We start from the raw sequence: 103,932 nt of genomic DNA, 5'->3' as shown, positions 1-103,932 counted from the left end.
TAATAAATGGCATCATGTTGATTCTGATTAATGGTAACCCTTTTCAGGGTTTTCCAGGTAGAGAACACTCAGAAGTGGTTTATCATTCCCTTCTTCTGGAGGCACCCTGGGACTGGGCAGCTTACCCAAGAGCCACACAGGCTTGCTCTACTTGCAGGAGGCACAGTGGGGAATCAAGCTCCCAACCTCTGACTACGCAGCAAAACACCTAAAGCACTGAGCTACCCTGCCAGTATGAAATACAAAAGAAATTGTGATACCTTTAAGATTAACAGATTTATTTTGCTGTGATCTTTAATGGATTACAATCCACTTCCTGCAACATGTGGAAATAAATTGTAATCAATGCTCTGTTACTCGTCAAGAGTTACCTCAGGTTACCTTTGCTAGCTACTCAGAAGAAACAACCAAGGCCTCATGCCTTAATAGCTACATCGTATTGAAGAAATACTACATGAAGCATTCATGAAATATTAATGTTATCTCTAGTTTCTGTTATAAGCATTGGGCAAAACCTAACAGCCAACTCCAACAAGCGTGCATGACAGTAATCTCCTAAGCAGTGAACATTGATTACCTTTCTTGTTTAGACATAATTTGCCTAATCACAGACCAATAAGGAGGTATTTAAGGTATATCAGTATATTACTGTTCTCAAATTCCACATACAGTACAGTCCTTATCCTTGGGCCATCCAGATGTTTTAGGCTATAACTTCCAACCTTCCCCTTCTTTATCCAGAGGTTGCTGGGTGATGAACTCGAAAATATTTGGAAGCAGTGGGTTAGGGAAAACAGATAAATACTCTCTGCAGTTAATGTATACCAATGGCTTCCAACTGAGGGAGTTCCCTACCTCAGCCTTCTTACTAAACAGCTGAAGGTGAGTGTATGAGTCCCAGTGTGGCATGCAATTTAGAGCACTGCATCTCTCAGACCATGTATGGGGGTCTATCTGTCTCACATTCCAGAAGGAGAAAAAGTTGGTGGAAGTTTCTCTACCAAGCTTGATCCATCCTCCACACTCAGCATTGATAGTGCACCTTGCAGGGATTCTGCCAAGAGTTTTATTGCATACGTCTTTCTCTGTGTGTGTCTTAATCTTAGAGGTTGGATTGGGATGGCTGGAAAATAGACTGTGGTTCCCTAGTAGATTCTGGTACCACACATAGCACCTCTTGGTTGCCAGGAATCTTGCAAAGAAGGCTGCATCGAAATATATCTTGGCCCTGCAAAAGAGGACTCCCATACCTTTCATAGTTATGCAATAGAGGGATTTTCAGATTGTAGCATTTAGCATTTTTCACACATATCTCTTCATGCAAAGGACTCTTGTTGGAATACTTTCACCTACAAGACCATTAACAGTACTGAAGCTCTGTTCTTCTTTGCATGCCAGCGTCCTATCTCGGTCTAATCCTCCAAAAGACACATATTAAATGCATGCTTTCTTGCTTTGTCAATAGGAATATAGGTATTGACCATGGATTTCTAGTAAAAATTAGATCTTGCAAGGTAAAGGTACATTACTCTTAATTTACAAGACAACCTGACAAGAGGGGCTTGTGTGTGTTTCTAAAGGTTGTACAATGCCTACAGCTTGGTCAATTATTGAATGAAATTTATTATATTTCCTCCAAAAAAATCTACTTTGTGTTTTTTTGTTTGTTTTTTCACCACAACACTATGAGAGACAGTTGAGGGATCATGATTGTTGCCAGGTCAGCTGCTGACTTCAAGGGAGAGGGCGGATTTGACCTTTAATCTGTTTATTTGTCACATTTATACCCTGCCTTTCAGCCACTGAGTGCAAATGGCCCACATGGTTCTCCAGCCATCTTATTGGTCAAGTCGAGAGACAGCAGTGACTTTCACAGCACAAGGGGGGGGGGAGGATCTTCCAAGTCCCAGCCCAACACTAACCACTCAAGTTCACCACTTCACCATGCTAATCTTGGCGGGGTGGTGGCAGAAGCGGAAAGGGTCCTGCTTCTCTTCTGAGAAAGCCAAAAGGAGGTCATGATTTGGTTGAAACTGAGGCAGGGGAAATCTGTGAAGGTCATCAAAGTTCTCCAAACCTCACCACCCCCATCATTAAAGAACTGCAAACACTTAATTATTCTGCAGCCTAGATTTATTGTAGTGCTAGATATCCAGTGAATCAATGGATTTACTCTTTCTCAATAGTGGATATGAAAATAACACTATACACATTTTAATCAATCATTTAAAAGTGCATTCGTGAAGGCTTTCACGGCCGGGATCTAATGGTTGTTGTGGGTTTTTCAGGCTCTTTGGCCGTCTTGTGAAGGTTGTTCTTCCTAACGTTTCGCTAGTCTCTGTGGCCGGCATCTTCAGAGGACAACACTGTACAGAGTGCTGTCCTCTGAAGATGCCGGCCATAGAGACTGGTGAAACGTTAGGAAGAACAACCTTCAGAACATGGCCAAGGAGCCCAAAAAACCCACAACAACCATTAAAAAGTGCATTTGTGATTTGTTGGAATGTTAAAAACCAGACTTTATTTTATTGGGATACCTCAGGGCTCTTTGGGCATCTTACGAATATTGTTGCCACCACATCATTTCCAGCTTACGATGATCCTAAGAGGCTTTCCAAGGTATGAGAGAGTGGTTTACAATTGCCATAATGCCTTGGGTTTCCATGGCCCAGCAGGGATTTTAGCCCAGTACTCCCAACACCTAATCCAACTGCACCCCATTGGCTCATGAATATTGTTAAATAAGATGAAATAAATAAAATATTCCAGCTATCTGGGTCGTTGTTGTTGTTTTACAGCGTGCATGTTCTGACCACAACCCAGTTTTAAACCTGATTTCTGAACACAAAAGAAAATGAGATTTAGAGAAATTCATTGTTTTTTACTGAAAAATAAAAAAAATTATCCACAGTATACAACTGCATCTTATCTGCTGGAAAGAAATCCAAAACAAAGCTTTGGGCTAACCATTAGACCTGACAGCCTAGGAGCAAAGTCTATAAGCAATCCCACTCCGGCATGGCGATCCAGCTCGCGTTTTGCTTCTCGCTGGAGGGCTCGGTCCAGCTCGAGAGCACAGCTCCGCCGAGCCTCCCTCCCAGAGGGTCTGGCCGGGGAAGTTGCTAACCTTCCGGGGAGAGCACGTTTTATTCCCCCATTGCTCGGGGGGGCGGGGAGGGGGGTCTCCCCTATTTTACGAAGCTTAATGTTTTTTTAAATTATTGTTGGTGTGTTTTTTAAAAATCCTTCTCCTGCCTGGAAAGACAAGTTGGCAGGACAAGCCATGAAACTTTACTTGCTTTTCTGCAGTTGCGGATTGCAAAGCTATGCACGGATCGCCCTCGTCCTCCTCGGATCTTACTGACAACGCAGCGAGCCTGGTATGTATTAGCGGATCGATTCCGCCGAGCAGCTGCCTGGGGAGGATGGGAGTCGAAAGGGAAGCGATGGTGGAGCCCGTTCGGGAGCTCGAACCCCGGAGAGCTGCTGAGCGGGTGGGTTAAGAAGGCAGCCCCTTCCCAAAACTTCGATGTGTTTTTCGCTTAAGACGGACGTGGAAAGGAGGTGGAAGGCGAGGCAATTAGAAGTTGGTCAGAAAGTTCAGCGCGGCCGAAAAGTTTTCTGCGGGTGAATGGGAAGGTAAGGGGAAAAGAAAAACGGAGAGGTCGGAAGTTCCCTCAGTTCAGAAAAAGAAAGTAACTAAAATGTCCACGGGTATTTTGGCTTTAACAAGATAATAAATGGTGGCGGGGTCCGATCTGTGGCGATCCTAGTGCAGAATCGCCTTAAAACTCCCCCAGCCTGCCTAGAAAAACCCGCCAGGCAAGCAAAGCTGCTCTAAATACAAAAGAGGGTGGGGGCGATTTAAAGGACCCAGGTCGTCCGCCGAGCCTTTCCCCACCTCATGCTTTCCTTTTTTCAGGAAAGGCAAGGCAAACAGTATCTTCCAGAAGTTACTTTGCGGGGGGAAGGGGAATGCCTCTAGCGTCGCTTCTGTGTTTATTTGTTTGTTTTTTAAAAGCCGAATGGGTTAAAACTGTGATGTGTCTGTGGGTTCTTACAGTGGTGCATCTTGGCGGATCTCACAGCTAATTAATCATTGCATTGTCGTAAATGAAAAATCGTATTTAACTCCTTGTTTGGTTCCCCACCAGCCTGTAGGATGGGGAGCTCTGCAGTCGGAAGAAACCCCAGGAAACCATCTGCTTGAAACCAGAGCAGAGGCGGTGGCTTGACTCCCCCCCCCAATCCCCCTTCTGGTGCTGATAAACTTGCTTCTGGAATGGCGTTTCTCTGTATGTTGTTATTGCCCAACACGTAGGCTTCTCCCTTTAAGAGCCAGTAGAGAGGCTGCAGGCAACTTGGCTTGCCCGCATCCCATCTTCCAGAGCACCCTTGGGTCACAGGGTAGCTCACCATGGTGTGTGTGTGGGGGGGGGGGGTTCCTTCGTTCTCTTCTGAATCCGTCACTGGAGTATGATAAGGTGGCCAAAAAGAAGAAGAAAGCCACCGGCCAATCTTCCCACATTATATATAAGCTTGAGTCATGAGAGAGCAATGCTCAGTTCTGCTTCTCCAAAAGCCGTCTCTGCAGGGAAGCAAATGTGTGAATGCATGATTAGAACTTTTGTTGTTTAAATTGGAAAGGACAGTGGCCACCTTTTTATCATGTATTGGCTCCTCCATAAGGGGACTGCTGCTGCATTTATCCTTGAAGAAAAAATGTGGGGTAGGAAGGTTAGAGCGTTTTACTGGAGGCAGATCGGCGCATCCTTTCCGTGTATAGAGGGACCAAGTTTGCAGTCCTGCATGCGCACATGTCGGTTTGCATCGTTCATGTGTCAGGAATTGTGCTTTTGTAGCCATGGGAGGTGGGTGAGGTGATGGGGTGGGTGGGACAGCACATGCTAAAATGCCGGTACACGGTCTGGATGGTTCAATACATTCATGTACTGCTGACTGGAGAAGCCGCTGCAGTTTGGATGTGTGCTTAATCATCCGATGTAAATTGTGACAGGAGATGCATGTCTTCCTTCCCGCAATGTACAGGGGGACTGTGATTGGCCCTGGTTCTGTCTTGCGCACCGCGCCGCCTGCTTTTCTCTGCTTCCCACATGCCACTGGAATTCCTGTCACACTATATTGCTTCCTAAAGTATAAAGCAGCTTTTAAATGGTGTGGTCTCGTGCATCAAATAACTTGTTGTTCAGCAATTCCATAAATATTCAAAGTCATTCTTTCCTTTGGCTGATAGAGCTGGTGCTTTTGAAGGTTCCCCCCTTCGATTGCATTTTTGAAGAGAGCGAACATCCTGGGTTGTCCTTTCAGGCATGTTTACCAGCCCATCTGCTGTAGACTGACCCATGAAGTGAAGAGCAAACTGGTTAGTGTGACTGTGATAACGGGCGTCATTTGCCAAGGCACCTCACATTTCTAGAAATATTGAAACGTTAAGTGGAAAAATGGTAAAACACAACAATCGTCTCGTTTTAAAAAAACCGTCTACACAGAATCTAATGTGTGGAGCCTGATTTTCTTTCTATGCTTGAAAGTGGATGGAGTATGTTTTTGGAAGTCCGTCCTCAATTTGTGTGTGGCAGCATTTTGAATATAGTAATGCTCTTGCTGAGGGCAACAGGGCAGTTGAAGAACTGCTCAATGCACACTGTGTGTGTGTGTATGCGCATGGGATGATGATACAGAATCTTAAAGCAGCATTTAGTTGATTTTCTGGAAGGTTTTGTATTCTAATTAAAGAGTGGCTGCATTGGTCACATGCCCAGAACATGGCAAAGAAGTGTGTCTCTGAGATTATACTCAAGATCAGCGCTAGTTTGAACCACAGTGTAATACCCACATCTTGCCTGCCTTGTCGGCACTGAGGACATCTGGGGGAATCTGTGGACATACTGTCTTATTTGAATAGGGTTAGGTTGCATCTTAAATTGTCCTACATAATAGAAATCATAGGGAGAGAAAGCCTCCCCCCCCCCGAAAAAAATGATAATATTTGGACAAAAATTTGTGTAGTCTGCCTTATCTTGTTTTGTTTTTTCTTCCCTTAAAAAGCTGGGTTCACAGTGGCACACCCTGTGTATTTAGATAAGCCTTGCTGATCTTAATGAGTGGAAAAGACATGGGGGAAAGAGAGTTTAGCAGCAAATGATAATGGCATGCGTGCTTTAAAAAAATTTAATAACTTCTTTTTAAGATGGAGGGCCAAAACTAAACTGTACTCATATAGAGGTAAGCCGATTCAACCCTAAACAATCCTGATTATAGGTAATCAGAATATTTATTTATTCATTTTATTTACAATATTTTTTTAGTTGTGCCATTACCAGTGGTCTCTGAACGGTGTACAATATTAAAACGTTTAAAACATTAAAACCATTAAAAATAGACAATATTATAATAACATCTTATATTAAAAACAATCATTAAAACATTAATATTAATAAATCCTGTTGCTCTTATGGCCAGCTGAAGAATACTATTTAATGAAAATGCTGGCTAAACAGAAAGGCCTTTGCCTGGCACTGAAAAGCCAAAAGTGTCGGAGCCAGGCGGATCTCTATAGGGAGGGCGTTCCAAAGTTGGGGGGCAACAGCCGAGAAGGCCCTATTTTGGCATGCCATCCCCCTCACCTCTTTCAGGGATGGCACCTTCAGAAGGGCCTCGTGGCCTGATCTTAGAGGACGGGCAGGCTCATATGGAAGATGACGGTCCAGGTCCTAAGCTGTTTAGGACGGGCTTTATATATCAAAGTAAGCATCTTGAATTCGGCCCGAGCAGCAACCGGCAGCCAGTGTAAATTTTTCAGAACCAGCATGATATGAGTCAGTGCGGTGGCACCACTTACCAGCTGCTCAGCCCGCTTCGGTTCCTAACACGTGGATATCTGAAAAGCCAATGAACCTTTCAAGTGGAGCTAAGGAACTTGTAAACCTTCTAGTTGAACTGCAACTCCATGATCCTTCACCATTGCCCAGGCAGACTGATGATGGGGTTTGGAATTCAGCCAGGCCAGGAAGGCAACAGATTCTCTAGCCCTGTGTAAAAATACACAAAGTGTGCTTTGCTGCAAGTCTCATACATCACTTACATTAGAGGAGTATGGCATCTTTTGCCATAGAGCATATCATTCCATTCTTGTCTTATTCTCCCTTCCCTATTTCTGACATGTTTTCACTAAGATCAATGTTTTACATAGTACCAGCTTTGGAGAAGAGGGGATAGGAAGATATTAATATTTGTGACTGACTGTGTCTCTCTAGTGTTGCTTTTTTTTTGAGCAGATATGTATAGGTGGCAAAATGTTTCCCAGTGCCCTTACTGGTGATAATTATGGGGACAAACAACATGTTCTGAATATATTGTAGGCCTGCATTTACTTAGAGCTCTAACTGGTGGAGGAAAAAAAAGATACTTTTTTAAAAAGGGTGGGCAATACAGACATCAGTAGTAGACCCACCTGGGCCTGGCAGTGACAGTCTAGGTATAACAACACAGTGGCCAGTGGTGTCAGCCTGGTTCAAAGCTCACGTCATCTACTAATTACCCAACTCCCGTTCCCTGCCTGGAAAAGAATGCCTACTTGTGAGTAAACATTTATTACATACCCAGTGTGGTGTAGTGGATAGAGTAGTGGACTAGGATTCAGGAGACCTGGGTTTGAACCTCAGCTTGGCCATAGAAACATATGGGGGGTTGGAACTGGTAAAACCACCCCTTAAGTATTTCACTTACCATGAAAGCCCTCTGCCAAAGGGAGAGATGCACTGTAAATTGAGGGCAAATGAGACACAGAAGCATGCATTGATTTGCAATGTTAGCAATTGAACCTCTGAAAGTCCAGTTCCAGTTTAGTTTTTTTTTTTTGAAATGGCATTTTTCCATGTAAGTTGATTCACAAGTTATGTGGTCCCATTTAGAAGAATCAGTCATATCTTTATGTGCACATATGTTGAGGAGAGAAATGGAACAGATCATGGGGCAATTTCCCCATCTTATGTGCAAAGGCACAGTCTGCAGTTCTTCTATTAACATCAATTTGTTTTTCATTTTCCTAGCTAAATTACATTAAGGCAACAGATAGACAATTTCCCCTTAAGCCTTTCTAATACCCACAGAAAGGTCAGTAGGCTTTCACTTACGTTTCTCTTCTGTTTCTTTTCTGGTCCTCAAAATTTAACTATTTCTAACATTTCCCTCCCTCCCAAGCCTAGCCTGGTCTTTTATTAGGCAATTGGTCATGTGACTGTCTTAAACCGAACAGAAGGGTCAGCCTCCTTGTGTAATGGTCCTTATCAGTTGCATCTCTCCCTTTGGCAGTATGTTAACTGTTTCCTGGCAGTCTTGGGAAATCAATGGATATCTCCATTATGAAGTTCTGCATCTAGGAATCTTAAATCTGCCAGCCTGTGCTCAATCTTCCCTGGAATAAATCCCACAGAACACATTGTCATGACCAGTCTCTGTCCTAACCCTTAATGTTGTTGTTGTTTTGTGTGTGTGTGGGAGGGTCTGTCGCAAGGTCTCAAGTAAGACCTCTTTGCTTTACAAAAGACTTGTTCCTGGAGGAGACAAATACCACTAGGTTTGTTGATATTGATTTATTCATATATTTATTGCATCTGTACCTCATCCTCCTTCTAAGGACCTTAAGCCAGTGTCTGTAGAACTGATCCTCTCGATGCTGTGGTTGAAACATTCCAAAATCCTAAAATCCTATGTGGCAGTCCATGGACTAAAGCTGTATTGTATTTAGTGGGGTCTACTTCTGTGTAAACATCCATAAGATAAGGCTGTATCTCTATGTTGGATGATGGCCATTGTATAAAGATTCAGGACACAGGAGAGAATTGTTAAAAAGACCAAAGAATTTATTCTAGAGTAAGGGGGGCATGTGTAGATGGAGATTTGCTGGTACACCTCTAGGTAGGTTATTTATACTATATAGTAGGTCAGGTGAGGGGTTCTGACTCCAAATTACCTAGCAATATCTCCAACTAAAAAAACTTTCTTCCCCTTCCCCTGAGTTTAGTTGCTGAAAAAATATGTTTCAGGGAAAACCAGGAGTGGATTTTATGCAAACTGACTTGTGAGCTTGAGTTCTGTGCTTATTTGTTCAGAAGCACTCTGCCCCTTAATTCTTAACAAATTTGATTAAAAAAAAAAAACTAGCTCTGGCTGCTGGGCCTTAGGTATGCTGAGAGAGAGAGAGAGAGAGAGAGAGAGAGAGAGAGATATTATATATAAACCTGAAGTCTGCTTTAGAACAGAAGCAGAGCCAGAAAGGTTGATTTTATATTCCAGAAGGAGTGAGGTAATCTGTAAACCAACTAGCTATATATAAGCAATTGTTAAGAAACATTTATTTTCTGGCCAAAACTTTACACTAAAGTTGATCAAATTATGGGGAATTTTAGCTTTTATCTTAATGAAAGTAGCAGCTGTCAAGATTCCGTTGGCTCTGTTGAACATCCTAGGCAACACTCTATACTATACAGAAAACTGGAAATGACAGAGCCAGGGAACTAAAACATGTTTTGTGTTTCATTGACACCAGAATAATTCTTAAGCAAATGCCAGAAGATTAGCTATAAAGATAAAATATACCAGGTGTTGCTTTTCCCCCAGAGATAGAAAATGTTACTTTTCTGGACTATGTGTGGGCTGACTGAATTGAGGATTTATAGTAACTTTTTCCAGTTTCTGCTTTTTCTGTGTGACCTGTCTAGTCTAGTAAATAGAAAATTGTGTTATGCTGAGTCAGACAATTTGCTGATTTAATTCAGCCTTCTCTTACTGGGCAGCCTTCACATGTGTTGGATTACAAACCCTGTTTCTTCAGCTAAAGCTTGCCAGGAATAATAGCAGATTTAGTCTAGCATGTTGGAAGGGCATTAGGTTGGATGAAACTGATCTAACTTCACCTAACAACTTCAACTGGCAGCAGCTCATCATGACCTTTCCTAGTTGTATTATCTGAGAGCCTTTTAACTGGAGGGAATAAGGCCAAATATGGTTAACATGTGCGCTCCCGTTCTTTTTCTCTTAAATCAAAGGGTGCTACATAGTATGCTGCTTTGTACAATTGTCTTATGCAGAACATGTTATCCAGTCAACAGATGTACCTTCGTATGGCTAGATGATAGGGGTCTGCCTTCTCCCCCTCCCTTCTTGGGGTGCGTCAACTCCCAGGGATTCCCCTGGCAGAACTCTGGGAGTTCCAGCTGACAGGGACACACCTACAGACATCTTTAACTACAACTACATTTCACTAATCTAGAACAAGGCCTATCTAGGAAAGGACACGAAACCGGGCCTTCTCGGCGGTGGCTCCTCGCCTCTGGAATAACCTCCTCCGGTGATTCGTGCGGCCCCTACGCTGGCACTTTTAAGAGTCAACTAAAAACAGGGTTCAGGCCTTCCCTCCTGTCAATATTTAATTCTTTCTTTATTTTTTCTTTCATTTATTATTTGTTTTATTATTGTATATGTTATGGACTGTTTGTAAAATCCTTATGTTTTATCGTATACACCTTATTGGAAGCCGCCCAGAGTGGTCGACCAGACCAGATGGGCGGGATATAAATCAAATAAATAAATAAATACATAAAAATCTAACGTTTCCTGTTTAATATATATAAAAAGGAAAGTGCCCAGTGTTTTCTAGGAGGCCTAGCTTCCATAGATGCCAAACTTCCCAGGAAGAATGGGAGGCCAGTTTCCAGATCTCAGAAGCCCTCCAGGTGAATGAAATGTAAATGTGTGTCTGTGGGATAGAACCCTTAGAAATTCTGCCTGAGAAGTTATTGGAATTGGCATCACTACTGGATGAAGGGATTCTCAGAGCTTTGTCACCTAAGCAGCAGATTTCAGGGACAGTTATGGGTATGGGCTAAATAGATCTGATACATGTGACAGCAGTCAATAACACAAGGCCCTGGAAGTTAGCTGAGCAAAAATACAATATGGCAGCCTAAGGAGGATCAGTTTAATTTTTACTCTTGACCATCCAGGTGTTTTGGTCCAGTCCTAATCTGGCAACATTACCTTCCAAGAGTAAGTACGTAAAGGCATACCTTTTTTACTGTACTTGAGCTCACTGTTGTCTGAGACACAGAAGGGAAATAAAAGGGCAAGGGTTGGGACCTCCATCCCCAGCTAGATATTGTTCTTCTTCGTGGTCTCCGTGAATGCACACAATTGGGTTATTCTGCACCTGCGCAGGACCTCTTGGAAGTTTCTAGAGCTTAAAGACATGATTAGTAGGACGTTCCCCCATAGAGTGCATGCTCGCCCGCCAGAAGTCCCCTCAGTTCCTTTTTGCCACTGCTTAAATTGAACCTATTTCAGAATGTTAGAGCGATCTTGCTATTGTTGAGATTACTGATCATTGAGATCCTTTCTTTATTTTTCAATCATCTTTTCTTTGGACGTTTTCCCCTGTGAGTTATCCGTTTTCCCCTTTCAATTTACTTGTTTTTCAGTCTTCCCACAGTATTTTTCCCTTCCCCCCCACCTTTCTCCATTCTCTTTCCCTGATCTTTTATGGCCCCTCCTGGGCCCTTCAAGCGGTGCGTGCTCTGCAAGAATAAGACCCCGCTTACCGACGGACACAACCATTGCTTTTTTTGTCTCGGGGAGCAGCATCAAACACACTCCTGTCCCGAGTGTAAAAAACTTAGAAAACCCACCTTAAAGCTATGACTTCAAAGACTCCGCCCTTACCTCCGTGAAAAATCTTTAAATCCGGCTCCCATGGATCTGCCAACATCTCCAACTCTTGAACGTTGTGAAACTCCTCGCCCGATATTGTACCTGACAAATCCTTCGCCTCGGCAAAAGGACAATTCAAAGTTGACTTCAAAATTGAGCTTGACGTCCGCATCGAAGGCCCTAACCCGTCCTGATGACTCTTCTAAGAAAAAGAAAGATAAACCTAAGAAGAACAAAAAACAATGAAATCGACCCGTATTGATCCACCTCGGTATTACAATCACCGATCCTTGAGGAGTCGTCTAGAGACACCCCTGTCTCTGTCTCTGATAGAGACGATCAGACTTTGACATTGGCTCAGGCTGCTGCTTCTATTGCCAGCCTTTCACGGAGTACTGGTCTATCTCCGGCTGTTGTTCATTCCAGCCCAGCCTCGGCCCATTCAAGCCCTACATCTTTAGGGCGGGCGATACCTATTCCAGTCTCTGGATCTGAATCACCTCACTGGTCCAATATGACCCACCACACAGAGAATATTATTACTATCCTGAACCATCTTGGTACCAACCTAGATATGAACAGGGGAATCCATACCATTGTTATGACTCCTATTACCCTGACAACTAGATTGAGCATGCATATTATGACGAGCCTAAAAGGGTGAGATACGTTTATCCATCTTAACATTCACCGTCCACTTAGCCTTCACCACTGGGACACCGACATCGTCCTTCTGCTGCATACCAGACATCGACACACTGCATGTCGATCCCAACCAAATCAGCACTCAAACGCACTCTTCTCCTACCTGTCCAAGAACACTCTCAATTTAAATGGGTGAGACAATCCTCCAAACAATCTCAACACCAAACCTCTCTACGAGTTACTGCCACTTATAAGGGTCCTTCCCCTCCTACTACCGACATTGAACAACGTACTACTCCACAGTTACCGCCTACTTCGATATTGACGACTAACCCTCCACATCCATCACCATCTTCAGACTCTCCTTGTTCCATTCCAGATTCCAATTCTGATGTTTCTCAAGAATCTCCCTCTAATCTACCTACCCCTTCTTCTGATGTCACAGAGAATCACCCACCTTCCCCATCAGAAGATTTTACCTCTTACTCTTGACTAGTAATACAAATGGCAAAATCCTTACAATTAGACATAGAAGAACCACCACCTCAAAAACAAGATCTGGTCTTTGACAACATTAATCAGGACAAGATGCCACCTCTCAGCTTGACATTCATCCCTGCTATGCTTGAATTGGTGAAAGAATCATGGGACAAACCCCCTTCCTTACTATAAACCTCGAGGCGTGTAGAGAATCATTACAAGACCCATGGTTCCAATACAGCATTTCTCTCTAAACATCCTACACCAAACTCGATTATTGTCGAATCCAGTCAGTCCAGAGCACATAATAAATCGTCTGTAGCCCCTACTAACTGGGAAGGGAGAAACTTGATATCTTAGGCAAACGCCTATATTCTCTTACATCCTTCCTTATGAGGGTCGCAAACTACCAAGCTGCAATGAGCACATACCATCATCAACTGTGGAACAAAATTCTACCCATACTCCAAGCGGCTCCTGACTCTTTCAAGACAGAAGTCCTAAACATCCATGGTGTGGCTACAACCCTGGCTAAACAACAAAGGATTATGTCTCGCCATACCGCAGACGCCACTTCTAAGGCTATGTCAGCTTCTATCGCCCTAAGACGACATGCCTGGCTGAGATCTGCTGGCATCTCAGATGATACCAAATCACAAATTAAAGACCTTCAGTTTGATGGTGCTGGCCTCTTTAACTCCAAGACGAATGAAGTAATGGATAACCTTCATAAAATCTGTAAAACAGCACGCTCATATTCTACCCAACAACCTTATCGTTGCCAGCACCCACAGTTTCACAGGCAGCCTTTCTTCCAACAGCCTTTTCAACAATACCAACAACCGTACTGACCATACAAACCACAAACCTATGACAGATCCAGTTCCAGTCCATCGACAACACCTGCTTTTCAACCGCAGCAGCAACAGACCCATTGTCAGCCCTTTCAACGTCAACAAAAGAAGGGTAAGCAATATCCATAGACTCCTTCTATCTCCATTCCAGACCAGAGTACATCCCTTCCTCAGTTCTTGGCGTCGAATCACTAATGACCAGTGGATCATTTATACTATCCAAAAGGGCTATATTTTATTGAATTTGATCATACTCCACCACCTGGACCCATTAAGACTACCCCATACTCACTGACTTTCCGAGAAGAGGTTTCCCTTCTTCTACAAAAACATGCCATACTTTTAGTCACTTCCTCCGCCTTGCATGACGGATTCTACTCAAGATACTTTACAGTTCCGAAAAAGGATGGAGGATTCTGTCCTATTCTTGATCTTAGACACCTCAGTACATTCATTCGACCCAGATGCTTCAGAATGCTGACACGCGACACTATCATCCCATTTCACAGGGAGACTGGTTTGTCCTCATCAACCTCCAAGATACGTACTTCCACATCTCCATCCACCTGCATCATCACAAATTTCTTCAATTCCGATTAGACAACATCTCATACCAATTTGTTTCCCTCCCATTCGGACTTTCCATGGCACCGAGAAATTTACCAAATGTATGATGCCGTCAGAGCTACCCAATTCACTCTCAATACTCTTCAAGACCTCGGGTTCAAGATGAACCTTGCCAAATCCCATCTCGAACCTTCACAGACTGCTACCTATATCGGAGCGTATTTTGACTCCCTACAAGCCAGAGCCTTTATTCCTCAAGAAAGAATCACCAAACTGAGACAAGCAGTTCAACTATTCTGACCTCTAGCCTTGGTATCAGCACATCAAGCCCAGCATTTTCTCGGGATCATGGCATTCACAACCGCTGTTATCCAACACACGAGACTCAAAATGAGGTCCCTTCAATCATGGTACCTAACATTATTAAATCCCATGATAGATCATCCATCCAAATGCCTCACAGTAACACCCGAGATCGCCTGTCAACTCACCTGGTGGACATCTCTTCCTCACTTGCTTGTTGGCAGACCCTTCCAACTTCTACAACTCACAATACAGGTCACCACCGATGCCAGCCCCTCGGGATGGGGAACCCATTGTCAACATCACAAAATCCCTGGCCTATGGACAACACGAGAGAAATTCTTACTATCAACCACCACAAACTTTTAGCAGTCATCAAGGCTTTTCACACCTCCTTACCTCTCATTGCAGGACAAGCTGTACATTTCGCTACAGACAATATGACAGCTCTTTACTATATAAACAAGCAAGAAGGCACCCACTCCCTCTCATTACTATATCTGGCTGTCGAGCTCTGCGGATGGTGTTACCTACACTACATCTTCCCAGTAGCTGTCCATGGTCGCCACAGACAACAACCTTGTAGCAGACCATCTCAGCTGCCTTACCACACGAACACACGAGTGGTCACTAGATGACGGCATTTTCAGTCTGCTTTGCCACAAGTGGGATGTTCCATACATCAATGTCTTTGCTTCTGAGACCAACACCAAATGTCAGAGATATTGCTCTCGAGCCGGTACCGACAGGAGCTCACTCAGAGGTGCCTTTATGATAAACTGGACCAGAGACCTAATCTACCTATTTTCTTCGATACCGCTCATACAACGAACCATCATTCGACTTTGACAGTTTCAGTCGAATGCCATCCTCCTCGCTCCATGGTGGCCATGACAACTGTGGTTCACACACCTGAGGTCAATGTCAATGGACGTGTTCCATCTCCCGTCGATCCCCAACCATCTCACTCTGGACAACGGGATGGTTTGCCACCAGGACATAGACTCTTTGAAACTGACTGCGTGGAGGATACTCCCACCATAAGAGACATACTTGATTGAGCTCGAAACCCCTCAACCCAATGGTTATACCAAAAATAAATGGAAGGCATTCCTCTCCTTTGCTAGTTCTCAAAACTTACTTGCAACATCAGTGTCTCTAAAGACCTTACTTACCTTTATCTTTCATCTATTTCATCTCAGACTGTCTCATTCTACCTTGAAGGTTTACATTTCAGCTATTGTAGCTCACCAATCTTATTCTGATTTGGCTAGACTTTTTTCCCACCCAACTTTGAAGAAATTCCTCAAGGGACTCCAAAATATTCACCCCCCCCACAGCAACATCCTCTTCCTCAGTGGTCTTTACAATTTGTCCTCACCGTACTCACTCAACCACCCTTCGAACCAATAACTACTTCCAATCTTAAATTACTTTCTCTGAAAACATCCTTCCTTGTAGCAAGAACATATGCTAAGCATACTAGCAAACTTGCAGTCCTAAGATCAAATCCACCCTTCCTTCAATTCCATCTGGATAAGGTCACCCTTTATTTTGATGTATCATTTTTTAAAATATAGTTCTTTGATAGCAATGGACTCTTACAGGAACTGAGGGGACTTCTGGTGGATGGAGCTTGCGCTCCATGGGGAAATGTCCTACTAATCACATGTCTTTAAGCTCTAGAAACTTCCAAGAGATCCTGAGCAGGTGCAGAACAACCCAATTGTGTGGATTCACAGAGGACCACTAGAAGAACCATGGTTACAGGTAGCCGCTCAGAATGGTTGAATAGACCAGATGGGCGGTATACAAATCAAATCAAATCAATCAATCAGTCAATCAATCAATAACCTCTCTGTTTCACTGACCCACCAGTACTATCATTCAGCAGAGCTCATATGATACTAGTAGTATAAATACGGTGCTGGAGGAGAGCTTTGGGGATACCCTGGACTGCCAGAAAGATGAACAAATGGGTTCTAAAGTAAATCAAACCTGGACTATCTCTGGAGGCAAAAGTAATGAAACTGAGGGTGTCGTCCTTTGGGCACGTCATGTGAAGGCCTGATTTTCTGGAAAAGTCAATAATACTGGGAAATGTTGAAAGGAGCAGGAAAAGAGGAACACCAAATACAAGAAAGATTGACTCCATAAAAGAATAACAGGCTTGAGTTTACACAAGCTGAACAGGGCTGTTAAGAACAGGACATTTTGAAAATCACTTATTCATAGGGTCGCCGTAAATTGGAGATGACTTGACTGCGTATAATAGGAGTATAAAGGAAATGGTGGTGAGAAACTGAGCGAAGTAAGAGATGCATAATCTCAGTGGAAAGAGCTGAGGTATTCTCTTATTTCAGTTATCTTGAAACTAGGATTTTTCTTATCTCTGTAAGCTCTCACTGATACTTGTTCAGACTTTGTCTTAAAAATCTTGCAGAAAAGATGATTTCCCAACTCTCTGTGTAGCTTACTTCATCTTTCTGCTGCTATTCTGTTTGGGAGGGGTTGTACTCCCCATAAAGCCATTATCACTTAATTCAACTGTAATTTAAAAAGTTGCAGGTGACGTTTCACCGACCACCATGTTTTCTTACTTTGGATTTACCAGGTGATTGTCAGCTTGAAATGTTTCTGAATCAAAGGTTTTGTGCTCAAATGTGGCTGTACTATATATACTCCAGACAGGAGAAATGTTTTTCTTTCTGCAGCCATGTTCCCAACATTGTTCCAAAACACCCTTCAATCTTCCACCTTTCCTTTGAAGATTGTCAGACTTGGGCTGGGGAGATAATGAATAGGTAAAAGCCTCTTTCCCCATTCCTACACTAGGATGACTTAGTGAGCAGTAAACTCTTCCATTCACATGAACTTTAGATCCAGTTCCTTATAGAAAAAGCACTTTAAAAATGTCTATACCCTGCCTTGACTGAAGAATGGTACACTCCTTTTTTGGATGGTTGGCCTCTTCTACTGAATATGGAAGCTTCTGGAAGGATGCACATGGAGTGGTGAGGGAGGAAGGGGACACACGCTTAGTCAGCCAGATCAGCCAGATCAACCCTGGTGATCATTGAAGTGACAAAGGTCGTAGCCAGTTCGCCCTCACAGCCAAATTTCTATACCTTATTGATAACATGTCTTTTCTGAACTTCTAAGTCAGTCTAATCACTTGCCTTCCTGTAACAGATTAACTGCCTTTGAATAGTGACTGAGAAATATCATAGTGGCAAAGGGTGTATGTAAATCTGTAGCACTGACCTGTTAAATTAAAATGTCTCTTCTTTCTCTTCACTCTACTAGTTTCTGTACATTGTGCATCCACCAACTCTTAATCTGTAAGAAGCCAAAATCACTTTATTGTGATCTTGCTGGTCAGCTGAAAACATACAACTGTATAGGCAACTGTTTTAAGAACTATTGCTGAAATCTCAGAGACTGGAAGAGTTACTTTTTTCCAACCACCACCCCTACAATCCCTCAGCCAGCAGGGTTATTGTGGGGATTGTAGTCAAAAGAAGTAACTACATATACCAAGCTCTCTGTCATTTAATTGAGCATCCTAACTGTCTTGAGTATAGTATGGCCCTTCACCCTTGCATTTTTTTCCCAGCAATACTGCATTGAAAAGCATTTGGGGAAGTCTTAAAATTTGTTGGAAGTGTGAGGGGAATCCTATTAGAACAAAATGGCCAAAAGCTCCACCAGATACTGTATGTGTTTGCTTCAGAGTGTGTTATGTGCATCAGTGGAGTTGGCTCAAGCCCTTGCGAACCTCTCTGTATTGAGGTGCTTGTCTTTGCTCAGTCCATAGTAAATATGCCTAACAATTCTTCTCCCGTTTCTTTTCCACATGCTTTAAAACTTTTTAAATACCACTAAACGTGTTGCTGCAAAATTGAGTAGAGACAGCATGTTTACACTGAGATGTAACTGCACTGTATCCAGGAAAAAAAAATGCCCATGATCCAGCAAAGTGTCTTAATCCTGATTGATTTTGATAGGAATTTGTTTGGTTCTTAATTAAGACTGCAGTTCTGTGTGCACATACCTGGAAGCAAGCTCTTTTGGAGACAGTAAGCCCATTTCTAGATAAAAGACTGTGGTATCAAATCCATATACAGTGGTGCCTCGCATTGCGACGTTAATTCGTTCTGCAAAAATCGCTGTTGCACGAAAACATCGCAATGTGAAATAAAAAAGCCCATAGAAATGCATTAAACTGCAATTAATGCGTTCCTATGGGCTTAAAACTCACTGTTCAGTGAAGATCCTCCATAGCGCGGCCATTTCTGGTGCCTCTTAAGTGAGGAATCCATCCCAGAAAACAGCGGGCGGCCGTGCTTTTTTCCCTGCGGCCATTTTGAAACCGCCAATCAGTTCTGCGAAAATGGTCACTTTGCGATGCTCGGTCATCACAAAGCGAAAATACCCCCTAGGGAACATCACAAAGCGATTGCAAAAGCGATTGCAAAAAGTTCATCGCAAAGCGATTTCATCGCTAAACGGAGCGATTGCTAAGCGAGGCACCACTGTAGTTGGTTTCAGTAAGACTTGTCTGCAGCTTACTTTTGGCCAATGCATATTTAAGAGAGAGAGGAAGATGAATATACATGAACACACACACATACATATACATATACATATACATATATATTCTCTCCCCACATTATATATGAGTTTTATGAATGCCCTGTGGAAGATTCAGCTGTTGAAAATATAAATGTATAACAAAGAATTCCTAGGTGGCTAATAAAAGTGCAGTGTAGAAAGCAAACTGAATGATAAGGGTTTCTGTGCAGTGAGGGGGCATCATGTAGAGCAGTTTTTGCCACTCTGTTATTCTCCAGGTGTACCAGACTATAACTACTTCTGTCTCCAGCCAGCAAGACATGATGGGAGTTGCACACATCCAGGGGAGGGACACTAGGTTGTAGAAGTCTGATCTAGGTTAAGTTCCACATAGTAATGATCAAGGCAAGAATGTTGCACCTATTATAGATTCCTCAGCCTCAGAATGGGTGAAGTATGTCCTTCCAGATGTTGGATTACAATTCCCATCATTCTTCATTGTTGGCAATATGGCCTAGGGTTGATGATAGTTGTGCAACAACAATACACGTTGTCCATCTCAGCTCTACATAGTGACTCATACAACAAAGCAGACCTGAAGCAGGTAATGTAATTTTTCTTACCTGCAAGGGCAGTTCACTACAGGCCTGCTATGACTTGAAAACAGACAAAAGTAAATATTTCTTTACCCAGCATGTTGTTAGTCTGTGGAACCCCTTGCTACAGGATGTGGTGATGGCATCTGGCCTAGATGCTTTAAAAAGGGATTGGACAGATTCCTGGAGGAAAAGTCCATTGCAGGTTACAAGCCATGATGGGGATGTATAATCTCCAAGCTTCAAAGGAATGTACCTCCAAATGCCAGATGCAGGGGAGGGGTATCAGGAGACAGGTATCTAGTTGTCTTGTGTGCTCCTAGAGGCATCTGGTGGGGCCACTGTGAGATACAGGAATCTGGACTAGATGGGCCCTTGGCCTGATCCAGCAGGGCTCTGCTTCCCTCCCCAGGCCCTGCTACCAAACGGTCTGGGTGACTCCAGATTTTGAGGCCCCTTCCCTTCCTTGGATCTTTCCTCCCACTCCCAGAGTCAGCTAGGATCGGGGGCAGGGTACATGTACGCCATTTAGGATCAGATGGTGACCTTCTGGATGAACTATAAAAAGAGAGCTCAAGAAGCTTCTGTGTTACTACTATTAGATTAACCGTTGATGTAATAACTTTTGTAAAGAGTTACTATTACATCCTATATGGAAAAACTCTTATCTGTCTGTGTGAGTGACAGCCATTCATTCCATTCAAATCCACATCAAAACTGCATCTAGCTTTCTCTGGATCTAAGTTCCGATAACAATATAAATGAAAATGTTTATTCCCTTTTAATATTTTTCTTATTGGTATTGCTTAAATACATGATCATTTTCAACCTTGTGATTTCTTATAATAAAATAAGACAGAAGCATATATTTTAGAATTTAAGATTTTATTCTTTCTTTAAAATGTTTACTTTGGATGTGCCAATTCTAAACAGCAACCGTCCTCTGAGGTTCTTCAGCTAATTTACGTTGTGTTCTTTTGCGCTTCTTGTCCCATTTATTTTATCTTGAAGGATCAGGTGTGAAAAGTTTTACCTTTTGTTGTTCATCACATGACTCAAGTACTCTCACTTCCTAATTTTATTTGCTTTATTGGGTCCTTTTACATTCTTCTTAGTACTTCTTTGTTAGTCAGCCTTTTAATTTTTAGTATACTGCAATAAATCCATATTTCACATGCTTATTTTAAAAAACTGTGTTAGCCTCTGCTTCCATGCCATACATTAGAATCAAGATTACGTAGCACTGTATGACGTGCATTCTCAAAACCAGTGTTAAATTTTTATTTCATATTTATTATTCATCCAAATTTAAAATAACCAATTAAAATGCCTAATAAAAATGACAAGACAACCTCTGTGGCCGGCATCTTCAGAGAACAGGATTAGCGTGCTACTCCTGTCCTCTGAAGATGCCGACCACAGAGGCTGGTGAGACGTTAGGAAGAACAACCTTCAAAACATGGCCAAAGAGCCCGAAAAACCCACAATAGCCATGGATAGGATAATTTTTAAAAGGTTTGCCTGATAAGAAAAGTCATTAAGGTTAAAGAAACCCAATTTCTCCATGTAGTCATTGCAGCTAGATATGTGTATGCTAAATACTGAGAAGTGAAAGAGAAAACAGTATGCCAAATCATGCTGCTTAGCTATTTTAAGTAAATTAGCATTGTCAAAATTCATCAGTCAGCATAATAGAGAATGAGAAAAGAATCAGAAAAATGAGGAGCACTGGAAGCAGTTTGATAATTTTGCAATAATATGTACAGTGTTGCTATTATGCAAGTATAGTGGTCAGAATCCTTTTGGTTAGTTATGCCAGTGTAAGTGCAGTGCTGTAAGCTCTTTCAGTAGCCTTAAGAAAGCTACTGTCAGCCATTCTTTGCAGTCTGCAAGAATACAGATTTGTTTTGGAGACCTGAGATAAAGCCCAGGGGTTGGAATGTAAGTAGAAAAAAAATCTAACACGTTTTGTTAACCATTAGTGAACTTAAACATCTAATATAAACACCTTAAAATTGAATGGGATGGGTTTTTAACATGCTAGTTTGCTGTTACACTAAATGTTCATGTTAGGAAGAGCAGGATTGACAGAGAAAATGGCATGGAATATTTGTGTTGACACTGCTGCCTGCGAGCAATACATTCTGTTATTGACTCCTTTTTTGGAGTCAAGTTGCTTTTTTTAAGTTGCATTCCCCAACGTGACACTTTCCAGATCTGCACAAATCCCACAATGTGGTAGCTGGCTGGGGACGATGGGATATATATTCAACACTTCTGCAAAGATTCGGATTGGAGAAACCATATCCATGGTTTCTAACAAACTGTGCAGTTAACATTTGCCACAGATCTGATGTATTTCTTCCCTTCTTTCTTTCTCCACCTCCACACTAGCAAAGATGCTATTTACTTGCTGTTCAAATGCAATGGATTTTTCAGAGAGTATGGCATAGATTTTGAAAAACATCCTAGTAAAATGACTCTAAAATGCCCCTTAAATTAACTTTAAAAAAGTAACACTAATATGTTATTTCTTATACTAGAACAGGAAAGCTTGTTTCCACTCTTTATCTGAAAACAAGGATGTGCGATCCCTCTATATCTCAGACAGTAGCTAGCTTTTGAGTCCTGTAAGCCCTTTCATCAGTATGGGTATTACAGAAATAGGGGTGGTATAGAAGAAATATAGAAGTTTCAGAAGAAGTTCCAGAAGAAATATAGAGGTTCCAAGAAGAATGACCAGGTGTTCAGGCCAGATTCCATTTGTTTAAAGTAAATTGCAAAATGTGAGCTTCAAAGTCAGAGGTGATAGGTTTTCTGGCCACTTTTTGCCTAACAAGATTTGCAAGGGGCAATCTAATCCAATCAGAGGGAACCATTATACAGTATCCTCATTGTTAGCAAAATTAACTCAGCACAGGTAGCTGTGTTACTTTAACTTTTTTACATTCAATCATTAGTACACATTACAGAGACCATGCATGTGAGGTACCCTCATTTTCTAAAGCAGTCCTTCTCGACAGGGCCATATGGGCCTATGGGACACCCTGGCACATTTGAAGGGGGCCACAGACTGGAAATAATTATTCACACATCACCGTATAAGGTTCGTTATGTGACTTATACAATCTTGATTCAGCGTATATTTCTTTTATATTGTGTTAATGGCCATGGCAAAAAAAAAAAGGTTGAGAATGATTGTTCTAAAATACTGTGTAAATATTACCAAGAAGTGTAAGAATTCTTGGCTCTTATTTATTGTTTTTCTGTTTCAGCTCTGTATTGTACAGAAAATGCCCAGGTGAATATGTAAGCTTCTGCTGAAGTAAAAGAACCTCTGGAGGAATCCATGATCTTTAATTCCACTCCTAGTTGCCCATCTGCTGCTTGACAGAGATGGCCCGTGATGCCAGATCTTCTCGTTCAGTTAGAAAAGAAGAGATAAGCAAAAAGAAATCAAGCCCAGTCAAAAAGAAATCCTGCCAAGTAACAAAAGATGCCCAGAAGACTTCCCCAAAGGCAGTATGTTCTGCAAAGTGCAAAAGGTTATTGGAGGAAAAGAAAAATGGCAAGAAAAAGTCCCAAGAACAGAACTCCCAGTTGACTTCCTCATGCCGATTTCTCCGAAGCAGTGTCACCAAAAGCTTGTCTGGAACACCTTGGATGAACCTGGAATTATCTGATAATGTTCTCTTTCACAACCAACCTCATTTAAATGGCAGTGGTTTTACCATGACACTTCGTAGCAAGCCCTTTTCCCACAGACGCTTCCAAACAGCGACAATCACGAGAACCAAAAAAGCTGTCCTGGGGAGAAGAGAAAAATCTGGCACGGGAACCCCCCATGTGCCAGATAGGAAAGAAATTGAAGAAATAGCACAGGCTTCCCAACAGTTTTCCAACCAGAAAGGTGAATCGCCTTCTTCCAAAGAAGATCATACTGTGTGCAATAAAGAGATAGTTAATCCCTCTGAATGTGACCGGCAAGCTGAAAAAGGAGAGTCATCTCCTGAGAAAAGCATTTCTCCTTCTATTAGTGACATACCAAATATCCTTCATTCTGAAGTATTCCAGGAGGGATGCAAAGATCAAGAACTTGTCTCTGGCAAACAGGATCTGGACAATCTATTTAACACCTCAAATGCAGCTGAGTCTGTCACTTCCCATTCACACCTTGATTCCGCCGTTGCTTTAAAGATACCTGGAAATGAATCTGGAACATCTATGAAGACACCCCTGAAAAGTAGTCTAGATTTGCCTCCTGCCTCCAAAGGACATTCTGGTTCATCCTGTGATTCCACGGTGCCTCTTTCCTCAGATACAAACTCAAAGGTGCCTGCAGAAAGGTCAGAGTCTCCTGCAGACCCTCATTCCAAAAATCACTGTGATGTGGTGCTAAGGCATTGCGAACCTGATGCTGTCATTTCAATTACCTCTGAATTAATCTCAAAATTGAATTTAGATGATCCCTGTGTGTTGCCAGAGTCCCACCACAGGCAAGATCCTGAGCCTGCCAGTACAGAACAGCCTGGTTTGCATAGCCTCACTGAATCTGGAGATGGTCTGAAAGATCCAGTCCCATGTATGGAGTCTTATTTACCAAAGATTGTAGAACTAGAGCCAGGCAATAAAGCACTTGATTCTTATTTTAATTCCGGACAATATTATTCAGGTTGCGGCGAAGCAAAGGAACTGTCAGATCACGAACACCCTTCTTGTACCTTTTTGACTAGTTTTGCCTTGGGGGATCTTGAGCGGACACTAGAAAATATTGTACCAGAAACATTCCATCCAGTGGCTGTGCCCGTCATGCCACTCAACCTGGAAGAAAGCACCTCTGATTCTGTTTTAGTAAGCAGCCACCAGGCCATTAAGGAAAGTTGGCCTTCCAAAGGTGCTACTTTAGAGCTGCCCTCAGACACAGCCGGGGGGGCAGAAGCAGGCACCCTACCAGAGGAACCCATTCCAAAGCCTCAGGATCCCTTGCCCCAATCAGGACTCGAGGATGGAAAAGGCATACACCTTGTTCAGGATACCAGGACATACGACGCTGGCCTAGTTGTTGCTTCAGAGCCCACCTCCTGTGGAAATTCAGTTGGTAGTCTCCTAGTCTCTTTTACCTCCTTGCAACCTGTAGCTGAGAAGAAAAAGCGACGTCGATGCGGAGTATGTGAGCCGTGTCTGCGGAAGACTAATTGTGAAGAATGCAGCTGTTGCAGGAAACGCAAGACAAGTCACCGTATATGTAAAAAGAGAAAATGTGAAGAATTGAAGAAGCCGCCGCCACCGCTGGGCTTAATGCTACCCTCAGAGGTAAGCAGAGAAAATACTTAGTCTCGTATACTCTTCCTAACATGGGTGTAAAGCCATGACTGTATGATGTGGGTTAAATGTTAAAAATACTTGCCCAACGTTTGACCACAGTCCAGTGTTGTGCTCAGTGCACTAAAGTCCTCTTAAATCAATCCAGTGGGACTTATTTTTCTGTAAATTGCACAGTTGGTTGTTAAAATTCAGAGCAAATGTTAAACTTAATGCCCTATTTAATTCAAAGCACCACTGCAGAATTAGAACAGTTATGAAATGGGGGCTTCCAAACACCTGGGCAATGGGTTAGCTAGTTTTTGCACCCATCCCTAAATTAATAGCAACACATCTGACATTACTACTCAAATTATTATTTTTTAAGATCGTGCTTAACGTTCAGTTTTGTCCTGTACTATCTAATGAACTCCATTTTATTTCAAGCCAATAATGCAGTTCTATTACAAGGTACCTATCAAAACCCTATTCATCTGCAGTAATTACAAGATTGCCCCTCCTTGAATATACCTTGATTTAAGTTATTTATAGGTGCAGTACATGCAGTCTTTCAGAACAGAAACACATAGCCAGGGAAGACAAGAGGATCATCCCATTCCCTGCTGCTCCTGTGCTATTCAACTTGGGTGGAATTGAGGAATGCTGCTTTAGTCTCGATTTTCTCCTATGAGTAGAACTGATATATTTCTAAAGCTCTGAACTATTCAAAGGTGAACGGTCTCAATTTATTATTTATTTACATTTATTAGGCACCTATTAACCTAGTCTTCCAGGTACCATATAACCATTTAATCATCAAAAACTGAAACACAAGTGCCAGAATACAGTAAAATATCAAATTAAATGCATCAGTGGCACAGAAGTGAGACTCATAAAAAGGGCTCAGTTTTCTCATCCTTGATTTCAAGAGAGGGAGCTGCCTTATATTGAGTCAGACCATTGGTTCATCTTCTAGCCTAATTCCACGGATACTGACTGGCAGTGGCTCTGAAGAGTTTTAAGCAGGAATCCTCTGGATCTGCTTTGCATTGAACCTGTGACCTTTCATATGCAAATAAGTTACCATACCACTGAGCAATGAATGGTATTTTTCAGCTGGCATAGCAATTTAAAAAAAGCAAGTTGAAATGAGAAGAGCTAGCTTATCTTTGGTTGCAGAGAGATATGATCAGAAGCAGAGGTTGGAAATAATGAGCCACAAGTAACAGTCACCTGTGAGGGGTTACTTTTTTTTAAACAAGGGCAAAACAAAATTATATTTCAAAAGCAAAGAATGAGTGAGAATGAAATGACTGCATTGATATAACAAATGCTTTCTAATTATTTGTTCATGTATAAGACACCCCCATGTATAAGACGCCCCTCTTTTCTAACCCAAAATTTATTTCTTCGCAAGAACATGTGGGGGGGGGGAGTCAGGGAGCAAAGCGCTTTGATTCCTGCTTTCCCCCTCCATTTTCTGCAAAGAAAATGTAGGGGAAAAGCACATTCCTCGCAAGAAAGTAGAGGGGGGAAGCAGGAATCAAAGTGCTTTGATGATTCCTGCTTTCTCCCTCCACTTTCTTGTGAGGAAAGTGCTTTCCTCTTCCACTTTCTTTGCAAAAAGTGGAGGTGGAAGTCAGGGATCAAAGCCCTTTGATCTCTCCCCCATCCTTCCGTGTATAAGACAACCCTCAATTTTTAATCTAAATATTTTAGACAAAAGTATCATCTTATACATGGAAAAATACGGTAGCATTTTTAGAGCAATGTTGTTAGGAATTTTTCAAGTGTTATGCCAGCCTCTTACCAATCCCAAGTTTTGAAGGAACCAAAAGTAATGGAAAGTAACATCCAACACCGCATGTTGCAGTTAAATCCTCTTTTAATATTTGAATGAGCAATGATGCCACATTATCTTTAAAACAGTATACCAAGGAACAGGAAGGGGTTACTTTTGCAAAAATAACTGTCTAGCTTTGGTAAGAGTACTGTATATGCCTGGCCCCAGCTTGTGGGCCTGCTGTCTAAAGAGATAATAAAACCAGATACTCAGCATTATGCTCTGCTTCTCAGGTCTGGCCAGAGGATGGAGCTCTAGGAAGAGTAACCTGGCCAGCCAAAAAGCAGTGAGCTCAGTTTGACACAATTCAGAAGTGGATTCTGGTTGCTCCTTTTTAATTGGATATTTTGCTCCAGTGGTATGATATGCCGCCAGACTCCCCTGGATGATGAATAGCATTCCTTGGAAGTTTCCTACTCAGCAGGAGATATTGCTGTACATTAGAGGGGGATCTCTTGAGACAACAGCAGCAACAGAACAACCAATGTGGAGCTCCTGGCTCCACCGAAATGCATGGCAAGCCTGGAATTTCTATCAGCATTTGTTGTCACTTTCCAAAGGATTGTGGAGATGGGAGAAAGGGTTTTTTGCTGCTTTTATAATGTGGTCATTGTCACTGATCTAATGCATATTTCAGTCTAAGCTGAGAAAGCATTGACCTGAGTACTCCTTATACATAAGAACATAGACAATTAAATAAGGTTTGGCAATGACATCTTGTTAGCTGATGTTACATGGGGATTGTGGCAGTCATTTTGCTTGGCCAGTAGTGCAGCAGTAACTTTTGAAATCCTGGTACTCTTTACCCTATTGCTATGCACTCAAGAAGAATCCAGAGATTCAGGCAGCTGTGTTGATCTGTATTTCAGGTTCATTGTGAGCAGGTCTTCTGTAGAGCTAATGAATACTAATTCCAGACCAAGTCACCCAAAATAATTTGGGTTACAATGAGAATAGCTCAAAGCAGTACAGTGGTGCCTCGCTTAGCAATGTTAATTGGTTCCAAAAAAAGCCCATCGCTATGGGAAAACATCGCTAAGCGAAACACCATTTCCCATAGGAATGCATTGAAAACCGGTTAATCCGTTCCAATGGGAATGGATTACCGTCCTTAAGCGAAACTCGTCATAGGAAACATCGCTAAGCAAAACGCGGTTCCCCCATTGGAATGCATTGAATAGGTTGCAATGCGTTTCAATGGTTTTGACAGGTCCGTTTTTGCTATTTTTAAAGTGTCTTAAAATGTTCAAAAACTGTTTTAAATGCTTGAAATCTTTAGTGCACCTTGTACAACCTTTGGAAACTTAATTTGGCTTTGTTCTGAGTCTTCGTTAATTTTTGGTGAATTTCCCCCCCCCCCCATTGGATTGCATTGAACTGTAGGTTTGACAGCTGTCAAACCTACAGTTCAATGCATTCCAATGGGGGGGGGAATTCACCAAAAATTAACGAAGACTCAGAACAAAGCCAAATTAAGTTTGCAAAGGTTGTACAAGGTGCACTAATGATTCCAAGCATTTTAAAGAGTTTTTGAACATTTTAAGACACTTTAAAATAGTGCAAATGGACATTGCTAAGCAAAACAGGGGGACCTAAACTGTCATCGCTATGTGAAATTTCCCCATAGGAAACATAGCTAAACGGAGCGCAAGATTGCTCCAAAAACCTCATCGCTAAGCGAATAGATTGTTAAATGAGGCAATCGCTAAGCGAGGCACCACTGTATATTATTGTTGGGAAAATTCCGTTTCCTTCCAGCTCCTGTGAAGATTTCAGCCAAGAACAAGGAATGTGTGAGATGTGTGTGACATAATCATCCCTGCCCATCAGAAAGTCCCTGTGATTTGAGCTCATGAGCTCTGCTTCTGCTACAGCACTCAGTCACTCAAGCATCATAGAAGTGCAACAAAAATGTTTTTAAAATGGTAATGCAGAGCAAATCTTTTTCAGGATAAACAAACCATAAGTGTAAAGACTGGTACAGAAAAGACAACTCTATCCACCTTGCTAGAAAAATTGACAGTTTTGGAACCACATTTTCAGTGAGACTTTTATAGTGGGATATATCTGATTTGCATGCTCAGTGTCACATTCAAAAAACAGAAAACAACATCAATGCACAACTACATTGGTTTCTGGTGATTTAATCTTTGGCAGGTAGATTGCCGTTTTCCTGCATGCCATTTTTGCAGTTATTAGTGTAACATTATAGCAGCATTCAAATGATCCTCCAAACTACGTATAGTTTGTAGCACTGCGACTGAGTGCTATGCATGCATCAGAATTTCTTATTTCCTATATAAATCAAATCACAGTTTGATTTCCCATGATGTCAAGAACAGCAGGCAACATTTTGCGTGGTCTCTCAAACACGCATGAAACTTACTTTTAAAAATAACTAAAGCAGCTGCAAAATGGTGCATCTTAATGCTATCTCAACTGGGCAGGATACTGGGAGGGACAACATGGTGAACAATATCTCCAGAGTAGTTGTAGAACCAGGCTGTAAACGAGATTAGAAGTGATCCATGGGGAGCTGGTTTGCCACCATGCATTCAAGTATCTTACTCGGAAAAGATGCAGACAGAAAGCTATTCAGATTAGAGTGTTTGTTCTGAAGAGACACTTAGCAATAGCTGCCACAAAGGCTTTTGAAATCTCTCCCACCCCTTAAAAGAACAGGACACTCTCTGAACTGCACTGTGTCCAATTTTGGGGGCCAAGATAGATAGGAATTAAGATTAACTGTGATGAATCTTGCATCTCTTCAAGATCTTGTTCACATTCTCAGTGTATTAGTTTGCTATCTGACATCCAGCCTCCTGGGATCTATGTTTTACTGAATCGGCTGGAATGAAAATTGCATTTAGGACTGAGGTGCCAAAGAAAAAAGCAGAGTGACTTCTAATTTCTTTTGAGTAGCACTCATGCCCCTCCCAGATTGTATACAAATCCTTCAAAATAATTTCTCTGGTATATAAACATACCCTTGATGTTATATGGTTTCATTGGATATACAATGTCTCTCAGATGAACCAAATAATGTTGCTAATGGTTAACAAAACTGCACTGATTTATAGCATAAAGGAGGATACAGCCAAGGTGGTTAGTATGATTGTGTTTGGTGAATATTTTCATATTTCTTTTGTTTCACAATCTTTTTGAAGGGGGGGGGTTGTATCTCTTTTCTTTTTGTATTTTTATATTTTTTGTGTGTACTAGTCCTTCATTTTATATGAAAGAGAAAAGCCTTAAGGTAATTCATTTAATGTTTCCAATTTGTGTTTTCAGGGACTGCAAAAGCACTAAAGAACCCTTAAAAACTACCCCCCAAAAAGCACAGGCAAGGCAACAGAACATTATTTCAAAAGCAGGAAACAGTACATGAGAAAGAGAAATCATAATCAGATCAGAATGAATGAATGAATCAGTCAATCAATCAATCAAGGTTTCTTACCCACCAGGTAAAGGTAAAGGTAAAGGTTCCCCTTGACAATTTTTGTCCAGTCTTACCCACCATCTAATTCAAAATACAGTAAAGCTCCACCAAAAAGAGAAAACAATATGAGACAACTAGAGATGGGGGTATTTGTATATGAATACCCCCACACAGCTGGACGTAATGAGGGCTGGACATCCACTCACACATCCGCCGCCACAGCTGGTTCAGTACAGGTGCAGTGTCAGGCACTTCTCTTTTATACATCTTATGCTGACATTTATTTTGTCTCACCTTAAGTGGGCAATACACTCAATAGCATTAGATCATATGTAAAACTATGTCAACCAATCAAGACATCTACATTATGGATTTCCAAATGCAATATCAGGGACATTTTGGGCAGCTGCTAAATTACAAGGGTCAGACAGGATACAAAGAGGCAAATCAAGGGCTTGCGAGCCAAAAGGAGTGGCAGAGAATAGTTATAAGGCAGGGTGAGTAGTACTGAAGTGCAACTAACTGATCAGCAGGGCCGGCCCTACCATTATGCACAGTGAAGTGGAGTTGCTACAGATGCTGAAAGACAAGAGGTAGTAATGGTTGAGAGGACAGAGCCGTGGGTACTGTTTAGGCTGTCCTGTACTATTTAAGCAGGTTGTTATCCTCAGGTGTCACGGAAGATACTGTGCCAACATCAGTGCTTCAGCAAGATTCACTTTTAACTCTAGTTGACTTCCATATGTGGAATAAGAAGGGAACATCACTCTATCTTCTACCTCAGGCAACAAATTATCTTAGGCCAAGCCTCTTGATGCTTGACTCTGTCCAAGGAAAGAGAGCCAGGATAGGGGCTCAGCAACCTGCAGGGGTAGAGGACCTCAGGCTGAATTTGACCTGCTTAGATTCTCCAGAAGACCCAGCTACCATACCCTCTTGTCCCATGACACTGTGGTTTAATGATCTAATTCCTCATAGTAAGAGCTACCAACTAAGATGGTAGTATTTTGGCCCTCGGGCTGAACAAAGTTCCCCATCCCTGTTTTAAATGAGATTCATATTTACAGCTACTGTGTTCTGTGTCCTTCCTCCAAATAAATCTGTGTAGTGACATTTGTTCTATAGAGTTGTTAGGAGAGAGGTGAAGGTCATTACTTTAAATGGGTATATTTTACAGGTAACATAGGGGTGGATTCTGTTACACATCTATTATAGCTGATAAATGATTTTCCTTCTTTTTACTAACATGCGGAGTTGCTGAGTTCTTGTAAAGCGTATGCTTTGATTTTCTGGCCAGACTGGTTCCAAGCTCATCTTACCTTCTCTAATTGGCAAGGAGGTTGTTTTACGGAGATAACCTTTGTTTGTGCTGGTGGGAGAGAGGGAATAGATATGTTTGAGTAAAACTTAGCAAAAACAAACTACAGAGTTACAGTTAAGGCTGGAGAGGGATTTGTTGGTCAAGGCCAGGGAAGGAGGTAGGCAGATAATTAGCAACCCCCTTCCTAATTGTCCTGGGCATCTGGAAAAGGAGGTTGTGGATTTCCAGCTTGTAAACATAGTCCTTGTTTTTCTGCTGGCGGTTGGCCTTAATTAGTGCCTTGAATGGAACATGTACTGCCTGAGAGAATGAATTAGCATCTGTCTGATTGCACCTTGAAACATTCTGAAGCTAGTGGAGATGAGGTGGTGAGAAGGTCTGTCCCACCCTAGTAGTCTTCTCATTCATGCATTGCTGGTACAGTATCAGAATACTGTACTCCAAGCCTCTTATGGGTGCAAAGTAAGGAATGGGCTCTCTTCAGCCCTCTGTGGAGGCTACAGAAGCAGTAGGCACAGGCAATGATGTACTGCCGCTACTGTGCAGAGGCCTCACTCTTACAAGGAAGAGTACTAGTTGAACTGAATAAATAATACTCCTCCTATGCTGGGACTGCATGTGAGTCCCCCCAACTAGACAGAAACACATATAGATTAAAAAGAAACTGCAGGTAAAAACATATGAAGGTTTGTAATGTTAAAAGGAAGGAACAGAAAAATTAAAAGACAATAAAGAAAAAAGGAATGACTGGATTTACTTATTTATTTTGTCTCCTGCCCCATTAGTGTAAGCACTGTTCTGCATGGTTTACAACATAATAAAATAAAACACAACAAGAGCAATGAAGTACAGTATAAGTAAAACCAATCAGGCAAATAAAATAAGATACTACAAGAGGCATAATAAAAAAATAATAAAAAGAAGAGAGTGTATGTTAAAAGACGTTTCCTTGAACAACCAGTGAGTTGCTACTGGAGTAAAAAGATGATTGCCTGCCAATGGAAGGACATCAGGGAAGGTGCCAGTTTAGCCTGCCTTGGCAAGGAATTTCATAGCCTAGGATCAGCAGCTGGAAAGACCTTCTCTTGTGTCTCCATCAAACATGGCTGCGAAGACAGCAAGACTGAGAGAAGGGCTTCTCCTGATTATCTCAGAGCTGAGGCACTGGAAGGATTGATTATTCCAAGTTGCCAAATTCGTTTGGAATAAAGAAAGCCCTCCAAAATTAACCGAATAGGAAAATGCTAAACAGTGAAGCAGAAGAATATTTGATCCAAAGTTCAAAAGCCAAACAACAATGGAGTACATTAGCTAGTCCCTGCATCCCAGGGACAATGTAGCTGTAATATAATGTGTACCTATTTGTTTTTAATTATTTAGAAGATTGACATCTGCTGGGGTCACAAGAAAAGAAAAAACAGAGCTGAGACAGGAAGCGTTTAACACAAAGAGTTTAAAAGATTTCATCAGCGACCAGTTCAGGAAAAGGATGAATTCTAGCTTTTCTGTCAACCTTTTTTCCAAGCTAAACATGCTTCTCTTTGATTTCTCCTGACCTTCCCATTGTATTGTAGCTTTGCTTCTTCACCCTTTACTTTAAGCCTTCCCTCTGCCTATTTAATGAGCTACCATCTATTCTTCAACTTCTTTTTTGCTGTCAGTTTCATTTGCTTAGGCTCTTCTATTGCATGGAAATAGTACACATTTTGGACCCTGATTATAGTGCTCTCAGTTTATGAATTTGCCCCTGTCTCTTCCAATTTGTGTTGGTGACAAACCCTTATTTTCATCTTGAGAATTCTAGACCATTGTGTCACTAAAATTATTATTTTTTCTCCTTGACCCTTACGGTGTACAAATTGACTGGGAAATTTCTTCTGTAATAAAATACCTGTAAGCAAAGTATTATTAAAAGGCACATTCTTAATGCAACAGGGGGCAAAAGAGAGAAACCAAAGATCTGGTTTTCAGTATGAATTCCCAGAACAGAGCCAAAAATAGGCAGGGAGACCTAACATGATACTTTGCATTCATCCTGAAATTTGAGTGCTGTAAATGCAGAGCATACAACCCCCCCCTGCAAAAAAAAAAAATCTTTACTCCATAAGCAATAGTTACTGAGTTTGCATATTGGTTCTAATGGGCAGTTTCAAACTCTGGAGGAACATTTCTCTTATGCAAGTAGTCTAGTATCTTAACATATTGTACTTTTTTATTGTGCTTATATACAAACCGTAGAATCATACCTGTAAAGGAACAGTACTCGAAAATTATTAATCATTAAACAGCAGTTGCGATATGAGAGACCAAGAAGTGTGGATTTCACCCATATTTACATAGAAGTAAAGGCCATTGTTTTCAGTAAGACTGACAAGTCGGTAAATGAGCATCTGGTTGTGTCCTAGGGTCGTAATTCTCTGCATACTTAGAAATAGGTTCTGCTGAATACATTGGAACTCACATCTGAGTAAATAGACACAAGATTGGACAGCACAGGTTCTTAAACTTTGCCCAGTAAACCGAGATAAAGGCTGGTTAATCTGACATACTTTTCTTGAATTAAAAGCTGAAACTTTGTGTAGGGTAATCTCTTTAATCTATCAGTTTGTGGTTGCATGTGTTCTCACACATACAGTTGCCTACAAGGCAACAAATGTGATTAATGTGATTTTTACGTGTATAACTGTGTATTTCACATCTACCTGCACGTCCTTGCTATTTAGCGTCGTGTGAGGGCGGGTTGTTTAAAAAATGGTTTAAATAAAGCAATACGACATGGTTCCAAGCCTTCAACCAGGTGCAGTTTGGATTTTAGATACTTGCTAGTTCTTTTTTGCCCCCGAACAAGATCACATCCCCTTACATTCTTGGAACAAATATCATCGCCATGGCAGAACCAGCCTAAAAGTTTGTGTTGCCAGAGGCAAAGCACAAGATGCTACCTATCAACTCCATATACAGTAAAGGAGCGAACTGAACTGGCAGCTGAAGGTGACTTCAACAGTGGTGACAGGGCAGTGTCCGCTGCTACATATGCCTCTGCACAGCAGACTACTCTGGAGAATGCAGGGCAAGCTATGAAACATGTATAGCTGGAAAACTCTGGCAGAATGGCTGAGAAGCTGCTGCTGCTGCTGCTTCACTCTGTCTAATAGTAAGGCCAATCCTGTTCCTTGGTTCTCTGTTTAGGATCATTGCTATATAGTAGATTTGAAAACATTCCCCCAAAAGTGTGCATTAAAAGTGTAGGAAACAACTTGGTTTTTATCAGTATTTATGCACACTGTTTGTGCAGGTTGGATAACTAATTTCCTAGTGAGACACTATGGCCCTTTGCTTTTGGTGGAATGGGGTTCATAACTTATGCCTGAGGAACAGGAGGTGGCAGGCTGCTTCCTTCCGGTTTTGGAGTCATAGATTGGAGCTGGTGATTCAGCATGTCAGAACACTAGAAAGATTGGAGTAAGCGAAGGATGTCCCCAGACAGTTGCGCATGTCTCTTTGATGGGCCCAGATTCCAAAGGGACTCACTGCACAGCATCCTCTCATGAGTTCATGTGGGTTTGTAACATTATTGGTAGCTCACTGATTAAACTGCAATGGGCTGTAAGTATTTTACATGGCGTCGTACAAAAGTGCAGATGACAAATAACATGTATCGTCATGAATTGCCACTTGATCTGGTTGTGACTAAAAGTGGGCTCTTAGTAAGTGAGCAGGGGAAGATTCTGTAAACTAGGTTCTTTTTATTATTGGCATGCTGTAATAGGTGTGTGGGGGCAGTGGGCAACAAATATTTGAATACTGGTAACTACTATGGATTTAACTGCAAGGTCAGATTAATGAACGCTCAACTTGGGGCTTTTTGACTAATATCTCTTCCAAGGTAGAATCCTCTAGTTATCTGCAAATAAGAAGCTTACAGAAATTTGCCTGCTGACGTCAGCAGAGTTTAGTTCAATGCAGATCCTAAAATCTCTAATGAATATTCCTTCCAAATTAAGTGAGCAATGTACAGGTGTTAAGCTAGAGGTTTTGAGTTCATATAGCCATCAGGGACCTAGCATGTAGTCATTGTGACAACAATCCTTTTCTACAGTGCTTCTAAATGTTCAAAATGCTTTGGATGTTTTGCCTAATTGTTGCACATACAACGGATGGAGAATGTGAAGCTGTCTAGAGGTGGGTTGTTTGTTTGTTTTATGTACTGCCCGATTAGTAAATTCATAGTACTCTGGGCAAATAAACAGCAAAACCCCACAAACACCACCCACTTCTTTCCCATAGTTGGAATGTACGTCCCATCATCCGCTAACAGTGGCTGTGCTGGTTAGGACTGAAGGGAGTTGCTGTCTGATAGCATCTGGAGGGCCATAAGTTGCCCACCCCACCTTAGAGCAATTACAAGATAAGGCAGTGTTTTTTAAATCTGCATCCTAGGCCAGCCTTCCTGATCATGAGCCTTTCCAGAAGTAGAGACTGGACTACAACTCCAATATGTAATGCATGTAGCAGTGGATGGGAGATTTCAATTCTGAACTGTCATTTTTTCTATCGTTTTTTCTAACTTGCCCACGGGGCAGGGGCTGGGAACCCTTATTGTTACTGTATGTGCTGTCAAGTGACCCTATTATGGTGACCCTATAAATAAGTGATCTCTAAGTGTCCTGTCATTAACCGCCCTACTCAAGTCTTGCAAAATTAAGGTTGTACTTCCTTTATTGAGTTAAATCATTTTACAGTCAATTCAGAAAAAAAGATTTATTGCTAGCATGATGCTATAATGACCCAACTGAGTTCATGTTTTCCCGATGTGGTTTCTCTCTGTATCTCTCACGTTGCTGGTGTGTGAGTATGGACAGTTAACGTATACCTTGAAGGGAAAAAAAATTACCAACAAATAGAACCAAACCTATATTTCCCTTGAAGCTACGCCAGATGAATGCCTCAAGCTCACTAATCTAACCTTTCAAAAGCTCTGAATATTTTTCCCTTCTCCCCCCCCCCCAAGGAATGAAAAATGCTCATAAGGCAACACAATTTCCTTCTCTGCAGAAAAAAACAGAGGGTATTCTGCAGATAACTGGCTCTCTTCTTCCCCCCCCCCCGCCCGCTCAGTTCGCTCCCTTATCATTAGCTATTAATTAGGATCGAGGCGTGGCTATCGCGCGTACTCCCAGAGGGTGGGTTGCCCAAGCGGACTGCGTCCTCGGGTAACCCTCCTTAAAAAAAAAAGTTTTAAAAAATCACCAATATGTAGCCACTGCCTTATAAAGTCAAAATGCACAATATCTTCCCCTCTTGAATGCGCGCGTGTTTTGCGCTTGTGAAGGAGTGATCGTGGCTTTTCTTAGGATGGGATCAGATTCCCATCTTTCCTCCAGATGTCCTTCGCTCCAACATTCATCGTCAAGCCCATCGGTCAAAGATAGACCAACAGCTGGGGCGGCTTGTTCCCCCCATATGTGTGTGTGTGTGTGTGTGTGTGTGTGTGTGTGAGAGAGAGAGAGAGAGAGAGAGAGAGAGATGTGTTTGCGCTTCTCTTCCGCCTCAGCTGCTACTCTCTCGCCCGCCTGCCTGCCTGCCTGCCCGCCCGCCCGCCTCCTCCCCAACCCCCGCTGCCAACCTGCCTTGCCCCTCGGCCGGATCCACGGTCGCTGGGGCTCCATGTCACAGCTTGCGCCCGCCCTTGTGTCCTCCTGCTCCGAGGAAAAAGCCCACATAGGAGACCCTTTGTTTAGGAAGGGCTAGGCAAAAAAGGGAAGAGCGCTTTGGAAGCGGCTGGCCTCGCGCTGCCATTGGCTGAGCCTTTTCTGGAACCTGTGTGTGTGCGTGTGTGTCTGTGTCTGTGTAATAATATTTGAGAGGCATGCCTAGCACGTCCCTAGTGTTGGCAGGCAAGGCTTGCTTGCTGTGCTGCTGCTGCTGCTGTTCCTTTTAAAACACCATGATAATAATACCCAAAAAGCAGCGTGAAGGAGTGCAACACTGTAAAGGGTTCTTCTGCAGAAGGAAGCAAGATGGCTACCTTGTGGGTTTTGCTGTGAAGAATGCAGAGCCTTATTAAACCCGACTTTGAGTGGGGGAAAAGGTTGTGGGTTTTTTTCCCCCCTCCTTCCTTGTTAACCCTCTTTTTTCCGTTTTTGTTTTGATTCCGGCGACTTCAGCGTCTCAAGTCTCATCGGTTCCTTTTTAAGTTCTGCATAGAAAGCTTCCCCATGGTTATATTTTAAAGTCGTTTCATATTCCAAGAGGAGGAAATGAGTTGGACGAAATAATAGTAAATGACCTTGCTAATTCACAAAGACTTATTCTGCGGTTTGATGTCTTCCTTTAGGTGCTAACTGAAAACAAAAGGCCTCAGAGGAGAAAGCAGAGAGTTCTCAAGGTAATAACTGATCATTTGTTTTATGAATACTATTTACAGAAAAGAAGAAGTCAATTTTAAACACGGGTTTCTTGTCATAGAATACAAAGAAACAGAATAGAAATGTCAGGAAGTTCTCCTTTCCAGATTGTAATATTTATAGCCAATATTAAAAACTCACAACAGCTTCTGTTGTTCCCTCAATATGGTATTGATGTCAGTTTTTTTTGTAAAGATTTAACTCCTTTGGTGCAGAACGATCTAGGTTAAAATTGAACCACTTTGATGTATTGAATATAATTTGTATCATCCTTGCCTTGTAAAGGCTGCAGGCTTTAATATGTTTACCATCTGTTAAGTCCCATTGCATTCATAGCACACTACTATTGAATAAATATATTTTAGGTTTGCACAGAGAGTGACAGTTCTGTTCTTTGAGGGAGATGTTCAGATTTGTTTTGGCTGTGTGAAATGTGAATATTTGAATAAGCTCTTTCCCCAATATGAATTGCTCCCTGTTCTGTAAAATAGGAGCATTTCAGACAACTGTGGTTTGAAATTGAATAAGCATTCTTGAAATATTGTGTTTCTCTCCAAAAATGCATATTGAACTGAAAATGTATTTAAAATACATACATTCAAATAGAGAAGTCACAGGTGGTCTGGCGTGGGCATGAAGCAGCTGGAAGAATATGAAGTGAGGAGAAGCCTTCATGTGCCCATTCAGAATTTCTTGCGCAGACGCAAGTGACCCCTATAAATGGCTGCCCTGTTCTCTTCGGTGAGACAGGAATTCCTGGGCACGTGCAGAGGAAATCCCTGTTTACGATGGGGAATCCCCATTCCATCATACAGAATTTGGGCCCCTCCCACTCAAGCAATACTCCATGTGTCAGAATTCTGGATCTTGGCTGGTGTATTCACTGCCAGGATTCTAAAAATGTTGTGTGTGTAGATCGGTATGTTTGTACGGGAGTATTTGCCAGTGACTCCGGCGTAACATCACGTCAGAAGACAAAGTCCGAACATACTTACTAGTTTGAACGGGTACAATGTTTTGAATCCTGTGAACCTCCTGGATGTTTTTTGCTTGTAGATTTTCCATAGTACGTTTTAGTTGGTAGGAGTAATGAAAATAATGTATATTTTGGAGGCTGTGCTGTTCACAGTTCATTGTTTAAAAAAAATCAGATTGCCAGACAAAATGGTTCATAAATATATTTAATCATTTTAAAAATGTTATTTCAATGTTTACAATAAGTTTGAAGAAAATTAAATACCTTTACTAAACTCAGTAGGATTTAAATTGCAACACTGTGTGCGCTTTCAGGGAGTTTACCATAGTGAACACAGTGGGTCTTGCTTGTGAGTGGAATTGGTACTTGTATTGAAATTCATGTTGTGTACTGAGATGTGTGTGATTTGTTTCTTCACCAACCCCTAACATTGATTTGTGCAACAGTCCAGCTGACTTCTATTTGTGAACATTTTATTATACCCTTGCCCTAGGGTTTCAGATATTAGGTTCATTTTTATGCTCTTTAGAATAAAGTAATTTTTAGGAAGATGGGTGTTTGCAGAAAAGGTATTTGCTCAGTTGACATTTTAAGTAGTCAACTCTAAAATTTAGGGCATTGTCCTAACTTATTTATTTATTTATTTTATTTACAATATTTTTTAGCCGCACCATTGCCAATGGCTTCTATATACATAGAACTTGTATATGTTCTATGAAAATCATAGAATTTATTTTGGAGAATGAATGTGCTGGGATTCTTGTTTAAGAAAATTGCAAGATATGGGAATTTAAAGAAGGTTAAGTTCACAGTTGAAAGATCATTTGGCCATAGTCAACTGGTATGTTCTGCTCCACAGGGTCCATTTACCTTTATTGTGCTTTTTTATTGCTTTCACTTATTTCTTTCATTGTTGTTCTGCTGGTATGAAAGAGTAGTCTAAAGAGCAGATAAATTATAGTGCACAGCCCTAGTGAAGAAGGATTTCCCAGTACAACCAGTGAGGTTTAACCCAGAATGACTAATACAGGCAACTCCATGCTTGTGAGGTGTCCCATACTGTGATTTTTGGAACATTCTCTTCCATGGAATTATTTATCCCTACAAGCTGAAGAAATTGATGTTGCTCCTTATTTTATGCTGGTAAAGGTTAAGGTAAAGGTTCCCCTTGACATTTAGTCCAGTCATGTTCAACTCCAGGGTGCAGTGCTTATCCCCATCTCCAAGCCGTAGAGCCAGCGTTTGTCCATAGATAGTATCCATGGTCACGTGGCCAGCACGACTAGACACGGAATGCCATTACCTTCCCACCATGGTGGTATCTATTTATCTACTCACATTTGCATGTTTTCGAACTGCTAGGTTGGCAGGAGCTGGGACAAGTGACGGGAGCTCACTCTGTTGCATGGATTCAATCTTACAACTGCTGGTCTTCTGGCTTTGCAGCACAGAGGCTTCTGTGGTTTAAGCCACAGCGCCACCACATCCCTGTTATTTTATGCTGAGTACCTGTCAAATAAGCATTAGTGCCTTACTTTGAGGTAAACTGTCATTTCTCTGGAAGCTCTCGAGGTAGAATTTGGAAGATTACTTTTAAGAATTGGTGTAATAACATGCTAAAACTGTCAATAATTGAGCATTGCTAGGATACTATTCTGAATCCCATGTGGGATCAGAAATGGCACCCAGACTCATAGAAAATAAAAAGAATCAGGTCATATTTTCTTGCTTTACATAATCATATGCTTAAGGTAAGTATTGTGAGAAGCAGTGCTTCCCACATATTAGGTCCTTTCTCCTAGGTGACAAGGATTTTTTTGGGGGGGTGTGGAATAACATTTCTTCCTATTAGAGAAATGTGGGGAGCTTCTGAGAGGCATGGAGGAGACTTCCTATGGCCTGTAGGCCCAGCTCTTCCTGGACTTGGTTGCAGAGCTTGGAGAAGTGACCCTTTTTGGCTTGTAATCCTCCATGAGCGTGTCTCATGTTCTTTATACCGGCAGTCATGAGTGCTTTCTGTACACTGATGCTCTGATACACTGATTTTGTTAAACAGTGACATTAAATTTGGATAGACAGCTACTTTTTGCCATTCACTTATAACAAATTACATCATTCCAAATAACAAATGGGATCTTTTTCATGCATGATTTTTAATGCCCTTCCTATTCACCATTTGCGACCATTTAAGTTCTCTTTCTTTTCTGGTGTATTTTTTCCTACAAGCTCTATGTGAAATGCTGACCTTGTCTTTGGATTTAAATGAAGATTTCTAACTTTGAAAATAAATAACTTTCAAGTTTAAAAATTCTTATTGGTTTGACATTAGAGAAAGAAAGAAAATGTTTCCATGTTCTTGGTATTCCTTGTTTGTTCATTTGAAAATGCACAAGTGCTTTGTGTATTTAGTAACTTGCTTTCAGAGTTTACAGGGTTTGAGTTGCATACCATGCACTAGTGTTGCTCCTTTTTATTGCACAATACAAGAGATTCTGTTAGACTAGCCCTTTTTGCCAGAAATACTGGCAATCTAATCCCCTGCATGGTTTCTTAGTGTTTATGGTCATCACTCCCAGCCTTCCTTTTCATCCACCTAGGCTGCAGTCCAAAGAGAAAAAGCAACGATAGAATGCTGTTGATGACAAAATCTCTAATGTATCTTAAGCTGTAGAGGGCACACCGTGGATTTTGTTTTTTTCTAACACACCACAGGGCTTTTTGAAAAACCAGCTGTAATATTGTTTCCCATTCAGTTGCACAAGCCACAAAATTGGTCTGTATTTTCCTCTGTGTTGGTGATGTGGTGGATGGCTAGAGGGTTGTGGAGCCAAGAGATCCAGAACCTCTCCTTTGTTTTGCTTTGCCACAACCCTAACATGTTGGAGTTCTGGCAGGGAAGAGGTGAAGCCATTGTGGAAGTCTCCACAGTGTCTGGAAGAAGCCAGAAGGCAGCATTATGATATTGGATCTGTTCCTCTAATGATGTCCTGGGACTACATAACTGCAGTGTACCATTGTAGTCATGCTGCTTATGTTGTTCGAGACATGTAGAGACGTGGTGCATAATCATGTAGTCAAAGTTGGCTTTACTCTGGATTTATCCCATGGGACACATTTCTAATCATATCTAATCATAACATTTGCTTGTAAGATTAATTTTTCCCTGCACCTCCCAAATTTAATATGGAACTAGAGACAGTTTCCTGTTAGAAAGCCATGTATTTCCAGAATTTTCAAGTTCATGGAAATTCACCAAGTTGGTGTATTCCATGAAAGGAAAAACAGTATGTTTTGTATATTTGAAAACTGCACAAAACCTACTTAGTTCATATCTGAAATGCAGGAAACATTTAAAACTTCAGTGCTGGGCATCAAGTTAAGCATCCATATGACCAGTGCTTCCAAGGATACCTAGTTTTTTATTATTAAAAGAAACCATGTGGTGGTGTCACAGGCTGGACTCAGAAAGGAGGAAGTCCGTGGAAATGGATTTGAAAGTTCTGCCCATACTTATGTAGGATTAATAGGAATTCTCAAATGTTTTTTCAGATGCGTGTGTGTTTCTTTTGTACATAAATATTTTAGGATATAGTAACATTTGTTTACAAAAGGAGCCTCAACCCAAATACAAATGAACAATGACACATATCATATCCTCTGTTTAGATATGGTTCCTGTAACATGACACTGTTGGTATTGGTGTGTGTCTATCATGGGCATCCTACTTTAACTTTTTAAAAAGGTTTTAAGAAAGTAACATTTTTTTGAATCTACAGATATAGTATATCCAGACTTTCAGTTGAATCATCTCTTTGTGTTTTCAAATTTTGACTAGTCTCCCTATTTAAAATTAAAAGATGAAAAATTATTCTTTCATGCCGTTTGCAAGTTCTTAACTTTTTGGAGACCCTATATTCTTTTTTCATTGCTTCTAGAGGTAAGAGATCATCAAGGCTCTTGTGTCCTCAGATGCAATAACAGTAAACCATGGTTTTGAATTGCTTCTGAACTAGAAATGGGTGCTTTGTATTCTTATCCCTGGGGATATGACTATGAAGTGTGGCACCACAGGTGCCACGGAAGTCCATTCCCTCCTCCCAGAACTAGCCCAGTCCACTCATCGGGCTTTGCAAAGTGAGCACTTCCATCTGGGGATGTGAATATGAAGCTCCCATCTCTAATCCAAAAAGTTCTTCTTGCATCCCCTTCTGTACAGAAGGAACAAGAAAAAAACGCTAAGGCCATTCAGCACTTTTTCCAAGAAGAGAATGAATCAACATGAATCATTAACTAAGGGTATCGTGAAAATGACTGATGGGCAACAGGTGGAAACAGATAATGTATTAAGATATATAGCCTGTAAGGGTGGCACCAGAGAGCTGGGTTTAGCTGTGTCACTGGATAATCTCAAATGATTATTCACCTTCTGTAAGAAGTCTTAAATAGATTGGAGGTGTTAAACATCAACGTAGAGGTTTCTGTGGCATTGGGTGAATTAGAGGGCTGTGAGGTCAGGTAGAGAGATATATTGGATTTATGTAGCTTTTGTGCTGTGGAAAATCAGTTGTTTGAATGGGAAAAATCATAAAATAGTCCGTCTGTCCTCAATTTTTGAAATGTTATATTTCATATATATTGTTACTATCTGCATCCACTCTTTTGGCCAAAATACTTTTGAAACAAAATATGGAGAAGGTTAATGTAGAGATTTAAAAACCTGCAGTGGCAAAATGAGCAACTGATACATACTGTCTGTATTTTTCCTATGCTAATCTTTATTACCATTATTACCATTCAGTTTGAGATCCATTGTCCACAATTAAATAATTTATGCTTTGCTAGGACCAATTGAAATAGTGCATAACAATGAACAGAGTTTTTCGTATGGACCAATATTACTTCTTTTTCTTCTTGTGCATTTAGTGTAAGATTGAATCCAAGTGCTTGGACATAATTTTTAACAGAATGAGACTGCAAGAAGGTAGTTAATCTCTTGTCAAATAATTACTGTTCCCTCCCAAAATTGCTGTGGAATAGGACAAATTGGATTGTTTGGAAGATAAAATTATATTGATAGTTTTAAGTTTAACATACCTTGTAGCTTCTGTTCTGGTGTGATAATAATGTTTCATAAATAACTTCTATATTTGGATGATTTTTGAAGAATGTCTTTATATGTAGGAAGACAGGTAGCAAAGTTGGGAAGAGAGGACTTGGATTTAAGTCTGAAATTGGCACATAGCGCCAGTATATTAAATTATGTGTCATATAATCTATCCATAATTGCAAGTCACATGCACTTTTATCTATAAATATGATATTTTGCACTTACATGAACTTAGTAGTAAAATATTACAGTCGAATATGGTGTTATATTGTGGTAAGGAGAGAGATATTTTCTAGTATAGAACATGCCAGGAAACAAGTTGAACCTGGGATCGCTTGATGAAATAGAACACTCCCTAGTCTTTCTGCTGAGTTCTATATGTGCCAAAGTCACTTTTGGAAGTGAGGTTGCAGATTGGCTAGTCAGAGAGAGATCTGAGGCAGAAGAAGGCTACGAAAGAAGTCTTCAATCCTTAATAGGTCCTAACAGTCAAAAGTGCAGTGCAAAATGAATATTGTAACAACTTTGTAATTGTTAGCTTTCATGTTTACTTTGTATAATTTTTTCCTGCGTGTCAGACAAGACTCAGTAATGCGAATTTGGAACTGGATAAACACAGTCCAGTTGGTTATGCTAAGGAAAAACAGAACCTGCCTTAAATGCTGAGTGCTATTGTGGCTTTATTTGTTTCCTATAAGTAATACTTTAAAAAGTGTCTGTGTGTGTCTGTTTATACACACACATTTGTACAGAGTCCAAGGGGAGAGAACTCTGCCCTGAGGAGTTTTCCATTTAAAATGCACTACAGGAGAAATAACTGAGGACGGGAGGGAAGAGTGAATGGGAGAAGAAAATACATTTTTTTTGGCACTTATTTATCATAAACTTAAAGTGCACAACGACCAGAGTTCTCTGGGTGGTGGTTGTGTTCTAGGCAGTTGCAAGAGCCAAGGAGGAGGGCAGCAAGGCAGGGTGGACAATGTGAACAAATTGCTCTGGAAGGCTCTGAAACTCCACTAAGCATTATGCTTCTGTTGGCCTAGATCAGCGATGGTGGACCTGTGGCACGCGTGCCACAGCTGGCATGCAGATTCCTTTCTGCAGGAATGCAAACCATAAGTCGCGGGATTGCTATTTCCCCCTTTGCACAGCCAAACCTCAGGAGGTGGCTGCAGCCACGGTGCTGGCACTTCGACAGGCGGAGCCGGAGCAGCTGCCACTGGCAGTGGATCCAGAGTGGGGTCTCGAGGCACCTCTGTGCCTGGGATTCCCCCTTCCATTGCCACTTCTGGTTCTGCTGTCATGGTACGCCGTCCACTGTTTATTTTCTTTTTTCCCCCCAGTTTGGGCACGCGAGCCCAAAAAGGTTCGCTGCCGCTGGCCTAGACTCTCCCTCCAAGGTCCCACTTCATCCCACAAAGTGTAAAGCCTTAAAGTATCAAACCCTTGGTCTGAAACCTCCTTTTAATTTGCTCTTGCAGGGCTCAGTGCTGGCTTTCATGCCACAGATCACAGAGTGAACTATTGCAGGGCTACCAGAGTTGGTCTCACCTTATGGGTCTCTGTATTTTGATGAGATATAAGGGTCTCTGGTCTCTCAGATTCTGGGATCTCCATTGTTTCTGGCTTGGAGGGTTTGGGTTCTCCAGTGACACTGGGGGCATGGCTTCCCCTCTGTTGGTACCATCAGATCCTCAGTATCTGTGTCCAAGTGTCTGCTAGACTTCAGGATTATGATTAACAGTAATGTAAAGGTAAAGGTTCCCCTTGACATTTAGTTCAGTCGTGTTTGACTCTAGGGCGCGGTGCTCATCCCCATTTCCAAGCCGTAGAGCCAGCGTTTTGTCTGTAGACAGTTCCCATGGTCATGTGGCCAGCACGACTAGACACAGAACACCGTTACCTTTCCACTGAGGTGGTACCTATTTATCTACTTTCATTTTTACATGTTTTCGAACTGCTAGGTTGGCAAGAGCTGGGACAAGCGACAGGAGCTCACTCCGTTGCGTGGATTCGATCTTATGACTGCTGGACTTCTGACCTTGCAGCACAGAGGCTTCTGTGGTTTAACCTGCAGTGCCACCACGTCCCTTAAGTAGTGTACAATACAGTAAATATTATAGAATATTATTCATTAAAACAGCAGCAAAAAGGAAAAATGCCACAGCAAAAAAACCCATTTGAGAAGAATGGAGAAATTATTTTAAAAGAACAGGACAAATGGGGCTTGATTTATAGATCTGTCATGGTCCAAAAGAAATTATCCTGAGGCACTGAGAACAGGGATAGGAGGAAAATAGTGGCCAAGAGCACTAGCTGAGCTGCGACTGAGGAGTATGGCAGCTTGAATAGGAGTGGATGCTCCAGCTATGTTAAAAGCCAGGAGAGAGGGGTGTATGCCAGTGCATTTTGCCCGTTCTCCAGTGATGAAATACATTGGCTGACTTACACGGCCTCATTTTTGCAGAGACATTACTTGGACAAGTGCACTGAGCTAGCCAGTGATGTAAGAACCCAGTCTGCAAGTGATACAGATGAGCAACATGTAGTCATTTAATTGTGACGGTAGCCACAGTCTGTAGCACACACACGCACGCATACACATTCGGTTTCATGTGTCTTTTTTAAAAAATTATTTGTATTTTTAAAAACTAGGGATAAAGTAAGGAGTACAAAAGGTAGAGGGGGATATGGAGGAAAAAAGTGGGGGAAGGAGAACACAAAATGTACTGTCATCTAATCTGTTCATGTTGCAATATCAAGTCAGCTTTTCGCCTTTCTACAATTTGATTGCCCTCCAGGTTTCAACTTACAGTTACATCTTAGTGCTTGAATAACATAGAATTAAACTATCTAGTGGCTCAAGCCATTTATATAATCAATCCCATCGTTCAATTGCCTTCTGTATTGGTTTCCTGTGTCTTTAAGGTTAGCTTAACACGCTGATTTGAGTGAATGTGTGGGTCAAAGGTGGTTAACAGATGACCTCTAGATTTTATGGGCTCCCCCCATATTTGCACCCTATTGTCAAAATTTGGCTGCCGAGTGCTTTTGAATCCTGTCTTCTCTCTTAAAACAAAGAATGCAGGGAGTGCAGTTCTTGTATTAATGGAGAATTCCACTTCTGAAAGCACCTAAAGATCGCAACACCTTGTGCTCCATGTGTGGTTTTTTGTTCAAGCAAAAAAAAAAAGTTTAGTTTTCACTGGCAGGCAAGCAGTGTTTAAGGATGGGATAGGAAATTAACCCATTGCCCCCTGAAGTAGGCTCACCTTGGTGTGCAGGCATGCACATGCTAATGGGATTTGTACTAATTGTTACTTCTCTGTGTATGTACTCCATGAAAAAACTAGCGCATTACCACACACAATTATTGTGTTCCAAGCTTAATGTGTGTTTTAACAACCTACCCAACACCAGTTCAGGTGTGTGACTCCCCCCCCCCCCCCATATGCTGGGAGCAGGCTTCATGTTGGCATATTGGGCACTCTTCTCTCTGGGAAGAAAAAACCACCTCCTAGAAGACCAAATTGGCTTTAAAGGCTTTGTCTCTTTGTGCCATGATAAGAGAAGGGGGAGATATGGGAGAATATGAGCCAGCCTGGGTAAGTATACCCAAGGGAAATATTCCTGTTCATGGTATTTGATAGGGCCATGTAGGAGAAAGAACTTCCGTAAAATGTAGTATTGTGGCCCTTCATCATATTTCCCAGTGTTCTGATGGCCAATGATTTTGAACAAATAAATGGAAATAAATGTGGTTTATTCCTTAAAGTTCAGATGTAATTTTAGAACATGGTTAATTAGAAGCCAAAGGTTTCAGTCACTTCATGCTTACTGGCGTGGCAGAGTACAGAAGCTCTTTTGACTTATCTCACAGTAGAAATGTAGGAACTTGTGTTATACTGGCTTTGACCATTGCTCCACTTGGCTCAGTACTATCAACTCAGATTGGCCACAGTGGCTTTCCAGGGATTCTAGCAGGATCCTTTCCTATGCCTTGCTGGCATACCCTAGTTGTCTCCCATCAGAATATTGATGAGGCCCGGTCTTGTTTTGCCTCTGAAACCAGCTATCATTGTATTTGGGGGGATAAATTGGACAATAGATTGTAGTTTATCATATATCTGAAAGGAACTGTTGACTACAAAACAGGGGTTCCTAATACTATTTTGCCCTACTTTGTTTCTCTCTGTGTGATATTTAGAGTTTTTTAAAAAGACGAATGAATTCCCTTTCCTGCAGAACAGTGAAAGCAAGTTTCACCGTATTTATTAATAAGATATTTGTGTTTTCCATGTTCTATTATCTATTGGAGTTCAAGGCCTTGAAATTAAAAATTGATCTCAATGCTGGCACATTTGCAAAAGTACATAGCAGATCCTGAGCCTCTCCAGATGAGGCTGTTTGTCGTGGTAGTTCTGATCCTGATGTAGCTTTGCTGCTCCCTTTTAAAGCCACAACTGAAAACCTAAGATTGTTTTTAGTGTATGAATCTTGGCTTGCTCAAAAACAAAACCAATATTTCCCAGTTTGCTTTACAACTAAAACTAAATAAAATGTTCTTGGTTTGTTCAGTTGGCCAGACTAGCAGGGAGAGTCAAGTTGGAAACGAATGGGATGCATCATGCTGTTTACCCACAAGAAGCCAGGATACGCTAGAATCTTGGCTTAATGTTCTATGGAAGCCTGGCCACAGGTGTGTGTGAGAGCAATAATCTGTTCAGTAACCAGTCACTATAATTTAGACACTTAGTCATAGATGTGAATTGGGAAAATTTCTTTTCCAGAAACTAAAGTGATTACCAGACAGATGCAGTATTTTTGCATCTAACACATTTGATGGTATAGACAAAGAGGTAACTTATATACAGTGGTGCCTCGCTTAACGATGTTAATTGGTTCCATTAAAAAAATCGTTATGTGAAAACATCGTTAAGTGAAACACCATTTCCCATAGGAATGCATTCCAATTGGAACAGATTAATGCTTGCAATCATTAGCCCACCTCCTGAAACCTATGCAAACTTAATTTGGTGTTGTTCTGAGTCGTCATTAATTTTTGGTGATTTTATGTTTTCCTCTCTCATTGAAAAGCATTGGACGGACAGTTCAATAGAGTTCAATGAGGGAAAAACAAAAAATTACCAAAAATTAACGACGACTCAGAACAACACCAAATTAAGTTTGCATAGGTTTCAGGAGGTGGGCTAACGATTGCAAGCATTTAAAACAGGCTTCAAACAGTTTAAGATACTTTTACAGGAGCGAAAAGGGAGATCAGAAAGGGCTCTTTGATCTCCGTTTCCCTTTTAAAGCTCTTTCCGATCTCCCTTTTCGCTCCTGTAAAAGTGTCTTAAACTGTTTGAAGCCTGTTTTAAATGCTTGCATTCGTTAGCCCACCTCCTGAAACCTATGCAAACTTAATTTGGTGTTGTTCTGAGTCGTCGTTAATTTTTGGTGATTTTTTTTCCTCTCTCATTGAAAAGCATTGGACAGACGGTCCAATGCTTTTCAATGAGAGAGAAAAAAATCACCAAAAATTAACGACAACTCAGAACAACACCAAATTAAGTTTGCATAGGGTTCAGGAGGTGGGCTAACAATTGCAAGCATTTAAACCAGGTTTCTAACAGTTTAAGACACTTTTACAGGAGCGAAAAAGGGACATCGTTAAGTGAAATTCCCCCATAGAGAACATTGTTAAACGATGGGGAAAATTCCTCAAAGAAACCCATTGCTGTGTGAATTCATCGTTGTATGAAGCAATCGTTGTGCGAGGCACCACTGTATAGGGTAGCAGTTTAATCAAAAGGTGGGGGGGAACATTAGATAAATGTCATGATATATGTCTGTATGTACTTACAGCTGCAGAAGCTATTCATAGAATGCCAGGAGAACATTAGGCTTTTAGATAGATTATTATATCAATTGTCTGAATGTCTGTGATGGAAGTCTGCCAACAATGCACAACTTTGACAGTCTAGAAATGAGGGTACCATATGTTTAATTCTATGTGATGGAAACGAGTTTAGCTTCAACCAAGGTATTCACTAATATGCACCAGGAAGTACAGTATGTACTGATAGACATGGGGGTCATCCGCACAACATTCTTACCTGCTGCATCCACTGGCAGAAATTAGCAGGATGTACCATGAATGTCACATTCAGCCTGCAAATGAAGTTTGCCTGCAGTTCTTTGATAAATCATGCTATCAGTGTCTGTCATTTTCAGCATATTATATCAGGTACACACATGCCTCAGGCACGTTTACTCTGTATCTCACAACTGCCTCCATCTGCCTCCATCTCACAACTTGCTCCAGTCTAGCTTCCAGAAGTTAGTCACTTTTATTGAAAAGAGCTACACTGACCTATTTTAGTGTACCAGTCTTGCTCGCTTGCTTTCAAAAGAACAGCCTCTCTGGTATAGTCTTTCAGATAGGTTCAGAACCTTAAAAACTGCAAGCATTTCTTTCCCTAGGCTGCTTCTTCTAATTCACTTATTTCAGTTGATTTGATTTGATTGGACTTGATTTAAATCAGCATAGTCAATGTCTACGTTGGCTTGGGCATGTCGTGAGAATGGTTGATGGTCGGATTCCAAAAGATCTCCTGTATGGAGAATTAGTGCAGGGAAATCGCCCCAGAGGGAGACCACAGCTGCAATACAAGGACATCTGCAAGCGAGATCTGAAGGCCTTAGGAATGGACCTCAACAGATGAGAAACCCTGACATCTGAGCATCCAGCCTGGAGGCAGGCGTTGCATCATGGCCTCTCCCAATTTGAAGAGACTCTTGTCCAGCAGGCCGAGGCAAAGCGGCAGTCCCAAAACCAGCAAAACCAAGGAGCTGGACAGGGGACAGATTGTATTTGTCCTCAGTGTAGAAGGGATTGTCACTCTCGAATTGGCCTTCTCAGCCACACTAGACGTTGTTCCAAGACCTCCATACAGAGCACGATACCATAGTCTCTCGAGACTGAAGGATGCCTACAATTACAAATTTCAGTTAGAAACCATTCTCACCCTTTTTTGACCCTGACCCTTTTAGGAGCACTTCTCAGGTTCCTGTCAAAAAAGGAAAACCATTGACTGTGTGCAAATAAGGATATAACACAGATGAATCTGTGCGTTCCTTCAAATGTGCCAGCCTCCCACCCAGCCATATGCCCCCCCCCAGAGAATGGCTGCAAGAATAATCTTTTGTGATACTTCTACTGACCAGATAATTTCTTACTTGTGACTGGCTGCCTCCCACATACACACACACACACACACACACACACACACACACACACACACACATATGGCACACACACACACACACACACACACACACACATATATGTGTGTGTGTGTGCCATATATATGTGTGTGTGTGTATGTATATATATGTATATATATATGTGTGTGTGTGTGTATGTGTATATATATATGTATATATATATGTATATATATACACAGTGGTGCCTCGCACAACGATTGCTTCATACAACGATGAATTCACACAGCGATCGGTTTCTTTGAGGAATTTCCCCCATCGTTTAACGATGTTCTCTATGGGGGAATTTCACTTAACGATGTCCCGTTAGCCCACCTCCTGAACCCTATGCAAACTTAATTTGGTGTTGTTCTGAGTCATTGTTAATTTTTGGTGATTTTTTAAATTCTCCATTGAAAGCCTTTGAATGGTCCATTCAAAGGCTTTCAATGGAGAATAAAAAAAATCACCAAAAATTAACGACGACTCAGAACAACACCAAATTAAGTTTGCATAGGTTTCAGGAGGTGGGCTAATGATTGCAAGCATTAATCTGTTCCAATTGGAACGGATTAACCAGTTTTCAATGCATTCCTATGGGAAATGGTGTTTCACTTAATGATGTTTTCACATGATTTTTTTAATGGAACCAATTAACATCGTTAAGCGAGGCACCACTCTGTGTGTGTGTGTGTGTGTGTGTGTGTGTGTGTGTGTGTGTATGTGTGTATGTATGTATATATATATATGCACTTTAGGATATTAATGTTCACTGGCTTTATACAGTTTACTGCGAGTATGAATGCCACACCTTATATAAGCCAGGCCTTATGTAAAGTGTGGAGGCCTACTCTTTTGTTTTTGCCAGAGGCCTACAGGGAACTACCTTCACCACTTTTGAGCTCAAGCTCTAGCTCATGTCCTAAAGGACTATGGGTTGATGCTTTCAGACACGATTTAGACTTAACCAGTTAGTGGTCTGGCCCAGCCATGATAGCAGAAGACAGGATAACAAACTGGACTTGATTTAAATCAGATCAATTTAAATCGCTGCAGGGTGTATAAAAATCAGTAATTTTTAAAAAAATGAACAAATTTGATTTAAATTTTTTAAAAATCCAATTGTTTGATTTAAATTGTGATTTAAATCAAATCCACTCTGCTAAGTAGTCAGAGGTGCAATTATTACATAGTTGTGCAGCCTTTAAGTGACATAGTCATAAATTTGGAAATACAGGTGCTCATCTTAACAATCCCTGTAGTCAGGGTGTTCCCATAAGGAGAGCTAGGTTGGTCCATATCAATATATGAGGGGCATGCTTTTGTAGAATTAATCGCTCTTGTTTACCCATCCAAGGCCCAACCACCCTCAAATATTTTGCATTACAATAGAGAGAATGTGCAAAAATATATTGCTCTGGGGGCAATCTTTTCTATCTCAGCTGCTACAGAGATTATAGCTAAATTCAGAGGAAACAGAGTTTGACGGAGTGGCAGATGATGTGGTTTAAACCTTCTAAGCCTTGCCAACACTTGTTTTTAAACTGGGGTAGCTACAAACTGAATGCAAATGTTTCTGCTAGACCTCAAAGTCCAGAAGAGGGACAATGAATCTGAGCTGTGAGCAAAGTTGGCCTGGAACTGCCTCATAAAACAGCAGTATGGAGACACTACATGCAGCTTTCAATCCTCTTCTAGCATTAAAATCCCGTTGCCCTTTATTGGAAAGTTGTGTGATGAGGTGAGCTTTCCTTGTCTTCTTTTTAGCTCTTAGCCTTTCTTTCTTTCTTTCTTTCTTTCTTTCTTTCTTTCTTTCTTTCTTTCTTTCTTTCTTTCTTTCTTTCTTTATTTATGTATTTATGTATTTATGTATTTATGTATTTGATTTATATCCCGCCCATCTGGTCTTCTTCTTTTTCGACTTGCACTACATACCTGTTGGAGTTGCTTCACTTTCAGATTTTGCGTAGTCTCAAAATACACATCTTAACCACTAGTTGAATGACAGGAGTTTTCCTGTTGCATTCCTGGCTAGAAGCAAGCTTTTTCTGTTTTGCTGTCAATGTCTTGACTCCTGGCTTGAAATATTTCTGACTACATTCAGGAAAGTGTCTTGTGTAGTGTAGTGATTCTCGGATATGACTCAAATTGCTGGGCAAACGTTGGGCATTTTTCCTCAGAAAAGGAAAGTTGGAGATGGAATAGTTAAACTAGCTGTGTTTTGGCTTGATATTTTAAGCAGCCCCTAGTAGTTGAAATGGGAAGTGGTGGCATTGCGAGTTAAACCGCAGATGCCTCTGTGCTGCAAGTTCAGAAGACCAGCAGTCTCAAGATCGAATCCATGCAACGGACTGAGCTCCCTTCGCTTATCCCAGCTCCTACTAACCTAGCAGTTTGAAAGCATGTAAAAATGCAAGTAGATAAATAGGTACCACCACGGTGGGAAGGTAATGGAGTTCTGTGTCTAGTCGTGCTGGCCACGTGACCACGGAAACTGTCTACGGACAAATGCTGGCTCTTCAGCTTGGAAATGGGGATGAGTACCGCCCCCTAGAGTCGGACACGACTGGACTAAATGTCAAGGGGAACCATTACCTTTACCTTTAGTAGTTGCAAATTTTAGACCATATGGTATTTGTATTCATTCAACCAACGTGTAGGTAACCCAAGTAGCAAGCAATTCAGGGTTTCTTGACTGACTTTTCATCTGCTTGGATAGAAATGGATTCTGTTCACATTTTGTAGATCATTTGCCTGCTCTCTGTGTATATTTTTCGCCTCTGTGGGATCAGTTATGCAAATAAGCAAACAAGTAGGACTCAGTTTCTGACTTCTGAAATGCACCTGAAGCTAGGAGATCTGTCTTGAGCCAAATATGAATGACCTCTGCGTGCCAAGCAAATGGGGAAACCTACTACTGTACAGTTAGCATAAAGATGGCTTGATCTCTGTAGTATGGCTGAGTTCAGCAGTCCTTTCATTATTCAAAACAAGTGTATAGAAAGCTACTTTGTCATTCTTGTACTGTAAGTGATGGTGGTGGTAGTGGAAAGAACTTGATGCAGCTTAAAAATGACTTGTGGTCCACAATGAGAACCTGTGCCATAAGAAAATCCGATGGAATTTAAATGCCACAAGACTTGTTTCTGCTGCAGTTGATTAACATGCCCTGTGAAAATCTTTGGCTCAGATGCTGTAATAACCCTCTCCTCATGTTCTCTCTCTGGCCCCACCCCAACCTTTTCTAAGGCAAAGCAAACGTGCACTGATAATGAAATGAAGGGAAACATTTCCTGGATGCCTGTACAGTATATCAAAGACATGTTTGCTGTTTGATAACTTGGTAAGATTACTGGAAAGTGAACCATCATGGTCAGTGCATTTACAACCTAACTGGTTTCCTCGTGATATCTTGAGTTGTTGTATCGTCCGAGTAGACTTTGTTTAGAGGGGTGGAGTATAAGTCCAAATAAAGTAAAAGTAAGTAAAAGTTCCTGTTATACTCAATATTAAAGTAAAGGATTGGCTCCTGAAGAGTTTTCATGCCTTGTAAATGAATCCACTCTCTTGTCTTCTCCCGCATGTTTTTCTCTCTCTTGCTTACTCACTGAACTCACTGCTGCTTTCTGACCTCTCTTGTGTTTCTACTTTTCTTTTGCACCTCTGTTCTTTTGCTTGTTGGGCTTCTCTCTCTGAGTTCGGTTGCCTTTTCCCTTCCATCTCCCCTGTCTTGCTGTCACATTTCATCATGTAAATGCAGCCTTTTACAGTGTGTGTCATAGTGTTCGTTTAAAAGGGGGGGTGGGGTTGGATGCTAGGAGAGGGATTGTATCATGTTGGCATGGTTGTAGAAGTGGAGAGTTGTAAAGCAAGCTGTTGTTACTTGGAGATCTACTGTATATCTCCCTGTATGTATGCTCTGGAGTTCAGTTGGTTTCATGAGATTTGCAGAATAACCAGTTTTCTGCTCTGACCACAGTATTTGTTTTTCAGTTTCTGAGTGGGAAACTTTTGTAGCCAGATTGCCTTTTTAGCAAGACATTGCAAAACCATTATAACTGGGGATATCAGTCAGGAATATATTGAGGCCAGATTCTGATTTGAAGAGTCTTATGGCAGTTTCATGAAAGCCCCTAAGACCAAATTGGGCTATGAACTCTTTTGTGTAGTAGAGCGACTTACACCTCAACAGGATCTCTTGTCCATTTTGGCCTTTGAGTTCCAGAACCTGAACACTGTGTTGTACACAGACATCTTATAAGAGGTAACATGAAACAGTCAAGGCTGCTATGTTTATTTGATGTGGGCTGCATTTAACTGGGAATTAACTCTAGCTTGCTTGAATTTAGGTCCAAAAAGATTTGGATAGGATAGGATTGCGCTGTTGATTGAATTTAAAATGAGCTGTCTGCCAATTAACTGAATATCATTTTTTAAAAAGAAAAATATGTTGGAAAACACAAGATGCCAAGAATTATATTAAGACACTCCCCCCCCCCCAAAAAAAAGAATAGGGAAGGCTTCCTATGATGATGAGCACATGGGCTCAATCCTTCTTTCTCTTCCTGTGCTGCTGTTAGAACTGTTCATCCCCCACAGAACAAACAGAATTCCACTAAGGTTTTCTTAATTGAGTAGCAACATTTCTCTCTCCCCCCAGCAGCTACACTTCTAGGCTGATGATGTATTATTATAGCCTTTCCCAAAGCATGTTTCTCCTGATGTTTTGGATGCAACTCTCAACCTCCAACCCCTAGCCATGTTAATATAAGAAGAAAATAAATTCCCTGCCAGGATCACACTTCTATTTTGCTGTGCAATGTTTTCTTTCAAAGAGAGTACAGAGAGGTGGGTGACTCTTTTAATTTGATTAATAGCATAATCCTGTGTATCTTAGTTTGGAGTTAAGTTCCCTTTCCCTCCTCCACATTCAGTGAGAAATACTGTAAGAAGAACAGATTTGCCGGAAAAGGCAGTAATAGTAAGGGCAATGTTGAGGCAGTAGGAAAGGAGGAAGATCTGATGGGATGAAGTAGCCCAGTAAAGCAAACCATAGTCTTTAGATTGCAAGATCTGAGCAGGCCTGTTATGGTGCTAAATGAGTTAATAGCCTTTTGGTAATGTTTTGATGACACAAAACTGCTGCTACAAAAAAGAGAGAAAAGTGTCTGATAAAACAGTACCAGAAATAGGGTTTTCGTTGTAGCCCTGTATAAGTTTAAATAAGATGTAGATCAATCTCTACCGACCTGATCTACAGACATGTCAAGTCAGAATTCCCATCATTTATCAGCTGTTGCATGAGCTTGGCATGATGGAGGTTGTAGTCCATGTGAGGACCAGGCAGGGAGTGAGCTGTCACCTCATGAATCTAAGGTAGATCAAACAAGAAAAACAATGAAAGCAGAAAGGGAAGTAGAAGCAGAACAGGTGAGAGGACAAGTGACAGAAGCTTGTGCAGAGAAAGAGGAGGATGACAGCCACGCGGAGGAGCTAGCAGTGTCTTGAGGGGAAAAAAGTCGCGAGAGAAGGAAGCGGTTAAGTTAGAGGAAAGTGAGGAGAGAGTGAGGAGGAATGCTGGAGATGACAGGGAAAGGGTTGATGTATTTCTCACCACCAAGGAAGGCAACGAATCTAAAAAAACAAAGTAACAGTATTTAAAGAGAATATAATTGAGAAAGCAGATACAAGTATACAAATCTTCTCTGTACAGTACTGAGAAAGAGAACCACTGCCAGTGTGGATGAGGAAAGAGAAGAAATTCTAGCTAAAGACCGAGTGAAGCCAATAATACCGGGCTTGAGTCCAGAAGAATGGACAGTTTTAGTGTATCCAAAGAGTCGAGGTCTGGAGTGACGAGTGTATCCAGTAGACCTGAATTTGGAGAGCGAGAAGCCATTAGAAGGAGAATAGGCTCGCCACCCATGTTGCGGGACTCTGTGCGCTGAGATCTCCAACAGATCAGGAGAAGGAGGCAAAAACATATTACTAAAAGATTTTAATAATGAAAAGTCATTGTTATGGTTTTGGGAGAGTTCCCCTCTCCAGTTATCTGTGTGTAGTTCAAGTGAGTTAAACAAAGATGAAGCCACTGGTTATGTTAATAAAAATTCATTTATTAATAACTCCGACTCATCTTTTGTGTTACAAGAAGAGGAACAGGTAAAGATAAAGCCCAAAACTTCTCACAGTCCAACATGTTGAGAAATGTCTTGTTGGGGACAGCTGGCCTTGAGAAATGTGTGGTACTGTATATCAAGGGACAACAAGTTTGGGAGTCATAATGTTCAGAAAGTATAGTTAGATATGAACAAGCATAGAGGAATGGTGTTGATTTAGTTTAGCGAAAGGGAAATTAACATTAATAAACCTAAATAAATAGATGTGTTACTCAGAGGAAAGTAAACATAAACAAAGAGCCAAAACCCAGGAGTTGCCCCGGTAAGGATTTCCTTAAGCATGATGACTAACAGTTTCCCTAGCAGGCATCCAAACTGTGTTTCTGCTCTTCCAGATTGTAGGATGCCAGCCAGTGCCACTTTCATTAAGTTGAATTGAGAGAGGAGCAGCTAAACCAGAATATTTTGTTGTGTCTGAAAAGCACGGGCTCACCAGTGGAATCAACACAGGAAGCAGTGGTTGAAGTCAGCTACCTGCCCGCCAGCGAAGATAAATGGGGCAGATTGGAGCCAGTGGGCACCGGGCTAGTACCTGAAGGAAGCTAGCATGCAAAAGAAAATTCAGGTTTTAGGGGTTATTTTCATTGAGGATACTGTTGCATTTCATTTGAACTATACAGTACTTGGAAGCAATGTGATGCAGAGGGTGGGATGCAGTTAAGCTCCCCTGTGCAGAACAAAGCTTGTTCCTCTCCTGCCCAGTACACCATACTTTTATTATGCTGCAGCCCCACCCACCCCTTTTCGCTGTCACTGTTGTTCAGGCAAGCCAGCTCTGAGTTGGGGCATGCCAGGTAATTTTGGACTACAACTCCCACTATACACAGCTTGATTGCTAACCGAGGTGATGGAGGTTGTAATCTAACACATTTGGAGAGCACCAAGATGAAAAGGTTGGTTAATGGTGCATGGTATAGTTTGTTTATTTATTTAAAATATCTTAACCTGCTTTTCCTTTAAAAAGGACCTAAGCCACCTTAAATCATTAAAATACAATATTTAAAAGCTAAAAGCAGTAAGTATGCAGATATTTTTTTAAAAAATCAAATACCACACTAAAAGCGATAAACAAAATCAAGAGCAAAAACACATTCAAAGCAACAAGGCACTGCACTTCATTTATAAATTCCTTTTAGATTTTTAGTGATGCTTTAGCTGCTCCCATGCCCCAGAGTGAAGTGAGAATGGCCCTTCAGATGAGGTGCAAACTGCTGTCTGAGTATGTGACAATTACGACTGAGCCTTGAAAAATGTTATCAGCTCTACTCTTTCCTGTTTAGATATTCCAGAGCCAGCTACACTTCCAACAACTACTGAATTTGGAATTACTGTACCTTTTTTCCTGCCACATTCAGAATGCTACCACACCAACACAAATTAGCTTCTGTTGTACGGGATAAGCCCACGTTGTTGCAAAAGATATCAAGGAGGAACTCAATTCTGATGCTAGCTTCCTCTTTTCTGGATAGCCTGGTTGGGTGGGAAGTTTCCCAGAGCTGCATGCAAATCAGCATCTATTTCAGTTAGGTACAAAAGAAAAGGAATGAAAAAGAGCTGGCCAAGAAGTAATTGATTTGGAGAGATGTGTATGATGAAGGCATCCGCTGATCTGCATATTTTGACACTGGGTATTTTTTTATAACCTCCATCTAACATAATTCTAAAGGTCTGTCTTGGCATTTGATGCGTCTTGTCTCTTGTCTTTGTGTCCAGCATGCAAGATGTTAAACTCAGCTCCAAGAGTGCCAGTCTGTCAGTTGTCATTGTGCGAGAGTGAAGGACCAGCCCAGACACTGGCTGCTGGTGTTGCTGGGGGAAAAGCAGAATTGGTGATGGCAGTCTTTGCAGCATCAGCTGGCTGCTTGCGCGCACCAGTGGGCAACAGTTAAAGGCAGATGAAACTAAAAGCCTGCCGAAGCAAAAGCACCGCTTTTGTTGCTTGCGCACAGCAGTGGCAGCAGCCACAGACCAGGTCCTCATTCTGGCAGCAAGCAGATTGAAGTTGGTTAACATCCTGCTGATCTTCCTTTTTGAATTAGACTATGAGTGATTGTGCCAGATGAAGTAGTAAGCAAGCAGTGTAAAAAAAGCTGGACTTGGAGCCTGCAGTAGTCAGTTGTGTTGAGAGCAGTTTGGCTATGGGCATATCCTGGAATTAGCAATTCTGCAGGTATTGTTTTAAGATAACTTGCTTCTTGGTTCTCATCAACAGTGTTGGCTATATTGAATCATTTTAATTGCTGCCTTTTTCTCTCTTCCCAGACCTTATTTTATCTAGGGGTAAAACACCAGTAGTTATTTATATACCGATCTTTCATCTCAAGCGTGCAAGGCACCTACATGGCTATCCCTCTCCTACTTTTACTTTGTCCTCCCAGCGACACTGTTAGATGGGTTAAGAGTGACTGCCATAAGTCACCTAATACAGTGGTGCCTCGCATTACAATGTTAATTTGTTCCAGCGAAATCGCTGTAGAACGAAAACATTGTAAAGCGAAATTAAAAAGCCCATAGAAATGCATAAAAACCCAATTAATGCATTCCTATGGGCTTGAAACTCACCGTCCAGCGAAGATCCTCCATAGCGCGGCCATTTTCGCTGCCCGTGCAGCGAGGAATCCATCACAGAAAGGAGCAGGGAGCCATGTTTTTAAACCTGGCAGCCATTTTGAAACCGCCGATCAGCTGGCTGAAAATCGTCATTTTGCGAGAATCGGTTCCCAAAGCAGGGAACCGATCATCGCAAAGCAAAATTCCCCCATAGGAAACATTGTTTTGCGATCATCATAATGCAATTTCATCGTTAAATGGGGCGCTCGTCTTACAAGGCACCACTGTAGATTGATTTGGGACATCTGTGTTTAAGTCCCCAGTAATGATCTATCACTTTGGACTGCTCTGCACTGGCTCTTTAGGTAAGCACTGTTTAAGAAATGAATTGTGGTACTGCATCAATGAAAGCATTATGGTGGTTTGAGGCAGCTCTCTAAGCACATAAAACTCCCTTTGCCACCATTATTCACCTTTCTTCTTTGTTGCTCCAGCACGTATTGCTTTCAGATGCCCATCATGTGTAGGAATCTAGGAAGCTTCCATGTTATGAAGTTGGACCGCTTGACATCTAGCTCAGTGTGGGAATGATGAGAGTTGTAGTCCAACAGATTTGGAAGGCACTAGTGTAGGAGAATGAACAGTGACGGTCAATGTCACTTTGGGGTTTCAGACAACCTTTCACTGCCTCAAGCACTAACTCTCTGCCATACTTCCATAGTAACCTTTGTCACCCTGGTGTTTCCCACTCATGTACTGCTGTCCTATCTTTGCATCATTGCCTTCAGTCCACACTACCTTAATGCAAAACAGCATGCATAGAATTCTGTAAGAATATTTTCCCATCCTAGTGCTCTCCAGATGTGTTGGACTGCAACTCCCGTCATCCCCAGGTAGCAGAAACATTTTTATTATTTATTAGTATTTATATGTTGAGAGTTGTAGTCCGAATGCTTTTGGCAGATACCATGTTGGAAAAGGTTGGTGCAAAATACTCTGAATAATTGAATTGTTTTGTTCCCTGAGTAACTCCTTATATGTAACTATGGTACACTTCAAGGCTGATAGGCAGAATTCACTTCAGTCCCTTTTAATATGTCAGTGACTCAACATATCAGTGTTTTGCCTCTTCATATTTTGTAAAGCCTGGGCTCTACAATCTCCCTTGCAAATAGTGGAGTTTCATGTCCCCATTACAGTGGTGCCTCGCTTAATGAGGATAATTCGTTCCAGCGAAATCGCTGTAGAGCGAAATCCTCGTTAAGCGAAATAAAAAATCCCATTGAAACACATTGAAAACCCATTCAATGCGTTCCAATGGGCTGAAAACTCACCGCCCAGCTAAGATCCTCCATGGGGCGGCCATTTTCGGTGCCTGTAAAGCGAGGAATCCGTCCAAAAACACAGCGTGGAGCCATTTTACACAGCAGGCGGCCATTTTGAAGCTGCCGATCAGCTGTTTTAAAAACATTGTCTAGCGAAAAATCGGTTCCCGAAGCAGGGAACTCATCATTGGGAAGCGAATTTTGCCTATTAAAACCTCGTTTTGTGATCGCAAAAGTGATCTCAAAACAGTCATCGTATAGTGGTTTTGTCATTTAACAAGGCAATAGTTAAGCGAGGCACTACTGTACTCCCAAATCTGCATGACAGTGTGCAGGGTGGTGCGAAAATGTATCTTGCTCTATTTCAGAGTTTTAAATACTGTACACTCCTTCCGATCTCCAGAAAAAACATTCCAATCGTCAAAGCATTGATTATTATCTGGCCTCTCTTATTAAAGAAGCTTGGACTGATGTTTGTTTATAATAGTGCTTCTGTTTCCTGGTGTAGATGAGCAAGAATTCACAGCAGGTGCTAGTACTTAAGAATTTATTTATTTTATTTATTAAATTTATACCCCACCCATCTAGATCAAAGTCTACTCTAGGTGGCTAACAATAACAGATAAAAGTAAAAACAATATAATAAAATAAAAACAATAGTAATAATATAGTTCAAGATGGCAAAAAATAGTCAAGTAATGACAGAGGGAAAGCCTGCCTATGGAGCCAGACAGATCTCTGGGGGCAGACTGTTCCAGAGGTGAGGGGCCACTGCCGAGAAGGCCCGGTTTCTTGTTCTGTCTCTCCGGGCCTCCCTCAGCATTAGGCCCTTCAGCCACTCTTCCTGGCTAGAACAAGTGATTTGGGTAGATCTAAGTGGGAGGAGGTGTTCCGCTAGATATCAAGGTCCTAAACCGTTTAGGGCTTTGTATGTCATCATTAACACTTTGAAATCAATGCGGAAATGAATGGGCGGCCAGAGTAGGGGAGATATGCTGATATTTTCTCACCCCAGTGAAAAGCCGGGCTGCCACATTCTGCAACATTTGAAGCTTCCACATCAATCTCAAAGGTAGCCCCACGTATAGCACATTATAGTAGTTTAATCTTGAGATTACAAGCACATGGACCAGAGTGGTGAGTGCCCCAACATCAAGATAAGGACGCTGCTGGGCAATCCACCAGAGATAGAAATAAGCAGAGTGGACCACTGATGCTACCTGGGTTTCCATGGTGAGCGCTGGATCCAGATGGACCCCCAAGCTGTGAACCTCACTCTTCGCGGTGAGAGTCACTCCCCCCAAAGAGAGGGAGTTTCCCAAACCACTGACGGCAGGGCCACCCACCCTCAGGACCCCCGTCTTATCCGGGTTCAGCCTCAGTCCATTCTCCTGCATCCATTGCAGCACAGCCTCCAGGCAGCACTGGAGCGGCAGAAAGGCATCCACTGTTGTTGGAAAAAAGGAGATGTAGAGCTGGGTGTCATCACCGTACTGATGACATGAAGCCCCACACCCCCTAATGATCCTACCCAGTGGCCTCATATAGATATTAAACAGCACTGAGGAGATAATCGAGCCCTGCAGAACCCCACAATTGAGAATCCACAGGACCGATATATTCTCCTCAAGCTGTACTCTCTGAAGGATCGGAGCCAAGCAAGCGCTGGACCACTGATTCCCAACTCAGAGAGCCTCCCCAGGAGGATACTGTGGTCAATGGTATCAAATGCGGCTGAGATATCGAGGAGGACCAAAAAAGATGTTTTGCCCTCGTTGGCCTCCCTCAACAGGTCATCAGCCAGGGCAACCAATGCCGTTTCCATCCCATGGCATGGGCTGAAGCCCGACTGAAAGGGATCCAGGGCATTGGTTTCATCCAAAAGAACCTGGAACTGGTCAGCCACCACTCTCTCTACCACTTTGCCCAGAAACATTGGCGACAGGCCTATAATTGCCAGTGTCGTCCCCTGCCAGACTTGGTTTCTTCCTAATGGGCCTATTGAGAGTCTCCTTGAGGGCAAGAGGAACCTTGTCCTCCTGGAGAAACCCATCAATTATTGCAGTGGCCCATTCAGTTGTTACAGGCCTGACTGCTTTGCTTAGCCAGGCTGGGCAAGGGTCAAGGGAAGTGGAGGTGGCACATGCGATCATGTACTTTGTCCACCATATCAGACGTCACAGGCTGAAAGTGGTTACATCTTGTAAGAATGAGTAAAATCATAATACTGTTTCTTATGGACCGCTATTTCCCAACCTTGATGTCATGACTCACAGGGGAGTCATGGGTCACCTTATATGCGTTGTAGCCTTTGTTTAATAATTTCTTCCTTGACCTTTTATAGGGGGTTATTAAAGTTAGCATGTATGTGTATGCATGTGTGTGTATGTATGTATATATGAGAAAAAGACCCTTTGAAGGAGAAAGAAGCTTCTGCTTTCTGAGAAGGGATGACTTCACCTCATTAAAAATGTCTGTTTATGCAAACATGATGGGGGTGGTTACAGGTTACTTGGCTGTTATAAAAGGTGGTCATGACTCAAAAAAGAGATTGGGAACCCTGTAATAGACAGATATGGGATGTTCCCATGCACCCTTCATCAGATAGCTATAATAACATGTTTAATAAAAGGAACTTTTTCTTCCTGTTGTCTGAGTAGTTTTAAACTTCAGAACTGATGGGGTGAAGTTAGGTTTTATCAAAATGTATACCCTACCTCCTCCTTGCATATTCCTGATAACACTACTGACTTGACACTGAATTGTTGTTTTTCCTGCCACTGGACCAACCTCAGAAAACATGTTCAATTCAGAAATATTGGACTTTTATCCCCATAAATACAGGACATATTTGAATGTGGTCACGCCTTTAAAAGTGCAGATATTTTTACTATACTGTTTTGCTATTTATTTTGTTCGAAATGTCTCTCATTCTCTGTGTATGAATAAAAGCCACAGTTCTACAGCATTCCTGCAATGAAATGTACTTGTGGTGCGGGGGGGTTGTATGTACATCCTATTGATTTCATTGGATGTTATTTCAGGACAAGGAAAATTGGTTTCTCAGCTCTTGAAATTTGTTCTTCACCACACTGGGAGTGAATTTTATTGAAATTGATAGGACAGCAATTAGGTTTTTCATCTGTTTGAACCTACCCGTATGAACCTACCCGGCAGTTAAGATCTAGAAGGGGGGCCCTTTTGAAAGAGCCGTCCCTTAAGGAGGTAAGAGGGATGGCTTGTAGACAAAGGACCTTTTCGGCAGCTGCCCCCAGACTATGGAATGCCCTCCCGACTGAGATTCGCCTGGCACCGACGCTGATGACATTTCGGCGCCAGGTCAAAACCTTCCTGTTCCAGAAGGCTTTTAATTGAAATAATATCAACTGTGGGTCCGATGGCAATTTTTAAAGTATATATTTTAATTGCATTTTAATTGTTTTGACTTTTTATTGTATTTTAAATGTTGTAAGCCGCCCAGAGACCTTTGGATAGTGTGGGCAGCACGTACATACATACATACATACATACATACATACATACATACATACATACATACATACATACATACATACATACATACATATACACACACACACACACACACACACACACACACACACACACACACACACACACACACACACACACACACACACATACATACATACATACATACATACATACATACATACATAAAACTATTGTGTTACCAAACTTCATAAAAATGGTTGACTGAATAGTTCCAGTTCTTCTGCATATTCAAGGCTTTCACCTTAGGCTAAATTATGTTTATATTGTTATTTTTCAGGGAGATGTAGAAAACAAACCAGTAAATGGCTACAAACCAGATCTCATGCAATGTGTCGTATACAGCCATGGTGAAAAACACAAGGTGAAGCCACTGCCCTGGGAAAATGTACAGTCAAATGAAAAGGGAAGTATGACTGGCGTAGAAACTGACAAGTGGGCACACAGTGAGAAGCCATCACTTAGCATCCATGTGAATGGTGACCTCTGTAAAGCTGGAACAAGAGATGAGAACTCAAAACATTTGGAAAAAAATGCAAAAGCAATTCATTCTTCTAGTGTGTCAGATGAATCCAAAAAGTTGTTTGCACAAACTGTTAGAAATGGCATTAAAAGTATATCTTACTCACCAGCAGAATGTGATGCATTGCTGAAAAAAACAGACCTGAGTGCAGATTCGTCAAACAGCTGCAAAGAAAGACACTGTGATGCCTCTCGGGGAGACGCTGCTCCACTGAACAATGTCAGCACTTTGTTGGCTGGAACATGTGGTGCTCTTCTAGAAAAGGATCATGTTCACACACAACAGGCGGAAAACTCTAATGTCCTTCAGGAATCTGAGAACTCGCTTTTAGAAACCAGTTCACTTTTAGCTCTGCAGGACAAGTCGTCGTGTGCTCCTGTGTTTCAAAAAGATGGCTGTCCTAATGATGGTGCTTCAGCTATCCCAAGCAAAGATTCCCAAACTGAAGATTTGTCACTTCAGTCAACTTTTTTATCTCTGATTAAAACTCGTAATTTAACTGTAGAACAGGTTGTAGCTATTGAGGCGTTAACACGTTTGTCGGAAGTCCCTGCAGGAGCTTCTTCACCAGCTAAAACGGAAAGAGTTCAATGTACAGACGAACAGATTTCACATTCGCTGAACAGCTACAAAAAAGATAATGCATGTTCTTTGACATCATCAGCGTTGAAAGCAATTAAAGGGACTTGCCCTCAGAAAGACCAGCAGCTCTTTTCTCATGTTCCTTCACCAAGGAGAATTCTTCCTAAGAGTTTGCTTTACAATGGTCAAGGTGCTATTTCTGAATTCCCTAGTAAATCCTCAGGCCCATCCAGCTTATTGCGTCGATTGCATGGCTCTCCACGAGATACCAAATCTTTCTCAGCTTTAGCGTCTGGTGGAAGTTCAGCTCATCCTACCAAGAAATACCCTCTTCATCCTAAAGCTGCCATTGGCCCATGTGCCAAAAATTCAAGTGCTGTCAAACAACGCAGGAACAAAGTAGACATGCTTGGGAAATGGGAAGGAAAGGCTATTCATAGCCTGAATTCAAAAAGTAATTCTGTAATTAGGGGAAGCATTCACAGCCAGGATGAAGAAGAGGTAGCCACCCAGTTAACTCAACTCGCAGCAATAATTGAATCAAGCAAAACGAGCCCAGACCAGAAGGCATCCCTTTTTAGCCGAATACCATCTGATATGCAATCCAAACATAAACAAGATCAGTGCCTATTGCAGAAGAAACAATCGGTATTCATAAGGAACAATTATAGCTCATTGTTGGTTAAGCAAAGGCAACCATCACGGAAAAACGATAAAGCAGTCCCAAGGGCAAAAAGATTGAAAAAGAAGCCCCAGCCAATCCCTGACCAGCAAAATCAGCTTCAACAAGAATGTCAACATAGTGAGGTACAGGAGATGCAGAAGAAACCTTCAAAACTCCGCAAGCTTGGGCGGATTGTGTCACAAGATTCAAAGTTAACTTCTTTGGGAAAAAAATCTTCCAAAACCAAAGTCCAAAAGACACGGAAGTGGAGTACTTTGCCATCACAACAAAAACCCACTGCGTTATTTCTCCCCAAAACTCAGATTATATTCCGTAGGCCTTTACCTGTCTTGGTGCAAGACAGAATGAAAGATAAGCTGTTTGGCCGTGAGATGGTACCTGAACCCATCAAAACGATGGGCTCAAGAGAGGCACAGGGCACCAGCCCTCCAAGTGGTGCCCCAGTTGCCCTGCCTCCTAGTGGCCTGCTTAGTCATGATCTTCTGACTGTTTGTCACTTAGAAGCAAAATCCTGTTTAAACCAAGGAAGTGAAAATGTACAGATGTTTACAGAAAAAGACAAGAATTCTCAGGTACAACAAAACAAGAATATTACTCAGATGCGTCCTTTGCCTCAGATCTTTAGTAAAAGAACAAATGAGACATGCAAGGATAGCCAAGCAAAATTCCAACAAGATGTTGGGGAGAAACTAAAGGGTCAGAATCTACTAGCGATACCCAATAGCTGTGATGAAGCTCCCCAAGCAGATAATATGCAGGCTCTTGGAAATGTGGAGTGTGTAAGTGAAACAAAATTTCCTACATCAAGAAACTTGGAAACTGAGAACCTGCAGGGTAGAGGGGTCTTAAGATGTTCTCCAACAAATAATACACTCAGCAGTTTTCTTGAATCTCCTATGAAGTTCTTGGACACTCCTACAAAAAACCTAATTGATACACCTACAAAGAAAGGGCAGACAGATTTTCCATCTTGTGATTGTGTTGGTAAGTGCCATTTGAGTCATTTTTGTGTAGTGTTCTGAAACAAATAGTCTAATGGTTGATTTTTCATTGAGCAGATTTTGGAAAGTTTCTTTTATCTTCCTAATCTAGTCTGCAATGGGATGAAAGTCTTATAAACCTTCATCTCCTAGCTGAGAAGATGCCTTTATGTCACTCCAGGATCTTTGCTGATAATGGCCTGGATATCCAGATTTCAGGGGTTTTCTCGACATTAATGCAAGTGAGTTTGAGCTCACCAGCTTGTTGTGACTGGATTATAGAAGGAGAAAAAGTAGAAGTTGATAGCAGAGCTGGAAGAATTCCCAACTACCTAAAAATGTGATGTTGGTATCTACCTATTAGAGAAATTTCTCCACAGCAGAAAAAGAAAATGATATTGTACTTGGATGGTCAACCTCAGATGACATGAGGGTCTGATCCAGTTGTTAAGTTGTATTCCAGTAACCAGTCATATACAAAGATGGCTGTCAGGTGTTGAAAGAAGCTTGTTCTCTAAGCCAGACAGTCTCAACTTTTTTTTAAGCTATGGCCATAAACACAGTATGAAACATAGGCCAAATCAGGAATAATGAACCTTATAAGGTGGTGTGTGAAGAACTGCTTCCAGTCTATGCCCCCCTTCAAATGTGTCAGGATCCCCCAGGGGGTCATATGGCCCCTGCTGAGAATGTCTGCTCTAAACATTGTGACCTAATAGCAGGGGTCTCCAGACTATGGCTCACGGGCCACATCAAGCCCGTTCCCTTCAGCTTGTACATGTCCACACACAGGGGTGTGGACAGGAGTGCGGGTGGGCATCAGTGTGTGTGGGCGGGGAGGCCGTGCGGGTGGGCATGGGCATAGGGGCGTACATGTCTGTGGGCGGGTGGTCGCGCATGTTCCTGTTCCTTTGGCCCTCAAAAATGTTGGAAATATCCGGTGTGGCCTGATTTTAGAAAGACATTGAAAAGTGTTTGTGTTGGTGTGTGTTTACTATATATAACAGTTATTTTAAACCTTTTTTTGTAGAACAAATTATAGAGAAGGATGAAGGGCCATATTATACACACCTTGGAACAGGACCAAGTGTTGCTGCAGTGAGGGAAATAATGGAGGACAGGTGAGGAAATAAACATCAGTGAGTAAAAAGTTATTAAACCTATTAAATTTTATGTGCTGTGACATAAGGAAGTTGGTGGTAGCAGCAGCAGTCGTAGAAGATATATGTGGTATTCAGTTTCTTTTCCTTATGCTTTCCTTATCCTAGGCCCCTTTCATCTGGTTCATCTTTACTGGTGTGAGTTACAATAACTAGAAAATGTGTTCTTTTCATATACTGAGGAAGAGGGACTGAATAGTCTCATGCACCCTATAAGTTTAATGGCAGCTGGGATTGAAAGTTGGACAGGAAGCAGGTATTTGATGTAACATACAGAACTCTGGAAGATCCGTCTCACTGTTATGAGTTCTGGAGGTCTGCATTTAAGACACTGATGGTCATGCTCTGGAGGTAGACAAAGGGTAGCAGAGTCATGTGGAAGACTGGACTGAAGGATATTTTGAGCCTGAAGTTTATGATCAACCTGACAACAAGAGAAGTCAAGTGAGCTTCTTCAGAAGAGCCATTAGATGTGTATTTTCTATTTCAGGCCAACTAGAATGGAATGATTATACAATCCAAGCTGCTAATTTAAGTCTTTAAAAAACGTTGCATTCAAATTGCCAGAAAATGGCCTGATATTGTTGCAAAATATCATGCTTGTGTTGCTATCAAGAAAAGATATCAAACTTTATATAGCAAAGGGCTGCCTGAATGTTGATGACACCCATGTCATCAGTCAAGATGATCTGCAAGATACCCTCTTGTGGTCACTACCATTTCTTCTAGGCATTTTATTTACTTTGTGGCTCCAAAAACTAGATACCTAGAGAACTTGTCGAAAAACAGCCCTGACAACTGCATTGTGTTTGGCTGAGAAGTAGTTAACTGTTTAAAAAAAAAAGTTAGGTTCCCTGCTTGGTGAATGGTAGTGCCAAGATGGAGGGAAATCCTGGGTGGTTGGCCTGCCAATCTCAAACTTCCTTTCCTTGTACAGTGGTGCCTCACATTGCGGCGTTAATTCGTTACGCAAAAATCACTGCAGAATGAAAACGTCGCTATGCAATATTAAAAAGCCCGTAGAAACGCATTGAAACCCATTTCACTGCCTCTTAAGCGAGAAATCCATCACTAAACACAGCGGGCGTCCATTTTGTTTACCCGGCGGCCATTTTGAAACTGCCAATCAGCTGTTTTAAAATTGTCACTTCGTTCCCGAAGCAGGGAACCGAGCATCGCAAAGGGAAATTCCCCCATAGGGAACATCGCAAAGTAATCACTTTTGCGATTGCAAAAAAAAGCATTGCAAAGCAATTTCATCGCTAAACGGAGCTATCGCTATGTGAGGCACCACTGTAGGTTCATCAAAATCAGAGCCAGCCTGATTTTTGAAGTGTGGTTAGACAATTCTCTTTCAACTTGTCTGGTAATGAGGGTTAAAGTAGATGGTGCTGATAGTTTAGGTATTTTCTATCTTTTTAATTAAAAAAACACAAACTATTACTACCTTACTTTTCCTTGCTCTTTAATTATATTTGACTGTTTTATTTGTTATTGTTTGAGCCTGGATGGATTTTAATTTTCAAAATTATGTTATCTCTATCTCATGGGTCACCCTTTGGAGAAAAAGGTAGCATATAAATAAAATAACTCTTTGACTGTTTCTTAGGTTCCTGATGGTTTTATAGTAGTTTTTGTTACTGTTTGTTTGGTTGCTCGCTGTATTAATGACTGGTATGCTTTCTACTTTTTTCTTATTTAATTTCCACTTTGTACAGGTATGGAGCAAAAGGAAGTGCTGTACGAATCGAAGTAGTGGTGTATACAGGCAGAGAAGGAAAAAGTTCCCAGGGGTGTCCGATTGCCAAGTGGGTGAGTTTTTATTTTATAGTCATATATCTTTATTTTTATCCTCAGATTTTATTTTTCTAATTCTCTAATGATGCTTCTTGTTTAAGAAGCTTGTATTAAATGTATTTATTGGACTAATTTTGTCATACTTCATGAATAGTGAAGACTCCACAAAATGGCTAGATATCATATCAGTTTCCTACAATGTCTTAACCAGGAAATTACGGTTTGAGCAGTCCTTCCTTTGAGACTGAAAGAGGGTGGGGCAATAAGGATGTTAAAAATCTGTGACTCATTTTATGATCCTTCAACTCTAGGTTGTCTGAATCAGAGGAGGCTGTATCCATAGTATGAGGGGGCAGCTGTTTGATCTGGGAACCACTGTGCGGGGGAGGGGGAGGGAATAAACACAGATTACCAAAAAGAAAGAGAGAGAGAAAGATAATTAAGACAGGAGGTGGCTAGATGCCCATACCCAGTTTTGACGAATGGATATTTTTGTTATTAATCAGTGCAAGGGATCATGCAGCATATTTAGAATGTATATCACAATTCCTATAAGTTTCTAGGAGCAACAGTTTATCCTTCATTGTAGAAAGTGAGGGGACAGTTTTTGGCAGTGGGAATCCTGAAGAGTCAGCAAACCAGCCTTCGGTGGGTTGGTACTGGGTTGCCAGATGTCAGGCAAAAGGAGGACATGTTCTCCTTTTTAGCCTAATGTCCTCCGTCAGGCAGGCAAAGATAAAAAACTTTAAAATGTCAGGCTTTTGTATATTTCATGTCATAATTTTGGATGGGAGGGGGAGAGGTGGAAGGACACCCCTCCCCTGGCTTTCCCCGCTCCTACCTGCCCACCCACTCCGCTACCTGCCACCGGCGCTGGAGCACAGCCCTCGCCCCCTCCCGCCACCACCGCAACTGCTCAGCAATCCACCATGCCCGCCCAGCCCCTGTGGAGCCCAAAAAGGCAGTGCGAGTGGAGCACAGCCCGCTGAGCCAGGCAGGAGCAAGTAGCATCTGAGTGCATAGATGGGAAGGCGAACACCCAGAGTGTGTGTTCCAAGTCCCTTTCAGGGACTCCAATTCCCACACTCCCCAGCCTTGAACGTATGACCCTCGGGGGAGGAGAGGCTGCCTCATTTGGTTTTGTCTGGTGACATTGTCCCCCTGCCTGCACTGGAGCCTTGTTTGGGCATCCAGATTAGCAAGGTTGCCTCTGAGCCTGTGCAGAGTGCAAGCAGCCAGGGGATTCCGCAGCCGGGCCAGGGTGGTTTCGGGTACAACTGGCTGTTTAAATAATGTTTTTTTTTGTATTTTGGGCGGGAAAGCCTCAATTGAATTTATTTTTATTTTTAACATGACTGTTTCTTGGTCGGTTTACTAAGAGACATTTATTGGCAGCTATTGTAATAAAATTGTATTGATTGCTGCTTTAATCTGGAATGATTCAAATGAAACATTCAATACGTCCTCCTCTGTCCTCCTTTTTGTCTTTCTATGTCCTCCTTTTGGTACCCATGTATCTGGCAACCCTAGGTTGGTGGGGTTTTAGGTTAGTCCTCTCCCTGAGCTGTTCCCACCCTGCTCCAAAAACTATTATTTCTTTAGGTAAAGGTAAAGATTTCCCTTGACAATTTTTGTCCAGTCGTGTCTGACTCTAGAGGGCAGTGCTCATCCCCATTTCCAAGCCATAGAGCCAGCGTTTCTCCAAAGACAATCTTCCATGGTCATGTGGCCAGTGCAACTGAGACACAGAATACTGTTACCTTCTCACTGAGGTGATTCCTATTTATCTACTCGCATTTGCATGCTTTTGAACCGCTAGGTTGGCGGGAGCTGGGACAAGCGACGGGCGCTCACTCCGTCACGTGGATTCGATCTTACAGCTGAAGATCTACAGACCTTACAGCACAGAGGCTTCTGCTGCCCACAGCGCCACCACGTCCCCTTTCTTTATCTTGCTTAAATTGAGTTTGCCTCTGTGAAGACTGTCACTGAGGACTTTTTCTGGCTCCCCATGTTACAGATGAAGGGGTTGAGGCCCAAAGCACCTGGCTTAGTGAATTCATAGCTTAGCTGAGTTCATAAATTGTGGCTCTTAACCCGAGGTTAGAGCACGCTGTAGCACACTGCACCTTGTTTGTATATCTCTATTTGTTTTTATATCTAGCAAATGAAGTGTACCGACGGCCCGAGTACACATGGAGCTGCAAACTGGGGTGTGATGTTGTTTTCCTCATGATGTATTTGGGGGTGACAGTTTTGACTCTGTTGCTTTGTGAACAACTCTTGCAGGAACCAAGTAAGGCAGAGTTTGCTATAGATGCCTCAGGTTGATGTTTGCACAGGGATCTGAGATTGAAAACAGATATAGATGCGTTGTTCTCTACCAATAACCATTTTAATGTCACAGCTGTTGGAATGAGTCATTCTGCAGTACTCAGCCTTGTTTGTATGTGAACTGATCATCCAGATTCGAAATGGAAGCACTCTAAAGGAACTGCTTTTGGTCTTATTACATTATCTATGCTTGCCTGTGGCTGTTTACTATCTTATCAGAAAATCTATTTTGTTATAAACGTGCACGTTTCCTTGTTCTTAGGAGAATGAGGACCAAATTCAGGTTGTCCAATTTGTATATATTATTCTATAAATTCAGTTTATTATATAAATAAACTTATTAGTTTAGAGCTATTTGCTATGAGCCTCCCCTTCCTGCAATCAATAAGGGAGTATTTCCTGCCAATTCTTTCTCCCATTTTACTTCAGTGGCATTACGTGTGGTGTGTGCAGGGAGGACAATGTTACTGTGAAACAGGTACTTTGGAGCAGAAGTGTCTGTAGGCTGGTGAACTCTTAATGTCATTCTCTGTGCTTTCAGAGATCTTACATGAGTCATACCTGCATTACAGTTTACAGTCTGTAGACTTCACATTTACGCTAAAAGTTTAATTGAATACTGAAAGAATAATGGCAACTTGTATGTTTGTCCTTAGAACAGTCAGCACTCTCGGGGGGCTGGGAATCATTTTTAAAGGTTTGATGTAGGTGGAGAGGTTGGGAAAAAAGCTTGCATAGTGATCATGGAGGAAGAACTATGCCAGTACATTGTTCTTGCCAGTACAATGACAATTTAACTTCTGTTGCCAGCTCTAGGACTTACTAATATTGCAGCTTTCTCCTGAGTTGTGCAGCACCGACTGTGCCTGTTTAACTAAGGAATAGTTGCCATTGGCACCAGAGTGATTGTCCTCATTCTTGCACTAAGATGTGAACCACAAATGTGGCTTATTCTGGACCCAGGAGACTTGTTCCCATGTTCTCCTCTTGACACAGAAGCAGGTGTTTTAGTAGAATGGGCACAGAAGCAGAGGAAAACTTTGCCCATCTGCAGACTTGAATTATCAGCAAGGGGTGGGTTTGGGAAACTAGGCCTCACCCAGTGTGGCTTCTAGCTCCTTTGCTGACTGACAGCCCTTTTGCTTGTCCTCTTAACAAACACTAATGTACTATTTCAGAGGCTTTGGAATCAGCACTGTGGTTTATTTCTTCTCAGCAGTCTTCTGAGTGTTTTTGTCACTTCTATTTTGTAGGTCCTTATGTGTGTGACATAACTCACATGTGATAAACTACTGTAGTCTGTTTTGTGTTATTAATGGTGTTATTACTGTATATTCAGGTATCCTTCACATGCATGAATAAGAGTGGCTTCTCTTCCTTCCTTCCTTCCTTCCTTCCTTCCTTCCTTCCTTCCTTCCTTCCTTCCTTCCTTCCTTCCTGTCTGTCTATCTGTCTATAATTATATATTTACAGATAGGTAACTCAAACATTTCAAAAGTAAGCACTGCTTTAAAAAATTATATCAGGGAGGAAAATACTGCTGATTTCAGAAAAAGTCTTTTGCATTATTCAGTGAGGTGCAGACAGATAACAAATACGTACGGTGCTGGTGTAGGGTAAGTCAAAGATAAACTAATTATATTAATTGGGCACCACTCTGTAGGAAACTATGATCTTCTGAGAGTATTATCAGAAAGTTAGACCTCAGAAGTTTATATTTTTCTTCCCAAGACTACTCCTATTCTTCTGTTCACTGCCTTCAGTTGTTACTGTGACTATGTTTCCTGTTTCTCACTGTACAATTTAACATTGTTTACAAAGGGGGAAAGCATTTTTGTTGCTGAGGGAATTGCCTTGTTCTGTAGAACCAGGATGTACTGTCTGCACTCTGTGTCTGACTACCTTTTAAAGAGCAACTTTAGAGTAGTAAGGATTAGAATGACTTTAAAGGAGTCTGGAAGGATGTGGCTAAAAAGGAAAGCAAAGCTCAACAGGTTAAACTGAAGAACTTACAACTGCAGTTTTCTTTGGCAAAAGTGTATAGGTGAAGATGGTGCCCAGTCGCTTTTAGTAATGTGCCAGCATTTAAAGACATCACCACAGTTTATATCCTGGAAGTGGAATGTGCAGAATACCTTCGCTCCCAGTTATTTTGTTGTCATTTTTTTTCTTTTCACTTAATGCTTGTGGAAGCAACAAATCAACAGCTGCCACAATTTTGGCTCTAGCATGAATGGAGCTCTCCGTCTTTTACCAGGCTCCATTTGATGGGGGCTTTCTCTCATCTGCATGTAATACAAACCCCTGCTTCGTAGTCTTCCTTAGTTGGTCTTGCATTTATGGCCTGACAGTTGTGGAGCAGCCATGGTGTTACTTCCATGGTGTTCCATCTGTAGGGTTCTAGGCAAAAGCTCATCTTAACCTCCAGCTTCTTGGGTCAAGAGTAGTGTAAGCTCATTCCTGCATGTGTACTGCTTTAATCCGTGTATATTCATCTCAGTTAGCTTAGCTGCTTTTGAAGGGACCAACTACATCAAGTAATCTTTTATTCACACAAGACTTATTCCGTATTCTAGAGCGTCTTCTCAAGTTGAGACAATTGCACCAACAATCTAAAAGAAACATTTTAAGTACAGTAAGTAGGAAGTTTTAAGTAAGGAAGTATCATTTTTTTAAAAAGTATGTGGTTTTTGTAAAATTCAAAAACAATGTTAGGTAACACCTTATAAGAAAGTTTCTAAATCTCAGAAAACAGTTGATCTTGTGAGGATGAAATGAGGGGGGCGGAATTATTCTGGTCAGATGTTGCGTATTCAAGCTTGAGTTTAAAATAAAGTATCCCCAATATTGTGACCTGAAAACTTATAGAACCAGTTGTATGTGTGCATTTTCACCTCAGGGCTACAGAATCAATTGCTTTAGTTCATCTGCAGAGGTGAAGTAAGACAGTTACTCTTGAATCTCAGATTGAAGACTCAACATTGTCCAGGGTTTTTAAATTGTTCCTAGCCCTGAAAGCTGCAAAGCCCAGCCTGATGAAGAGTCTGGTAGAATATGAAAGCTCACCTGTTTTTGATTTTTGCATGTTTGTGTGGCCTAATAATGGGGTGGTTTGTTTTGGATTTTGCGTGAAACAAACTCGGCTTTTTCTCTTTTGTGGTCTTTTAAAAAACTGATATTTCTAGTGTCAGTATTTAGTTAAGAAAAACAACTTTAATCTTCATAAGTAAATACCACTGAGAGAAATAAACCTTTAGCCTATCCACCTGTATGATTGTAAAAATGCTCTGTTCCAATTCTTGCAATTTGGTGCTATCATAGAACATCAGTGTTGTGGAAAGATATTTGTGAAGATGTTGTAATGTGATTTTCTTCCTGCCCATTTCATGTTCTGGAAACCTTCCCATTTAGTATGTCCTTTTAAGTATGCCACAGAGAGTATGCCAACCTTTCTCCTTAAATAGGCCATGTAGGAAATGTTTAATCAATGCAGATATGTGATTTTTCTCCTCTTACATTCCCCTGGTGGTACAGTTCAACAAAGCTGTGCCATGCGCTGTTTCTGTGTTTTTGACTTGCTCTTAAGAGTTCATTTTTGATGCTTCTCAAAATGGAAAAAAAGAACGTGGTCTCAGTGTGTTCAGGTAAACACAACTTCTTTTCTGAGTGGTTCTGAAGAAACTACTGTATGAGGGAGAAATGTGCTCAGGTACATGACGCTGCTGGAAGGTTGAAATGTGTAGTAAAAGAATAATAGTTAAATAATCTTCCTGCTAGTTTACACATCAGAAATATTAATTTTTTTTATAATATGATCCTGTGCTCAGTAGTTGAGTTTACCTATTTGTTTCTCTGTCTGTCTGTTTATTTATTTGCTGCCTTTAGTCAATAGTAGCTTAGTTAAATTAAATGATCTGCAGACTCTTAACACACATACATTAATATGTGTTCAAAACTGAGAAAACCAAAATGCAGCATTACAATCACATGCAAAGAGATTTTAGATCTTAATTAAGGATAGGGGTATTTGTATTCGTCTATGAATATGAATACGCCCGCACAGGTGGCAATAACGAGGGTCCAGCCCCATGGGGCCGGACGGTCCACTCACTGATCCACCACTGCTGCAGACACTGATTCTTCCAATGGCTTCGCAGACTGCAGTTGGCTAGCCACTCCTGGCAGGAGGCGGGAGGACAAGCCTCGCCGTAAGGTTGAAGAGTGGTTCGCAGATCACAATCTGCAGAGCCACTGGAAGAATTGCGGCGTCTGCAGCAGTGGCGGATTGTGAGTGGACCGTCCGGCCCCATGCGGCTACACCGTCATTATCGGTGCAGAGATATTTGTACTGTATTCGTATACAAATACCCCCTATCTCTAATCTTAATAAATGAAGAATGTACGCCTTACAATGAACTATGTGCCCTTCAGATTCACACATGCATGTATGTTACATAGGTTATTGGGGTTTAGGTGGGGAGAGTTGTCAGCCTCAGCCCAGTCCTCTTTGGTGGTTGTTAGCTAAATTGGTACTGACAAAAGCTTTACTAATTTTTTTTTGGGGGGGGAGGCATTTGTCTGTTACTGTATAGGCAAAGAGTAGATAGGAGTAGATGTGTATTTCCTGATAGGTCTTCAGTTAATTTGCAGTAAATCATAGATTTTTAAAAATTTAAATTGTGATTTATCACCCTGTGATTTATCGACCCTGGTTTCGGTGCCCAGAGTCTTGTGCTCAGAATTCTTTAATGTCCAACATGCATCCCTTGCATTGAGACCCACGTGCCCCACCCACCCATTTTTCCATCACCAGCCCCAAGGGTTGTCCCCATGCTTGTTGCCAAATTCTGTGCAGCAGCAGTGACTAAACTAAAACACACGCCTTGTGCTTTGCTTTAGAATAGCAGAAAGTGTACTGTACTTCTTTCTGGGAGCAGTGTTGCACAGAGCTTGCTTAGAAAGAAAAGCTGAGAAGCAGGGAAAGTTAGGCAAACAGAGCAGCAGAGAGGAGAGGATGATGGTCTGATGCAACAGGCTGGGTTTTCAGGTGCCAAGGTTGTAGTGAATTACAAAGTACTGTAGTTCTTGAAGGCTGGTTGACCCCTGCAGGAGGCTGTGTTCCAGGACTGGTAACACTTTCTCTGAAAATACTGGTGCTTGTCTACAGATGCTGCCAGCTAATACTTTCTGATTACACTCACATTTTGTGCAACTTGTGGTTTTTATTGGCTAATATGAACTTACCAGCAGTTTTTAGAGGAAACTAGCCTTTTTAAAAAGCCTTAAGCTTATTCAAACCACTGTATCATATCTTTTTAAAGAATACAGAGAGAGGGTAATTAATGAAAGGTCGATATCTAATTTTTGGAAGTTATTAGAAACTTATCTCAGTGACACTTGCTTTTACTGCATGAAATGAATATAAGAAAGACTTTATGTTATTGCTTGGAGTCGTTGTAACTGTGGGTTCTTCTCACCTTAGTGATCTGAAATAAGGAAGTTGCCATGGCTTCAGTTTTATTGTCATGATTCTAAGTAGTGAGTGTGTTCTTAACATTTTTTAAAGTAAGTTTGTGAGTGGGTGTTCAGGTGAACAATACAAGAGTGAGATCTATAGGGGTAATCTGATGCTAACCAGATCTAAGGAACTCTGTGTGCCCTCTTGAAAGGAAGGTAGGCTTTAAACTTTAACAATCACAAACTGGATTTGCATGTTCTGATTTGAATAATGTTAATTTTTCCTGGTGGGGGACAAATAAGGAATAAACACCATTGACAGTTTCTAGCATACCTAGAAACCTTGGAGAATATTATAGTTATTGGAGTAATGTCTGTTTCTTGTTCTACAAGGAATAAAATATGTGCTGAATTAAACACCATTATAGTTGTGTGCTGATATGTACAGATCTTGATTATTTTGTGCTTTGTAAACATCAGCAAGCAAGAAGCTATTGTTAAGGCAGAATATGGAGAGACCGAATGTTTTCCTATAGGCAAAGTTATTGGGCCAGGGTGCATTTTATCCCCTTGTCTGTTCAGTCTGTTCACAGAACACATCACATGGAAATATAGATTCAGATGAACAGGAGTGAAAATTGGTGGAAGAAACATCAGTAAATTTAAGGTATGCAGATGACACCGTCTTACTAGCAGAAAGCAGCAGCGACTTGAAAGGAAAATGATTTTCAGTGAAAGTGGAAGAAGGAAGTCCTGAAGCAGGACTGCAGTTGAACATTAAGAAGACAAAAACATGACTACATAAGAACTACACAAAAGTGAAGAAATTGACAATGAAGAAATTAAAATAGTTGAAGATCTTGTATACCTTGGTTCAGTCATTAATCCAAGGGGAGACTGCAGCCAAGAAATCAGAAGAAGACTGAGACTTGGAAGTGCAGCAGTGAAGGAACTAGAAAAGGTTGTTAAGTGTAAGAATGTGTCCATGGAGACCAATCCCAAGATCATCCATACTTTTGTATATCTGATCACTATATATGGGTGTGAAAGCTGGACAGTAAAGAAAGCTGTGAGGAAAAAAAATGATTCGTTTGAAATCAGGGGCTGGAAGAAAGCTTTGGGGATACCCTGGACAGTTAGAAAGACAAAGTCAGTCCTCGGTCAAATCAAGTGTGAACTATCCCTGGAGACAAAACGTTGAAACTGAAACTGTCCTACTTTGGGCACATCATGAGAAGACAATAATGCTGGGAATGACTGAAGACAGAAGGAAATGTGGAAGACCAAATATGAGATGGATTGACTCCCTAAAGAAAGCCACAAGATTGAGTTAGCAAGAGATGTGTAGGGCTGTTGGGGACAGGACATTTTGGAGATCATTCATCAGGCTGCCGTAAGTTAGAGATGACTTGAGGGCTCATAACAATAAATGTCATCAAAGGTGTTTCAATTTGTATGTCTCACTTACCAAATAAATAGTGACAGTTCAGTTTCTTACTTATTTGCAATTGACTCCTTGTAACAAGAAACAGCTCTGTGTAAGCCTTTGGATTCACATACAGTGGTGCTTCGCTTAGCAATGTTAATCGGTGCAGCAAAAATCGCCACTAACCGAAAACATCGCTAAGCAGTTTTTAAAAGCCCATAGGAATGCATTGAAACCCCTTCAATGCGTTCCTATAGGCAAAAAACTTACCTTTAAGTGAAAATCCTCCATACGGCGGCCATTTTTGCTGCCCGGTATGCAAGGAATCCATCCCAAAACACAGTGGGAGGCCATGTTTTTTACCCGGCGGCCATTTTGGAACCGCCGATTAGCTGTTGGGAAAACATCGCTATGTGAAAATCAGTAAGCGAATCAGCTTACTGATCATCGCAAAGTGATATTTTCCCATCTAAATCATTGCAATGCGATTGCTTTTGCAATCGCAAAAACCAAATCACTATGCGATTTCGTTGTTAACCGGGGCGCTCGTTAAGCGAGGCACCACTGTATATGAAAGAAGCATAGGAGGCTGCTCTTGTGGGTGTGGGAAGAGCTAAATGTTAGTAGAAGTATGAGTCTGCTCCTGAGATGGCAGCCTTGTGTTTGTTCGCTTAATTTTATTTCACATGTATACAGTTGTGACGTTTACCCTGTGGACACCAAACACAGAGCTCGCAAGGGTATCCCAACAAGCCCTTTACCTCGCTGCCACCAGTTGATCTCTTTACCAACTATATTTCCTGTGAAAGACTGTCCATTCAGTACAGTGGTGACTTGACTTACAACCATAATCTGTTCCAAAAGATGGACATGACTCGAAATGGTTGTATACTGAAGCACCATTTCCCATAGGAATGCATTGGAATGGGATTAATTCATTCCAGCAGAAACACACACACACACACACACACACAGAGAGAGAGAGAGAGAGAGAGAGAGAGAGAGAGCTAGTCCCATAGGAATGTGATGGGGCTGAAAAACAAAGCAAACACACACACACACCACAGTCAGCCTCATCGGAACGCGATGGGGCTGAAAATACCCCCACAAAAACAGCCTCCCACACACAGCACAGAAACATAACCCCCACAAAAACCCAAACCCACTCTGCAAAACAAAGTAAATGTACTTACTCACGAGGAGAAAGCAGGACCATGCAGTCCAAAGCCTCCTCCGATGCACACACTCTAACCGTTGGGGCGAAAGAGCTACAAAGAAGCTCTTCGCCGACCAATGGTTAGCCCTCTAATTTGAATTCCCCGCTTTTTTCCCTGCCTCTTTTGATCGCAACTTGAAGCTCCAGCCGCAAGTGAAAGCAAAATTTTGCGGGCAGGAGCTGGTCACAACTCGAAATGGTCTTCTGTTGGGACGATTGTAAGTCAAGGCACCACTGTACTTAACTTTGAAACAAGAACAGGTTTATTGATTACAAGTTGTTTCAGGAATAATTAGTAAGCACATTTCTTAAAGTTACACAAAGCTTCAGTAGTTTCCTTTAACCTTTTCTCTCTTAACTAATACAGATAACACTCAGACTATTCACTCCTTAAATTCTCTCTCTGCCTCAAACCCAAACCGTCTCCCCTCAAAACTCTTTCTCTCTGACTGAACTGACTGACTCACCCTTCCCTTCTAGTTTCTCTGGCTCCGCCTCCCAACAGCTCACATTGATAACATGCAAATAATCTTCTACCTGAGCCAAAGCAGGGTGATCGCCACAACAGTATATTCCCCAATTGGTTTGTCTTGTTCTTTTTAACTAATGAGAGGATTACTATAATTGAATATACCGATCTATGAGACGTTCTTGTTCAAAGCAGGCAATTTGGCTGTGATTTTCATCAGTATCATGTTGTTTGCTATTTAATAATAAAAGCAGTTGTAGGTGTTTACATTGAAGTAATAATACAGTGTTCTCACTTGGCTCCTCCTGTCATCAAGAGCAGCTAAACAAACAACAGGCCTTCTGCTTTGGATCTCTTTATGGTGGAATAAAAACTAGGACCTTTGGCTCAGAGGAGCCAAGACTGTAAAACAAAATCAAGCCATGGCTTATGACTTTGGCTAGTCTGGGTAAAAGACATGCCAGAGTGTTTTGATTTATTGCATTGTTCCAAGTGGGTAATCGAAGTGGGAATAGTCAGGCAACAAGCACTCATTTAGTGTTCAAGCATGACAAGTCAAGACTCTTTTGGAATGGTGGCTTATTGTCAGGGTGGAACTGATTCAAATCACTAGCAGGGTGGATAAAAATCAGTGATTTAAAAAAAAATTAAAATACCAGAGTTTCAAAATATAAATCAGATATTTTTATTTAAATTATTTTTTTAAAAAAACAGCATTGACTTTTTCCCACCTTGCTACCCTGTTTCCCCGAAAATAAGACCTACCCTGAAAATAAGCCCTAGTATGATTTTTCAGGATGCTCGTAATATAAACCCTACCCCAAAAATAACCCCCAATTAAGTGAAATCCCACCCTCCACCATTGTGCAGCAACAAGAAGATGACATTACTGTACAGTATTTGAATAAATGTAGATTGTTGTACATGAAAAAAAAAATAAAACATCCTCTGAAAATAAGCCCTAATGCGTTTTTGGAGCAAAAATTAATATAAGATCCTGTCTTATTTTCAGGGAAACACGGTCGTGATTTATAACATGATTGAAATCGATTTGATTTGAAACAAATCCACCTTGCTTATTGTTAACATCTAAACCAGGCATAGGTTTTTAAAATGTTCTCAGACGTTTGTTTGTTAGATATAATATACTGTGTTTATCATGGAGATCGGGAAATAGCATAATAACTCACATTTTAACATTGGCTCTGAAATGTACAAGAATAATCTTTTAATTGGAATGAGGCAGTGATATTGATTTTCATTATACTACCGTCTTAAATTGAAAGAAGCTGTAAGAGGAGTAGATGGCTTGGAACAGTTTGAAGGATACGTACATTGCTGCAGTTCTCACTAGAGGAGAGAACTCTAGTTTGTAGAGGACCGGTGTTAATGATCAATAAAACCCAGCGGCTGAAATTTTGTATCTTAACAAAACCTTCCTATCTTGAAGTTGCACAAGCTATTGTGCAGTGTGCACCAAGATGGAAATCTAATCCAGAATACATTTCCACAGATTTCAGTTGTGTGGTCAGTTATGCTGTAAATTGTGAGTCAGTCACATAGCTGCCTAGTCAGTTGTGCAATTAGACAGATAGACTGCCTGGCTGTAATCCTTTATCTGTCTGTCTGTCTGTCTGTCTGTCTGTCTGTCTGTCTGTCTGTCTATCCATCTCTCTCTCTCTCTCTATCTTATTTATTTATTTATTTATTTATTTATTTATTTATTTATTTATTTATTTATTTATTTATTTATTTATTTATTGGATTTCTATCCCGCCCAGCTAGACGAATGCGCTTCCACAGGCATAACTTTACTTCAAGCGTAATAGGATTTCAGCCAACATAAATTATTGATAGCAAACTAAGAATTTAAGGTTTAACACATAAAAGCTATCATTTGCCTGAAGACTAGACTTTCTTTAATGTATTCTTGCTAATTCGTTATTATGGGATCGAGTTAGGAAAGCATAATGACTTCAGTACGTAAACACGCATGCTCTTAACTCATGGCTCCCCTGATTTAAAAAAATTGCTTTCTCTGATTGCAGTTGGCCTGCAGCAATTGAAAACTGAAGCTATAGGTGATCTAGTTGTTAATCCAATTAAAGCTTGCAGCCCTACGAATAACCAATGTACAGTGCATTTTTGTTGCTTAGAAACTGAATAGAAGAGGATATTGATTTGCTGTACAACATACATTTGTCTGTTTAAATAGTACGCATAAAGTGGTGAGTCAGAATTGCCTGGGGATCTTCGGGGCACACTACCTGAAATTCAGGAATTCATACCAAGTTCTTTGACTTCAGACCAGGTGAACTTGAAGAGTGCCTTGTTCCTTATGCTCCTGCCTAGCCTCTTTGATATTTAGGGGAGGCACTTTTGGTGATATCTGCAAAGGCCTTTGATCAAGGTCAGCAGCTACTCAGGAAAGGTCCTTTAGTTTAGATGCCCCTGCCCTTTGGAATTCAGTATTTCCTGAAATACGGCATGTGCCAGCAGTGGTAGTAGCTACCATGCTAAAATTGGCATTTGATATATGCATGTTAAAATTAATGGATGTGTGCTAAAATGGGTCCCATTCCTCAAATATATTGCTGATTGCACTTTTTCGCTATAATAAAATTAGTATTTTAAACAATTTTATGTGACTTGTGTTTGCGTGGTGTATATCTTTGATTTTTTTAAAAAATCTTTTTAGAGCCTTACATAAATTTGTAAAATAATTACTAAAATGAATACCTCCCTTTGTCAGTGGTATGATGATTATGGACAGCAAGATTTGCTTTGGGCTCTGTTTTGGTACCGAGGTTCCAGATGTCTGCTTTAACAAAGTTATTTGAAGCAGAACAAACTGGCTTTGGAGGAAACATACTGAAAGTAGTGGTGCCATCTTATCTCCTGCCTGGAGGAAAAAGTTGCAAAAAAGTTCACAGCTTTTTGCTGTCAAGGAGATGCAGTAATAGGAAACCTGTATATAGTAAAAGTCTGCATGTCGAGCTGTCATTAAGAGCACAGAATCTCTGGCAAGGTCAAAAAAGTGGCATTCCACAATGAATGTTCTACCATTTAAGATGGAACACATTTTTGCAATGGCATCTTTAAATTCTGGGATTTTAGCATTGAATAATTTGCAATTTGCTCTCTTTAATCTGATTGAGCATAGAACATGATGTTTACTTTCTTACATCTGCTTGGCTTGGTTGTGTACCAACAACATACAATCAAGCCATTCTGACTTATGGTGATGCTTTCCAGGTTTTTCTAGATATAGAGTACAGTGGTGCCTCGCTTAACGATTGCTTCGTACAACAAAAAATTCACTTAACGATGGCTTTTTCAGAGTGATCTTGTGCTTCACTTAACGATTTTCCTTATGGGCGATTTTTGCTTAACGATTTCGGGACCATGCTTCACTTAACGATGACAGTTTTAGGTCCCCTTGTTTCGCTTAATGTTTTTTTTTACAGGCCCGTTTTTGCTATTTTTAAAATATTCTAAAATGTCTAAAAAACGTTTAAAATGCTTGGAATCGTTAGTACACCTAATAAAACCTTCGTTAACTTAATTTGGCTTTGTTCTGAGTCTTTTTGAATTTTTTGTGAATTCCCCCCCCCCCCCATTGAAATAGGCTTCAATGCATTTCAATGGGTTTCGCTTAACGTTTTTTCCTATGGGGATTTTCGCTTAAGGATGGTAATCTGTTCCAATTGGAACAGATTATCTGGTTTTCAATGCATCTCTATGGGAAATGGTGTTTCGCTTAACGATGTTTTCACATAGAGATGTTTTTTTTTAACCAATTAAAATCGTTAAGCGAGGCACCACTGTACTCAGAAGTAGCTTACTGTTCTCTTCTTTTTGGGGACATCCTGGGAGTGTGCAGCTGGCCCAAGGCCACACAGGCTGTCCTTTCTCCTGGGATGCACAGTGGGGAACTGAACTTGCAGCTTCTGGCCCTGCATCCCGACATACCTAACTCACTATGTAATGCTTAGAGATTGTACTTTTGCAGATGATTGAATGACAAAGCAGGCTGCTCCCCATAATGACTAAACTGTGGTGTTTGTATTGGTTTTAATCCAGAATCATATGTTAGAATGATGTTATTCAAGATCAGGCAGTACTCACACTGTTGAATTTGATGGCACATCAATGAAATTTGATAATGGTGGCAGTAAAATGTGCCTCATGACATTCAGGGAATGCCTCCTTTGTTTTAGAGGAGAATTGTGTTCCCAGAAGCACAGTACCCTTTTAAAGCAAGATGTGTGCTCTGTGTGTGCCTTGTTTTAAGATTAATATGCAGCATTTTACATTATACATTACCGTAATTACACTTCCACCACCAAATTTAAACAGTGCGCAATGATGAGGTCATATGTGGCTTATGTCAGACTGCAGGACAGGGATTCTCCTCCAGTGCTGTGGAAATTGTCCGTACCTGATCTAGCTGGAGGCTATGGGGCTCGTTGAGACTTCTTTATTCTTCACTCTGAAAAGGCCTACTTTTCAGTGTAGCTGCAGTCCTGCTAGGCTTGTACCTCATCTACTGTATTTCAGTGACAACATATAACATAATATGCCAGTGAGGGAATTTCTATCCATTTTGTAGTCTCCAGCATCCTAAGATGCTGACTTGCATGTGGCTTGATCTTATGTACTCTTTCATTGCTACTACTATTTTAAGGTGCATTGGGTAAATGCATGTTTTGCAAGAAACCTCTTTCTGGGATAAGGTGAATGCAAATGTTATTCTAGTCTTCTACTAGGAGCAGGTTCCGTTTTCCTCTCTTCTCCATTGCCCAGCCGCTTGTTGGAAGTTCTGCTTTCTCTTGTCTTGCTAGCTGTGGTTAGCTATGGTTTATTGCTAACCTCTGTATTAACACAAATGTAGCTACACAAACCCATCTTCTATTCTGGATTTCTGTCCTGGTTGCTATGTGTGAGAGTGAGAGTGTGCTGTCTAGTCGTATAGTGACCCTAATAAGGTTTTCAAGATAATTGAAATACTTAAGGAGTGATTTTATCAGTTCTTTCTCCCTGCTCTGTGAGTTTCCATGACTGCGTGGGGAATTAAAGCTGTATCTCCTGAGTCCTGTTCTAGCCACCTCCATCCACAATACCACAACGGGTGTGGTTGGTACAGACATATAAATCATGTTTGTGTTACACAGATAGCTAGCTCTGTAGATTCATGACAATTAATTGCCTCTCTGCTTTACCTGTCAATGATCCTGTAGTGTCTTAAAAGCTTGCATCTTGTAGCAAGTGGGTTGATCTGATAAAAATTCTATGCATGTGTGAGGCCCCCAAAATGGAGGCCTTAGAGGGAGTGCCGTCGCTCTCGAAGAGAACCCTTCACACTCAGACATCTCCACCTCCGTCCCCAACGCGTCGGGAAGATAAAGGCGTAGAGACCCCAGATTGGGAACAAGAGGTCGCCGAACCCCTTACCTTAAATAAGGGGGTAGATACGGGAGATTTGGAGGCGACTATGAAAGGGTTAACCCTTACCCCGGAACCCGGGGAATCTTTGGCGGGAAGACGGAGGGAGGAGATTGAGGCAGCGGCAGGAGATATAAGAGGGAAGCCGGCGGAGATACCGGGGGGATGGGAGTGGATCTGGATGGAGGATCCCTGGACCCACAAGTGGGAGCAGGTCCGTGTCCCCCATGAGGAGGCAGAGAAACGCCGTCAGCTTGGGCTGAAGCCTCGCCCTTCGTATTGGGGTGAGACCGAGGCCAAGGAGTGGAGAAGGAAGCTCCGGGAAGAAAGGGAAGCTGTAGCCCGAGAGCTAGAAAGGAAAAAACAATGGCATATAGCCGAATTGAGGAAGCTGGGGGGGGTTACCCGGTCCCTGGGGAGTCGAAGGAGGAGATGGGTCGTCCTGGGGTGAGTGGAGCGGGGATGAAGAGACTTTACCGCTGATATCTCTGGACGAAGAACTGGACCCTGGGCAGGGGACTGTGCCGTTATTAACAGGACCTTGGAACCCACAGACGACAAACCCTTTTATAAATGGTTTATGGACCCCGTTAAAGTCGAGCAATGTGTTGCAAGAATCTTTGAACCCCTTTTTAGGGGTGAACCCTGTTGGAGTTGATGTTGCAATAAATACTGAACCATTTGATTTACCTCAACCGACTCGTCCTTTATTTGAAGAACAGACAGCCCCGAAAACTGAACCCTCACAGCATGGATTTACGGTTTCTTTCAAACTTAGTAAAACAGTGCAGACCAATGAATCTACAGTATGCAAAATGAACAAAGGACTTAAGGAACAATCTTTCCCTGTATGGATGCTGTGCCCAGGAATGGAAGGGTCTTGGATGTTAAGAGTTCTATTTTCTCTTTCTTTTTTTTCTTTTTTCTTTTGGCATTCACATACCATGGAGAGGAGAGCACAGCAGGGTTCTGTTCTGTGTTATGGGATACCATAAATACATGGATGTACTTGCTTACACAAGCAAAGGTTGTGAATGATATTAGTGTGTATTACCTTCAATATTTATTTTTATTAATTCACCACAAAATTAGCAAATACATTATTTGATATATACTGTAAGGCGCCTTAAAGAAATGTATGAAGGCACAGCTTCATGGACTAACAGGAATATATAGTACAAGTCATACGTTTGTTTCAGTATTTAAGTTGGTTGACTTTGGGTTTTGTGTGCTTGTGTATATGCATATTTAAAATAGCTTGGAAAAAACTGGGTATCTAGTCATCACTTTTAAGCTGTAACTTAGAAACTAAATTTAGAAATTAATTAGAAACAATTAATAATTGTCTGTAGGAGTACATTCAACCCAAAAGGCTGATGGTTTTGATTGTTTCCAAGTGATTAACTGAAGAGAAAAGGTTGTGGAAATATCAACTGAACAAATTTTTTGCACACAATAATAGTACTATCCTTAGAATCCAGTATAAAACCAGCATTTTTCTTTAAAAAATCAATTGGTGTGTGATCTTTGATCCTTGCTGACTGGTCTGCAACCAACTGAATTTGTTTTCTTAGGTGATACGAAGAAGTAGCGATGAAGAGAAGCTGCTGTGTTTGGTTCGTCAGCGTGCAGGTCATCATTGCCAAACTGCTGTTATCGTGATACTTATTTTGGCTTGGGAAGGGATTCCTCATCTTCTCGCTGACACACTCTACAAGGAACTGACCCAGAGCCTTAGAAAATATGGCTGTCCAACCAGCCGTAGGTGTGCGCTAAATGAAGAGTAAGTGCACTTCAAAGCTATGATATTTTGATGCATAAGGTTTAACTATCTCATTGAATTGCCATTGTGACTCTGATGAGTCTTGGAGATTTCAGATTATGGTCATCATAATATAGAAACTGGAAGGGGCTTTTGCAGAGGCATTCTGTTCTTGCTGTTCCGTAGGATGCACACCACACTCAGTTGCCATTCTAATGGAAAGCAAGGGTAGGGCCTGAAAATGAGTGTTTTCTAGTTCTTTAGATTTGAGCCTAGGTAAAAAGAGTAGAGTAATTGCATAAAAACATATAATGCAAAAGGAAAAAAAGGGGGAAAGACAAAAACGTTGTGATACCTTAAAGACTATTATATTTTAATGTAATCTTTTGTGGATCTTAGCCCACTTCTTCAGACATATAAAGTGGAAAGCAGAGATAAACACCATAAAACATTTATGCTGAGAAGTGAGCTAAAAGGTCAACAAAAGCTTACATTAAAATATAATAGTCTTTCAGGTGCCACAACACTTTTGTCTTTTATTATCATTATTATGATATGCAGATAGAAAGCCATATCTTTTGCCTCATGGTTTCTCTTTTCTCAATCCTAGATATTTGCCTGTGTGTGTGTTGGGGTGTGTGTGTGTTTCTAGGTGGCTTCTGCGATTCAAAGACCTAGAATTTAAAAATGTTGGTTTCCAACTATCTTGTTGGCTTTTCCATGACATTTATTTTTAAATTATTTGCAGGTCACCTAAGAAAAATGTTCTGTACATTTTCATATTTTAAATTCATTAAAGTTATTCAACATTTATAGTTTTTCAGCTTGGTATCTATAGTACATTTATATCAATTTGATGGTAGTTTAATTGCTGTAGCTCCATCCTACAAAATCCTGAATATGCAGCTTTATAAGGTAGAAAACTTAGAATTCTGTGCTATGGTTCACGAATGGGCAGTTGAACTTTCTAGCAGATACTTGAAAGTACCCCCAGCAAATTACACACCATAGATTTCTATAGAAATCTACAACGTACACAGACTCTATGATAGTCCGAATATTTTTCTGTGGCCAAAATCCTTTTTGTTATTTGTCCTCATGTAAGAGGAAAAGCAGAGGTTGCTTACTGATGAGGTAGTGATCACCTGTTGGTTCTGTGTCTGGTCATGTGCCATACACACAGTACACGTACACCACTTCATCAGTAGGTCCCAACTAATGATAATGATGTCCATATTTTATCTTACATGAACATAAATAGTCAACAGGGTTCTGACCTGCATGGTTTCATGAGAGCAAAACAGTTTTTTAAGTTCCATTTCAAGAACACAAAGTCAGCTGTTATGTGAAAGAGTTTAATATGAGATGTTACCCCCAAAATTACTTTTAATCTGTTACGGTGAATGTCCAGATAGGCACAGATACGAATGTGTACCTGTAGCTTCTTTTTGCTATGTTCATAGCTAGGTGCAGTACTATCCTTATGTGGCTAATAGAATGATGCAACATCCGGTGATAATATCAGCCAGTGCATTTATTTCTCTAGTTCCATGGGGTGGGAGCTGTGATATTTTTGTAATCTGATAACCTTTTAATTTTATAAAAGGTTCTGGAATTCTCTTCCTGTGATCTGAAAGAGATATAGAATGCCTTGCCTTTATTATTGAAACTGGCTGTAATATAAATATTTTTTAAAGTTGGTAAACAATTTTGTGCATCTTTTGCATTGTTCTGTTTGATGTTATATGGGGCATACTTTATAAAGAAGTTGGCCACACTAGTAGTTGACTGTCCTTCATATAATTATTCTCCAGTCGTACCTGTGCCTGCCAGGGTCTTGATCCAGAGACTTGTGGAGCATCATTTTCATTCGGTTGTTCATGGAGTATGTATTACAATGGCTGCAAGTTTGCCAGAAGCAAAACCCCTAGGAAATTTAGACTTCTTACGGATGATCACAAGCAAGTAAGTACCTCCTCCTCCCTCCACATTCTTCCACAAATAATTTCTAATAATAGTTTTAAGGACTAAATGCAGCCAGGGTGCAGACAAATGTTTCATTAGAACAGTACAGTACTATTAAACAAACATTCTAATAACTGTTCAGGGTTATGTATATGTGCAGGTTGCTGGGGAGCATCGTCCCTCTTTTTCCCTCAGCCAGGTCTCTATTTGAGGAGTGGTCTCCTGCAAAGTTAGCAAAATCCTGCCCGCCGCTTCCCCTGTCTTGCAAGACATGGGGTGGGGCTTCAACTCTGCTTTTATTCTCTTTCTGGAATTCTCTCCTTGGGAGTGATGGGTTCAATGGGTTTAAAATAGTATTCTTTCCCTTAAGCTTCTTTGGAAGCTTTTCTTTCTTAGTCCCCAGGCAGGGAAAGGGTGAAAAGAGGAAAATAACTGAGAAAGGGTCTAGAGGTTAGTTTGTTTGATCAGGAAAGAAGCAGAAAGAATGGACAAGAGTTCAAGGGGTAAAGGAAAGATGGTATACACAGGTAACTGTGTGGTGTGTGTACGTGTGTCATTGAATGAGTGGGCCAACTTGACTCTCCTTGGGGTCTCCACTCTTTTTTCCTCCCTTGGCAGCAGGCAGCCTTTATATCCACCTTGCGCTACGTGTAGAGCAACTTCTGCCTCTCTCTTAAGGGGTGCTCTGTAATCGCCAAGGCTGATAAGACAACATAGGCCTCTGTTTTGGTCCTGCTTTCATGGTAGTAACACATGGCAGCCCCTCCTTCTTCGTTGGCTTGAGGCCCTGTGGTAGGCTTAGCAGTAGACTGGGTGTGGTGCATGGGCCCTGGATTGGAGCATAACCGTTTACCGACAGGGTGTCCCTGTCCTTTGTGTACATAGCTGCTTCAAGAGAAGTGTATCAAACACACTGGATGCAAAGACCAAAATTTTGAAGACAGTTGCTTCCCTGTCATGGTCTTCAGCATATTAAGTGATGTGTTTTCTGTGGCAACCTGGGGTGCAGTGTTATGTTATATGGCGAGAGCACAGCCTATGTCTTTTGCGTTTCTCCAGGCACCGGAGAACTGGGTGGATGGATGGGATCCCAGTTAAAAAGAACACTTCTGTGGTGATTGTGAGATTTAATAAAATCTGTTAGAGAGGGGAACAAGGAGGTGAAGAAGAGTGTGCAGTGCATGTGTATAAGGAAAAAGGAGGGGGAGTAATAGGGAACTGCCAAAATGTGAATGAATAAGTGGGTGAGTATGGAGGCTATATGTGTGGGTGCGCGTACACATGGATAGGCGTACACATGGATAGAAAAAGCAGCAGGATCTGGGCAAATAGTAGATGAGGAGAACCTTGGACAATTTTTGAAGAGGACTCCCCCCACCGCACCCCTTAAACCTATCTATAAATGTTTTTTGGCATAAAGAAAAACCACATCTCAGTCTTTAGTAACAACTTAGGTTAAATATCCCCATTTCCTTTTTTAACATGAAATACTGTGCTCCCTTTTTGGAGAGATGTCCATATTTTTATATTTTTAAAATAATATTAAGTTAACTGCTGGACAGCTCAGTGGTTTAAGGCATCTGCCTGCAAAGCCAGAGGTTGGGAGTTCAGTTCCCCTCTGTGCCTCCTTGAAAGGGGCTGGACTTGATGATCCATAGGGTCCCTTCCAGTCTGCCTTTCTAAGATTATTGTTATTATAAGTGTGTTGCAATCCACTAAAATGTAAATACAGGCGTACCTCGGTTTACAAAATCAATGCGTCCTCTGGGATGTTACGTCATGCGGAAATTTCATAAACCGATATGCGGATTGTGCTAGGAATGGGGGTGGTGCTAGAAACCTCCAGACACAGTGCGTCCTGAGGGAAACACTTTCATACAGCGGATGGGGGGGGGGAGAACATAAACCGAGGCATTATTGTCTATGGATTTCGGTTCGTAAACTGAAAATTACATAAACCAAGGCTTTCGTAAAGCGAGGTACAGTACCGCTGTAAAATAAATATTTGAGAGGCATGCTGTGATTACCATAAAGGGAGCCTGTACATCTGAGTTTGTTACTATGTTGCTGTATTTAACTAAGGTTATCTAATATGATCATCCTTGACCTTTCAGCAGAACTTGGAGGAGCTATTTTTCTCTACTACATTTCCCAAAATCCCTTAGCTATCATGGCAAGTGATGAGTTCCGAGGATTGCAATCTAAAAAAATCAAAACCAAAAACAAACAAACAAAAAACACATTAGCCATAATCCTGTTGGGGTTCATGTAAGATTTCCATCCCAGTTGTGCAGTTTGCTGTGTGACCAGGCACTCAACCAAGACTCACCTTGACACTTCGGCAGTTAGCCAAACAAGTCACACAATACTGATAGGAACATCGTTTGGATTCTAGGCAGCTTCTCCAAGTTCTGTGTTTTTTCTGATGCATGTGCTGTGGAAGCAAGGCCTAAATTATGTACTTTAGTTCAAATTTTACAGGCAAGCACAAAGCTGTATTTTGTTGTTGTTTTTATTAGATTCATTAAAGATCTAGCTAAATACTAAACATTGATCATTTTGCAGATGACAGAAAGCTAGGAGGTGTAAGCAATACTAATGCAGAAGAAGATAGATTCAAAGTAAAGACAGATATGGATCATTTGAACAACTGCACGGAGTGAGATGAGGTTAAATGTAAAGAACTATAAAATTTTACTTTTAGGTAAGAATAGCATGTAGCATAGATTTAAAGCTAGAGACGTCTACTCCCTTGCACGTAATCATAAAGATATATTGGATAGATAGCAACATTTTGAGTGTGCTAGAGTCCATGACATTAGACTGGTTCACATGTAGTATCAAAGCATTGTTAAACTTTACAATAATAAGATGTAGTAAATCTTGGAGTTACTCTGTTCCCCTTCCAAACATAGTTGTTAGGATGAATCTGGAAACTTTTATTTTCTTTTCTTTTTTCTTTTTTTCTTTTTTGGTCACTAACCATAGCTCTATACGTATATTCTTTATCCCTTCCAAAGTCTGATTAATCATAATTCAGGTTTGTTTGAATCCGTGGATTAGAAAACTGGCTTATAAGATTATTCATAGTGTAGGGTTTGGATCTCACACTTAAACTGTGGTAAATCTGTAGAGGAAGCAGAAACTAGATAAAAGAATGTGTCTGTTCAATCGCTATCACCATTAGAAGACTAGCAAAACTCGCAGAATGCTGTAATAGTATATCATCTTGGGATATGCGATTAGCAGGAGCGGAGCACTGTGCATGAAACTTTGGCTGTCCAGTTAAGACAGCAGGAAAGACTGCATTTTTAAAAGTCTGCCTTCCATGATTTCTTTATAATTTTCTTGTTTTCAGTTTGTTGTTGAAGCGACAGTGCTTTTGGTGGGTAGACGCCTGGAGCAGCAGACTCAAGAACTTATCTTTTAATGAAGTGTTGTGCTATTTATTCTGTGCTATTTAGATTCTGACAAAGCTTACTGTAGCGCTTTTCCCTACTTAAAACTTTGACTGAATTCATCATCCTCCATTTTAGCTCCAATTTCCTCAGACCCCCAAATTCACAGAAGGGCAAGAATTGTATTTGGATCAAATGTAAATGGCAAAAATTGCAAGTTCTCTAGCTGTATCCTCAGAGTCACAGTATTGATAGTTCAGATGGATATAATGGAGGAAAGAATCCATAAGCAAGTTTTCTTTAAGCAAATGTGAATTTTTTAAAATTATAGTTGAGCTCCCCCCCTCCAACTTTTTCCCATTCTGGGCTGTAAGTACAGAGTCACATCTCACAATTAGTATAAATCAGAGGTTTCCAGCTTTGGGTCCTCAGGTATTCTTCGACTAAAACTCCCAGAGGTCTTCACTACTAGTTATGCTAGCCAGGATTTCTGGGAGTCCAAGAAAAACTAGTGACCCATGGTTGGGAAGCACTGTTATAAACTGACTAGAAAGCTGGTTGTTGTGGGTTTTTCAGGCTCCTTGGCTGTGTTCTGAAGGTTGTTCTTCCTAACGTTTCGCCAGTCTCTGTGGCCGGCATCTTCAGAGGACAGGAGTAGCCAGCCACAGAGACTGGTGAAATGTTAGGAAGAACAACCTTCAGAACATGGCCAAAGAGCCCAAAAAACCCACAACAACCATTAGATCCCGGCTGTGAAAGCCTTCGTGAATAAATTGACTAGAAAGCTGTTATGCCCTAGCTCTTATATAAGGATGAGAATGGTCTGCTTTAGACTAGAGTTTATGACTAAAATGTGTGTGAAATACTTAGAGCATTGAAAAACACTAGAAAATGCTACAAGGAATTTTGTGACACTTTGAAGATAAACAAGTTTTATTTAGCATATGTTTTCATGGACTATAGCCCATATGTTCAGATACATCTGTGTAATTGTTACATACTATATATCTGAAGGGAGATGGTACTCAAAATCGTGTTAAATTCTTTTTGTATGTCAAGATTATTAATTTCTCGACTTTTCTCTTTCTTTAACCAGCTCTCAGAAATACTGCAGTTTCTTATCTTTACATTATAGAATGTTTCTTCATCAGCTACTCACCCTAATCACAGGAAGTGAAATAAATCTTGAGCACAAGTCACATTGATAAACTTTCATAGTTTTGCTGGTCTGATCGCAAACTATAAAATTACAGGATGTCTTCTCTCTGTGTGTCTAGGAAGAAAAGCTGGAAAATAATTTGCAAATCTTAGCCACTGATGTGGCTCCATTGTATCAGAAACTTGCTCCTGATGCATTCGAGAATCAGGTAGGTCTATAAAATGCCATATTTACATATACACTGATCTCATATAATGCCTCATCGTTTTTATTCCTACTAATAAAAGCAGAAAAGTTGCAAAGGTCTGAACGTGACAGTCAATGCAAATGTTCAAACATCTCTAGTTGAAGATGGCCTTAGGCTACTTTGCAGGCTTACTGAAAAGGTACTTTCTCTTGTAAGCCTGTATACATTTTCCTCACAATAAGCCCTATTGAACAGAGTAGCTAAATTCCTATTGCATTTCACTGCAGAAGCTCACCCTGCAATTGTGTGCCTGTTTGCTTATTTGATTATGCAATTAATTGTGCAATTAGTTGCACAAGACACCCACAGAACTGCTTGTTGGATATGAGTTCTGCCTTGGGATGAACTTTGCTACCGTTTGTGCAGCATTGAATTGTGTAGGCACACCTATGCAACGGGATTTCAACCAGCAAGACTTGTTTTTGAATAGCTATGCATAAGATGCCATTTTCAAGAGTAAGCGTGCTTTCCTTGTTAATTATTCCTTCTAACCATCCTCCCAACGAACAATCTGTGACTTGTGTTCTTCATCCAAGCTGCTCATATGTACTGTATATTGCCTGAAGCTTGTAGCCCAATAATCTTTCCAATAATTTTAATTAGATGCTTAGGCTTAAAATCGGAGTACTGTCATAACAGCGATTAGCAGACAGCTCATATGCTTTTAACAGTGATGCGTGACTGTGTGTTAGGTATTGTTTTCTCAATTCAGATACTTACTTTGAAGGAGACGTTTTCTAGAAACTAGTGGTCTCTCACATGACTCTTCCCTTCAAATGAAACAAAGTTATCTTGTTTTTAGGTGGAAAATGAACATCTTGGTCCTGATTGTCGGCTTGGGATCAAGGAAGGCCGGCCTTTTTCTGGTGTCACAGCTTGCATTGATTTCTGTGCCCATGCCCATAAGGATACACACAACATGCACAATGGAAGCACTGTGGTATGTGATGTTCTGCTTCCTGCTTTGAATTTGGTTTTCTGCATGTGACTTTTACTCCACAATTTCATGCATTTCCCTAATTTTGTTGTGCTAGTCTCTAAACTTTTGCAAGGAGTGGGCAACTTGTAGCCCCTAGAGGCATTTTTGAAGCCCCGGAGACTGACTGGAGTCCTTGTATTTTTGTCAAAAATATGTTTTTTTCGATCCCAGGTGCCTCTAGGAGTAACATTGCTCAGCTAAAAGGCCCTTCCTTAAAAGAGAAACCAGATGTGCCTGTTTTGGACACCTTCTGCTTAAGTTTTATTTTTTGGGGGGGGGGTGCTGCTTTTCTTTTTAATTGCCACTTTGAGCTATTTGAGGGCCTTGTTCAGCCTGCAGGTGATCCTGATGGCAAGAACTTGACCCCTGGGCCCACCAAAATCACTCACTTTTGCCCTCTGCCTCTTGGATTTGTGCTTATACCTAACATAATTTGATTGAAAGCTTATCATTTATGAAGGATTGGTGTGACTAAAACTCAAGAATTCCTTTGGCTTGATAGTGCTTCAGGCTATATAACTAGAGACATTGACTGGTGTACACTGTCTGTCCCCATGGTTTTGGATTGTGGACATATTCTCCAAAATAGAAATTTCTCACCATTTCTACAATGGATGATGTGACCTAGAAGTCAACAACTTTTGGGTGACAGAGTAGTGTTGGAAAAGTCTTTAATGTGCTACAGGACAGCTTATTTTCTATCATCTGTCATGCTGAGTAATGGTAGTAATACTTTTATAATAATGTAAGGAATTCCATTGATGTTTGTGTGAGATTTGTATAACTTTTTCTGGCTAATTTATACAACATCAGGGTGCATCGTAGTTGCCCTATAGGTTCACAACCAGACATACAATTTAAGACATACAGAAACTCCAGCAGGTCCAGAATATGGCATTCAGACTGTTGAGCAGAGTGAAGAAATACCATTGTATTTCCCCTAAACTGGCCACCTTGTGCTGGCTACCTGTTTGCTTCCATGGCAGCTTCAGGGTGATGATTTTGACATACAGTGGGGTCTTGACTTAAGAACGGCTTGAGTTAAGAACATTTTGACTTAAGAACCGCTCTCATAGGAAAATATTGACTTGACTTACATACTTAGATTTGAGTTAAGAACTGAAAAAAACCCACTTGGGAGGCAGGGAAAGTGCAAAATTTGAACTTTCAGTTAACTGTTGGCCAGTGAAAAGGGTGCCTGTCTGCTTCCTCACTCCTCCCAGCGTTTAGAGAGTGGATTGGGAGACAGTCTTCAGACTGCCTGGTACTGCCTGGACTGTATTTTCCCTGCCTTCCCTGAACCTTTCTTGACCTAAGAAAAAAAAAGAAACAAAATATCCCCCTCTAGTGGTCGAAGGCGGAATAGCAGCTTCCCATTAGTTTCTATGGACAGAAAAGAGCAGATACAGATCAAATGGTTTTCAATGCATTCCTATGGGAAATGCAGATTTGACCTGAGAACTTTTTGACTTGAGAACCGCCTTCCAATACGGATTAAGTTCTCAAGTCAAGACCCCACTGTACAAAGCGCTAAACAGTTTGGGACCTCAGTACCTGACAGAACAGGTCTTCCCAGTAAGATCTGCCTGACCTACTCAAGCTTCCTAGGTGGAGTGGTTGAGATTATTGACCCTGAGAGAGGCCCAAAAACAGAAGACTAGAAACCTCGGCAGTTGCTCTCTGCATCTCTGGAACAACTTCCTGTCAGAAATCTGCCTTGCTCCTTCACTGGGAACCTTCAACTGATCCCTGAAGACATGGCTTTTTGGATAGGCTTTTCCAGAGATTGCAACACGATAGTGCAGTGGCAGTCTCAGCATTTATTCCTCCTCGGCTATCCTGCCTTTTAAATTAGTAGTATTTATGTTTATGTTGAAGTGGTTTTGGTTATTTGTCATCATATGTTGTAATTTTGATTTTTGTATAACCACTATGTTTGATATATTTTTAAGTGTCATTGTTTTGTTGTGTTGTAACTAGATGGGTGGTATGGACGTCGAATGAACGAATTAATATATAAATAAGTAAATAGAAAGAAGTTGTTGCATCTTTTTTTCCCCTTTTGTACCTAGGTTTGTACTTTAACAAAAGAAGATAATCGTACGGTGGGGGTGATACCAAATGATGAGCAACTGCACGTCTTACCTCTTTACAAAATTTCACAAACAGATGAATTTGGCACAGAGGAGGGGCTGGAAGCCAAGATAAAAGCTGGCGCCATACAAGTGCTTACTGCTTTCCCCCGAGAAGTAAGAATGTTAGCTGAGCCACGGAGAGCAAACAAGAAAAAGAAAGCAGAAACAAAAAAGCAAACCTTAGCAGAAAGGAAGCATACTATACCTGTGAAGGGGAAAAATGGAGTGTCAGAAAATCCCAATAAAACTTCACAGAATTTAGGTGAGCGTAAAGTATTGAAATTTCAAAATGGAAATGTGCAACTGAGGAGATAGTGTTGACTCTTAAGAATTTGAATCAAAAAATTAAGTTCTTGTAGGGTATTGATCTTGCTGTACCCTATTTATTATCAAGGTAGAGCAAAGCAAAATGTAAAAATTATAACAAGTCATCAGTACATTTTCTAATATGAGTGAGTTGCTGAAAATGTGCAGTAGAGGTTGACCAAGCTGACTTGCAAGTTGTTTATGACACAGATAATGTTGTATTAAGAGAGTCAGAATAGTTATACTAAATACCCATCTAGTGCTAAAATTTACATCAAAAGGACATAGACTTGTTGTGCACATAAAGTATATATGTTGCAGTTTGTGCACCGCTCAAATAGCTTTTGGACTAATAATTGAAAACTACAATCACAGTTGGGTGGGAACTCCATTCCTTTACATTTATACTCAAAACATAATATCATAAGAGAAATCTTCCTCCTCCCATATCCAAGCTGTCATCACTCATTTTTTCCTGATACCAACAAGATTGCCTTCACTCCCTAGAACCACATGCATGTTCGTTTAAGCTATGTCCTAGCTCAGGGGTCTCCAAACTTTTCAGTGAGGGCCACACTGAATATTTTCAATTTTTTAGGGCTGAAGGAACAGAAATGTGTGTGCGCACGCACAGATACAAGCCCCCTGCCTGCACACATGCACACACACCCCTGCCTGCCCCACCGCATGCACGCACATCCGCACGCATACCCACCTGCCTCCATATACACCCCCCCTCCTGCTGCCCTTCATATGCATGTACACACGCACCCCCCTCCCACACACACCCGGCCCCACCACACACATGCACACCCCACCCATCCCCTGCACACATGCCCCCTGCCCACACATACACATGGACCGCCCCCACACACATGCAGACATGCACCCCCTGCTCGCCCCACCGCCCGCACAAATGCAGTAAAAACCCCACCCACCCCACCACATGCATACACACGTGCACACCGCTATGCCCCACATGCCCCACGGACGCACACGCATTCCGTCCTGCTCCCCACACGTTCACACACATGCACACACGCCTCCACGCATACACACATGCTCCACCACACATACACCCCTGGCCTCACACGCACACACTTGCCCCCTATGTTTGTAGCTATTGTCTAAAAATATCATGCAAGTGTTCTGGAGCTCTGAATGTGCCTGGTCTTTAAACTGGATCTTGTTCATCACAAATTTGTTATGGATCTATGTATACCATTATTTGTTGTTTATTATTTGTTTGTTTGTTGTTCACTTATTATAACTACTGGTCATTTTTATGAACATGCAGAATTGGGCTAGACTAGGGGTTAAAAGAAAAAAAAACTTAAGGGTAGTTACCTATGGCATATCTGTACAAGTTACAAGACCAATTCTGGGAGTTCAACTTTTCATGAAAGAAAGTTAGCCTTTTGTAACTTTGATTTGTAGAAGAAGAAACATTTACATAATTAAGGGCAGGAATTATATAAATTAAATGTAAATTGTCCTATGATACATTTTAAAGAAACCTCTGTAAATAATTAACATTTTTATTTTAACATTTTTAATGTTTTTCCCCTTAGGGAGCAAATCTAATACATTGCAACTGGGAACTAAAATGGAGACAGGTGATCGCCTTCCAACCATAAAACAGAATTCGGACACTACGACAAATTGCTCTGTATTAAAGCAATACGCTCCTTCTTCCCCTTTAAAGCTGGACAGTTTGCTCTCTTGCTCTCCATTAACTCAAAAAGCTAGTGGTGCAATGCCAGTGACTAACAGTCAGCAAGAGCTTTCTACTCCCTACGGGTATTTGCAATGCAGTAATAACAAACCTCAGATGACACCCAAAGGTAAAAACTTGGATGTGTCCATTAGTGATCATACTGGAATTTTGCTGGATGAAAAGAATGGGGCACCCTCATTTCTTCAAAACCTTGCTGTTTCGTACTCCACAGCTGACAGAGAAAACCTGCCCTACACACTTGAACAAGAAGAGGTCAGCAAGCAAAATTGTGAAATTAAGTTAGAAAACTCTCTTGCCTCACAGCTGGCAAGCTCTTGTGAGTCGTCATTGCGTTTAAATGCTCCCAAAGAGGTAGCCAGAAATGAAATCAGTTCTTCCCAGGAATGTCCAGTGCAAAAAGATGGTTTCATGCAAATCTCAAATTGTGATTCTGCCAATGTGAGTAAACTATCAGGCAGTGAGCTCCTGAAATGCACAGATTCTGAAGAGAAAGAAGAAATGTGGTCAGATAGTGAGCATAATTTTTTGGATAGTGATATAGGTGGGGTAGCGGTTGCACCATCACACGGCTCCATCTTAATTGAATGTGCACGCCGTGAACTCCATGCCACAACTCCAATTAAAAAGCCAAACAGGAATCATCCCACACGGATATCTTTAGTCTTCTATCAACATAAAAACTTGAATGAGCCAAAACATGGGATTGCGCTGTGGGAAGCGAAGATGGCAGAAAGAGCAAAAGAGAAAGAAGCAGAAAAATTAAACACTGAGAACGACAGTCAACAACCAAGTGACAGGAATGCACACCAGGCCAGTGCCACCAGAGAGAATGTTTATGAAGACAATGAATTCAACCAAATTCCATCCCGCCGAGCATTGACAGTAACTCATGATAACATCATAACGGTGTCTACTTATGCCCTCACACGAGTTGCAGGGCCATATAATCATTGGGCATAATTTTTTTAACAACTGTACAACTTTTGCCTTGGAGCAGTGTTACACAATAATTCCTAAAGGTGCTGTTAAAGAACAAAGTCTTGTATGGTTTACTCTTTGTTCATCTCAACCATTTCGAAGGCTGAGGTAAAAAAAAAATTTTTTTCTTAAACTGTGACTTTATATATTTTAACATCTGGTGATTCTCAAGCACATTTTAAGCAAAAAAAAAGAAAGAAAGAAAGAAAAGAAAAGAAACAATTGTATAGTTAAATGATTTTGGCTAGGTTATTAACCCTGATTGAATGATTCAGTTTATTACCTTTTTGGAATTTATACTTTGGTGCTTTGAATTGTCTGTTTACTACAAATGGGCTTTTTATAAATATTTTAACAGATTTCACCTTTTATGATGTAAAATCAAGTTAGACAGTATTAGTTGTACATGGCTCTTGGTGCTTAATCACAGTGAACTGTTAAATATAAGCTGGTTTTATTTCTTCATGGTGCCATTGCTCCAACAGCTTCCAGTCATTGCTGTGAAGCCCAGAATAAAGATAAAGAACCAATGATGATTTTATCTGTGTATAGATTTTTCATATATGTATAGCTTGTGTGTGTGCATGTGTGATCCCCACACATCCCCACACAAACAGTATCACTAGTGATGGTTGGAGGTCGTAAACTGTAAATATATATATTTAAAAGCACTTTCTATTTTTAAAATTAACTTGAAATAGTATAAGAATTACATTTGTCTAAGATTTGTGCATTCTCTATCAAGGAATTTATTTTTTTTCTCACAGTTTTAAGAGTTCCATTTTGCTATAAAAGCAGTTCATGTGTGCTAAGAATATCTGATTTTTAGACCTGCTCTCCACTCCTTTTCCTCAATTCATTGTTTAGTTTGTTTCTCAACAAAAGGCTAATAAAATGCAGAAACTCGGTTATTTGCAAATCTGGATTAACAAGCATTTTGTCAATACCTGCATTATTAAGATATTTTGTTCTAAGCATTTTCATGAAGGCTTTCACGGCTGGGATCTAATGGTTGTTGTGGTTTTTTTGGGCTCTTTGGCCAAGTTCTGAAGGTTGTTCTTCCTAATGTTTCGCCAGTCTCTGTGGCCGGCATCTTCAGAGGATGAACTGGAATTCTGAATTCCTACTCCAGTCCTCTGAAGATGCCAGCCACAGAGACTGGCGAAACATCAGGAAGAACAATCAGAACACGGCCAAAGAGCCCAAAAACCCCACAATAACCATTCTAAGCATTTATTTGGCATTGTTCTTTTGAGCAATAAATGCTTAAGCCTCTCTGTCTCATACAGTGTGTTGCAAGTTATATATGTCAACCAAATGTTCCTAAAGCCTCAGGGGAAGAATTTTATGGCATCTGAAACTGTCTCCCTAGAGTTGTCCTATTAATATTCTGGATTTTATAAGAAACTTGCATTGTCAGTTGTTTTATAATTCACTTTAATTCACAATTATATCCAAAATGTTAATCAATTACAGCGGAACCTCGACTTACGAACGTCCCTACTTGCGAACGATTTGAGTTACAAACGGCTCCGTTAGCAAAAAGTTGGTTTGACTTGCGAGCGGAGCCTAGACTTATGAACCGAAAAAAAGAAAAAAAGTCTTTCCTGCCCTTTTTTTTTACCTAAGTTCACCTTAGGTCAAAAGAAGAAGAAAAAATTCACTCCCTAGTGGTAGAGTACGGATTAACTGGCTTTGCATTAGTTCCTATGGGAACTAATGCTTCTACCTAGGAACAGCGCCTCGACCTACGAACGGAAAACAGCAGATACGGATTAAATGGTTTTCAGTGCATTCCAATGGAAAAGTTTGCCTTGCGAACTTTTCGATGTATAAACTTAATTCCAATATGGATTAAGTTCATAAGTCGAGGTACCACTGTATTAGTTAGTAATTCAAAAATGTCTTGTAAGTATGCGACCCAATCCTATGCATACTTACTCAGGAGTAAGTCCCACTGTGTTTGCTGCACGTGAGGACTGCAGCTTTATTTTTCTCTCCCTTTGAAAAGAGAGAGTAGCATCTAAAGGGTCAGTTCACAAAACAGTGTACATAGGAGAGGACCAGACAATCCAGAGGTCCCAGGTTCAGGCCTTGGCTTCTCCCATCAAAAACTGAGTAAATGAACATTAACAGAGATATTACCGATTTTGAGCTTTTGCATACTTCCTTCCTTCCTGTTTCTTTCTTTCTTTCTTT

At 41.1% G+C, this 103,932-nt stretch overlaps 1 protein-coding gene across 2 annotated transcripts; it reads left to right on the top strand.

Moving 5' to 3' along the window:
• The first annotated feature begins 3,014 nt into the window (after window positions 1–3,014).
• TET1 (tet methylcytosine dioxygenase 1) lies at window positions 3,015–102,514 on the top strand. 2 transcript variants are annotated; one of them, XM_020807992.3, is made up of 12 exons: window positions 3,015–3,380; window positions 23,023–25,060; window positions 37,989–38,039; window positions 65,273–67,766; window positions 68,793–68,883; window positions 70,641–70,734; window positions 88,641–88,849; window positions 90,643–90,793; window positions 95,469–95,558; window positions 96,400–96,537; window positions 98,649–98,973; window positions 100,589–102,514. In XM_020807992.3, the coding sequence occupies exons 2-12, from the start codon at window positions 23,144–23,146 to the stop codon at window positions 101,713–101,715; spliced, it is 6,687 nt and encodes a 2,228-aa protein (XP_020663651.3). In that variant the 5' UTR covers window positions 3,015–3,380; window positions 23,023–23,143; the 3' UTR covers window positions 101,716–102,514. The 2 variants fall into 2 exon arrangements, with proteins under 2 accessions (XP_020663651.3, XP_020663652.3); XM_020807993.3 differs by lacking the exon at window positions 3,015–3,380 and adding an exon at window positions 3,525–3,639.
• Window positions 102,515–103,932: the final 1,418 nt, after the last annotated feature.

Source organism: Pogona vitticeps, chromosome 3 (genome assembly GCF_051106095.1).
Source record: "Pogona vitticeps strain Pit_001003342236 chromosome 3, PviZW2.1, whole genome shotgun sequence".
NCBI classification, from domain to species: domain Eukaryota; kingdom Metazoa; phylum Chordata; class Lepidosauria; order Squamata; family Agamidae; genus Pogona; species Pogona vitticeps.
Note: the sequence above shows the minus strand (reverse complement) of the source record. Positions and strands in the feature narration are given on the sequence as shown.

What these genes read in the sequence shown, in the direction of transcription:
- TET1 (XM_020807992.3), top strand. Translation starts at nt 23,144, where the DNA reads ATGGCCCGTGATGCCAGATCTTCTCGTTCAGTTAGAAAAGAAGAGATA. An exon ending in AGGGAAATAATGGAGGACAG is followed by an intron (nt 68,884 to 70,640) that starts GTGAGGAAATAA and finishes CACTTTGTACAG; the next exon opens with GTATGGAGCAAAAGGAAGTG. An exon ending in TTACGGATGATCACAAGCAA is followed by an intron (nt 90,794 to 95,468) that starts GTAAGTACCTCC and finishes CTGTGTGTCTAG; the next exon opens with GAAGAAAAGCTGGAAAATAA.